Below are 144,179 nucleotides of genomic sequence, written 5' to 3' on the forward strand. Positions count from 1 at the left end.
GCTCGCACGTTCGCAAAGTATAAACAATAACAAACGACCAGATCGACCGTACCTACGTGTGGGCATCAGTTGTATACGTGTGTTATGTCGAGTGAGCTTTTGTTTTCTCGCTTGATGGTATACGTATACACTGAAAGTCTGCACGTTATAACGCGAACACAGCGACAAAGGAGCAAACTCTCTCTATCTCGCGACGATAACTTTCCTTTTCTCTTTCTACGCGGCCAATAAAAGTTACCGTCACCCGTGAACGGAATTTCAAGTGGCAACACATCACTGAATACGTACCCACGCCATTGCACAGTGCCAAAAGGGTCTTGAGATGAGGGAGATATGCGTTTCACAATTTATACCTTGGAAAAAAAAAGAGGGTAAATGACAATGTATGAATTACGATGCCCTCGTAATTTTGTATAATTTCGCAATTACCGTTGGAACGCATGATATCATGGTTACGTATATGGTGTTTATTTGATGGGTGAGCAATAACGTAACAAATGAGAAATAACAATGGTTTTCAGTGTTTTTATTGTGGTCAAGTTGAAATTAAAAGTCGATTGGCTCGATATAGTCACGCAAACTCGTATAAATAATCTCGTTTTGAATCCAGAAAAGTTCATGTGAGCTGTAAAAGTCATTTTTTGGGATTTGATCGCAAAACAACAAAAAATTCATTAATCAACAAACACCGAGAAAAGTGGGAAAATAGTGTATACACTGAAAAAAAAAAAAAAAACAATTTTCATTCTCAGTATTTCAACTGAATACTTTCGCGAACGACCACTGTTTTGGTGATGACGATCGCCGGTACCTTATCTGCTACGCGTTGTTTTTTAAGACCTGCAACATAAACAGAAAACAATGTACGCGTAACTTGAAAATGAAAAATAAAACAAACTACGTCCGTCGGGGAAAATACTCGAGAGTATAGAGGTACGAACCCTTTCCTCCAGCTCGCTGGCGAGGCGAAAAGATCCCGCGCAGCTCTTTGACCGACTTGATCGGTGAGCTGACAAAGCCCAAGCTCCTCCTGTTCATGATCGCGGACTTGTTCACCTGAAGCTTGCAGACGGACGGCACAACCGGCATTTTGGACCCACGATACTTTCGGACGGTCACGAACCTTGCCCTCGTCGCGATCGGCGACAGCGACGACGTAGAGGAACAAGAGGACGATTCGATCGCACTCGCGGATAGGCTGCGCCGGCGACGTCGACGTTGGCTGTTCCGGCGCTGACAAGGTGCTTCGAGCAAATCCGTGAAACAGGTGGAGGGAGAGAAAGACGCTGGGCAATCCGAAGTGGAAGCCGATCGCTTGTGCACCGCGTGGGTGTCGGCATTGTCACCGGTTGCGTGGCGGCAGGTAGCCTGGAGGTACACTTTTGGCTTGGTCGTCGTCTCGGCGCTGCGCTTTATCGGGGTCGTCTTCCGATGGAGCTGCGGTGTCCCGACCAGCGGGCGCTGGCTCTCGGAAATCTTTGTTCCCGCTGTGGCCAAGGAGCGCTTTATGGCGGCTACCTTGCCCTTGGGGACAACGGAAGTGTTGTAGCCGCTACTGTTGCTGTGGCCGTAACTGCAGCTAACTCCGCTGCTGCTTGTCGCTGAGGGGCTGTTCTTCCACCTACGAAGGTCCAACGGTTGCGGTATAGGTTTTCTGGTGACGATAGATCGCAGCGGCCTCCTCACGGTGGGCGTGCCAGTGGGGACCTGTTGTCCCGGGGACCTCTCAAAGGCCCTCTTCAATTCGGAAACTCTGCCGGTGGTGCCGAGCAGACTGGGCGAGCGCATCCTGATGGGGATGAGACTCGGAAGGGGCGAGCGGTCGCGACCACTCTGGAGCCGCTTGATCTTCTTCGTTGCCGATTTCTTGCCGCGCCTCGATGCATCGTCGATCGTCGAGGAGGAAACTACCTGGGAGGCGTCGTCGCAGATGGAAGCAGCTGGGCGTGGACTAACGTCGACGTTCGGAGTCGATTGGGGCTGGGAGTCCATCGTCAAGGAGTCAAAGTCCTTTGCTAATTTATCGAGCAGAGCCCCAGTGCACGAGTTCCGGCGCGGCGAGAACGTGAAGATGGCGGGCGTCGGTCCTCCGTTGGTGCCGGCACTGTCGGCTTTCGGTGCCGAGACACGGGGACTGCAGCTGCAAGGACAAATCACATTAATCGTTTCTCAGAATCGAAAACAGCGCGTGTGAGCAGGTAAACTCACCTGGTTAGCGATGGGACTCGATTGTTGGTCGTGGCCTCGGGCGAGCAGTCCAAGAAAACGTCGGGGTCGCCTTGCAGTGCGTCCAAATTGAGGTTCAAGATGTTTGAGTCCTCGGTGGGACTGAGGGAGACCGGTGTCGTGGCGCTGTTTCTCTCCTCGTTGATGGTGGTCAAGAAACCGGTCAATTGGCGGCTCTCCACCTCGGCATTTTGCAGCGGCTTGGTCGACAAATCCAAATTCATCCCGGCAAAGATGGTCGAGTGCAATCCGCTGCAGCTCCAAGACTCGTCTTCGGCGAAGCTCTCGGGTTTTTTGATGATACTTCCCGCGCAGATGGTGCTGTGCCTACTTTTCTGTACGCTCATCTTGATGACCGGCACCAGCTTGAGTATATTACTTATATCACTCTCTCGTACCTTTGCTTATAACTAAACTTTTACACCAAAACGATCACGCGAACTTTGCGATGGATGTCCATCAGCTAAATGTATACAAAGCTATGAACCAAAGTAACAAGTAGTAGGTATGTAGTATATTTGTATCATTAAGGCACTGAAACAGGCTATGTACTTGTATCGCTCGGTGCCGGCAAAGTTTACAAACAAACGTAAACGTAAAGACACACACTAGTAGAAATAAATGTTAAAGGTTGTTCTTAAAATAAGAGCACCTCGTAAGTACAACGAAAATGGGTAAAATCATGCAATATGGAACGATTGCAACGTGGATTCCCTCGTCATGGATTTTTTGGCAGAAGTGGAGCAAATGTATGTAGAGCTGTGTACAGGATTAGGGAGGAAAAATTATTATATCGTGTACAATTACCATGTACTCGAACACGCATCATCGTTGACAGAAACCACAAATGTCTGTAAGTTGGACCCCATATATATACGTGGCGACGATAGTCGAGTTGAGTTGAAAGGGGAGAGCTAACACAGCAGTGGCTTCGAGAGCTGCACAGGCTGGGGGGGGGGGAGACAATGGTACAGCGTACTTATACACATCTGCAGAGCGTCGAAAGGGAAGCTGTGCCGGGAGGAGGGGGGGGGTGCTGTACTGCGGCCCAGAGACGCGGGAGGGAGGGAGGAAGTTGGCAGCCGCAGCAACCGATAGTGCACGAGGGTGTATATAGAAGGTATATTGGCCCTGGAAGCTCGCCTGACTTTAGCGCCAAAGTCAATGTAAAATCTCTGCAGTGTAAGCGAAAGTTGGGCGTGAGTTAGTGCTGCATGGTGACATTACAGTGGAGTGCACGTATAGGTATATATATGCCATAGTCGATCATCAAACGCTTTTCTTCTTCTTATTTCACACGCATTTAATTTTGGTGCGATACAATTCTTCATTTTGTTCGTACCCGTCGGCTACTACATTTTACGTTGCAAGTATATTTGCTTGTTTCAAATTTTTTCGTCACCATTTGTCATAAAAATCGGTTTTCTTTTTTTTTTTTTTTTTTTTTTTCTCTACCAACAAAAGGAAATGTAAATACGAGGCAAAGAGGATGTACGATTTAGGTTCTACAATCATGTGGGGTGAAAAAAAAAAAAAAAAAAAAAAAAAAAAAAAAAAAAAAAAATGCACTTGCACAACAAGAGTCGAAAAAGATAGAGAGACAGCCACGCACACCCGTATAGGCAAGACAATGCGCTCCAAAGTATACACGAACTCGGTCGCATTAATTTGCGGTCCACGGGTGTACGTATGTACAGATATGCAGCGCGTATTCGCCTCCTGCCTAATTTCACCCTCTCTCTCTCTCTCGTCGTCACCTTCCAAAGTGTATACGTAGGTACCTCCTCCCCGAGCTAACTAAACTCTGCAGCTTTCGTCGGCTTCGCGTCTACCGGGTCTACTCGTCACGCCCCAATTATGGCTCGATGAGTCGCATACATGACGTATACCATGGCCAAACAGAACGCTGCTCTCATGCATCACACCCCCCCCACACACACACACCCACACATACATTTTTATTATTGCTTTTATTTTTCAATATACGCTCATCAGATTTACCAAAATACCCAACGATGCTCGCTCGAACGAGTGAAAAACAAAAAAATTAAACAAAATAAATAAAAAAAGGATAAGTACACATGGGTATGGCTATATACAGGGTGCCATCATAAATACGTACGTATTTTATATTATCATCTCGTCTTATCTGTCTTCGGGGGAGGGGGGGGACTCGGTTTGTCCCTTATCTTCGCGTACCTATATAATATAGCTCGTCGTATGTCAAGATAAAGAGAACAGGGCGTTAAAATGAAGTCTATACCTATACCGCTGCGACGATGATTTCGATGATGCATTGTACTGCACTGTACATCTACACATGCACGTAATTGTATTTTAGTATAATTATTCCCCGAAAGTTTGAAAACACCGTGTAGCTGTTGTATACCCATGTGGGTTTGGCGGCATCCAAATAAAAAAGGCATCGTATAGGTGATGATGATGGGTAACTTGCAGTTGGATGCCCTTTTTGCAGGGCCGTGACCCATCATCACTCTCGGCCCCCATGTAACATAATTATATGCAATACTGCGATTGTACCCCAATTTGCCGTGTATATTTGTAGATTCGTAAATCTCGAAAGGAACGAAATAATAAAAAAAAAGGAAAAAAAGGAAAAAAAAAAACGAGATTTTACAGATTCGGGGTCGCTTATCTGCTGCAGCTGGGGTGGTTTGTTTGGATAAAAGATACACAATGGATGTATACGATGTGGTATATAGTTAGGGGTGCCCCAAGTGCACCAAAAAAAAAAAGGAAAAAAAAGGAGAGGAGCCCGATAGAGGACACAAGGAGTACAAAGCGGGTCAGCGGGTGAATCGCATAATGTCAGAGGAGAGTAGGAGGCAAGGTGGGAGTGGCCCCGGAGGCGCCGAAAACGAGACGAGAATATCAGGGGCAGCAACTCTCGGGGCACGTATACAGTACCTATCTCTCTCTCTCTCTCCGCCACTCGACACTCTCTCTCTCTCTCTCTTTTTCTCGCTACACTACCATGTATGCATATACCTACATAATATACTGTATTGCCTACTCGTGCAATTTACTCTTGGCCACGCTATTGTCCTTGGGACAGAAGGGTAAGGGGTGGGTGGGACGAAAAAAATAAAATAAAAAGCTTGCAACAAGCCCTTTCTTCTTCTGTCCACAAAATCCACTCCTGCCTTGGAAAGCCTCATCCCTAGAAATGCCGATCCTACCCTGCTCATGTCTTGCACGCCACACACAATATGTACAATGTCCTCAACTTGCAAACCTCTTTTTTTTTTTTTTTTTTTTTTTTTTTTTTTTTCCCCACCCCCGACACCGACTGAGTTTTTGGGCGGGTCCTCCACCCTCCTTTTTTTCGATGAGGCAGGTTTTTAATCGACTCACTCCGTAAACCTCGGCTGGCAGAGGCAAGAGCCGAGCCAGTTGCTGTCGGTGTCTATGTTTTCATGCAGGTTGTGACTATTGAGCTGCTGGATGACAATTTATTGGAAAACCCCGGGGTTTAAACATACGTGTAACGCAGCTGTACTCTTGCGATTCGGAGCTTTGCGCATATACGTATATTACACGAGATACGTCCATTAACCATACAGTTGTGCCTATATACATACACATTTCGTTGGTTATACGATGACAGATGGAAAGGTCCCTCTGTGTATTGGTATGACTAGCTAGCTCTCTCTCTCTCTCTCTAGGTAAATAACATTTTTCAGCTCTCAGCAGCAAGAACAAAAGAAGAAAACGCTAGCTGGTTGAAAGAAAAAAAAAAAAAAAAAAGCTCGCTAATGGCAAATATTCCGTCGCTCCTCTGTCTCGTGCTTCGCAAAGGGCGTACCTTTTCTATCCTCTAGACCATTTTTTTCCCTCCACCTTATATACCCGTCCCTTGCCGACTCACCCTTCAGTTCAAGTTTACGCGAATTTTGCGAGTAGATTTTTTTTTCTTTTTTTTTTTTTTACAGGGTTATATGTTTCTTTGTTGGCCCATTATTTCTCGGAAAAGGCTAGTCACACCTGGAATGTGGGACACGCGATGGGTATTTTTTATTCTTTGTCTTTAAAAACAAACTTTAATGAGTGACGAGCGTCTACAGCCATACGATTTGGTGTATAATACATGTTACCATAATTATCCGTCTGTGTCCGACTTTACCTTCCCGTATTCGGTACGGTACAGACGTATACCTGTTTATACATGTGTATCGTGCGCGAAATCGTCCAAATCTTATATTTCAAAGGAAAAAAAAAAAAATCTCTCAACTCGATCATGCGCGCGCGTGAAGAAACATATAACCCTGTAAAAAAAAATATTATACCTACCACTGCTCAATGGACACCACATTTCGGTATAATTTACTTTATGAATTGGCGCGTTTTTGTTTTTCATCCTTGTGTGTATAGGTGTGCGATCATTATCGATACTCCTTCCCTGGTAATTACTCGTATCCATTTGTTGTTATCTGATCCACGATAGACTTTCACGAATCCTTTTTTTTCCCCCGATTTATACGACCTTTGAGTTTGAATGTTATTTTTATAGCGAGGAGAAACGTGTAGAATTGTTACTATGAAGCAGCTTAAGATTACAAACGCGATTAATTTTTTAAACATTTGAAAATCGAGTTGTATATACTTGGACGAGTAGAAAAAAAAAAAAAAAGACAACAAAGTAGAAATGTGGGAGGGGGAAAGGGTTGCATTTTTATTAGAGAGATCGATGCACAGGGAGAGAGTTGAGGGGAGAATTAGTATTTTTTTTTTTTCCATCACGGGATTCGGGTGAGAGTAGACAACGAGCGTGTGTGTGCAGCACCAGCCAACTTGCCCATCTTTTTTTTCCACCTTCTGCTGTAAAGGGGAGGAAAGGTACGGATACAGATACTGAAAGATACTCGACAAGGTAAATGAGCGTGTTTAAGTTAATCTCTCGCGAGTATTACGATATCTTTAGGGTGCGCTTTTTTGCAAAAGCATGTTTTTGTTTATTTTGGGAAGGGTTTCGTCATCAACTTCAAATAAAGACTTTTCCTTCATAAATCGGTTTCGTAACAGTATACTAATAACAATACAGCATTTCTCCGCGTTGCTTCGTACTGGAGAATTATATTTTTACTCGAAATACTTACTTGCTCATCTTGTTGATGTACTTCCGACGAAAATTAACTTGTTCGCAGGAAAAAAAAAATTACGAAAATTATGAAGAAAACATGACCATACAATCGGCTACTTTTATGACATTGCTTGAAATTTTACATTCGGTAAAATTAAGTTATTTCTTTTTCAATTACTAATATGTTTATATTAAAAAAAAAAAAAAAGAACGATATTTTTCACATCATGTTATGATGGGCGAGGATGCGGGAAATCTTAAATAAAAGGGCTGGAAATGAATAAAAACTCGTAAATTAAGAAAGGTAATTCACATACAACTGTTTATTGAGACATGTAGAATACATCTGGTCATACACAAAATCTTTGACACTTTAAATCAAGCTCCTAGCTCGAAAAGGAACCATATATTTTAACGCTGTTTTATTTTTATTTTTCATCAAATTCATTGTTTATAATCATAATGTTTAACTACGTTCACACTAAAATTAGGGGGCAGGGGAAACTTTTTCGTTTATAATTGCGGAAACATTATTTTAATAAAAAAAAAAAAAAGAAAAGAAGAAAGGAAAGCAAAGCAATTGGTAGCTGAATAATAGTAGTTATAATAATGCAGTTTACAATAAAAACAGGAGTGGAGTTTTCTTCCAAAAATTAAAAATATTGATTATCCATATAAACTTATAAATTACGAAAAAATTAATTAAGTGCAAAAGAATTCGGTCCGTTAAAAATGAACATTATGTTCATGAATTCCGTCCGGGAGTTTTTCTCCATATAAATTGTGTTTATTGAAATATGTGTTTTATAATTATTTTACTTTTTTTTTTTTTTTTTTGTTCCTTGTCGTTTTATTATCTTTATGTTTCATTATATCTTATATATCATCACTGTCTTTTGTATTATTTGTTTTCTCAACAACATCGCCCTTGCTTTTCTTTCATACTTTTGTTTTTGAGTAAAAGTTGAAGAAAATCAATCATTAAAACATAATAATCACAATAATAAAAAAAAAAAAAAAAAAAAGTAGAATTAAAAACCTGTTGTACTGATGTTTATTCGCGATGTAGAAAAAAGAAGTGAAATTTCGCTGTCTCTCGCTTGCTTTCTCGCTCGTTCGCACGCACAACTCTAGTTTTCGTAAATTATTATTTTTTTTAATCATTACAACATGTAGCGCTTTCTGTTACTTTCTCTTTATCACTCTTACGCATCATATGCTAAAAATTGCGGAGTTGACACGGAGCGTGGCGCACGAACGTCTTTCGATTATGCAATGATTACGAAACATTGGTTCATATTGATTAATTTTTTTTCTTTTTCGTTCATATAATTTTTCATCCAAGTTTCATTCTTTAACTGTGTTAATTTTTTTTTTTTTTTTTTTTTTTTTATTCTCGGTATTACACTGTATCGTCGTCGAATGTATCTTGCCTCTATATGTGCATATATAATAATAATAATGTCGTGTCTACATTTTTTTTGCTGCGATACCTGTTTATTAAACATGTTATTTTTCATCTTATAATCAAATATTAAAAGCCGCAAGAGGTATAATAATAATAATAATAATAGTAATAAAAGAAAATATACAATAATAATCGCACAATTTTTCGCTAATCATTTTTTTTTTATAGCTTCATTTATTTATTTTTTTTGTTTTTTTTTTTTTTTTCGTTTAAAGTAAAACCTCTGCTATGTAAAGAATTAAATTTTTTTTTTTTTAATCATTTTTCCCTAAAATCCCAATTAATATATATTTCCATCGTTAATTTTTTTGCTAAATATTTCCGATTCATCCTCGCATTCTCGCTTTTTCTTTCGCTCGCTCTCTCGACTTTTTTTTTCTTTATAAATCATCATCATCATCATCATCATTATCATCATCCTTCATTAATTATATCGCTAAATAATAACATATCACTTCACAAAAATGCATATCCGCAGGAATATAATATATAATATATTTATGTATAATTAAAAAAAACTCGCACGCTTCTGTTCGCATGCCATCAAAAAAATATTAACGTAAATTTATAATCGTGTCAACGGGCCCACGTAATATTATAATAAAACCACGTTCACGCGCGTGAGAGCGGAAACTACAAAAAACAAAAAAAAGAAGAGTCTTCCAACGCGTCGTTTGCTTGCTGTTATTTTTTGTTTTCAATATATTCGGCATTTCGCGCTTATCTTTTCTTATTAATAAATTCCTGGCAATCTCTCTCTTTATCCTTACTTTCATCTCACCCTCTTTAATTACACAAAAAAAAAAATATCGAGAAAAATGATAATAAAAAAACAATAATAAATAAAATTAAAAAAACAGTTTTTGCCACATTACATGTTACAATTCACCTATTACATTATTATCCGAAAATACGTTTTTTCTACGTGTGAGTGTGCATATACAAGCGAAACATATAAAACATGTCACAGATGGTGTATCGCGAATCAGCTCAAAAATAATTAGTCACAGGGCAAACGAAAAATCAAAACGATCAATGGCTTAGCCAGCGTACCGTGTCCATGTGTGTACACGTACTAACCATACATACTCGTACAACAACTTACAGAAGATTCAAAGAAAAAAAAAAAAATCATCACAGTGCACAATATGTTAAAATTATGCAGTCCACAACGATCACAGCCACGCCATTTTTTTTTTCTAAAGTCTACATTACACCAACAAAGTATCTATAATAATAGTTACGATTGAACCTTCCATTTCCTTCACCGAGGCATTCACCTTCGCCAAAAAAATGAACAACGCCACTTTAGATTTAATGTTTTTTTTTTTTTTTTTTTTTTTTCTTTCTTTCGTTCCAAATTTTGCGTCACACCGTTCTAAAGAGCCTCCCCCGCGAAAATTTGTTGTTTTTTTTTGTCTTTTCTCTCTATCTCTCTAACTATCACAAATAGTATACTACTAAAAAACAAAAAAGCAGGCTATAACAGACGCGTAGTAATATAACAAGAACAAAAGGGGGAGGCTCGGTAGATCCGCGTGAGAGAGTGACGTGTGTTTTTGTGTCGTCTTTTCTTAGAAGGAGAAGCGGCCTCGTTTTTTTTCTGAAGGCGGGTGCCTCGGCACGGAAAGAAAAAAGTGCAGTGGCTCTGATCGCTGGCAAACGCGGGCCAACTATATTTTTTTTTTTTTTTTTTTTTTTTCTCTTCCTCTTCTCTGTCATTTCGTTCACTCATTTATTCATTATTATCCTTTTTTTCTATTCATAAAGCAACTTTACACGTTTAACGCTAGTACACCTATAGATCAGTCTAAAGTCTCGTGTCACCGTGAACTGCTTCCGCCATCGTCAACCCCAGCATTGCTTAGATGTGGCAACCCTAAGGCTGTTTATTTTTTTTTTTTATCCTTGCTCTTTTGCAAGCTCATTCCTATGATCTCGCTCTTAAAATGCATTCGAAAACCTTTTTGTCTCGCTCTCACGCTCTTTAATTAACTAAACTCCAATTTAAAGCCAGTACAGCATACATCGAGTCAGAAATATTTATAAATTTTTCGTTTTGATTCGCAACGATTTTATAAAAATTTCTTTTTTTTTTTTTATCTAATTTTTCAAAATTTTTTAGCCGAATTATCAAAATACGCAGATTTTTTTTTAGAAATAATCACAATTTGCCAATCACAAAAAGTTTCTAAAATTTCGAAGTAGAAAAATAGTCGAATTTGGATATCTCGAATCGGTGTATATATATATAAGTAAAGCTCGAATTTCGTAATGTTCTTTTTTTTTTTAAAGCTATAATTTGTCAAAAAAACGATCTCTTGCACGCTCTTTCCAATTCACATTTCCTCTTTCTCTCTCCTATATGTTCTTCCACTCTTTCTCAGATCGCTTGTCTCGTTGCAGCATCGACACACGCCGTTAATTTTATTACAATTTTTTTTTTACGTTTAATATCAAGTACAAATTTTGAAAAGTTAAGTTTTTACTTCGTTTACAATCGTTTACATATTGTGTACAATTTAGCTCAAAAAATGCATTTACGCCTAACACGATTACATTATATTCAAATATACGCGTTTCAGTTTTTTTTTTAATTTTTTTTTTTTTTTTTTTTTTTCAAACTTTTTTTTTTAATGAAACAATCATTACCATTCATCTCCTTCCTACCATCCGATGTTTCACTACACTTTTCCATCTCTTCCTTAATTCTTTCTCGCGTTTTTTCTTCTTTCTCTCATTTCAGACAAAGACCAGAATTTTTTTTTATGTTTGTTTTCGTAATATTTAAATATTCAATTTTTTTCACAAAAACCCACTCAATATATTAGCGAATATTCATCCTTATCGTATTGTGTTAATATTAATGTTATCATATTCTCGAATATTATGCTTTTATATAAATACAGGGAGGGGAAAGAATAGGGAATACAATTTTCTTTTCTCCTTTTACAGGGAAAAAGTTGACAATACAAGATTAGGAAAAGAGGATAGGTATTATCCAAAGTATACATGAAATTACACAAGAAGGGTACGGTGTGGACAAAGGGATGGGTTGGGATGTTGCCTAAGTAGTTCGAGTATTCAAAAGAAAAAACGTAAAGAGAAAAAAAATTTTTTCGCCTTATTCAGCCATCAATTTTTACGTTGCATTTTTTTTTTTTTTTTTTTTAATTTTTTTTTTTAAATCAGCAAGTGTTTCTGCGACGTGTTTTTTTCGTCATTTATTTAATCTTCCAATTATCTATGTTGTGTGGGGCGAAAAATTTTCCGTTTCCTTCTTTTTGCCTTTTTTCTGATCTCTTTCGCGCTTAAACATTAAACGCACTCTTCCGTAACTCCATACTTCTCTTTCACTATCTCATTAAACTTTCCGTTTCCCTCCATACGCTTCCTCTTTCCTTTTTCGAAAAATCGATTTTTTTTTCTTGTCACATTTTTCAAAATTAGTTACAGTGACTTAACTGTTTACACCATTTACTTCATTTTTTATCCTTATTCGTTCAATGACTATTGCCTATTTTACCGAGTTACAATTCAAATTCATCGTCGTAATCGCCGTCTTATTTGTTCTAAAACTGGTTAATTATTCTCATTATGTTTGCCTGCCTTTTCGATGTTTCGGCCGTTCGAGTGTCGATGTATCGATATTATTCTTTAAAAAAAAAGAAAGAGGGATTTGGAAGTCCAATATTGAAAAAAATTATTATCAACTACTAAGTATACAAAAAAATATCATAACTACACGATCGTCAAGCGCATACGCTTAAAAAAAAATTTTTTTTTTAATTAGATTTAAGATTATTTTTTTGCCTTCAACAAATTATCCTTGCAACATAACAATAGGGCAAAAAAAAGTATCTTGGAAAAAGAGAGAAATCGGAATTATTGCGCGCACGCTCGACGTCGGCGAGGGAAGAAGGAAAAATAATTAGTCCTAGTTACAAAAAAAAAAAAAAAAACAAAAAAAAAACTTGTATAAAGATTAACAAAATAATGCTCATAAATAGTAAACATAAAAAAAGAGGCTTCGCGAGCAACAGCGATCTTCGCGTGTCCAAACAAACCCTTTAAATCTGTCCTAAACAACTTCCGGATCTTCGCTTATCTCTTTACAAAGTCAATTTTTATTAATCAGTTCAAAGGAAACCGCCATTATCTTATTGTATTTGGCATATTTCCCTTTGAAAAGTTTTTTATAATTATTTTTTGTTTGTTTCAACATTTAAGACTCAATCGTCGCACATCGATATAATTTTTCACTTTTTATTGTTAATCATCATCATTCATCGACTCATGGCATTTTGTATTTTTGTCTCTCAATTGATTTTTACTCTCTCGACTACTTGACAATCTCGCTCAAATTTTCTTTTTTTTCAATTCGTCAATTATAACATTTTTCGTTTGTTTTTTTTTTTTGGTGCGTCTTGGGCTGACAATGTAAGCGCTGCACATACGAAAAAATTCGTTATTTATAATCATTCACAATGTTACATATTTTCTTTTTTTTCCCACAATAGACATAATTAAAAAAAGTCTTTTGCTGTACAGCTGATTTACGCTTTTGTAACAGTCTTGTGAAGAAAAAATGTAGATGCAAATACCGTGCGGGTAGTGATAGATATTCAAGGAAAGATATTATTTTGTCTCTTGTCACTTTTTATGTTCATTTTTCAAGTAAGCACAAACTATCCAGTCATTTTTTTTCACTTTCTATATTTTTTATTGGTCGCCGGGGATTTATGTTACTGTTTTCCAGGTGAGAAATAATCTACTATTGAATGCAGATTTCTTGCTTGGTTACGATGATAGTCACATATTTGTATTTTTCCATTTAACTATTGTCTTGGTAAAATCATGATCACGTAAATATGATGAGATACCAAATGGTATTGTTGTGATGTATGGATATTTCTGTTTTGGACAATGGAGTTTGCACGTTCGTTTCTCTCTTTTGTAATTGTGTGCCCGAATTTCGTTGATTTCAGTTATTGATAAAAGAAAAGAAAATAATGTAAAATGAACGTTTAACGCCTTAGTCATGACTTGGATTTCATTAACTTTATTTCAATCTCATATTTTTTTGTATACACCACGGATATTATTAATCGTAATTATAATCATAATCAAATTCGTTAACATCGTAAAAACGTCATTTTCCATTTATTTTTTATATTATTAGTTTTCACATTGCCATCGTTCGAAGAAAAATCATTATACAAAGAATAAAAGTAATAATTGGATAATAACTATTAAAAAAAATTATTGAAGCTTCAGTATAAACGCAGATAATCTCCAGAACAGGGGGAGGGCGCGTCTAAGCTCTCCAGGGACAAGGGACCAACTACAGCCCGCACTTATAACTTTCTTATTAATTAACTAACAGGCTAACAATAACAACGAGTCAACACTAAAAAAAAAAAAAATAATAAATAAAAAAAAAAATATTTAAAAAATCGTGTCTACGTGTGCGTGTGTGTATTCAAGTGTAAATGTGTATTTTTAATTTCTTCAATTATTAGTTTAACTTTTTTTGTTACTGTTATTACAACTTATTATTATTTATTTTTAACCTGTTTTCGCAAGAATTGTGAAATTGTCATAATTTTTTTAGTACCGCTCTTTTTTTCCTTACGCACTCTTACACTTTTGCTCGCTCGCTCACGTTCTTTTTTTCTTGGCTATAGGTTACGCTTTTTTTTTCTTTTTTTTTTTTTATAATTTTCACACTTTTATATAACGGCCTATTGTAAATTATGTTTTTCGCGATCTACGTTTTTTTTTTTACCCATAGCTACAAAGTAACGTCTGATATGTCTTAGAGAATGATTTTTTTTTAATAATTGTATGTTAACTGTAATAACATTTTTTTTCTTCATATTAACAAAAAAATGTAGCTGTGACACTTAATTTTCTTTCATTGACAATAATAATTTTTTTTATAAATTAAAAAACACGATTAACTAAACGTTATTGATTCATTCCCTAATTTTTATCAGATGTTAGCGTGATGAAAAAAAAAAACAAAACAAAAATTATTCGGTTAATACAATATAAAAAAATTTTCAAAAAACGTAGATCACTAATTTGCTGCACCGAATTGAAAAAAATTTGGTATTATTTAAACTGAAATACATCTGAAAAAAAAAATTTAATTCAAAAACAACAATACGTTGCTCGGCAAATTAAAAACTATTTTTTTTATCAACCAAATTTTTATAATCGGTGCAACGGCGATAAAAAAAATGCAAGTTAGGGTGTCGCGTGTATTTTTACAATCTGTGATTATTATTATTATTATTCGATTTTGGTGTAGCCTATCGTCATTATTTTCCCAATGAAAATTCTGCCTTTTTCCTGCGATCCGACCGAATATTTTCCATCTTTTACAATCAGTTCCAGTCTCTTACTTTTTATTCAATCCCAATTCTTTCATCTATTATTTCAAAGTTGTCTTTCTATGGTGGGTGTGCATCGAAAATACTATTGCAATTATTCCAGAGGAGTAAAATTTGTTTTTTTTGTTTTTTTTTTTCAACTTCATTTTTGGTATTTACTTTTTTTTGGAAAATATGTTTCATTGTACTGACCGTACCAAGTGAATTTTATTTTTCTAAAAAAATATCAATATAGAACAAACAAGATTTTTTTTTAAATATTCAAAAAACATACAAACAACACGAATAAACAGCCGTCGTGACTGCATTCGACACTATTTTCAATATATATATATAATTTTTTTTTAAACTCGATGGCGCACCTTCTTGAAGTCTCTGTGTCTCTCCTGCCTCGCGAAACTCGACCAACAATCTGTTCACTTTCCACATCCAACAAATGTATTTATTTTCTATCGAAAGAAACGCGTCTCGAGAATTTTTTTTTACCATCTCTACAACAAAACAAAACTTAACTTCCATCAAACGTTAGAATTGCAAAAAAAATTTCCGTCTAGCATCGAAAACAAAGAGAAAATTTTGAAGACGAGATTTCTCGTTATTCGGATACTGCGTGCCCTTTTGTTCAGCTTTTTTCCGAACGAAAAAAAGGTTTTCATCACTGTTTTTTTTTTCTTTTTTATTTATCGTACAAGTGGATTTTGTGCTCTTGTTCCCTCCAAAATCGAGTCACAAGCAAAAAACCAGCAACAAGCGCATTTCGGATCTTCGTCTCCAAAAAATAAGCCACTTTGATGTCCCGTCTTTTTTGTTCTCCGTCTTTTGTATTTTTATCGATAAAAAAAAAAAAACAAAAAAAATAAAACACCATTGAACGAACCCCGCAGAGACACCGTTCGCAGAGACGACTGAAATTCGTGTGTCAAGCGTTGCAAACGCGCTCTCTCACACGGTCTATCGTTCTCTCACTTTTCGTCGTGATTTATTTAATTACTTTTTTTTTCCTATTTACTTAACTCTCTCTTTTTTTTCTCTATCGTCGTTTCGATAAAAAAATCCGCTATCCCGTCACACGACTTTTATCTGTTTTATTTTTCAATTACGCGCTTTCCTGTACTTTTTTTTTTAATAATCGTCTGACCCTTAATAATAATAGTTTCACTGACTGTACATATTTTTATAGACCAACAATAGAAGGTCTAGGCCGCGCTTGGCGCGCGCTCTTCACGCATACGTTATTACACACGCGAGCACACTTTGTAATCAAAGTCACTCGCTATTTTTTATTTTATTTTATATTTTGTTTCCTTCAATCGCCTAAAACTGCTCAGTACTCGTTTTCATTTAATCTTAAATTTTTCGAACTTTGAGTTCTATAATGCCCTGTCGCTTATGCAATCTGCCGACAAAGCTTTTATATAAATCGCGCCCTGAACGTCGAACCTATCGCTAAACTCGCATTGTCGCGCGGAATACGACTAGAAAGAATCAGACGGAACGAGTGAATTTTGGTTTGTCATTTGTATTTGCGACACTATATTATTTTTTTTTTTTTACTGTAAAATTGTTGTGAAAAAAATAGATTGTTTTTTACGTGAAACGAAAAAAAAAACAAACAAAAAAAATCAAAGATATTCACTCGAACTCGTCAACCTTCTTTCGGTCCAAGATTTCTGAAAATCCTTAACAAGCGAAAATTTTCAAAAATCTCGCCAGCCTAAATCACCGCGCGCTTCCCTCTCCTGCCTCATCCACGTGCCATTACAAACAAATCTGCCTCGCTTCAACTCTTGCACTCTCGCTCTCGCTCACATAGATTATACAAACTAACACGCGCTCGCTCGTTTCCGTCACGCGCGGAAAGAGGGAAAAAGAAGCTTTGCTTGGCGTCTTTTTTTCCCCTTCTTTCCCTTTTTAATTACATCTTAAAAATCCGGAACGAAAATATATATCATAAAGAAAAAACAAATTTCATCATCTGCCACCTCATTCGCCGAAACAACAAAATTTCGTGTCCTAAATATATGATAATAATAATTACAATTTGGAAAAAAAACAAAAAAACAAGAAAACTTGCTTTGCGACGTGTCCTATACTTAAAACTCGACCGTGTAGTTCATAATTTTTCTTCTAAAATTTTTACACCCCTTAATTTCCGGGGATGCGACGCGCGATTAACAATTTTATCCTCCGAAATCGGCGTCTTATTCTAACTACTACATAAACCTCTACGTCGAGAGTCTCTTAGCGTCGCAAATTCCTACAACATTTTACTTTTTTTTTTCTTTTCTTCTCCTTCCTTTCCTACTTCGCAAATTATATACTCCGGTTTCGAGAATAATGCGCTGATCTTCGCTTGGCAGTGTTATATATTATTCTTGTTTTGTTTGCGTGAACGCGACAATGCAGTTGTGGTATAATGTTTAATCAATTGTTTTTTCATTTTACTTTTTTCTTCTCCATTCACTTAGTCAATTACACATTGTAAAATTAGTTAATATTTATCATATATCATTGTAAATATAAAATATTAATGTTAGTACGGGGTGGGTGGGCGGTCACTCCGATCGTATAATAATACAGTCCCAGTGGCACATCACTGTACAACTATCATTATATTGTTGTGTTTTCATCATTTGTATGCATGTATGTATATATATATATATGATCATTTGTTAAAAGATCACAACAACAGTGGGGGGGGGAGGGGCGAAGGTGGTGGCGTGTTCTAGTAACGATAATTCCTCTAGCTGGATACTATCCCGCGCGCGTGTACATTTCGCGCGTCACAGATGTTCGTTAACAGCACGCACACGCGCCGCTGTACGGTGTTTTACACAAAAGTATGGGCTGGGGGCAGGCTCGAGACGCCGTAGTCACGTGCACAGACAACAAAGCTCATCGAAACCCTCTTCTCTGGCTCATCAATCTTCGTCGTCGTCGTCGTCGTCGTCGTCTTCTTCTTCGTCATCTTCTTCATCTTCCGTGTATAGGTACTCGCAATCGTCTCTCGCACCCTTGCAGTAACAAAACACACTGATCGTACGTAAAATGCCCCATCCACGTACACTCGCTCTCTCGACGCACAACATCCATCGCCTATCTCCATCCATCTCGCAACGAACAATATTTAGCTACGCGTATATATAACAAAACTGCCGCAAACCCGTCGAAGATCGAAGTTGAAGAAAAATAGGGCCTCGATGATTGTTGTTGTTGTTGTTGTTGTTGTTGTTGTTGTTGCAGTGAAACCGGTGGTCGAAGAAGAACCGACTCGCCAACAGGCAGGCGACAACGTCTCACATTGTACGAGCATACGCGTGGACAACGACAGCAGGAGGATAATACATAACCAGGGTCCAGGCCACGGGGCGATTTCGACAATGCGCGCCATCATCAACAATCACGCGCTAGCTCAGTTCTTCCTTTTGGTTTTGCTGATGAACCTCGTCCTGTGTTTGACCGGCACTGGCACTGCTGCTGGTTGTTGTTGTTGTCGTCGTCTAGGTAGCAAGTTAGCTCCAGGACTGATACGAGTCCTGGTACCACTCGTCGTCGGCCTGGGCGGAGTTGTTGGGGCCGCCCGAGGCTCCGCCACCCAGTTTATCGGCCGCCGAGCCTGCCTGGGCTGTTGATGATGATGAGGTTTTGTTGCCACCGCCCCCGCCACCGTTCACACTCGCCATTGCGTACGCATTGCCGCCCAATGGTTGCTGAGCGAGGGGCTGGTTCCCCCAGCTGCTCTGGAAGCGACGTTTAGATTCCCCCTGGTTCTGGTGACCCCCGTCAAACTTTCGCTTACCTGCTGCTATTGGTTTTGCCGTTCGATTGGGCCCACCGTGCGTTTAGATTGGTTGGTCGATTGGTTGGTGGAATATGGTCATTCGAGGCAGCGTCCGTGGTTTTATTAATCGGTTAGCAGGAAACAGAAAAAACAGACACAGGGGAGGGCGTGCAAAAAGTACGCCGTCAGATCAGTTTGTCGTTACAATCAGGGATGGATTTTTTTTTTTTTTTTTTTTTTTCTATCATTGCTCGAACGCTAGTCAGGGTGCGTTTGGAAGCCGTAAGAGCGCGTCTGAGCCCAATGAAAGAGCGAGAGGTTGAAAATTAAAGAAAATAATTTAAACAACAGCTTTTCACCTCTCGTTCGTTCGTGGATACTCTGGTGCGTTCTTGCGCTTGTCGTGAGATTTAGCCGAGTAAACGCACTCTGGGATTTTTTTTTTTTTTTTTTTTTTTCAATCGATCAAAAAATTATTCGTTCCGCTTTGGAGTTTTTTCTTTTCCCTTTCATCACAAGAAATGGAACGAATAATTTTTTTTTACCAACATGATTATTGCTTACAGGTATAATGTATTTTAGCATACAATAATATATATATTAAACGTTATAATGCAAGATCAGGAAAACTTTTGTTAAAATCCATGAGAATTGTATTGATGATAAACCGATGGTTGAAAGTGACGAGAGCAAAGATTTTATCAAATATTTTCCTGATTCGACCCAAAGAAGAACACCTTAGACTACGTAAGTTAATTTTATAAATTTTATTGAAAATCAATACTAAAGACATAACAAACAATATATGTAACACGTTGTTGTTGTTGTTGTTATTATTATTGCTATTCCAGCTGTTATTATAATTATAATACACTTCTTGCTCTCGATTCGCCAGGAGGAATTACATTTTATCAGAGGAACTATCGACCGACACACTGCCGCAACAAAGTAGATTTTTTTTTTTTTTTTTTTTTTTTTTTTTTTTTTTTTTTTTTTTAATAATAATCGAGTATCAAAGCTCGAACCTTTCAGAGATTGTTTCATTTTTAACTCGATGGGAGTGTATCAGATTTGACTGTTGCAAAAATACAAGCTTTAAAAAAAAATTAGTTATACATATTCGTAAGGTTAAACTTACATTGATGCAACTATGAGCTAAAGAAAAATGAAAAAAAAAAAAAAAAAAAATGTTATGTCCATGCAACATGATGAAAAATGTGAGATACAAATTTATAAGCGATCCACTTTGACTCATATAAATATCAAACGTATGACATTTTAAAAGGAAAGAAAAAAAAAATACATACATTTTGAAGCACAAAGGGTGAAAATAAGAAAAAAAATAATGTAGATCAAACAAAATCAAATAAAAGAATCTTTAAATGTCAAAAATTGACAAACACAACGAAATTAGTGTGTATATTTTTAGAACCAAGAAACATAAACGAAGCCTTCTTCTCTGCGGCTGTGTTGTCGATCGTACAAGAAAATAGATGATTATGGGAAGAAAAAAAAGAGAGACGAGATTCTCGGACGGATGTACCTTTTCTCGTTCTCACAATCTCTCGCGATTTCTCACAGTCTGACACTTGCTTGGTTTTTGTATTTTTGTTTTTATCTTGTTATCGTTACTTTCTTTCTCTCGTTCATTCTCTATCTCTCTTTCTCTGTCTCTCGTCAGGATCTGTCGTCGCAGTTTGTTGTAGTTTGTAGCACATAAGGCGAAGGAGTATTTGTGTGTAGGGATTTCAAGGAGAAGCTTTTGCGATGGCAAGAAGCGAGTAAGCCAATGTGAGTCTACGAATCTACGAGAGGAGTGCAACATTATTTTCATCATTTTCGTGTTTTTTTTTTTTTTTTTTAATGAATAAATATATGTATGTATATATTTTTAATAAATTTTCCATTTATTATGAGAATATGTGCATATATACTAAGCGTGTTACGTATTTTTTTTTTTTTTTTTAATTGCTGTTTGTTTGGTTGGATTTTTTGTTTTAACAAAAATCACACTTTCAAAGTACGTTTTACGTTACTTGGAACACGTCATGAGGTTATTCATGGTTTTAGTAAAAAAAAACTGGAAAACGTAGAGCGCACTTTGAACGAACAAAAAAGTAGTGGAACAACTTATATAAACCATATGCATTAAAATATAATGAGATTATAATTATATAAACTAATATAAAATAAAATAAATGATCAATTCGGTGACGACATAGATACATGGAAAAAAAAATGGAAAAGTGAAAAAAAAAAATAGAGAGAGAGAGAAAAAAAAAGGTCGGAAAAAATAAAATGTATAGAAGAAACATTGACTGGCTCACTATGTATAGAAATATACATGTATACATGATAAAGTTTATGTATGTATGACAAACAAATTAGATAGATATGAAAAACAGGTATAATATAATATAATATAATAATAATAATAATAAGAGGTTACAGAATAGTCAAAGATGTAGTATAGAAAAAAAGAGACAGTTCGTCCCGAAGATACAGACCATCCTCACCTGGTAAACTTCCCTTGGCGCGGACCACCCCCCCACGAGCGGCTGGTCGTTGGGCCCCACGGGCCCCTGTAGCTGCGGGGTTGCGCGCCCCCCGAACTGGCCCACGTGCTTGGGGGCCACCGACCCGGCCACGTGCCACCGCCGCTCCACGGCCACGTCCAGCCTGGCCAAAACAACGAATAACACACCACAAGCGTTTATACAAACCGATATTTTTTTCTTTGTTCTTTGGTTTGGTTTTCTGATTATTAAAAAAATTTTTTTGTCTTTTCTCTCGACAAATTTCTTTTTTTGCCTTGAACTCTTTCGTTCACTCTCATTCGCTCGTCGTGGTCCTTGTACTCGTCCTTTCTCACAATTTTGTCAAAATTCATTATAATTTTGTATAAATACATAGTTTATACAACACAAATGTACGCAGGCTGCGTTGACAAACAATCGAAGAAAAATTCTGATTACTCGTGTCACGACAATAATTATTAATAATTTTTATTGACAAAAAAAAAAAATACTCTCGTAGAAAATTACTAAACTAAATTAATCTTCGAGTGTGAAACAACAGAGCTCGCTTATTAATGTATGCCAATTATATATCAATCGTTTGTTTACTAATTAACAGCCAATTTTGTTTAATTTTTCATAAATTGATGTACTGAAAAATTTTTCGAACAATGCAGTATACTTAGTTTTTTAAAATTTTTTTTTTTAATTATTTAATTTTTGAAAATTTATATTTTGTTATTTCATGAGTCTTTATGACCTACGACTCAACTTGTAGTGAGGGAACATTGTTCATAACCGTTTGACCAGCCTGGCTTTGGAGGTATGAAAAACTTTCTTCAACAACGTTACATCTCAAACATAAATAATTTATCAACTAAAGCTCCTTGAATAGGTTTTAAATATCTTAACTAAAAAAAAAAAAAAAAAGTAATGCAATTTCAAAAGAAAGTTTTCCTATTAGACACAACAGAATCAAAGTAGACTAACACATTTTCCGAAAATTTAAATACACGTCGTTCATCAGGGAAAAAAAGTTGTTTTCTAATTAAACAACGACATGAAGTTTGGGCTGGCCCAAAAATTTTCAAAAATGCATTAAGCCACTTTAAATCCTAGTTGTCTTACCCAATGTAGGATGTTGTTCGCAGACTGGCCTGACGATCACACGTGAGAAGAAGATGAAGTGTGTGGAAGAAGAAAGAAACAGTGCGACAGGGATGTTTTTTGGCAGGTGACATGTATATTCAAATGTACAAATACACATTGACTTGGCGGGGATAGGTATGTATACACAAATACATTAGCATTTGTATACTTTGTTAAGCAAAACAGAAAACATGTAGGAATGACGAGATCGTACACAGAAGGGATAATGCGGGGGTAAAGCGTAATAAAAACGAGTAATAATAGCAGCAGCGGTGATTGTTAGCAGAAGCAGCGGCAAAATTTGCAATTAGCGTGTTAGAACAAAAAAAAATGTTAATCAAATAGAAGCAATTTTTTTTTTTTTTTTTTTTTTCTCTATAAATTGTCAAAGTAAAAAATAAAATAAAAAATGTTAAACGAACACTCTCCTACTAAGTACACTCAATATGCGTGTGATATATCTTTGTAAGCAGTATAGAAGCTTATTATTATTTTTTTACTCGACCTTTTAGCAACTTTTGTAGCAGCAGCAGCAGCGTGTGCGTGCGTTTGCACGGGTATCAATTGAAAAATAAAATACAGCTATGAGCACAATTAGCGTTAACTAAAGAAGCGTGTGTGTTTAAAAGCAGCATAAACTTGCAATCATTGAAGCGCCTAATTTATAAAGCAAGCGTTTACAAGCGTATCCCAAAGCTTTTTTTTTTCTTTTCAATTTCATTTCATCTCTTTTATTTTTGATAAAGCAACGGCGAGTTCTGTACTTTTGATTGCCAAAATTTCAACCTGATATCTATATTCAATGATACTTTGCTTTCTCCTCTATCCAACGAACACCAGTCTCACACCTTAGCTCACAAACAATAATCAATATTAAGAAGAAAAAAAAAAATTATTTCAGCTTATCTTGTCAAATCCTTTTCTAAAGATACTCATTTAAGCTTATCAAAGAATTAATTTCACGGTGAGAAACACGATGTTGATGAATTGATCGTTAATTATAATTGAATCCTGTTTCAACGTTCTCCCAAGGACGAACAACTTTTCCTCCTGAAACATTAAAGGCCACGAAAAATTCTGTGCACGACACACTTGAGCATTTTCACTTTGGTCACTTTAAGCTTTGAATTGAAAATGTAAAATAAAAATAACGAAGATGACTATCTATTAAATACTCTTGTACGTCAAAATAATAATGGTGAAGTGAAAAAGCCCAACAAATAAATAAATAATAATATCAATGATGATAATAATAATAATAATAATAATAATAATAATAATATTAAAAATCATAATAAATTAAACGTGGAGAAAAAAAATAAAAGAAACAAGTCGTGTGAAATAATAAGTAATGCCTGAAAAAAAGAAAAAATAGTTAAATAATCAATAGTTAGATAAAAATATATTAAAATATCCAAGAGAAAAAGTTGATCGTTTATTCTCGACTTGCACACTGATACCCTTGTGTCTCAAAATACATTCAAGGGCTACTCTCACACTCTCGATCTCTCTTTATCTCTCTAATGATCTTTGCATCTCACGTTTTGGAATATACTTCAATAATAATCCAGTGTAATTATTACATCATACCCCAACCATGAAGACATCCTTGAGTAAATAATCTAAAAATAGCTGAAAAATAAAAGTGTAGCTGGATTTCGTGGATATTTTTCGTGACACAGCTCTGCTTTTTTGAATCCAATTTTTGCTGCAATCTGTCGACTTAGATAAAAAACCAGAGGATTATTATAATATAAGAATCTTTTTTTTACATGCAATGAGTATTCTCATATTAATCGAGAGCCTGAAAAAATATTTTATCACAAAAAGCACATAAGAAATCCTCTTTGTGTTTTTAGTTTCCTTATAATCGCTTTTTTTTTTTTTTTTTTTTATGTGGGTCCTTATCTCGTTATCTCCAACTCGCTTTTTCTGGGCACAAATTTTATAAGCTGAAAAATTTTGCATTTTTTCTCTCATACTTCGGGTCTACTATAACTCACATATATTATGATGTCCACTTTAATTTAAAATAATTCCAAGCATTTTAAATGTGGCCTTGTGTTCGAGGTCTCAAGGATTCAGTGTTAGTTTGTTAATAGAGGCTTTGTTAAGGCTATGGTCCCGTCTTTCGCTTACTTAAATATTTTTTTTCAATGCAAAAACTTTTTTTAATACTGTTTTATTTGCAATATTTTTATACAAGCGAAGTCGAGGATTTAGTTATCATGTTGTGACTTACAGAAACGTTGAAGCAATCATACTTTTTTGAGTCTCACGCATACAAATTAGGTACGATGTCTTTTCTCTAATCATCTCTTCTGATTATGTGTATAAAAAATGTAGATACATATGTTTGTAAATATAAATATGTGCTATATGCATTTTTAACCGAGGAGAACATTAAAAAATCTCTTTTTCACTCTCTGCGTGACATAAAAAATATATTTCTATGCATGCAGTATAAAATGGCCTATATTATTCTAATTCATACCAAAAAAAAAAGTTTTTTTTATTTGTCTATTTTAAAGAATAGTGCACGAAACCATTTTTCTCAGTATGACGGATTCAACAATTAATGGTTGCCTAATGTAATTAGGTAATTCTTGTTAAATGAAGGAAAAAAAAATTAAGACTCAATTGCAAATTGCTTTAGCAAAGGGTCAACGACAGCAAAGCCAACTGTATAAAAAATGACGAGGTAACTAGGGTTAATTGCACGCACAAGCTTGGTGTTATTTGAGAAAAAATTTTGTTTTAATGTTAAAGATATGCGTATGTGAGAAATTTATTTGATTGACAATGACATTGTCCATAATGATATTTCACAATTGTTAGTTTTTTTACAGAAGCCAGCAGAATGCTTATAAAATGTGTAACTCTTGTAAAGGGACAAGCTGTGTTTATCTTATTTATTAAGTATGTAGTCCTAATAACATTTTGTGTGACTTTAGTTGGAAAATATTTTCTCAAATTAGATTTTATTCCAGTAGTTTCAACATATTATTTTTTATTTTTGAGTAAAAACATTGCGTATTAAAAACACAGTGTATTCACTCACACGAGAGTGCGTCTTTTTATGGATAGTATCAAACAATTATGAATAACGGTTCTAAAGGTGTAGTCAAAAGAGAGTGAGAAAGATGAGAAGAAACTAGCCAGAATATGTGTGATTTTTAATTTATTTTTGAGTTTCGTTTGTAGAGAGATTTTAGTGGAGAATAAAGAGAGATAGACAGGTACTATAATTTTTTTTTTAAATTGTACAAATTTGTGTTTAAATTAACACATTGCAAAAGGGGATGTCCACGAACACTGTGCCACAATTAAACTACTTGTACTTTTAAATATTGAAATTTCTTAACAACAACAATGTAATAGTAATAAATACATTAAAACAGTATGTTATTAACGTCATAGTCAATATTTTATCTTTTTGAAATAAATTTCAAAAAAAATTTTTTTTCAACGTCTAATAAATTTGAAAATACAGGTAAAAAAGATGACTATTTGTTTAGAAAAAACGATTAAAAAAGGGCGACCCACCGGTTGAGGCTGCCTGCCTCTCCCTCTGGCAGGTGGCGGAGGCGGCGCGTAATCGAAATAGAAATCTTCGTATCGATAATAGTCATCGTAATATGGATCACTGTAGCCACCTCGATAATCTCCATAACCGTAATAGTCGTAATCATAATCTATAAAAACACACATTACAAATAGAGACCCAGAGATCAATTTTTTTTTTTTTTTGCAAAAAACACGTTTAAACATTTTTTTTATACAACAGATTTACAAACCATTTTTTTGTCAATCATAACATAGATAAATAAAATTATATATATATATATATATATATATATATATATATATATATATATACCGAATAACACCTATACATAAAACTCTATTGTAATAAAGTAAGAAAAAAGATAACATTCCTCATAAATATAATAAATAGCGCATAAATATTTGAATAAACAAAAAATCTTACTCACTAAAAATAATCATAACATTATAATTTGTAACATGAGTTAAGCGATAATAGCATTAAGACATAACAAATCCATGCCAGTAAATAATTTATTGTAATGAAAAAAATTTGCTATCCGTCAATATATGTTATCAACTATGTAAAAGAAAGGAACAATAAGTGTTTACCTCTTAGAAACAAAAGAGAACTCCATGACAGATTTAAGTAAAAAAAAAATTAAAAAAAATTAGAGAGAACTTTATCTTGGAGGATTTTTCTTCGATAAGAGAAAAAACACTTTATAAATATAAAAAAAGCTTAGCACAAAAATATCAGAAACAGAAAGTCATGTTTGAAAAAAATTTTTTAAAATTTTACCTTTCTACCGTTTAATGCATGCTAACTTGCATTTACCTAGAAACTTAATACACATTATAAATCACAGTATACTGTTTAAAAAAATGTAAAAAAAGTTTTCTGCTAATGAAAATTAACGTGCATTAACGATTAAAAACTTATCGAACTAAACAAAAAGTTATAAAAAAAATATTATTGCTACTGACACTCGAACACAACGACTCATTTATCAATCTTAACATATATCGCGGCTTACCTAATTCCTTGAGAGCTGAAAAAAAATGATTTCAAATAATGATACGTTCACAGACGTTGTACTTAAATATTTCACAAACGCTATCAAAAAATACAAATCATATTCCTTAGAAGTAAAAAAAAAATAAATAAAACTGAATACAACTCAACCAAACTTACTGCCTAATAAACGTATCAGTTCAAACTTCTCTTTACTCGTAAATGTCTAAAGTGCTAGATTAGCACAAAAATAATAAGAATACAAAATAATACGTGCATGCTTAATCATTTTAGCGTTTGAATAAGAAACAAAAATTGGTTAATGATTGGACCTGGTTATGTTCAAATTATAATAAGGTGCATCTAGAATATTTAAAGTAGAATTTTTTCTACACAATTTGCTATGTAATTATTAATTTTAACACAATATTTACTTTTAGTTTTTTATACGTAAGGAACACGTGTTTAGTTACAATTGTGGTAAAATTATAGCGTTAGTCAATTATCAGCATTGAGAATATCGCACTACAGACCCATAAATTATCAAGTTACGAAATAGTATAATTTTTTTTTTTTTTAATCATTGTATTTCTAATTTAATGAAAACACAATAAATAAAAGTAACTTGCCAATTTTACATGGCATTTGAAAACCCATCACCAAAGGACAATTAAAACGAAGGATGACAAACACTTAGTACCATTTTTTATTCACACTCCGACAATTCTTTTCATGCGCGTAAGCGTATGAAGGAACGTAATGATATAGTAGGAGATTCACAAGCATGCGGAATGTTTATATGTTGCATTGATATGAGTGATGAATATTTTTCAGGGAAATTATAGAATTTTTTTTTATTTATTTAATAATATCACTGCCATTAGCTCCAAGTACTAATGAATTATTTGTCCATTTGTACTTTTCATTTAATTACGCGTGTTAAAATAAATTCTACGTAAATATGTAAACAATTTTTTTTTTTTTTACTAGTACGTTTAAATATTCATAAAGTTAATAATCTCAATCCCGTGGCTAAAGAAAAAATGATAAAAATTAAAAAAAAAAAAAAGTAAAAATAAAAGACGATTTTTTAAAAAAATAATTAATAGTAACATGTAGTAAAAGATGAAAATAAAAACAAAATAATTAATAAACTAAAATAATATGAACGGAAAACAATTGACTCGCTCGTAATCAACAAGCAAGTCACGTGTACGAACTGTTGAGTCAACTTACCGTAAGTGTCGGTCCGCGTCATTGGTCCACGCATACCTGTACCAGTGCTACGAGGGCCCTGTCCAGGTCCACGCACTGGCATGGGACCAGCAATCATACCTGGATGCGAGGGTGATCCTCTGCAATACACAGTAGATGTTCAATAATTTTTTTCGTTCGTTTATTGTTTGTGATTCGTGCTTCTCGGCTTGTTTATTTAAAGATCATTAAATTTCAAGCCGAGATGCAGATGGATGAAAATAGTGTGAAAAAAACTTGATTACGTACAAAGCATTGTCGTACCCGGTGCGGCTTTGCATCATCTGTATCATTTGCATCATTCTACGCTCTCGCGCGCGCAGCATTTCTTCCTTTTTCTTTTTGTCGGATGGGGGCTTTGCCAGCGATACTTCTATGTGAGAACCGAACATTTCTTTGCCGTTTACCTCTCGCATCGCCTTCAAACACATACGAACAATTGTTATAAAAACCATAGCTTTAAAAACAAAAACAAAAAAATCAACAAACAAAAAAATTTTACCTTCACGGCACAGTCTCTGTCTTCGAAATGAACAAAAGCGTAATCTTTAATTTTCTTTACCCTCTCGATTTTGCCATACTGTTCGAAACACTCTTTCAATTTTTCTTCGGTACAATCTTGCGTCAGGTTTCTCACGTACAGTACACGTACCTGTAAACATAAAAAATTGATTTCTCACGAGGTGAACTCTTGAAGGTGCGAATATCATGTCATGAATGAAAGTTGCTTACTTTGGACATGGTTTGTTCGTCAGGTTCTTCTTGGGGATCAGCCCAGTCGACGATGATGTCGCAGCCCCAGACCTTCATGCGGCCAGTGCCGAGTCGTCTTTTGGCCAGCGAGGCGGCCTTGTGCGACTCATACTCGAGGAAACAGAAGCCTCGGTTCTTTTTCTTGTCGTCGGGCGAACTGTAGATTATCACCTCTGTCAGGCCGGCTATACAATGTACGAGGGAATGGGCGAGAACAAAATCAAAAAAGGCAGCGAGTAAGTATGGGCTTCGACAGATGTGCGCGTCAAGCTTTTTTTTCTTCTTTGTTTTTTTTTTTTTTTTTTTTTTTTTTTTTGTTTTCTGCGTGAAAACTCAAAGAATGTTGAAACAAAATATAAATTGGAAAAAAAATAAAATTAAATAAATAAATAAAAAGTTTGCGTAAATGAGTAAGAAAAAAATAAAATAAATGAGGGGTAGAGAATGAAAAAACTAAACTGCGAAATCATACGTAATTGTGTTGAAATGAAAATGACATAACGTAAAAATGAAATTATTGATATGTTTTCAAATAAGTTTTGATGATGACAAAATTTAACGTTGATGGCTCCATGAATGATAAGTGATGATTTTTTCTCTATATACCTTTATCAAATCGTTTTTCTCTCTTTTATTTCTATAAATCTTGATCTATGTGTATATGTTAAAATGTGAAAATGAACCTCGTTGTGATGATAAACATTACGATACTGTTAAAAAATAAGAGGAAAACAAAAAAATTAATTCCAGTAGCATGAAATCACCGTCTCACTGTAGTTTTTTTATTCTCTTGTATTGGTTTTTTTATGTATGTATATATATATATACATATATATATTATGTGGTTCAACTCTCCTTCCTCTCAGTTTAAAAGCTCCATTATTGGATTACAAAGTAACGTGGCACCTACCATTTTCATTGTCACAATTAGAAAAAAAAAAAAAAAAAAAAAAAAAAAGTAGCAGATGATACTCGGAAATCATTACTTTAACCTATATTATTATTAATATTATTAAAAAGAGAGAAAAACACCAATCACGTTCAACTTCTTCCACCGTTTGAAAACACACACAGGAAATTAAAGACATAATCTAAATAAAAAAGAATTAAAACAGGCTTGCTAAATAAATAAATAAATAAACAAATAATAACAAACAGAGTGAGAAGTAAGTATAAAGAATAAACCCAAAAGCAGTGTGCACACCCAACTAATTGATACAACTAAAGTATGTAAGGTATTATGAGGTGACAAGTTCCGACCGCACCCGATCTTGGACCATCTACGTATACTATCGCTCGGGAAATGTTTAATGCTCTTTCTCACCTTTTTTATCGAAAAAATTTCATGCAAGAAATTAAAAAAAAAAAAAAATTAGGAACTGCAACGACTCGGTTAGAGCATCACACAAAAAAAAGAGAGGGACAGGGAGAAAGAGAAATAGCTGGTAAAAAGAAGTGAAGAGCGAGTTCCGTGTTACGAGGGATAATATCTTGAAATTCGTCCAACGTATTAATACACGAGTTAATTGGAATTCTGGCTTGGGTTCTCATGGATGTAGTGAGTGATCTATTACTCCTTCGACCGTAGCGCGCAGCTAGCCTCCGGGAATTTGTGCTTTTGTCAGTCGGCGGGTAAGTTGGTTATTATCATTATTTTTACTATCAATTTCCTTTCTGTATCTCTTAATCCCGACAATGTGTTTTAAAAGCATGCAAGAAAATTATTTCACTCACACGGTTAGATTCCATACACATATATATATAAATTTTTTAAATTTACATATACATACTTGAACGAGTTCTCCTGCCTAAGCTCATCTTGAAATGTTTATTCATTAGTAAATTAATGTGCTAAATTGAAATTAGTAAATCCACACTTATATGAAAAGAACCAATCACAATTAGGTGATTAATCGACTAACTTAAACAAAAACAAACAAAAAATATATACACATCACAGAGAGGGGATACAGATATTGATTTGGTTAGTGTTTTTATATTATCACCGTACACAGGTGGTTGATTTTTTTTACTATTACAATGCGACAAAAAAACACAAGATTTCGATGACACGAGTTTTACGTCACAAAAGACGAATTTTATCGGTTCGTTGGAAGTTGTATCACAAATTCTCTCTCTTTCTTTCATCTGCAGATATTCATACAATTTCAATGTTGTATTTGTGTTGTGAGGGTAAAAATGAACAAAAAAAAATTAAATTAAAAAAAGGACAAAAAAAAACGTTAACGAGTGCCTTTTTCCTATTTGTTTGATTTTTTTTTATTTTTCTTTTTTTTTTAAGGGCAATTGTCAACTTACGTGCGTGCTTTGTAAACTCTTCGAACAAGTCATCTCGGTCTCGATTCTTTGGAATATTTCCCACAAACAAGCGGTGATTGTTATAAGATACGGTTACACCAATCTTTTTCCCTTTCCGAATCTCATAATCATTCAGCTGTAAGAATAACGTTGGAAGGAAAGTGCCAATTAAGCTTGCCATTTTTCAACACTTGCGGGGGCTGTCAGATTTTCTGTTATCTGCTGTATTTATTTTTCATTTTTTTTTTTTTTTTTTTTTTTTGTACTTCAAAAATAATTCGTCGGCTTATATTGGCTGTGACTGACCGTGTGTGTGTTTCAGTAGTGGGATAAGAGAGTACAGATATATAGGGAAATAAATTGTGAGTAACAGTAGTTTCGTCATCTCCTGTTTATATATATTTTTCGTGCTCTTACGCTTGTGTCTGTTGATTTTTTTTTCCTTTTGGTAATCAATATCAAATTTTGTTTTTTTAAATTTTTTCAAGTGACCTTCGAGGACACGAGAGGAAGAGGAGGAGAGAAATTGATCAAAGGACGGTCGGGGACGAAGAAAGATCGAAACCGGAATGAGGACAAGGAGGACGTAGCAGGTGCCAGGTTTTTTCATTTCTATTCTCCGCTTCTTCTTCGTTAATATACTGCAAACGCAGGGTGGATACGGGAGTGCCTGTCCGTTTTTTAGCGAGCCACACACGCCCCAGCCGGTCCACGCACGTCTCCCAGTACCCCCATGCTTTGAGGATCAGTCATGAATTTTTTTTTTTTTTTTTTTTTTTTTTTTTTTTTTTTTTTTTTTTCTTGCCAAACCAAATGTTTCCTAATAAGTGTTAAACTATTTCACGTTTTGTTCAGTAAAAGAAAGTATCTCATGATACCTGACTTGTTCATCGATTTATGTTTCTTCTACGTGCACGAAATTTTTTTTTTTTTTTTTTTCATAAATATATTATCAGGTGCGGTTTATCTTATCTTACTTTCAAACATTTGATACGAAATATATCATAACAAGTATATCTTGAATAAAAAAATTAAAGTCCAATGCGTCCAATTAATGAATAATTGGAAAAAAAAAATAATAATAAATAAATATCAGCACCGTAAAAATGTACGCTTAGTATAAACCTAAGATACACATATGCAACGCTCTCTCTCGTTTTTTACTTAAAAAAAAAAAAAAAAAAAAAAAATGGTCATTCTATCCGTCACTCTTTTCATTTCCTTTTCTTACACTGCCCAGCAACCTTCTGTGTCATCAATTTATACGTGCAACGGAGACACTTACGTATTTAAAGTTTTTATAGATATCACAAATACAAATGGAAACAAATAATAAAACATAATAAAGAAAGGCAATCATAAAATAGGAGAAAAGAGAAATGGTACTGCAGTTGAAAGTAACAGTTGTAAGGTAGAGATTAGGTGAAAAAGTTTTGAAAGTGTGAAAGAAAAAAAATTAAACAAAATCAGTTATTTCAGGCTTAAAGAAAAAGGATGAACAGAGCGACGAAAATATTTATCACATAATGTGTATTTTGTAAAAATGCAGAGAGCAGAAAGATAAAGAAAGGCGTACGTTCATCATCAAAGAGTGATTTGTAAATTACTTTGTTTGCTCCAATATTTCACTTGTTTTTCTTTTAATATTATCAATACTAACTACAATAGGTTTGGAAATAAATCGTTGGTTGCTTAATTTGTGCTGCTAAAAGGTTGTTGTGATGTACAAATTTTGTACATATTAAAAAGAGCAAGAAATGTTTTTTCAAACATATTTATGGAACTCATAACTCAACCTTAATATGAGAGGAGTAGAAGACTTGGACCAGAGAGGTGTTTTACTGTTCACTAATAAACCGAGAGGCAAGGAGACTGACCAAGAGTACATCTCTTTCATCTATAAAAAAAAATAAAAATAAAAATAAAATAAAATAAACGTAATGAAGACGCAGAGGGTATCGCGCGATCGCAAATCTCAATCAGATCGATGACAGTGAGAGAGGACATCATTCGATTGATCGAAACTCTTCGCGATAATCGTTCAACCGTCTTCGTTTTTCATCGATGCTTCAATCATTACAATACTATAGTGACGCACAATAGTAAATAGTAAATAGTACATGACAAAAAAAGGTATAGTAGAACAATATTGTCTCGTAGGCAACGATGCAGACCAACTCTACTTCAATCAAAAAAGCTACCACTCTGAAATTCTTTAATTTTATATAAATATAGTTTTACGAAAAAAGGTTTAGAGTAGAGAAGAGGCAGGTAACAGGTAGGTAATTTTTTTTTCTCATTTTTTCAAGGTATAAGGTAACCACACGCCTCGAATTCACTTTACCTGCTAATTTACCAAACTCGTCCATGATCTCCTCTTTGCCTTTTGACTTTGGTATGTTCCCCACGAAAAGTCGTAGATTAGGAACGCTAATGTTTACTTTCAGACTCTTGCCGGGTTTTATTTCGTAATTATCGAGCTGTGGGATGAAGAAAAAAAAAACACACACATGCCTAATTTTGTTTGAATTTTGAGTAAAAAATAAATAAAATAAAATAGAAATTTTGAACCACGAAAAAAAAATAAATAAAACAATAATGATAAAAAGATAAATTTTCAATGATTTTTTTTCTTTTTTCTCTATTTTTTCGCATATTTGAAGAAAAAGAAAAAAAATCGGGCCGAATGTGAGAAATAATAAGAAATTTTAACGAGCCAAAATGTTGATTAAATGGAAATAAATGGTAAAGTAAAATAAATAAAATGCAATTGTTGATTAGCATGGCGTGGATCTCCACTCATAGCATGCGCTTTTGTTGCTCGATTCTTCACAAGATAGGAAACCGGCCTGTGCTCGTGCGTTTTTTCAATGTTTAATTTTATATCTCATAAAAACGCTCGCGCACTCCTGTAAATAAATCTTTATAGCCTAACCAATTTATCTCGATTAAAACAAAATTTGTTACAAAAATTGTCACTGTCCAATAAATAGACTTTTTGCGTATAAGACCAATTAGGTTACCCCTAACCAATTTAGTCTGAAAAGTATTTATGTATATATGCGTAAATATTTTTTTCTTAGATCTTTTGGTCCAGGAAGGTTCTCCACTCCCAATTTTGCCCACTGAGCAAAGAGGAGAGCTGGAAAAGAAACTCATCCGTAGAACACTGTTAATGATTGCGTAATTTCGTGTCTTCATTACACAATACAATAATGTATTTGTATCAGGATACAAGTTGGATGTCAGTATGTGTATGTACTTGAACTACGAATAAATATGGTCAGGGACATATACACATTAAAAAAAAAAAAAAAAAAAAAAAAAGTAAAGAAAAAAAATTTTTTAAACAAAGTAGTTTATGTGGATTGTTCGTCAAGATCTTCAAATGTAGATTTGTCTTGAAATTGGAGAACTGAATCGATTATTTGAAAATTTTGGACAAAAAAAAATAAAAGAACTTAAACACAACTACTCACGAACAAAAATACGTACACAGAACAAACCACATTTAAATTTACTGCCACTTAATTAAAATGTTTAACAGGCTAACAAGAAGCTTAATTATTGATTGTTTTATTACACATAATTTAAAGAACCAACCAAAGTACAAAAAATCGTTATAAAATAAAGAGAAAAAAAAAAAATTTAAGTTTTTAACATTTTAATTAAGAGTAGACTCTGGTAGCAATAACAATTTTGTAACATTTTTAAAAAAACTTTGTTATGATTTGAAGATAAACAATAAATGAGCAAATAAATATAAATAAACAAATAAATGAATAATCAAATCAAGAGATTCAATAAGTTTGTAGTGACACAATAGTCAACTAATGTGGGAATAAAACAAGATAAGATTTGTACACGATTCAAGGAGGACAGTCATATGTTTAAACGTCAAAAAGAGACAGACATACCTCTCTGACGGCTTTTTGCGCAGAATCTCTATTTGTAAATGTTATAAAGGCATATCCTCTGTTTGTACCAGTCATGGGGTCCATCATTAACCTGAGATCCCAAATCTTGCCACAATCTTCAAACAGAGGTATTAATTCATCTTCAAACATGTCTTTTGGAATTTTTCCACAGAATACCTGTAGACAAAAGCAAAAAAAATAATTATGAATTAATAAAAGAAAAAAAAAAAAAAAAACCCACTAATTATGAGTAAATTTTTATGCAAAAAAAATCTCCCAGTCTTACTTCACAACCAGTGCCAGGTGTCGGACCTTCCCAGTCTGGTGGTGGACCTCCGTACTTTCTCTGACCGGTAGTGACATCCAAAGGATAGCCAGTTCTTGCGAGTATCATCTGGAAAATTGAGATTCAAAATACACGTAACCCCAACAAAACAAGAGAGGGGGAAAAAAAAAGTCACGAACGCACCTTGATTTTATCTTCATCAGGTGCTTTGGGCGTTGTACTGCTGGTACTACTGGCTGTGCCTTGACCAGCGCGAGTCTTTTGTCTGTAGGTCTTCATAACACCGCAAAGATACGCCGATTTGTTGGACACGTGCTCGAGATTTGATTCCAAGAACTGCGTGAGAACATTAAGCGCTCCGTCAACGGGAAACTCTTTGAGCGCGTCCAGGGCCCTCTCGTCAAGGTCCACGTGGGCTAATTTTCCGGTCTTGTAGATTTCGTCGAGGTTACCGGCGACCTTTTCGTTGAGCCCGTATTGTATGAGCTTGGAGTAGTCTTCCGTTCGCTCGGTGTACTCCATGTCGTCTTTCGACTGTTTGTCCTCTGACTTTATTTCCCCGTTCCCCTCGGCCATGTCTACAGGAATAGTTGAAATGCAACAAAAAAAAAAAAAAACAAAACAAAACACCAAAGTTAGTCAATTTATACAAAATTTAATTCAATTATTATCATGTACTACAATTCAAAGGAAAATTAATATCATCAACTCGTCAATTGTGCGCGACGTTTATCATTATTTATTTATTGTTTTTTTTTCTTTTTTTTCAATGACAATAACCCAATGTATGGAAAACCCATCGTTTACCTGTACTACTGAAACCCAGAGAGGCACGGTCTAGTGGAAAATGTAAGGTTATGGTAAGACAGGCTTTCCCGACTGGCTTTCCCCCCGCATGCAATTTATATACATATATACGTATAAATAGTAGCTACACCCAAGTCAGGTACGGCGCAAGTCATCGACGCGCACATGTTGTGCGCCTGTCACTTTAGTGTGGGCATTGTAATATTATGCATCGCGTATACAGCCGATGCGTCGGCAATTTTTTTTTTTTTTTTTTTTTCGACAGAAACAAAAGACTTCGGGAGAGAGCAACGCACGCGCGCACACGCACACACAAACTCACTCGGCATAAGCGAGAAGATGGATATAAGCGTATATATTTTAGCGAACGGGAGTCGGCGGCAACGACGGCGAAAGGAGGGGTAGGTGTATATATAAGCGGCAGAGAGTGCAACGTACAGCCCGATAAGACGGATACCTATACACACACGCGCGCGCGACGCGGGGCAACGGGGGGGAGGATCGAAGCTAAAAGAGGAGAGAGAGAGAGAAAGACGACGAACTGCGTGCTGGTACGACGACGACGACGATGGAGCGGCGGTGTGGCTGAGGAAGCGCAAAGGAGGAGACGCTGTGCTAACAATAGCCTCCCGGAGGCATCCGCACGACGGACGGTTCTCTTCTCCTTTCCATCGTCGGAAAGGAAGGGAAAAAAAAAAAAAAAAAAAAAACCAATTGCACGCCCCTGTATACCGAGATCGTTTTGGCGTTGGTTTTCCATCGTCGAACATTATCTGGTTTTCACTTAGTCGCTCGCTTCACATGTATAGCCGCGCTGCTACCGTAGGGATAAAAAAGCCGGCCGGCAGCCGGTCGAACGAACTACGAAACAACGACTACAGATCGTAGGGAGGAAAAGCGTAGCCTCTGCATGTAAGTGACGAGAAAAAGAGGGTGGCGGCTTTTCCTTCCTCGTACATATACACATGTGTACACATATTATAATATATGGATTGACGCATCAACATGCACTTTGCCGGCGCGTTCATACGTACACTTGTTAATAATATTGTGCACTGATATATACCTGATACACTTATGGATTAAAAAGAGGTGTACTTGTTATGTTTTCGTGGGCATTCGTGTTTATATTGCCGATGGGGAAAGTATAGGTAATCGCTTTGATCAAACGAGCACAGCACACGGAGTATACTTAAGTAAAATCACACGGAAACAACGGAGCTTGCAGGACGACTAAGTACTTCATTTATTGTGTACAAGTAGTATTAAATACGGCGGCTTTTAAAAAATTCGTGTGATTTCGGTCTGCGGTGTCTGTATAATCATATACATATAGTTATTTGCTAGTGAAGTAGCACTGTACGAAAGGGGTAAATTCGCGAATGCATTGCAGTGAGAAGTGCACTGGTAGGTATATAAAACACGTATGTGTGTGCAACAGCGAAATACATAAGTATAGAGAGAAGAAGACAAGACAACAGAGGACAAAACACAGTGGGCACGTAGAGCTTATAGTGGTAGAGTGTATTGGTGGCGGCGGCGACGACAGCGAGGAGAGAGAGAGAGAGAGGAACGAGAGAAGAACCAAAGGAAGGAGGAGGAGGAGGAGGAAGGAGGAGAGGAGGAGTTTCGCGCTCGGCTCCATCTTGTGCGAATATGTCGCTCGGGCGCAGCAGCAACGCCGCCGCCGCCACATTGCACTTTCTGAGGCTCTCTCTCTCTCTCTCTCTTTGCTGCTCCGTTTTTTTTTTTTTTTTTTTTTTTTGCACACACCAACTATACTTCTATGTACATGTTTATAGATAATCACCACACGCGAGATATCACACACCCACACATATGTAATGATGCTTTTTTTTAACTTTGTTAACGAGAGAAAATAACAGCAGCAACAGCAGCAGCAGCAATAACTCACGAAACGTAGAAAAAAAAGAAAATTTGCACACCAGGTTGATATTGCACAGAGAGAAAAAGGGAGAGAGAAAGAGCGGTCCTCGGTGACGACGACGACGACGACGACGACGACGACAGTAGATTCGCGATATTCGCACTGCATAATTATACACTTACATATATATGTTATGTGAGTAGATATAGGGTATATAGGCTGCAAAAAGTACCTGATGGCTCTCACGGCTCGGCTGCTAAAGCACAACAGAGCTAACCACCAGCCGCCAGCCGGAGCAAGCTGGCAGCATCAGCACGGCACACACATGCACATCGTATACGTATATATTTATACACACGTACGTGTATACGTGGGTTTAAAACTCTGAACGGAGCATATATATATATATATATATGTGTGTGTGTGTGTGTGTGTATGTATGTATGTGTTGTAGAAGAACCGGAGCGCCGCTGTCGACGACGACGAGTAGACCGGAGCCACGCACGATTATATTATATGTGTGTACAGACGACACACGGCCACTATCAATTTTGTATACGCATGTACAATAATAATAATAATAATAATAACACTTAACAATGTGAAAAAAAACAACAAAAAACAAAACTAAAAAAAAAAGAAAGAAAAAAAAACACACACACAGACACGAGACGACCACAACGGCGAGACTAGCTCGCAAATATATTTCCCATCTACACTTGAAATATAAACGCGCGCTACGAGAGGGATATCGCGAATGGCAGCGGAGCAGCGGCTGCCAGCCTATGCGCGCCGAAAATCCCCCTTCTGGGTGTATTTATATATATACATATGTACATATATGTATATACACATCGCGAGAGACAGACACTTACCTAACTACAACCACCACCACCACTAGTATGGTGTAATTGTGGGGTGTGTGTACATGTATTGGAGCTAAACCCGCCGCTCCTCGCGAAAGAGAGTATATATAATATGTATGTAGAAGCCGGACGGGACGGACAACGAAGGAAGAGGGGATAGAGAGAAAAAACACGCGCGCGAGCGGCGAGCGAGGAGAAATGGCGACGCGCGAATATGTATATATACACTTTGATCGGGCGCACGCGTGTTGATGGAGGCCGGTATATATGTGAGAAACGTGACCGGGCGGCTTTCGTTTTTCTTTGCCGAGTGTAAGTATACCTATGACTATACATTTGCATCGTACTTTACAAAAGCCCGATGCTTTTTCGCAACGCGTGTTTCCCCTCGGCCCGGCTGGCTCCTTTTGCTCGATCGCCCTCTTCGAGTTTATAATATACGCACATGTGCCACCTGAACTCTGCGAGACATCGGCTGAAATCTTCCTTTCGATGACGCTTGTGGTTAATTTTTTGGTTTTTTTTTTTTTTTTTTTATAAAATTTTTAAAAAAATTTTATTCGCCTCACTTGGAGTGAAGCTAAAATCACTGGTCAATTTGGGTGTCCTTAGAGAGTGTTCGATTGACAGAATACAAGGAGGGTGGGCACGAGAAGGGTGCGTCTTTACAGGGTTCAAACGAGGTGGAGAGCGATTACTCATATACATTCGGGAGCGCGCAATCGGATTTAATTGCTTGTTATGATTACAAGCGTGCAGGTTTTTTTTTTTTTTTTTTTTTTCTGTACTGAACGAATACGGTGGCATACGTGCGCGATTGAAATCGATGGTGTGTGTGGGTATTCTTTTACTCGGTTTCAAGTGCGTTTATTCTCTTCTTTCCTAGCCCCCTTCTCGCTCGGCGTGCACAAGTGATCGATGGTACTCTTGTATAAAATGTGGGTACTATTCGATTGAGGATAATAAAATTAACTGGATAAGGTTGCCGTATATACCCCGTACACGCTCAAAGCGATGTGCAAACTCCCAAAGATACAACGATACTCGCCGTGCGACTTGTTGCTTTTTCGAAAGCGGTCCATTCGGAGGATTTTATTATTATTATTATTATTATTTTTTTTTTTTTTATAATACAATTCAAGGGGTGGTCGTCTTTTGTTTAATAGTTGCTATGTATACGCGTCAAGTGACTGCCAGATGGTACTTACTGATACTGGAAGGAGAAAAAAAAACCATCTCGTTCTACTATTAATTTACACGGTTTATCATATGCTTCGGGTCTTCACCGACAAGTATTATTTTTCTAACCGAATCGAGCTATCAAATAAGTATTTAATTTAGGGGCTGTTTTTTCAATTTTACTCGTGATGAATATTTATTTATCTCCAAATGCAGATCTACAGATAGAAAAAAAAAAATAAATAAATAAACACTCTATTTGAGTTTAACCCAGTACGCGCGAAAACGCTTGTAACCGGTCCAGTACAAGCAAGGCGGAAAATCCGTCTTACCAAAATCGGCATATACTACTGACGGAGAAACAGAGCCGGAAAAAAAAAAAAAAAAAAAAAACTCCCAAAGTATCCGTCTCGATGTACAAACACACTATTCTCACGCACATCGAGGGACCGCTCGTCGTCCGTCTGTCACGTATATATGTTATATACCCCATGCATATGATATTCGTTTGTGCAATTTCGCAAAGGTGAGCATGTAATATACTTGTATCCCCTTCGAATCGAAATTCGCCAACCCCCTTCTCTTTTCTTTTCCGTCGGGGCGCAACAACATTGTGCTCTAATCTCGCGCGCGACAGCAAGACTGCGAGAAAGAAGAAAGAGCCGAGCAATGAGGGATCGGGCTAAAAAGAGCGGAAAAAAGGTAAGGAAGAAGAGGAAAAGGAAGAAAAAAAAAAAAAAAAAAAAAAAGCACCATGCACACTGTATGGGTCTTTATTGCCGGAGAGCGTGTATATAGTGTATGTGTGTACACAATGCGCAGCACACGCGGTACAACAAATAAATCCCGAATTTAAATCTCATTCTTCGGGAGCAGAGGGAGCAGGAAGGAGGAGAGACACACGGACGTGAAATTCGCAAGCTATACGCCACGTAAACCCTCGTACAAGTGTACGGATGAGTTTGTCATACCTATACTTACTTGCGCATTTTTTAAAATTATTATTATTATATATTTTTGCGCGAGGAGCGTACGCTACATTTCAGGAGTGCATATGGAGGAAAGAATTGATATTATGGACTTGATGGTACATCTATGCCCATTCTAATACGTAAGCGAAAGAAGGAAAGGAAGAAAAGTATCCATTATATAAATATATTGTAGGTATGTATACTCCTTCTCTCGCCTGCATTCGCGATTTCGGCCTTTTCGGCGGGAGCTCGATTGCCCGGTGCCGACGAACTCTCCTGCACGACGTGCATATATATATATATTCACGTGCACCATACATACACGTGTTACAGTACACACAATGTTACATATACACATGGTGTGCAAAAAACCACACACACACGCGCGCACAGATATACCTATAGCCTGACGCACGCACGCACGCTTGCGTTTCAAAGTTTGCCGTGCAGCAGCGATATAAATATGTGCACTGTCTCTCCCTGCTGGATGGCGAACAGCGAACCGAAAAAAAAAAAAAAAAAAAAAAAAAAAGAGAGAGAGAGACACGACCTTCCTTCCTATCGCACATACCAACACACGCTAAAATTCTGCAAGAGAGACCGGAGAAAGAGAAAGAGCTCACGTTTTGCCTTGCTTCTTTATATATATTTTTTCTCTCTCTCTCTCTCTCTCTCTCCCTTGCTCCCCCTGTCCTTGCTTCTGTCTTCCTCTTCCTCCTTGGCTCCTCCCTCTGTATATACTCGCGCGCACACACAGCCACCCATTCGCTACACATATATAAGTTATAGACACCCGAGCCGGCTGCGATTCTCAACCTCGTAGTAGGTATATGTATATACAATATACACTAGTTACTTCGGACCCCATATTTATTATAATGCACACTTCGTTTTCGCAAGCTGCATTTTTCTCTTCCGTTTGCGAACCAACCCTCCTCTCTCTCTCACGCGCTTATCTTGCACCCCATACTTTTTAAGGGAACCCAATCATGCTCGGCCAATTTATTTATCAACAATCATTGAGAGGGGGGGGGGAAGGGAGGTAGAAACAAAAACAAGGCTGCATCAAGTGCGCGTATCAGTGAATTACGGGGACACAGCGCGGTATCTGTGCCGATGTGTTATATATTGGCGACAAACGGGGGGGGGGGAGGAGGAAAAAGAAATGAGAAAAAACGTATACAAGAGAGAGGGGTCGATCGGAGCAAAAGAGGCAGACAAAGCCGAAGAAGAAAGAGAGAGAGAGAGAAAAAAAAAAAGGAAAACGAAGAGGATGAGCAGAGCGCGCGCGGGAAACGAAAAAACATACAAGGCGGTGGCCGTGCAGTGCATGGCAGAAAACGCTCGGCATATTTTATCGCCTTGTTGTATACGTGCACTTATCTATACATACACACGCATACTTTCGCTCTCTCTTGGCTGGTATTGTTGTTAACCAGAGTATGTATGATGTTACAGCTAAAAATCATGAGTATATGTGCAAGCAAGAAGGAAAGAAAAGAAAAAGCAAGCAAAAAAAAAAAAAAAAAAAAAAGAATTGACAAATTCAACGCGACAATTGGGCAAACGCGATATTAACATACTTATTGTAAGCTGAATAAAAAGGACCCATGTATATATATATATATATATGTACACGTAAGCGCAAGAGTTGCACTCGTCCTGCTTCCTTTTCCCTTTCTTTCTTTCCTCCGTAGCCGTGTTAGGGTGCACACAACTACGTACGTATACATATATACATGATTATTCTGTGAGCATGCATTCGTTGCGTACATAGGTACATGTGTATAAACGTGTCTGCCTCATGTGCCTACGTATGTGATTCATACAAACGCCAAGTACGCACACCATATTGTAATGTCACATCCATGTGTACAATAATGTACAAAAGTAAAAAAGAGAGAGAGAGAGAGAGGAGCAGCGTGTGCATGCATGCAATTTTTGCAACTGCAACCGTCGTTGCATTCTCTTCACCCTCCCTGCCGCCCTTCCTTCCTTCCTTCCTTGCTTTTCATTCTCTCTCTCTCTCTCTCCTTTTCCCTTTCAACGTTTTTACACGGGCACGGCATAGGTATACCTGTATCGCATGCACGAAGCTCGTTGCGCACATGTATACACACGGCACGAGGAATATATATATATATGTTCAAATAATCGGTATACGTATACGGTGCATAACGTATATATAGGTACACGTAAGGGCGCGGATGTGTGCAGCGCCGACGACGACAAAAGCATACCTATCGTTGCATTTTTACTTTTGCCCCCCAACTCTCGAGTGTATACCCATGTATGCATATGTACCTTGAGGGGGAAAATTCGTCAAGTAAGAAAGAGGAGGGCGAACCGTTTGGAAACTAATTACATCACCTTCCGTACATGCGTAGGTATATACGTATAATCTAGCAACAAATTTTCAAACTATAACCCCCACCCTCCTCCCCCCCCTACGCCACGAGTAATAATATTTTTGCAGCTGATGCACCACCGTGGTTATACGAGCAGGCGTGTGTGTTCTTGTCGGTGATGCACGCGAGCAGTAACGCTATACATATAAACGAAAAATGTTGCAACTTGATTGGGTTATTATGGGGTGAAAAGACAAACTTACGTGTCCGTACAATGTATGTATCGAAGAAAGGAAAAGATAAGGAGGAGAAACAAAAAATCACGCAAAGTAATAATACCTGTAGGGGTGGAAGTGGGGTTGGGGGGGGGAGAAGGAAATTCGAAAATAGATGCGCTCGTGTCTATGTCATGCGGATCATGTGAGACGGCGGAGGGGCATCTCTTATACTACTGTACAAAAAGAAGCTCGATATTGTGTATGTGTACACATACGTTCACGATTTGCGAAGAAAACAACGATTATTGTTATTGTTGTTATTATTTTTGTGTGAGTTACCCAAGGATAGAGAGAAGAAAGCGTTTGTAGCTGGAAAAGCCTTTTTCTGCTGGTAGTTAGTAGGTATAAACGACGAGGGGAAAACGTTTTGATGTACGTAACAATATTTACGGTCACATCGATCGTGATTTGTAAATATAAATTCCCGCGAAATCCTCGTCCCTCCTCATAACGCACGTATGCACGTAATAATATAACGTCACGCGCCTTGGATTACTTTGCCATTATGCAAGACAATCCGATTTTACAAGTGCGATTTGCGTTGATCAGAGACGAGGGAAAATTCGCAGATTCTTTCGGACTGTGAGTTTTAAGAGCGCATTTTGGGCGAAAGACATCACTTGTATTCGTGGATTTTATCGGTGGTAGACGCCGAGAGAAGAGTATAATAAACCAATCAATTGAAAATTAGTGTGTTGTTTGCTTTTGTATACATTTTATCAATGTTGGATAGTAAGACATTGGCGAGGGAGGCTTTGCAAAGTAACTTTTACATGGGGGGAAAAAAAAATTACTACAAGTTTCAATGTAAAACTGTACGCGGTGAAGTTTAGGCGCTATGCCGGATACTATAATTTTTTCCTTCTCGTTCATAAGTAGGTTATTTTTATTATTTAAATATGGGCTGCTTGTTATTAGTCATCGTTACAAGCTTAATCGATACCTCCGATATTTTATACCTATCGGACCACGATTGGCGTCGGTCCATCTAAAAAAGTTTTGGATCATTGCGACCGCGAACACCTTTATTACTTATTTTTAGTTATTTTACAAGTCAGATAATGCCGTACAACACAAGGGCTTTCAACTTGCATAAAAACTTTCGCGATTTCGTCGGGCAAACCGGTACCATTTTTTTTTTTTTTTTTTTTTTTTTTTCATTACCTCTCGACACAATCTACCACGCAAGCGACGAATAAAAGTTATAGTCAAAGTTATTTTTTCTTTTACATTACCCTCCAAGCAATCGAAAAAAAATCTCACGCCAAGAATCATGTATGCAAGCGCGAACAAACTGCCCGAGATCGGGAAAAGGGGGAACGAGTGCCCACACGAGTGAAAGTATGGTAACGTAGACGCGCGGTCCCGTACAACTCGCCCAGGCGAAAAAAAACTGCATTCCCATGATCATGCAACGACGAAAGCCCAGTTCAGCGCGTACAACTTACTTAACAAATGTGCACGAGGGAAGAAGAGCGAGCTTGCGCGCATATTTCGTACAAATTCACAACAGCACCGGAGCAAACACTTGCACTCAACGCGAAAAACGAGTGGAGATGGGGAGAGAGATGGAGAGAGCTTTGTGCTTTATTACACGCAGGCGCGGACCTACGGGGGGTATTAACCCTTTCGGCGAGTAGGTATATACGGGACAGATCGGTCCTTCCCTCGATCGATCGATTGACCAAGCAATCTATGAACATTGTCCCATCGATAAGAGCCGGGTGATGATGAAAACTATACGAACCGGTTGGTACGTATGGCGCAGGTGAGAAAAACATACCGGAGAGAGCTCTATAAAACGTGTGCGATCAAAGGGCTCGAAATGACCGTAGTTTGTACAAAGAGAAAGGAATTAACTATGCACGAGTTAGGTGTGGGTGTAGCGGCAGCAGCGGATACTTATCGCTATACGGTTTGCCGTCGCCCCGTGTACAACGTCTCTCGCGACTCTCTGGCGTTGTCTTTGTCGCGATCCAAAGGGAGAAAAGATGATCAAGCACACGCCCTCACTCGGTAGGTACATCGTCGTTTGTACCCTTTCGACTATTCAACGATAGTAATATCATCAATAGAGAGAAACAAAAAAAAAGAAAAAAAAAAAAAAAGAAAGAAAATTTTAACAGTATAGAGGGGAAGGAAGCACACACCGATAGTTGGTTGTTGTTGTTGTTGTTGTTGTTGTTGTGGTTGTTGTTGTCGTTGGAAGTGGAGAATAGTGGAGAGAGCGTCGCCGAGAAGTGACTGCGGAGGGTGCACTAGCCCGGACTTAACCAACACTTAATTGCCATCCGCCGACGAGCGATTTTGTCTTGGGTCGTTCTTCCTACGGCTGCTGCTGGCCTTCCTCCTTCCTTTGTTGCGATTCCGTTGCTCCGCGATGATCCTTCGCCCACTGCAGGCGGCCACGACGACGACGTTGGACTGCTGATGCTCCCGGCGCTGTCGACGATGTTCCTTTTCTTCTTCTTCTTCTTCGGTTCCTTGTTCGTGATGATAATGATGATGATGATGATGATGCTGGTGGTGATGTTAGCGTCGTTGTTGTTTTTGTTGTTGGTGTTACGTTGGTGTCAATTTTGTAGGCACTCGCGACTCGCGGACGATCTTGTGGTTGCAAATTTTTACTTTTGTCACTGATTCGTCGAAAGTAATTTTTTTTTTTTTTTTTTTTCTTCAATTTTTCAATTTTTGTTTCCAACTTTTTTTCGCTTGTTTTTTCCAAACAACGAACGCTTCGTGCGGACTTTTTGGTTTTGTTACGATTTTTCAAACTACAAAACTGTTGCTTGTTTTAGACGAGGTAGCGCTTTCGCGGAGAAAAGGGAGGAAAGAAGGACGAGAGGGGGTGGGATGGAGGGCGGAAGGAAACCGGGGTGGGGAGGGGGCTCCAAGGTAATAGCGAAAAACTAAAACACCACAGGCCGAAAACTTCCTTTGCTTCTGTTTTTTTTTTTTTTTTTTACTTTCCTTCTCGGTAAAAACGGCACTCAATAATTTCGCGGTCGTTTATCTTGCGATCACCAAACAAATGCACTGAACTGTTGCTTCGGAATTTTGCTCCGTTCACGACATCGAGAGTACATGTACGAACTCGGGTTTTCGTCAACTATTATAACACACGGGAGATGGACTAGTAAGAGATCGAGGTGAAGCGAGTAAGGGAGAGAGAGAGAGAGAGAGAGATGGTAAGAATGAAAGAAAGAAAGAAAGAGAGAGAGAGAGAGAGAGTGAGTGAGAGAGGAAAGGCGCTCCTTGTAGTGTATTGTCGGATTCAGGGTTGAATTTTAGCGCCAGGGTGCCGCGCGGCGTCGTGCCTACATAGCCGTAATGCATAAATTGGACTGGCGCGACTCGCGAAAATATTGCGCCGCAGAGTACCCAGCGGTGTTATAGCACTATAGTCGCGACACCGGCAGCTTGCCTTGGCCGCCGCCGTCGTCGCCTTGATCGTCGCCCCGAGGAGGTATCTTTTGCCCTCCTCCTTGCACCCACCGCTCGGCTAACGCAAACCGGCGCTGGCGCTGGCGGTATATATACATATACATATAACACCGGGTATACCCATGCGTTAGAGAAAGAGGAGTAGGACGAGCAAAGGCATCGGTGCTGGTGGTGGTGGTGGTGGTGGTCGGGCGAATGCGCGCGCGGCTGGTGTACCTTTTATTTTCGCCACCACCGTATATACATACCTACCCGCGTCCGTTCGCGAACTACCACCACCATCACCCACCCCATTATACACAAAATGTACGCATTTGGTCTCGCACCAGTCGTGGTGGTGGTCGTCGGCGACCTCCCCCCTCCCAGCTCCTTCTTCCTCCTCCTCATCCTCCCCCCATGCATGGGAACTCTCTGGTACAACCAGTTTGTTCCCTCTACATATACACGTACGCACACGCACGCGCGTGTATATGAGGTATTCCTCTCCAGGTCTTATCTTCCCTTCTTCCGTTTATCCACTTTGCTGTTTTTCTGAAATAGCAGCACCGAACAAGAAGGAAGGAGAAAGAAAGAGGAAAGTACGGCTCGTGCACAAGTACAAGTATTGGGGCTCCGCCTCGATTCACGTATCGGGTGAGGGTTGCGCGCGATCTACACACACGCGCGCGCGCGCGCGAAAAGATAGGCTTCATCCCTCCGTATATTTACGTATACCAATGATCTCCGTTAATGAGATATCGAGTACGAATCATCCCCTTTTCGACTGAAATTGCACCAGAGGCTTTTCTTCTGCCTCCTTCCTCGTGCAGGCCAGTGGAAAGTCATCCACGGGACCTTTCCTTTCTTAAATACAATGTCGAGTATAATGTACACCAAAAGTGAAGTGTGATGCATACCAGACCTCACGAGTAATCTAATTCGCACCGACTCCCCACCCTCCTCCAGTAGCCAAGAGACCCTTTAATCGGAGCACCCCTCTGGGATCTGATATATGTGTTTTAATTTCTAAGGCTTCCAACTACCCCCTCCTCCCCCCCCACACACACATACGCATCTCTTAGCTCGAATGTATATATACACACACACACGTAACTTATGGCGCACCCCCCCCACTGCTTTGGAATCTAATGCACGTACTTACAAGGTGTAGGTCTCTGACAGGTGGGAGTTTCAGATGTTATCTCCGGCGACGAAGTTACAAGAGTATGGATATAACAACAACAACGATGTTTTTCCACCCTTGTGACCACCACGAAGGACACGAAGTTCATTTGGTAAAGCTGAGAATTTTATCAATTTGGTTTTTTTTTTCCTTTTTTTTTTTTTTTTGTTTTTCCTTCTCATTTTACTATGAAATATCTTTCCGGACCAACTCGTGCTCAAACTGGAGATGGAAGTGAAACAAAGCACTAAGAAAAATAGGTACTCGATTGAATCTCCCTAAAGGATGGGAGTGGCGTAGGGGGTATACAACCTCCGAAAACTCCGTCCCAAAATACAGCTCGGCAATTCGGCGTAAGCCAAGAGATTAGATTAGATTAGATTAGATATATTTATTGGGCCATGGGGTAAAACCCTATCTGGCCAGTATCAAAATTACATTTGTCGAGTATTCCAATAACAATATTCATTAATACATCATGTAAATTTGATTTAGGGTTAAGAAGTTTAGTATAATAATATAATATAATTCTCACTACAACAATAGTGACATGACAGCTGAAAAATATCACTCCATAGGTGAGCTGTTAAAAAGTGGCTTATTACAACTGACAGTATGGCGCTTTCAATAAGTAACAGTTTGGAATATACTAATAGTCGCTAAACAATAATACTCAGAATAATTATTTTGATATACGTCATTATCACTATATTTACAATTTTTCTAATTTTTTAATTTTTTAATTGATGATTAAAGATTAAAGATTAAAGATTGTGCGAACTATGAGCTGTCAAGCAGTATTACCTTCAGTGAAAAACATAACCATAATCTGTAGCTATAAAGGATTTTTAATGTATAGGTATATAAAGCAAGCTAATATAATGCAAGACAGTATGGAATAAAAGCAAAATAAAATAAAACAAAATAAATATGCACACGACAGTGTGACCAGTCAGAGTGTCACAGCCCGATTTTCCCACTCGCCAGTGTCACGGCGTAGAAGTTCTTGAAAGATATCACTTTTGTATTTAGGAAGGCCGTCAGACGCAAAGTCAGGGCAAGGTAAGCCATTCATGAGGTAAGCTGCAGCGACAACAAAAGAGTTTGTCCAAGCCTGAGTACGATGGTTACCAATGTAGAAGATTTCATTTTGCCGTCTAGCGGAGTGGCGCAAATCAATTTCCGACCGAAGAGTAAAGCGCCGAGCAAGCGTCTCTGGATTTTGGTGAGTAGGTTCGGAGCGAATTAGATGTAGGTTACAAGAGATGATGGCATTAGCTAGATAATTTGAATCCTGTGAAATTGAAGACAAGTCTACATTGAAATCACCTACAACTACAGAGAGAGAGTAGAGGGCAAGGTGTTCAGTAAGCACATTAAAGAATTGAATAGGGTAAGCAGATTTTGGGCGTCGGTAGATAGTTGCAAATAATAATTTAATGGCACCTAATAAGAGAGAGAGAGAGAGAGAGAGAGAGAGAGAGAGAGAGAGAGAGAGAGAGAGAGACGAGGGTATTCCAAAAAGCCACCTTAAATGTGTATGTATATATATATAATGTACACCACCCCCCGAGAAAGAGAGAGAGAGGGCACGTATAAATAGATACACCAGTGCGAAAACTTACTGTAGGAAAATTGTACTTGTGGATGGTACACATCTACCGGGTGCAGTCCGGGGGTGCGGTGGTGTGCACGTACTTTTGTACTAGGCCCCGAAAATTTTGGCAAAAAGGGCCCTCCGAGAGATCGCGTACGTCTAAAAAATATATTCAGTACATGGACAGCGGTGGAAAGAAAGCCTAAGCGAGGAGAGGGTTTTTTTTTTTTTTTTTTTTTTGCGGGGCAAAAAGAGGAGATAAAAGTAGCAAACGCGAGCAGAGGAGAGGGGATCCTTGGGTATCTAGATATATATTTGTAAAAACGGAAGGAGAGAGAGAGAGAGAGAGAAGAAGAAGAAGAGAGGGACCTTGAGTGTATATGGTATAAACGTACGTGTATCCATGGGACATTGGGCAGAGTGTAAGGGAGGCCAGAAGTGGGGTGTTCTTGGTCTCTTTGCTCCTTAGCTGCTCTTCTATATATCGTATGGGTATATACAGGTATATACCATGTACTGCGAGCTGCAGCTCGAAAAAGGCCAAATTGGAAGGAGCAAGAGTAAGTATGGAGAGAGAGAGAGAGAGACGCACACGACGGAAAGTGGTGGGTATAGCGAGAGAAAGAGGAGAAGGACTGAAGAGGCAAGGGGGAGGCGACGAGAGTTCGTGAACCTTTGCGAGGCAAACGAACGCTGTGAGTATACGCGCTATAGGTGTATATGTATATATGTATGTTCGCGCGGGTATATAATGTACAGCCGGCGCGATCAACCGAGAGGAGGAGAAGAAAAGTATATATACAGGTATATACAAAGGAGGAGTATATATATACAGAAGTAAAGCCAAGCAGCAGAAATCGAGTCTAGTCGACCATACGTATATATACAACTTACGTGATACACATACATTCTCCTTTCCTCCTACATATATATGTTACACACATGTATCCTTACCATTCTCTTTTCTATACTCTTTCTGGACGGCGGCCCCTTGGCTCTCTTTTGTTCATCTTCTTCTTCTTCTTTCTAAATTCTCTCTCCCTTTCTCTCTCTCTCTGCGAAACGAGTGCAACTAACCTGCCGATTTCGCGACCCACCTTCGGTTCTTGGAATAATCAAACATTGTGTTCAATTCGCGGGTAAAAATGTACGTATTGTTGTAAATTGAAAAAAAAAAAAAAAAAAAAAAAAAACTCTTTACTCTCTTCATCCCTTATTTGGTCGCTTCGCTCACCACATCTATTCTCCGCGTGATGTACAATCGGATCTTTATGTGTTTTTACACTCATATCACGCAACGTGAATCCAGATAATAATTGATTAGCATTGGTAATAATAAAATATCATAAAAAAATATTCCTTTTGTTGTCCTCCACGGATTCGTACATCCTCTAGGACAGAGAGGACATCAAAATAATTGTAACAAATGGTGAACGCTATTTTCATCCGATGGGAATTTACGTCGATACTTTTCCCTCTTATACATCAAGAAAAATAATTGTTTTAATACTGTTGTAAAATATTACATTTCGGTTGGATAAAATAATACTCCTCGACATACTCCTACACTTGGTTTATCGACAAAACAATGCGGTATCATGTTTATCCACCACAATTACAATTATACCGATGTACAATATCATTTTTTTATGTCCCCTGAAACGTTCGTGCACACCTTAATAATTGCTATGCTCTCGTTGCAAAGTTTCGTAACAAAACCACATCTTCCTGTGGATCAGGCTTTTGGTGTCTTTGTGAGTTTAAAATAAAAAAAATAAAAAATCTTATCGCTTAACTACAGCAATACGTGAGGAATACATGTTACATAGTGCCCCACAACACAGGACAAACAGTTATCTGATGGTTGTCTTTAAGAAAGGAGAGAAAAATATACGAATGTTTTAGGAGGTACAAATAAAAATTTACACTCAAAGTGTGCTAAAAGTTTAAAAATCATAAAGACATTTCCGTACGTATACAACTCGAAGACAAAAAAATGTTGATGTTGATCCGCAAGAAGTGAAAAAAATGACATCAGAGGCTCGTCTGACATTATGTAACGACTTGTGACAGCAATAATGTCCCATACTCCTTGGTACATCATCGCTATAAAAAAAAACACCCCATGTGATGTACCGATTAAATTACTTTATTCTTTGTTATCTATCTTTGTTTTCTCCCAAACCGTATTTTTATATTGAACCCCCCTCCCCCCACCAATGACATAATTATCTCTCGTCTATCTTATGATAATTACTTAACCGATTCATTTGAAACCTCCGCGATTTTTTTCGCGAAACCTATCCATGTTTACAATAAATTGACGTTAAGCATCATAACAACACCCGTGTGCGAGACTTCGCGAATTTCAAGTGCTGGACAATATACGTAAACACATGTATGCACGTGTTATATACACACACGTCTCGTTTTACACGGTTCTTGGTCGTCGAGGCTCCAGAACCCCCCCCCCCCCTGTATGATGTTTCTCCCCGGAGCACGTGCTTAGACGACAACAATGGGGCACGAGTAACCGTACACTCTTCTTCGCCTCTCTAATCGTCCCGATAGCGTACACTATATATTATACACGGCAATTATTCAATAAAGATCGTAATCAAGCTCCAAAAGTGATACGCCGAACGATTATGTATGCGATTAGAAAATTTCCAAATTGTAGTGCGCCTGCAGTACCACGTGTCGCTTTACCACAATACACTTTATCAAGTGGGTCTGTGATTTTTATACATCGATAAGTCACTGTATACCACAAATGGACATGAAATTGGTGACCCGATAATCAAAAACCCATCGGCATCGTCGTGTACATTTCCGTAACTCACGATAAATGAAAGCATCCAAAGTATTGTATGATACCGATGGACAACGCGACTTTTTTTTTTTTTTTTTTTTTTTTTTTTTCTCATGAATGAATCCACGCCACTGTCCGTCGCACGTGCCCATCACCAATCGTGACACATTTGATGTATATACAGTCGGCGTTTCATACTTTTCTTCTCGATCGCCGCGCGCGAGTGCGATATCGTTCATACAACCGATGCGGGCCGACTTTGCGCACGTGGAATCTGAAGCAACAGGTGTTGTATGTATATTATTTTACGCGAATACAGGCAACGAAACCTCGATACAGAGGGGTTTAAATTTCCTTTATTTTTCCTCTACTTCGGATTTGCTGTAAACATGTGAGCGCCCTCGGTTGAGCCGTTTTACTCTCCACCAATGCACTGGTAAGTAGCAGTACGTGGCCCACTGTCGCCTTTGTACGTGAGTATTGCTCATAAAATTATTCACTGCAAAAGAAAATGCATACTACCTACACATCGTTTGCTCCATACCTCTAGCGTGCTGAAAAAAAAAAAAAAAAAAAAAAAAAAAAACCCTATAGGGATGGACGCAAAGTATCAAGTTTTCGTTCGCCAAGACGCACATTTTCCCCTTGGAAGGTAAAGGAAGAGAAGACTCGGGGGTGCAAACACCACAAACATCAAAGATAGTTTCTATACGTGAAAAATGAAATAGAAAAGAGAGGGGGGGTTGGGTATATATATATTATGCGCACAGAGAGAGGGTCTGTACATCACATATAGTCATGGGGGGAGATATCACGCGAGGAGGAATATCACGGAGCGAGACGGAACGGCGAAAGTAAGAGGAGGGCCTATATATATATATATATATATACACATGAACGTGGAGTTATTGATCAACCCACGTATAAACATATAGGCAAGTAGAATGTAATATATTTAGGTGTACCCAAGACAAAACCAGCGAGTTGAATCTCTCCTCTTTCTCCTGTGTATATATATACATATATAAATACATATCCGTAACCCTAGTCCCCGAGGGGGAGGGACCCGATTATGCAGTTTATATAACAATACGCGGGCGAGCTGTATGTAAGACGTAGGGTATAAGAGAGACATATAATATACGCAGGTCCGAGCGCTCCGTGGCTAGACGGACAGACAGACGGACGGACGGACGAGGGAGGGAGGCTCGCCTTTGCTTTTGGACCGAGCGATACATGCAGACGCCGTTCAAGCTCCGGAGAACAAGAAGAGAGGAAGACGGCAACGGCGACGAAGGAGAAGCACCATCAGAAGGATGGTACAGAGAGGAAACGGATAGAAAGAGAGAAGGAGGTAGCCCCCGAGATTCCTTTCGATTTCGTTACACGTTATAACGCTCGCTCTTTTTTTTTCCTCCCCCTCCTCCACCACCACCTCCACACACACACACACACCATTGAGAGCTCAGCTTGCATTTTTGCACAAACAGAGAGAGAGAGATCCACGTATATATGTACCCAGGGATCCCAGACAGCGAGCAAAAGGAAGAAAACGAAGGAGGTGGAGGAGGCGGACGGAGCAAGTATAAGCACCCGAATGTGTATGTGTACGTGTAGGCGTCAGCCGAGTTCGTTCGCATCCAAAGGAGCGAGCAAAGACGCGGCGGAGGCAACAGCTAGAGGAGGAACCAGGAAAGTGAGGTATGTAGTGAGAGCTTTCTCTCTCAAAATACAAAATAAAAAAGAATAAAACCATCTCTATTAAATTGTTGAATTGTTGGCCGATGGAGATAGACAAAAATGTGTGAGCCGGATTTTGGTGACATTGGTGACCGAAGGTACGAAAACGAGGATATAAAGTACAATGCAGCGTGTTCTGGTACTGCTGCGGTCGTTCATGCCGGACGCTCCAACTTCATTCGGCAAATCGAACGACTACGAGGAGGAGGACGACCGGGAGAAGATGAAGAAGAGGCGAACCTGCACCGCTCGCGCGACGAGAAAGGGGTGCCTCCCCGAAAAAAGGGCATTAAGAAAGAAAATAAAAAATAAAAAAAGACAGAGAGAGAGAGAGACAAGGGATAGCCGGTGCAGGGGAGAAGGAGAAAAAGAGTACGGACGCTCGCAGAAAACCTGTTTCCCCTTTCTTGGTCCATCACGTACGTACCGTAGGGATATATTACCCCTCTCTTTCTCTCTCCCCCTTGATGATGATGCCTCCTCCTCCTCCTCCTCCTCCTCCTCCTCCCGTATGCTGCCGATGCTTATTTACTGATACTACGTACACGTATGTATACATAACTTTGTCTTGCATTGCTCGTAAGACCCGTACGTACGTATACATACATTTTTGCAAGACTATGTGCTTTTTCTCCCCTTTATCCCCGGAGTCTCTCATCCCTCCGTTCCCTTTCCGGTTCTCGTGACGCCCAAATCCTCGTGTTTCTTGCAATTTTTCTCTTTCTTCGAGCTCGCCACTACCGTGCCCGTACAACCCTTCACACACGCACACACGTGCACGCTCACAATGACGATGATATAACAATAATAACGCGCAACGACGACGACGACGCCGACGGGTGCAACGGCCCGGACGTGCAGTTGATGCACACGCATGTATATATATATATAAGCACCACGTGTGCATGTGCAAGCTGCAGCAACGAGCGGGAAATGCGTGGGAACGATGGACCAGCTGCTTTGCTATACCGCTGTTGCAGCGTCAGACCGAGGAAAAAAAAAAAAAAAAAAAGAAGGTGGAGGGAGAGCATTTTTTTTTTTCTTCTTTTTGGTGCCCTGTTCGTAAACGATTCTACGTCGTGTTTTGATGAGTATATAACACCTATGTATTATAATAGAACAAGGGAAGAAGGAAAAAAAACGACGCTGGGCAAAAGATTCGTTCTGCGCGCGTAAATTTAATGAGACATATTCGGTCTGTGCGCGCGGGGTCAAGGGCCTTTGGGCAACTGATGCACGTGGGGGTATATATTGGGGTGCGATCGGTGTGCGCTTTGCGATGCGCGGGAATGCGTATTAGCGAAGATAAATTGCGACAACTACATGTAATACATTTTTTTCCTCTTTCTTCCGAACAATGAGCAATTCGAGTTTTACGATTGAAATTAGTATAAAAAAGATGATTTTAAGTTATTAAAAAAAAAAATTTTTTTTTTTGATAAAGGATTGTACGGATAATGTATTTATTTAATTATTTGGAACGAAGCACGACCAGTGATTGCAATTGTACGTTTTTTTTTCTGCTTGGTGATTTTATTGCTCGTAAGTCTTGTCGCTTGAAGTAAAATGGTCACAACTTTACCTCATTGACCTTTAAATTAAAAGTCCGTGGCGTTTGTTTTTCACTCGACTGATACAATTTCAAGGCGCTGATTGTTTTTCGTTTCGACTAGTGATTAATTTATTTATTTTTTTTTTATACGGTTGACATTAATTGAAAATCTATCATCAGCCATGCACTTACAGCTTGTTTAGTGCAAGGCGCCACTGTCTATGCCGGTGTACATTTTAAAACTTGTTAAAACAAAGCACAACCATAGAGACAACTTTTTCTACTTGAACTTCAATCCCCTGTTTTATTTGAAATTTATTTTATTATTAATTTTTGAAAAAATTTGTTGTCTAAAGCTGAGTTCGACAGTGGGATCGGCACGATGATGACGAAAACCGAACGAAACATAACAGAACAATTTCTTTTTCTCCTCCAATCGAGGAAAAAATTGCAAAAGATTGCAAAATGAAAATAACAATGTCGTTCTCGAGTCGAATGATAATTAAACCGCGGATGCATTTGCATACAACAACATCGCGTCGATACACAATCGGTTCTTTGAATTTCACCAAGCGGTTACAATACACAATGTATGCGATACACGCGGTGATTCACGCATTTAGGTTTATACTCGTTATTTTCGTACAAGCGAGCAAACAACAACGGCGAAACACACGCCGCGCGCATCGATAACAAAAATGCATTGCGGCATCGAAAGACGTAATAATTGTAAGCAAGTCATCAATTCCACGTTCGTCCAAAAGCACGATTACAAGTAAAAAAAGCAAACTTGCCGATTTCTCTTGAAAAAAACTTGGCTGCATAGAAAATAATGCACGCAAAACATGAAAAAAAAAAAAAAAAAAAAAAAGAAAATCTGCGTAATAACGCACAAGCACGGTTATTGCGAAAAATTTATTGCACACTTTGTACGTAGGGCTCACTCAACTCTTTCTCCATCTTTGTCCCTTCCAATTCGTTTCCACGTCCTGTCGGCTGATGGCTGGCGTGTATATAGGTATTATGCACTTGGATACACTTTTTTTTTGTAAGTGCTCTCTCTCTCTCTCTCTCTTGGCCTCTTGTTTTTCGCATTTCGTCTCCTTCTCCCGTCAGAACATAGTTACGTACAGTACAGTAGACCCGCGCTTTAGACTCGTGTGTACACACGGACATTTAGGGGCTATTGTCGTGGGAGGCTGAAATCCAAACGACGGCGCATTATGTCGAGCAGCGAGGCTTTGTAAATGGGGGGGGGAAAGAGGCATTGCGTCGCGTCTAGCCCACTTCCTGCTGCAGAATTCGCGAGAGAGCCGAAATATAATGTGTACGTGTACAACGTGTGTGTAGCTGGTATACCTGGACGAAGAACTAACTCTCTCTCTCTCTCTCTCTGGTGCCGATGTAACTACTCGACGATGACGCCTTTTAGTTTGGCTCTTGCTTCCTTTTGTTTTTTTCCAATTTATTTCCAAAACTTGAGAAAAAGCCTTGCAAAAAAAATAATGTCCAAAAAAGAAAGGGGTATACGAAAAAGGCAGCATTGCGATTTTCATCGTCCCAGTGTTTTTTCTTCCACCCTCTATAAATATACTTATTTGTATAAGCGTCCCCCTATCACCTCGTTTGTAACATGACGTATGCGCAACACAATAATGATATACTCTCTCACTTCCACTTCCTCTCAACTGCCCTTCTCTCGCACTTCGACTCTCGCTTCCGTTTCACGTTTTGTCCTTCTCCCCCCCCCCTTTTTTCGCGTTTACTCAACACTCTCCTTTATGATAAATGTATACACGGTTGTTTGTCTATACGTTTGATTGCTGATTAGAGGTTGGGTGTTTGAGTGTTTTTTTTTTTTTTTTTTTTTTTTTCCAAGTGCGAAAACGCCATGCCCGGAGTGGGTGCCTTTTCTCTCTTTTCTGTGACAATTGTTCGCGGGTTGGAGCGATCTTTGTTATACTTCCTCCCCCCCCTTTTTTTTTTCTCTGTCTGCGGGCCGATGGTGCGAAAATATAAATGTATATGAGTAGCGCATAATGGCCGGCAGTCTGCTCTCGTAGGGAAGACGAATTTTTTCATTATGTAACAAGAGCATTTACATAGGTACACGTCTTTTCATCGCAAGTGCAGATTTTCGTCTTTTTTTTTTCTTTTTCTCCCTCTTTTTACCTACACAATTTTAAGATTATACTTGCTTTTAAAATATACGAATCGTTCAAAATTGCAGCTGATAAAAGTTTGAAATTAAGGAAAGGCGGGGTACTTACTCGTGATCCTGTAACTGTAAAGTTGTACGGTCGATGTGAAAAACATATGGTTCTGAATTTTTCGAGTTGACTTATAAAGAAATAAAAAATTATTTTAGTAAGTGCAAAAATGTTTAGGTCTTGAAGTAATATCACATCTCAATGTATAATAGTTGACAAATACTTTACTTCCTTAAACATACTTTTTTGTGTTCAAACTATAACTAAATAAAAAATATTTAATGAGTAAAATTTTTCATAAGGTTATTACTAATAAATAAATTTTGCTTCTAAGTGGAAGCAATGAATACTGGCTTATAAAATTAAAATCAAATTGAAATTTGTTATCAGTTATTCTAAATCAAGAACTTTTGATGATACCCCAACAGGGCTATACATTGACGTTTTAATAATTGAAAAAAAAAAAATAATAAAATGTCAAATTTGTTGATGAAACATTGTGTACGTCAACGCAAATATATTAAAGCCTAAAAAAAATGTCCACCCCTTCGTATTCACTTGAAAGTACCAAGCACGTAAGAAATGTAGTGTATATGTATGTATCGGCGAACAGACAACTTAAATTATACCCCAACAACAAAATGCGCGTCCCCAAGTTCTCTATCGTTAAAATGAATTCTAAGAAGCCAAACCGATGAAACGTTCGCCCAGTGCGTTCATGACACGAACAAGCAAACAACACACGCGACAATCTCCTTATCGCCGGATACAATCTTTTCATTCTATATCGCACTCCCTCGTGGCTGCATTATGATTGCAGTTTCTTATCAAACATTATAATGTATAGCTACGGTGCCACCGTATTCGTTTCGACCCTAATTGTGCCTCGTGAATGTTCTCGGGTCAATATTACCGAGGAACGGCACGACTGTTTGTTCTCGCCTTCGAAGCTGCGTTTGGGTATATTATATCTGTATCACATCTAATATCGAGTTTGAGCGCCAACTGGAAGTTTTTGGAGAGATGCGAGTGAAGAGATGACATGTGAGTGCACGGTTAACTTTGACCGTTGATTATGTCAAAATACATTTTAATGCACCAACGACTGCGGATGGATTTTTTTTTTTTTTTTTTTGTCTATTATAAAAATCAAGTTAAAATGTGATGACCAAAAGTATAATATGATCCAAGACGGAAAAAAGAAAAAAAAATATGCTCATTCACAAATTACGATGATTCTCTTGTACGTGTCTCAAACGATACCTTTATAGCATAAAGAATAAAAGGAGGGAAGGGTAAGTATTCTCTTTACGCGTAATACGCGCACTCGCAACAATAAAAGAGAAGGAGAGGAAGACGATTTCGCATCCCTCCGTAGAGTGTATGACGTGCCATCTCTTTCCCTCTGGACTGCCCTTGTCTCTCCCTATTTTGGGCCTCTAGAAAAACTCGTTCATGTACACGCACACAGACACGCGCGCCCAGGGAGGCGTTGCGAGACTATGTGCCTACTTTACCTTGCATAAATTACGGAAATTAATATTTTATGCACGCCGCAGTAAAAACTAGAGGTTTAGTGCGCACGACAAATTTGAATTATCGGCTTCGTATTTCTGAAACGGGGGGCGTCACTTTATCCATATACACACATATACATGCCCAAACTGTTTGCATGGGCACACCACCAAAATTTTTTTTTTCTTTCTATCTCTTTGTGACGTGTTGCCGTACTTGCTCGCAGCACTTTTATTGCTGTTGAAATTGCTCTTCTTTTGTTTTTTAAACAAATCGAGGATACGTTGCACTGATAATTTTACGACTATCTCACGTTCACAACGTTAAGCTGAGATGCGAGTGTAGCGCTTTGTTTTTCAAACGGTACACGGGCAGCTGACATTTCGCCATAAAATTTTCTCGAAAACGCATTGTAAAACGTGTTTCGTCGTGGGAAAAAAAATTTTTTAAAAGTGCCCTTTAAGAAATACATTTATCTGCAGGACTTGCATGAGTTGTATATATATATATGGTTTATGTAACGAGTCGTTTTCTCAGCGCAATGTACTCTCGACTAATTTCAACGATTTAGGGCAAAAAGTTTTGGGCTTTCTTCTGCCCTTCAACAGTGAATAATGGCTTAGCCATGGTATATATAAGATATGAGGAGAAAAAAGTGTGATGGATTTTTTTTTAATTTAAATTTCAAACAATTTTGATGGTAATTTATTAAATAAAGTAAAATATGGCAGAAAAAAATTTATTGTTTATAGTGCCATACGTAAGTATACGGGTACTTCTTGGAAATTAAATTAGTAGATATTGCCTAATTTTAGTTTTTTAAACAAAATAATTGAAGAAAATCGTATTGTTTATAAACGTTATTGACGAGTGACACAAATAAATAAAGAAAAAATAAAGTAGTTTAATTGTAAGAAAAAATTTTTTTATGAAATGACAAAAAATAAGTTTTGTTAAATAATTAGGGACACACAATATTTGTGTATTTAAAATGTTGGTGCACAATCTTATTTCAAAGCTCCTCTGAGAAAAGTTGTTTTAAATAGCTAATAAATTATTTTACAGCGACATAATACGCTAGAAAACTATTCTTAGTGGACTGTAGGTAAATTGACCTTTTTCAACCCAAAAAATCATTGAAACGAAGGTACACACAAAATGAGGTGTGGTAAAAATGTAATAAAACACTGTGGAGTATTCCCGACAAAAAAAAAAAAAAAAAAAAAAAAAACATCGTCAACTAGCAACTAGTACACGCTTTTATGAACAAAGACGAGAAAAATATTTCGAAAACGGTGTCATTTTTCGTAGCGCGCCAGTCGGTACTCGCGACATTGAATGTGTTATAGTGCACCGTGGGCTTTTACCCTCATCGCGACATGTGTTACGCGTGACCACAATATTTTTTTGTCTGCATACACGAAAAAAAAAAAAAAAAAAAAAAAAAAAAAACAGAAGCGTCAAGAAAATCGCCGAACAAGGAAAAGAAGCGAGAGAATAAGAGCGAGGGGTGCACGAGATATATTATACAGTTAGCAACGATATAGACCGCGACAAACGTCTAGGGTAACAAACATATTGCAGCCTCGACAATGCGTGCGCGCTCGTGTAAATTTTAAAAATTTCGCAAAAACAGTACATACCACAGGGTATGCATTCATGTAGAGATGGGGAAAAACAAAAGGAGAAAAAAAAAAAAAAAAAAAAAAAGGAAAGAAAAGAAATTGCAATATGCTATAGAACAGCAACAAAGGCGATGCTCCATCGTCCGGACCTGTAAGTAAAAGTGACTAATGAAAAAGAGAAGTGCCGCGACGCGTTACACTGTAAAGAAGTACCTATTTTTCGTATAATATACACACGTATATATCCCTAACATTATGGATAGTACAGCGGGTGCGATATCCTAAGGTATACGCAACATTGCCGTGCTCGTGAAGGTATATGCAGCAAGTCCAGGAAAAGGTCACGAATTACGCTCGATTCGATGCACAATCACAATTGTATCTCCTGCCGCAATTCACCCTCTCTCCCCCCCACCCCTCTCTCTCTCTCTCTCTCTCTCTCCTTCAATACCGTGCCTTTGACTATAGGTGTAAATTTAGGTGCGTGTACACATGTACAAATTGTTGTATGGGTATTCGCATCTGCTGCCTCCTGGTCGTTTCCCACGTAAATATATGTATATATTGGGAGGATCGTATGTACATATTATACACACGGGCGCAGTACTCGCTTCGACGCACGTATACACTTGCTTTCATTGGCGTGTGTATAATATGCGTGGAGTGTAGTGTATATGTAGAGCGCCACAGGGATGAAAGAGAAAAAAAAGAAAAGAGAGAGAGAGAGAGAAGCAACTAATATCAAGCAAGTATTGTATATATATATATATATATATATAGCCTTACAGTAACACTGGACTGCGTATACAAGAAGAAGAAGAAGAAGAAGAAGAAGAAGATACAGATGGACGGACGGACAGATAATAGATGGACAGACAGTGCACGTATAGCCCGCACACATGTAGGTACATGTATAAAAGTGAACGCACGTGTTTGCCTGCCACCTAAATGTGTACGAATGTATGTACACACACGTGTACTTACACGTCAACGCGAGGAATAAAAAGCGGATGCCGGAATTTTTCTCAGGATGAGCCGGACGCACATAGTGTAGAGAGAGAGAGAGAGAGAGACACAGCCGGTGGCGTACACACACACACGCGGGCGCAAAAGGGCATTTTTATTTCCCGACCACCTCGGACCCCCTGCCCCCCCCCCTTTTCTTCGTGTACGCGTATAAGTAGGTCTCGTTTCTTTGCCGATTTTTAGCGAGACGCGGAGCGATGCAGGGCACGGTGCACCCCCAGCAGCATGCACCGAGAAAACCCGTCTCTCGGGCTCTCCCCTCTCTCTTTTTCATCCCCCTTTGGGTGCTATGAGAAAATTTTTTTCTTGGACACAGGTAAACAGGGACGTATGCGCGTATTCGTGTGTGAGCGGTGTGGAGTAAAGCATCAAGTGAAGAAGAAAAAAAAAAAAGGGGGGTGCCTTGAACCTGCAGAAAGAGAGAAGGGAGGAAGATGAGGCTCTGTACCCCAACTACTGCTGGTAAATATTACAGTCTTTGATGGCTGTTTCGCGGGACGAATGTTATACGTGGTGGTGGTAGTGGTGGTGGTGGCGACGGTGGTTGTGAGGAAGCGTCGAGAGAAAAAAAGGGAGGCAGAGAGGACTGCTCTTTTGCGGTTTTTCGAGTCCGCGAAAGCGAAGGCCGTCTTATTACGTTGATGCTCTCTCTCTCTCTCCCATTATATATTGCAAGGGTTAATATGTCTACACACACTCGGGAGGTGAGAGAATATGATTTGAAAAAGGAGACGGAGGGAGTAGTTGGAGGAGGAGGAAGGTACGGGAAGCCTGCAGTTTTTTTTTTTTTGTCCGGTCCTTTTTTCGCAAACCGGCTCGGGTTTCGCGAATTTTTTCGAGCCTCTCGGTGCTTGTGACTTTTTTCTCCTTCTCTCTCTCTCTCCTCGATCGTAGGTATATTGTATACGGTTCTTGCTATAAGGGAAAAAAAAAAAAAAAATTAACAAATTAAGCTTGGATTTGGATTTTGCGGTGTGCATTGGTACAACAATTTTTTTCGATTCGCTTCGTGTGTAGGTGCACCGAGAGGGAGAGAGATTTTGTTAAACGCGCCACACTGTATACAAGTACACTGCACACAAGCTGGCAAAGCTATGAGGTCTCGAGTTACTGTTGCGAAGAAACACAACAGGCGCAAGGGGAGAAACGGGCGCGTACAGTATAAGCATATAGGTACATGTGCGAATGCACGTGCACCTGGCTTGTTTTTTACACAAACTCTTCTTACGTATACATCCATGTATACAATATAATACACGCACGCACTCTCTCTAGTACACATATGTATATGTGGGTACTCCTCTCGAGTGCAGCTACCCCCCCCCCTCTACCCCAATAAAAAACACCAATTTTACCCTTCACCTTTCTTTTATTGTCGCGCAGGGACGCATCCTTGCCTTATCTCAATTTGAAACCATTAACACTGCAGGCAAATTGTGTATACCTACAAGATACCGATCACGAAAAGGGGATGAGTGAGGGAGAGGAGGATTACGGTGACTTTGTAATATTTCAATTTGAGCGACACATATGTATATGTGTCATTCGTTGGCTATACAACTGGGGGTTATTGAAAATTGTACCTTCAATATCGGAGAAGAAAGTAAATCGGAGAAAAAAAAAAAAAAAAAGGGGTACAAAGTTAAACGATCGAGTATAAGTGCAACGGCTAAATCTGCTGCAGGTTATATTATATATAGATGTATATGTACATATACGTACTCTCGACCGCAGGTTCCGCGTTGCAGCTGCTCCCGAGAGCGGAGAAGCGGAAACGCTGGGATCCCTTTTACCTGAGAATCCGGCAAGCTGTTGCTGCAATCGATTGTTTCTTGGGAAAAAGAAAGAAAGAAAGAAAAAAAAAAAAAAATTACAACTTTTACCGAGGGCGAAGAGGAAAAAAAAAAAAAAAAAAGAACAAGTACCCATACGATAGCCTACTTTCGTACTGTCGTGGGCCGAACTTGAGAGAAAGGAATAAAGATCCTCTGCACATCACGGGGTTTGGCGTCCACGCGTGCGGCTTGCAACGTTATGTATACTTTTTTTTTTTTCTATTCCCCCGTTGTCAGAGATAATCCCCGCCGCGTACATTTTCACGTACAGCACGACAAGCGATTAGCCATGGCACGCAAACGTTTAATTATTATTTCTTTCGACTTTGATCAAGAAGAAAGTCTCTCACTTTTGTTTCTTCTTCTTCTCATTGGGTGAGTAATATCATATACTTCTCTCTCTGAATTTGATCGAGGGAGTTGCTCAATATTATACAGGAGAAAGATTCACCGTTGAAAATTCGATCCAATCATCAGCCAAAGATAAATAGTGCAAATTTTAGGGGGAAAAGGAAGAGAATACAATCATATAGAAAGCAGAGCTCAACTTTTTAAATATATTTCCATCCAGCGTTTATCAGGATTCCCCGAAATGTAAGTTTTAGAAACGAATTTAACCTACAGTCGGATGGATAATGTGGAATAAGAGAACTCTGTGGCACAACGACAAGCCAAACTTGTATTTAAATCTGCTGTTGAAAATTGAACGCCATCAATCGACGTGTAAACAAGCGAATAATACTATCTCTGTCTAAAAAAAAAAAAAAAAAAAAAAAGACAGATGCCTGCTTTGTATTTTTAGCCATCATCCGCAGATAATTTAGTACACACAACTCAAGTATTCATATATATACGCATTGCAGTGCCAAAGCTGCAGCTATTGTCGATAAAACGTCGAGAGTAGTACATATTATTATGTACTACATATAGTACATGGGAATGAGATGAAAGCGAGTTGTCGCGAAATCTACGTAAACTACGGAGTCTGGCGAAACGAGAAATCATTCGATCAGCCGTTCTTGTCAACATGTACGATGACGATGATAACAAGAGGTTCTCGGGGATAACGGCGATGACCAATAGATATTGATGTGCGATTTTTCCCATCGAAACCATATTCTCACCCTCCTCCGTGCGCGCGACTATACGAACGAGCCCTGGCAATTGGATTTTAATCCTTCGGTAGTTGGGAAAACCTCTTCGAACGGACAATCTGCAGGTAAGCGTCTTTGGGCGTGACAAAAATCAAAGGAAAACCACCCGTATATATACGCACACAACAGCTGACCAAAATCCATCCAAAGTACAAACATCGGACGCGAAATTACGTATTCGAGTCTTCGTACCTATCCACGCCGGAACAAAGCCCGCATATTTATACTCACGGGAGGGGGGGGGGGGAGGGGCACGAAACTCGCGTAAATAATATTCCTTACTGTGGTACAGATGAGACACGACGAGGGGTTTACTTTAACACTCGAATTCACGCCGAGGCACGAAGAGATGAGACGTGGCATACATGTCCATGATGAAGGAGAGAGATGGCCATTACAGGGATAAATGTGTGTGCTGGTTTGCCGGTCAAGGCATCGAAAAGCGCATCCAGCGAGACGAAAAAAAAGGGGCTGGGGTGGGGGGCTCGATTTCCTCGATTAAACAGAGAGAGGCCCCATACTTACCCACGTAATGGACAAAGACGGCCGTAAAGTCTCGCAGGCTCCGGAGTATAGAGAGCGCACCAACACCGGAGTGGCGCGGCTACCCCTTTCGTGGGGGGTACGTGTGTACGTAGGTATACAGGTCCATCGGCGAGGACACGCAGAGGTGCGTGACAGAAAAATATCTCCAAGGGGCTATATAGGGGGCTGTAGAAGAAAGCCCAGGTATATACAGGAGGGGGGGGGAAGGGGCTGGCGCGCAGGGGGTCGTTGGACCAGGGCGCTATCCGAATTACCATGACAAAGGCCGCCTCGATGTTATGTCCTATTAAGTCACGGCTTTGTTCCACCTTCCCTTCCACCTCTACTCGTCTCTCGTTTTCTGGACGATGGGAATCCTGCCGGCGATCCGGGACGCATCTTCCCCTTGGCAACGTTTCTGCCCATGTGTGTGTGTGTGTGCTCGTTACACTGCAGATATATCCTACACGCAATATTTTGCCGAGGGTATAAGGAATCCAAATGCTCCGGGACTCTTCTTTCTCCAGCCTCTAGTTATTATTCCTAGCTCTCTCTCCCTCCTTAGCCTCGTCATCGTCGACCTATACCGTTGTGTTTTTGCTTCTTCTTGCGTTATATATAGGTACGCTGGACGAACGGAGGATAGATAGCTATGAGAGCTCGGGTCTCTGTGTGTAACGTGTAGTATAACGCGTCAACGGGATTTGAGCGAAAAACCGGGACAAAAGTAAGGAGATTGCGGTCAAGGATAAAAGGGTCGCAAACCCTTATACGCACCATATTCGCGAATAATTTTTTTTTTTTTTTTTTTTTTTTTTCCCCAACCCCTACCTTCCGACCCCCCCCCCCCCCCGAGGCCACTGGCGCACTCGAAAAACCAAAATTGCGGTTTACTTGGCTAAGGAGTTAACCAGATTTGCGCTTTTGGTGATTTTGTACGTGTTTCCTATCCTTTTCGCTCGATGCACTTGCCGTCGTGTGTACAATATTTGGAGAAAAAAAAGGCCGCCGCTGTGGTACGTAAATATAATAAATATGTACTCGTTCAAAATGCTCGTTGTGTATATTTTCCATCGTGCAAGTTTATAAACTTAAGCACGGACGGCTACATGTATGCATCACAGTGCAATACAGTACACCTATACTTGCAAGTTTATCTTAGGGGATAAAATTAGAAGACTAGGTTTGTTCAATTATCCACCTAAATAAATGAACACGAGTTCTTTGTCGGAGAACTCGGAGGCCTCCGAGATATCCTTATACTATATAAATATACTCACTATAGCTTCTCATTGTTTACAAACATCAGTCATAAGCGGTGAGCATACCCATATAGTATAAGGATATCTCGGAGGCCTCCGAGTTCTCCGACAAAGAACTCGTGTTCATTTATAGATCGCTCGGAGCACTCCAAGGTAGATAATTGAACAAACCTAGTATATTCACATGTGCCGATCGTTTTTAATTTAACCGAGCAAAATATGCAAGATGGATCGAATCTATTGTGTATAATTACCTATATACTCCGATGCGCATGTATTTTCTTGACATCTTGACCCGATTCTTCTGCTATACATTATAAACACGGAAGATTGCAATTTCTTGCTAAACTCGTATGGACTCGTTAAGTGGGAGTGTTTTTATGAATTTCTACGTACAGTACGCCTGTTTGGGGGTTGAAAAAAAAAATTTTCTAAACTGGAATGATAAGTTTCGGTTCAAAAAAAGGGCAAGTGTCTTTTATCGCGAGTTATTTCGCTTGGCTAATCAAAAATTAGATGCAGATGTTACGTGACGCCAATATTGGTAATTTTTGGCAAAATTTTTTACGTTGAAGGAAATCACTGTCAAAACTTTTTACTGTTGAGCCGTGACCGGCATTTCACGGTTTACAAGTCGCTGGTGGAAGTAAAACCTTTTTATATTCTATTTTAGTTCGCACATTGTATAATGTTCATTCCAGCGATCTATCATTAACGATCTTTGACGCAATTAAATTTGTTTTACATCAGAGGTAAAATTATCGCGAACGTGACAGTAAAAATTCCAGATGCACCTATACTTGATCTAAGAGCTCACTTTACATCCATATCTGAGTGTAACACAATTATTCTTCACACAAAGAAATCATATTACATTATAAAAATGGTCAGACTGTTAGGCCTCGGTATCGAAATATTTAACAGTCCAAAAGTGCATTATCATCATCGATATGAAATAATAAATGTTGTGTAATTTTAAGCACATTATTTTATTTTATTTAAAGCACAACTTAAAATTTCAAAGGAAATAATACGTGAACTGTAACAAATAAGTACACTAATGAAATAATAATGTTACCGACCGCAACTTACATGCAGTCGATGCCAACGAATAAATAAATAAGTATACACCAATTGAAATTAACGGTCTCAGATTCGCGGAGTGAAAAATTGTAAAAAATGACGTGTCCAACGCCACGGCGAACCAAAAAGTGTAAGTACATTAGAAAATAATTATTGAGCCAGTCATCGTCCCACGCAGTCTAGAGTTCGCGAAAAGTTTACCATCTGCTCGTGTAACCCTAACTCGCTTCAATTTCGTCGAACCCAAAGAGCAATTGGCAATAATACGTGTTATCATCCACACGTTTCAATTTCCTTTTGCGAAACGGGTAAAACCAAAAGAAAGACAGACAGATCGTAAGTACCGCGACGGTGGCAGACGGCAGCAGCTCGTCTGTGCAAAAAGCATGTCTGTCGTAGTCGCTCTCATCGTCGCGGGGCCTGAGCCAATGGGGAACATCCGCGACCGGAAATTATAACCTTCTCGCCTCCTCCGCCTCTCTCCAGCTTTCTTCGTCTTCGCGAAACTTAACCTCATTTTTTCGCAAACGCAAAACCTCAGGCTCTCGCAAAAAAATAAAATACTCACTCCTCGCCCTGACGATTGTCGCGCCAATAGACGAGTATATAGAATAATATAATAATAGGTGAAAGGGAGCGTACAGAATATTTATATGCTTATGGATTTTCGCAAAACAAAACAAAGCATGGAAAGGGTGATTAGCAACAAGTCAAACATCAAACAGCAAAAGAACACCTCTGTGTCGAAAGAAAAGGGATGGTACTGAGTGTATAGGTACCTGTTGGAGCTGCACGATCGGCTCGATCGGTTCCCCGCGAACAAGGATCCTTTTGATACACACAACAGTAGCACACGAAAAATGATACACAGAGAGGCAGACAGAACTACGGTCGATCGAGCATCGAGCACGAGAGCGGAGATCAGCCAAACACGCTTAGACACAATTCTACACGTTTAATAAGTAGCTCTATCTCTCTCTCTCGCTCTCCTTCTGCTTGCCGCTACGTGAATTAGCCGGTTATCCCCTTCACCCTTTGAACAATAAATAAAAAAAGATTTATTATATAAGACAGGCAAAGAGTCGAAAAATGTATGTCAAAGTCCGCGAACTGAACTCGTACCTTCGATGATTACTAACTTGTAATTGCATATATTATAAGAAAAGCTCAGAAAGATCCGTCCCTCTGGGGGCTCGGGGCTGTTACACGGAGACGTTGTGTACGCGACTACAGGCAGCGAGACGAGAGTATCATATAGGTAACACGCACGCACGCAAAACTTTTTAAACTAAAATGCTTACAAAAAGTAATGAACACTCAAAAGATAAACAAGTCCGCACTAAGAGTAGATATATATATATAAGCAGGTGCAGACGAATTTGGATGCTTTTTTTTTTAAGATAAACTCCGGGTTTTCGACACTTCCATCGGTGCTCTCTCTGCCTCGCGGGACGTAAACTTTACACGATACCGTAATTTATAAGTAAGTATACTTAATATGGTAAGGTCCGACGCGGACGCGCACGTTCGCTCTCTAAAATACTGTACCTCTATAGGTATATCACTTGGAGCTGAAACTGTTCTTTATAGCTCTTATCCTCCTCCTCCTCCCTCTCTTCTATCGACGGCGTCTACGCCAAGTCAAACCAACAAAACGGTAAGGAAGTTTTATAAAAGTGAAAGTATATAGGTACAAGTATCTCTATCTCTTTTTTCTTTATTGACTCAAGTCATGCACTAATCATAATCGCAGGGCTTTACTCTACAGTACACGCTCGCGAGGTATACATATATGTATATGATATGCCGTTGATCTCGCTGACCTGACGTCACTGGTTTTGCCGCCGCGCTCCAAACGCCCTCTCTTTAAGCTTATCACACACACACCCTCCATCGATCCGCGATTTTCTTTAAGCGTATTTCGGTTTTTACTCAATAAAGCGATCCATCTATAAGTATTGATGGCCAATGTCATTTTTACAGTTTTTATGAATAATTAGATTAATACTTTATTTATTGGGTAATTTGATGATCCTCGACTTCCATACCTCATGTTCTCTTTAGATAACGTAACCCTTGAGATTCGATGGGAGGTCAAAATCTTCTGCCCATATGTAATTAAATAAAACACCGAAAATTGTCGTTAACATTATTAACTTTTCAAGCTTAAGTAGTTATTATTTTATTAATAAAAAAAATTTTAAAAAAAATTAATTTGAAATAATACTCCGCCATCAGTAAAAAAACAAAAGTTACTAATTGTTATTCCAAATAAAATTTGTTTCGTACACCCAAAGGATATCGGTGCGTTTAGTCAGATTCATTCGAACTCGATTGAAAAAACAATGGTAAATCCTCTAAAATTAAAATTTGTAATGAAAAACTGATGTAAGTATATAAGAAACCATGAAGATAAGTAGAGCAGCCTACAAGTAAGTAAGACACAAGTAGTAAAAACTCGCTATGATCAAACAGAGGGAGGATAAGTAAAATAGAGAGAGAGAGAGCGTATAATGTCCCCTCGGACCGTTTAAACAAGCGAAAACTCCCGAAAATTTTCCGAGTTTCCATAAGTACACGTAAGTATCTATACTCTCGCGCGCGTTGTGAATGCAGCCTGTCGCTCGCTCACATTCCACTTCTCATGGGCGTGTTTGGCCCTTTGTTTCCCGTCTCTTTCCCTCTTTTTTACCCAACGATGACGATACAGCGGCGGCAACTCGCGAGTGTTACCCGATCCCTGCTACTGCGGATGACTGCGTTGCGGGCGGTGTAGTTATTTTTTTTTACTAAACTAGGAAGATAGTGTATACAATTTTCCAAAATGTGGATGTACTGAGGATCGTGTGCGCGAGAAACTTGAACGTTCAACTATCGTTGAAAAGTAGGAAAAAAGTTCGAAGATCATGCGTCAGCTGCACGATTTCGGAGCGCTGGTCGGCTGCTACCTGTTGGGCGTAGCCGTCGTGGTGTTGGCTCAAAACGACAAGACTTACTACGAGACGGCCAAGGATGACCAGGTAATGCCCGATTGGCAGACGCGGGACGCCTTCGACGAGATCCGCCACAAGTTGGACAAAGTTACCCAGGACAATTGCCAAATTCAGCACCTCGATGATCTCTACCTGCCAGAGAACAGCGTCAGCCACCTGCCCGACATCAAGGAGATCAACATCAATCCGATCTTTCCGAATCGCACGGCCCTCTTGCATCTACACAACATGGCCCTAACCAGAAGCTTCTACTGGAGCTACATCCTGCAGTCGAGGAACTACAAACCGCCGATAAACGATACCTACGATCCGGGAATGATGTACTATTTCCTGTCCACTGTCGCCGATGTTTCGGCCAACCCTTACATCAATGCTTCGGCCGTTTACTTTGCCCCAAACGTGTCCTTTACGTCGTCCTACAGAGGATTCTTCAACAAGACCATGCCCAGATTTGCCCCCAGGACTTTCAGGGCTGATGATTTCAACGATCCCGTGCATTTGGAGAGAATATCGACCATGAATACGTTTTACACTCAGGACTTGGGTGCTTTTCCGTCAGACCAGCTCAGTAGAGACTATACAACCGACTACTACAGGACGAACGAGTGGTAAGTGGCAATGCTACGTTACGTTATTCCTTACATGTGCACGGAATTGAAAAATTTTTTTTTGTCATTCCATTTCACTGTTTGTCTGCTCATTGCTAATAGAATAACTGGTTGTAACGATTTCCAAATTTTTCTAGGTACAAGAAATGGCTGCCAGACAATACAGAAAGACACGACACCAAAATAACGTACCAGGTGGAAATCAGATATGCAAATAATACCAACATCACTCACACGTTCCATGGTCCCAAAGGTGAGAGTTTCATCGTACAAAGCTTGCGAAGAAAAAATTTCAAAAATCGGAATTTTAAAACAAACGTGTATTTCAGGTCCCCATGAGGAGGGCGGACCTGTGAAATGGATAAGACCGTATTTCGATTGTGGCCGCTCCAACCGTTGGCTGTTTGCGGCAGTTGTTCCAATCGTGGACTTGTACCCTCGTTACACGGGCTTCAGGCACATCGAAATCCCCAAGTAAGAACTTTTCTCGCATGAAAAGCAGATGCAACTGCCTGCTGCAACTACTGCACTTTTTCAAATTGGTGCATAATAATGCACTGGGCATGCATCGAAATATATGGCCAAGAGACGATTGGCCGCCTCATTATATATTATAATTTATTCGAGTCCCCTTTTCTTTGAGACCCACAAGAGTCCAAGAGGGTGTGTGCATGCATTGGTCTGTCTGTCTGTCTTTATACTGGTCAAGCAGGAATGACCCTTTCATATTGCTCATACGTGTGAAATACTGCAGCGCGATAGGATTAAAGCACTTAAAGGATTAAGGAGGGACAGTAGTCAGATTTCAAAAATCTACGCTTTTTTTCCAAAGACCTTTAAGGCCAAAGTTGTGCTGTTCTCAAAGCCCCTGCATATTGTTACAAATACGTCCTGTCCATTTGTTCTGTACCACCTTTGATTAATGCCATTTGAGTTTTTCTTATACATCAATACCTTTTCGTAAATTCTAGGTACACAGCCGTTTCGGTTGTGGAAATGGATTTTGAGAGGATCGATATTAACCAATGTCCACTTGGTGAAGGTAATAGAGGACCAAATAAATTTGCTAATACCGCTAGATGTAAAAGGGAGACTACTGAGGTACACAACTACTTGTTTTAAAATTAATCGATTTGAAATATAAAATAGTAAAATAATAAAATAATGGTTTTATAGTGCGAGCCTCTTCATGGATGGGGATTCAGAAGAGGAGGATACATGTGTAGATGTAAGCCAGGGTGGCGACTACCAAACGTAGTGAGACGACCTTATCTCGGAGAGATCATCGAAAGAGCGTCATATGAACAGTATTACAATGGATTTGATTGTTCCAAAATAGGGTGTAAGTATTCATTTTTACTTCTTTTTTAATGAAACGCTATTTGCCAATGGCACTAAAAAATTTTTCTTGTTTCAGGGATTCAAAAGAAACCCGCGGAATTGTCAAAGGTGACAGATATCCAGAGAGAGAAATATTTGGAATACTATCATGAATATAGAAATTTTTCGGCTGGAGCAGACTCGTTGCACGATGAAAAAATGAATATAGATCAAGTTTTAAAATTTATCAACAGCGTTAACCCAACTACTTGTAAAAAGTATGAACTTTGTTATTAAGAATTTAATCTCTATTTTCTCTGTTTTAACGACTAAAAATTCTTCACAGCTACAACAAAGAACAATTACGACTGCCAGGCGACATTGCTTTTGGCGTGGAAGAGTTCTACGAGAACGAAGCTAAAATGGCCTCACGTCTTGCCAACTTTATTAGCTCGTTCTTACAGGTCTCGGATCCAGAAGAAGTGTATTCGGGTACACGCGTCGCCGACAAGCCTCTTAACGAAGATCAAATGATAGCTGAAGCGGTAGCTCTGCTCTTTGGTAATCAGAGAATCTGGTCAGCCGGTATTTATTGGGATCGCAAAAAGTTTACCAATCGCACGTACTTTGCGCCATTCGCCTACAAAGAAGAACGTAACGCTTTGAAATTGAAGGTCGAGGATTTGGCGCGACTTAACAGTACAGGTAATTACTACAGATAATAATTAATAAAAGAAATATAACGACCTACTCAAACGAAATCGTAACGCTTGTCCAGAGGATCTCTATACTAAAAACGAATGGTTCCAACTGCTGAAGAACCGTTGGGCCGCAAATTACGACGATCTCGAGAAATACTTCTTAAAAATGATGGTGCGCTACAACGAGACCGGCGAATCTTTGAAAAAATACGAACAATATCCAACGTACTACAGGTAAAACTCGATTACAACCCTTCCTCCCTCACCCTTTTTCGTATACCCCCTTTCCTTATGTTTAAGGCTCTTTAATAAATTTTTGCGCCGAAATAAAAATATTATTCTAGGCCACGTTGTAGTATGCATGGTCTCTCTCTCCCTTTGCTTGATACCACCTCGTGCTTGAACTTTCCCACATAACTCTCTGCAAATAGAGGAAGCCTCGCCGCAGTGGCGTCAACAAGGAGTGAGTGAGAAAGAGAGTTTTATGTCTCTTTGGTAAAGTTAGAAAAAAAAATATATATATATATATTAAAGGGGGATCAACAGAAGAGGGAGAGAGAGAGATAGCTTCGTGGGGGGTTATCTGTGTTAGGTTCTTCACTACCTGCCCTTCTTACTCTTTCTCGTTCTATATGTGTGTAATTTATTTTAATGCGCTTGCGGATGGGGCGGGTCTGGGATGTCCTATCCTCTCCTTTTACTCGGTCTCCGGTATCTGCTGCATTGGGGTGATCCTCTCATACGGCTACTGTCTCACTATCTTGTCTCTCTGTGTGTATATAGGGCGGCAAACCTGAACCATGGCTACTGGACCGTCCCTTACTTCGATTGTAACGGCAAAGTGAAGAAATGGTTAATTACCTATGCATCCCCCTTTTTCGGCTGGGACAAACTCAAAAACAAACTGGAATTCAAGTGAGTATATACCCCCGCGCTCTCGTCGCTCTCGCGTGAGATAGTTGGGAAGAACTGGGGAGAAGAGGAGAACCTGTTGTTGTTAGCTAGCTCGCGGCTGCTGCTGCTGCTGGTTACTACCTAATACTGCTCTTCTTCCCTTCGTTCGCAAAGCTGGCTCGCTCGCGACGATCAAAAACGTAGGGAGGTTTTGTAAAAAGGAAGATCATATTTAACATTAAGACACTTACAGGGGTGTCGTAACCGTGACCATGGACTTGCTACAGCTGGATATCAACCAGTGTGACGATGAATCCACTGTTTCCAACGCGTTTAAGGGGACACACAAGTGCGACAAAAAAGTCTCATATGTAAGTTCCTCCATTCGACCTTCTATCTTTTCTTTGTTTTATTTTTCTTTTCCATTATTATTATTATTATTATTATTATATGTCCTACCTTTTTTCGGCCTACTTTGCCTGTTTGCTCTTTTTTCCTCACTTTTTCTCGCGCATCGGCTCTCTCGACGCCTCTAATTGTGCCATACTCACAAAGTGCGAGGTGGCCTTAATTAATGGGAGGGGACACTCCCAGAAAAAAAAGAGATAGAAAGAACGAAAAGCAAACAATGGAGCAAACTTTCAGCAGAGGCAATAATCGTTAAAAATAACCATCATTTGCTATTCTTTTTTTTTTATATCATTCTATCTTCACGCTTACACGTTTTGCATGTACATTTAGTGCGTTCCGATATTGGGTCGAGCATTCGACAGCGGCGGCTACAAGTGCGAGTGCAAGCAGGGATTTGAATATCCTCTTGAAGATCTGATAACGTACTTTGATGGTCAACTCGTTGAAGCTGAGTTTGGAAATATTGTTGATGACAAATTGACTAGGTAAATAGCGACAACGTAAAATTGTATAGCTAAAAAAATCCTAGATCCCATTTGTAAACGTCAAAATAAATTATTTCAGGTATGACGTGTACAAATGCAGATTAGCGGGTGCTGGCTCTATGGAATTCAGCTGGGTACTGCTTCTGCTGACTTTCGTAAAACTAATTTTCCCTGGCCATTGGAGATAAGCATAGGGATATTTTTTTTGGGGGGGGGGAGTTTTGAACAAATTTTTTATCAAAACGTTATGCTAAATTGCTGCAATATAATTACGTAGATTAAGAATTTTTACAAAAAGTACAAGAAGTAATTTTTTAAGGAATCTCAAAGTCATTTTACAGACTTGCATGTCCGTCCAATATTTTCTTTTACCTTAATTTTATACGTGCATATTGTTCTAATATGCTGTGAAGCGCTCAAACTGCCAGGCAGTTTTTTTTATGTAGATATTTTAATATAAATCACGAGTATTATGTAATCGAGCAATTTTTACCGTCTTCTTAAAGTATACTAATATAATGAACGTGCCTCCAATAAATCGTAATTCTAATCTAAATATTTATAAAATGAAGTCAGACTTCATGCAAATCTACATTGCCTTTTTATACATATGTAAGCAAGTGCCTTTACCCAAAGCACCAATACGCATCGCTCAATTGGTGGATTAAATCATCAATTTTGAGTGTATGTACATTTGTTCAAAGCAATGTTAAATTTTAACCTTGAATCTCAGTGTAGTATATATTTTATGTTACAAATAACTAATCATCGATATTTAAAAATTTAATATACCGACGCGAGATTTTTCATTTCTTTTCCTCTTACCAAAGTGTACTCCGTCCATAGATTTTTTTTTTTTTTTTTTTTTACATTTTGTATGGATTCCATATAAATAACATTTTTACACAAATAAATGAACAAAACAACAAATCAAGCAACCGTTTCATTGAACCCATTCCTCCCAACATCGTCGAATAACTAACAAGTAAAGATTTTCAAAACGAAATAGATCGACGTTTATAACTAAAGCAAGAGAAAAACTCACCGCAGTAGGAGCCGACGATCAGAGGATTTTCGAGGCACGCAGCCGATCCATCGGGCGGCATTTCGCCGTCCGGCGCCGTCGACAGCACCATGATTATCACTCCCTGACAGGTGTCCAGAAATCCCTTTCCCAGCGTGCTCGTGCTCTCTGACATCCAGACGTCCGTTTTGCAAATCTAGCGGCGTGTGTGCTCTCGGCTCTTATCAAAGGCATCAACGACGCGTCGCGCAAAATCGTTAAGGATGACGCGAGGCTATATTAAAAAAAAAAAAAACTAATACAAAAACAATTGGCATCGCTTGCTAAGACGATATGAGATAAGACAATGGATGTAGGTGCAGTAGTAGTAGTAGTAGTAGTAGTAGTAGTAGTAGTTGAGCTACCGCTGTGAAACTTTTGGTGTTTTTTTTTCTCTCGGCTGTCACGATGACGATCGCCGAGGCCGGTTACTGTTTGCTGTATTCCGGTTGATGGGGCCGAGTCTGTCCTCCAAAAGGTTGCGCTCAAAATGTTCTTGAACGGAGTGTAGGAATGTCAGGCTTGCAGCGTATAAAAACATGAATAAGATCACGTAGACGTTGACGAGGATTTTCATCGCGATTTTCATCAAAGCCAGGATTTTTTTTTTTTTTTTTCTTAAATTTTCAAAGTTGCGGAAGTTTAAGTTTGTTTTATTTTTTTTGTCAATACGAGTCCAAATATAGCTTAGACAAACAGATTATAATATTTCAGGCAATTTTTAAGTCCAATATAGGGATCGAAACTGGTAAATCAATAGGAAGCGCGTACTTATGAATTTTGAAACAAAGAAATTGGCTGCGCTACCGCCGAGTTCAAAACTCAACCTTCAAACAGTGGCAACGCGTGTCACAACAGTAACTACATCTGTCAGTAATAATACACTGCAGTGTGGTTAAAATACATTTTTTTTTTTTTTTTTTTTTTTTTTTTTTTTCAATGAAACACAAAAATTTTCCTTCAAAAACAATCGTTTATTTTTCGTAAATGAGAGTTCAGCAAATAATTGTTGCAATAATTTAACATTGTTATTTGTTCATAAAAACAGTTTACCAATTGACCTAAATTATTTCTAAGCACAGACAATGTGTCAAGGGAAGACAGTAGTCCCGTGCATCATAAATATTATTTATGCTAGTAAACTCTTTATTTACAAGAATTTTTTCTAACTTAAGTCATATTTTTCTCTACAATAAGTCAGGTAACAACTAACACTAGATAAACAAGATGTACCAGTACACCTCAAAAACTTGATAAGTTAATTAAAAAATAGTGAACTATCTATCAAAGAGGTACCTCAGTAACATACGTGTTTTAATCGTTTGATACGCACAGGTAATTGTCATTAATGATCAGTATTAAATGGTAACGATGGGCTTTCCAATAGTTGAACCAAGTCCTTGACACACGACCAACACTCCTGTGATCTACATGTCTTCTTTTTTTTCTGAACTGTTATACTGCAAAAACCTGACTAGTTGTGTTAACTGTGCACATTCGTTTGTTAAATGACAACCAAAGAGCAGTAAATTGCGTGGCTGCACTTTGATGGCAAATCTCATGAAGCAGAGAGAGTAGAGACATAAAGCTAAAACAACATGACAGTTTGTCATCAATTCAAAAATAAAATAATCATTTTGTAGCAAAGTATTGCTCAATTGAAAATTAAGTTTATACATACCAAAAGTCATCTTGCCACTGATGAACTTGGGATCTCTCTTGATGTCAGCAATAGCAGCTATGGGGATTAACCAGTTTGCAGCAGGGCCCCAGAAGTGCGTGCTAATGGAACAAAAAAAAAAAACAAAAAAAAGTAAAACGAAGAGTCACGATAAATTGGTACTTATATATTCATCTAATCATTTATCACGCTCTTTTTTCATTGACAAACTGAAAAATATAAGTAATACTTACCTCATAAAATAATCACGGGTCTCTTTTTTGCTCAACAGCTGCTTTATTCGATTCATTTTCGTTCGATTAAGAAAACTTCAATGATTTTCGATCGGTTGTCAATTAAGGAAATAGCGTAAGTCGATTGGGAAGGAAAGAACAATTTGGTTGTTAAATTATGACAAGGTGAGTGAACGATATGTGCGTGTATTTTTGAGTCAAGAAAGACAAAGATAGAAGAGCGTGTGTGTCGTCTGCCCCCTTTTTTCCATCTTCTTCTGTTCTTGACCTCTATAGAGTAAGGCTGACCCCCTATGCCCGTAGAAAATATCTGCAACGCCGTAACAGAGCCCTGGTGAAGACAGATTAGTACGGGTGCAATGTATTCCACAATCTCCAATCAGCGCAGCGCCTAATTGTTAGGGCTACGGTAGGGTCGGTAGGTCTAAGTAAAAAAAAAATTGTACACTTGCCGCAAACAGCACAGATAATATTAACTTTTTATCTTCTACCTATGAGATTAGTTGCGGCTAGTTTATAATTAATTAAATGGCTCTACTGTAAGTAGTAATAATATTTTGGATCAGCGCCATCTAGTGGTCTTTATTTTTTGGCCAAAAGTGGCTCCTAAAATTCTCAATTAGAGCATTCAGGAGTAGAGCCATTTAGTCAATTATAAACCAGCCGCAACTCATGACAAAGCTATAAAATGAAAAAATAACGATACATGTGTTTTTGGCGGCAAGTCAACAATCTATCTTTTACTCGAAAATTCATCTTCAAAAGTATAAATACATATGAGGTCAATTTTTTGGTAGAAAATAGATTGTTATCTTGCCGCCAAAAACACATGTATTGTTATTTTTTAATTTTATAGCTTTGTCATGAGTTGCGGCTGGTTTATAATTGACTAAATGGCTCTAATCCTGAATGCTCTAATTGAGAATTTTAGGAGCCACTTTTGGCCAAAAAATAAATATCGCTAGATGGCGCTGATCCAAATAATTATTACTACTACTCACAGTGGAGGCATGTAATTAATTATAAACCAGCCGCAAATAATTTAATATATAGACAATAAATATTTGCCATTTTTTATGCTACTTGCGGCAAGTTTACAATTTATATTTTACCTTAAAACCGACCTCCAGAACCATCAACATTCTACTTATCTTATATGGCTCATAAAATAGACAATATTTACAAAATTAATTGTTGGAGCAGCGCTCAGAGAACGTGCGTTACTGGAACATACCCATGGTTGATCAGTTCGATATCCTGCCTTACCGATAGTATGCTACTGCTTGTCTTCGGCAGTTTCTTTTTTAAAATAACCTTTTACAGCTATATATCATTGCATGATTGTAATGATGATATATCATTATAATCATGCAATGATATATACATATTTTATTAATATAGTCATGCCACGAATAACGACGTTAGTACCTTATGATGATAAATTTAAAATAAAATACACGTATATTTCTGTAAAAAAATATAAATAGTTTTTTAATTTTTTCTTTAAATACATTATGTACATTTCCGTCGTTAAATAGATTTTTAAAGCTCTTTTAAGTAGAAAAAATCTTCTAAATTATCTGATGGTATCATTCAAATCTTGGATAATCTATACAAATGGGTACCATTCGACACAAATGCGACCTAAAATATTAACATCCGTTGCTTGGTCGACCAAACACAGCATCTGTAACAATTATTAGAATTTAAGTTAAATCTTATCTTATATTTTATCTAATAAATAATAGTATGATAAAATATAAAATACTAACCTGTTCTTCCGGCGTGAGATTACAGTCTTTTATGTGTGCTCTTATATTGTCGTGTTTGAATTCATTTCCTCTCAAAATACACTTATTTATCGAAAAGTACTGATTTTCATGGTTATTATGATTGCTCGACAGTTCATTGATCATAATGAGAGACGGCTTTTCTCCGTTTAATTTTTTTTGTGCTATTTCAAGTTTGAATTTTGGTAACCATTCGCCTGAAATAAATTATTTGATATAATTTTTTGAAAACTCTTTTTCACTCAAACATGAATACGTTGATTAAATAATACCATCATAATGGTTACAATCTTGTAACCAACGCTCTTCTACCAAATGATCCCACTTTAAATCTTCAAGTAAGAGCATATTCAAGTAAATGAGAATCAGATTTTTTTCGTTTCTCATAGCCGCAAGCACATGACTCATACTGGCTCCAAATAAGTCTTTTGGTGTGAAGGGTCTGAGCAGACCCATTATCTGCGAGGTAAGTCTAAACGGAACCAACTCAGGAACGGGCTGATCTATACCAGTACCAAAAACCATTTTGTGGTCGATACCAAAACATTTTCCTGTTGATACTTCTATAAGGATATTGTCTAGCCGACGATCGCCGATACCAGCAATCCAATCGACTGTACACATCACAGCATAAGATAATATAAAATTTTGGCGTAACTACAATTGATAAAAAAAAATTATTGCACTGGATCATACGTTGTGTTATACAATTAATATATTTTTGCTCATACCTTGAAGAAAGACTCAATGGAAGACGTAATTTTTACAAACGTTTTGCGTAAAAGATCCCAGTCAAGAAGCCCAGTTAATTCTTTTATTTTAGCTTCAACTTCATCCGGGGAATACTTGAGCAAAGCTTGCTTGTAGCATTTACTTTTAACATTTGAATTCTCGTCGTTAGCTTGCATTATCCATTCTTGATATTTCATAGAAATTTCATTCAGAATCGTTTTATCGGTCATGGTAAACTCAACGAAATCTCGGAGCGATTTTGCTTCTTTTACCCATTGCACCAAGCCTAAATATGTGTTTATTGGAATGATGTTGTATGTATGGGCAAACAAATGTCTTTCAATGCACCTTGAATCACTACTTAAACTTTGATTTATGGATTCAAACAACTGCTGCATACGCTCGTCTTGGCGCATGTCCGTACCAAATTTAATCAAGTACTCATACGTTTTACCATCAGTCCCGATGATGTTTACTTTTAAACAGTAACGCTTGGATACTAAAACAATTTCTACATTTAAGTCTATTTTTGCAATGAACACCCTATGTGACGGAACCGATTGGTTTTGTAGACCTGGCACTTCAATTTTATGTTTGTCAAATTGAAATTCAGCCAAGAATGAACTATAAGATTGAAGTAGTATTGGATTAAACGATTTATCGTTTTTCAGTCTTGCTTGCATGTTGATACGAAGATCGACACATAGGTTCTTGGCTATCGTCTGCAGGGTTTTTAAATCTGTTATAGTTACCCATTCTTGTAACTGTTCAGAATAGTTGCTTAATAACTGTTGGAACATTGAACCTCTTAAGTTTAAATCATTATTCATCTGGATCTGAAAAAAAATTTAATAAATATTTAAATTCAAGTCCCAAATAGAATAGTGTTGTAGAAAATGAATAACGGATAAAATTTAAAGCGATAAATGTACCTTTCCGATCAAAGTTTTCAATAACTTGATAAAACTCGCTGTAGACCGTCCATTGCGAATGATCTCTGATAAATAAAATTTCATATATTCTTCAGGCTGACACAAATACTCAATGGCACTAAAAAACTTGTCCATTTGCTCACTGCAAACTGTTTTGTACATATTTATAATCTTGTCCGTTCTTAATTGCTCTTCTCGCAGATTTTTTCGCAATTCTGATTTCTTTTTCGTGTCTGGTTTTTGAAGTTCTAAATTTCTAAGTTCCGGATTTCTTAATACAGCGTTAGTGGACCACATCTCTTTGAACTTGTACATTATGGTGCTTGGAAAATCGTTGACTAGCCTTTCGACTATCGGTAGGATTAATTTATCCCGTATATCATGAAACTTCGTACCCAGGTGAGATAAAATTTCTTTGTAAAGATGTAAAAACATACTAGTTGGTACACTACGGCATTTTTCAGCGAAAAATTCAACGAGATTACTGTCTTCTGAATAATTTTCGTATTTAATAAGATCAGGGAAAAAACGAGTCGCTTTAATGGAGCCATACGACATTGCCGTCAAAACAGCATTTGTATACTCAAGCTGTACTTCCGACGTCCTGTGATAGGTTCCCATCAAAAGTTGATGGCAATAATCAGCTAGGACAACCAAATTATCACCCCTCTCTTTATCGCTTCCCTCGTTACACATACCTTTCAACAACTCGAAATAATGAGCCTTAAGCTTGCTTTCAATTTCATTTGGATCTTGCACATTCAAACTACTCATAACAAAGTCCTCTGCCAGAGCGAGCTGCAAATATCTCGGATCCTGTTGCATTGTGACACTGAGAGCGCGTACGACTTGGGCTACTTGTACTTTTGCTTTAATTCTCAACGACAAATCAACCATTTCTTCATTAGCCACACCATTAGCCAGAGCCCACGAGTCAACGTAGTAGTAGAATTTACGTTTGGCACAATTCTCGTCCTTGGCGCACAAGAATTTGTATCTTGCGGCGGTGTACTCGAATTTCTGACGCAACTCCAGATAACGACCCTCATCGGCGTTGAGGTAGTTCAGCGTATTTTCAATTTCTTTGGTGTGCTTTTGCAACAATTTTTTGTTGCCGTACTCAAGGGCAAGTTCGCTGATTTTCAATCGCTCCTGGATACTCGCAGCTAGCAGCGTTGCCTCGACGCTGAAAACAATTTCAACGTAAAAGAAAGAAAATAAAAAAAAAAATTTGTAATAAAGTGATCAAACGTATATTTGTATGCACCTACCCAGAATTCATAGAAACATTGGATAGTTTGTTAATTGCAACACGCGCTATGCCCAATCTAGCAGCAACTCGCACATTCCAGGAAAGCAGACCGACTCTAGACTCGGGGAATTTGTTGTTCCAATACTCAATGAGATTGTCCACCGATGAGGCCAGATCGGACATACTCATGGTAATGATGTGCGAATCTGTATCAGACAGTCTGCCGAGTTTCGCGAACAGCTGCAGTTTTGAATACTCGACGAGTGGATCCGAGTCGATCCATTGCTCCTTAACGTAATCCATACAGTTGTTGAGACATTGCAGCGATGCAGGTATAGATTGCCTGTCATTGCACAAGTGATAGACGGACAGCTCCTCACCAAACACTCTTCGGAGCTCGGTGTTTCCACTCGCGACTTGGGCGAGCGCGTCTTGGAAGAATTGAGTCTCCGGTTCGATTTTTTTCTGCAAGTCCTCTAGCATCATTTGCAGCTCGGACTGAAAAAATGAGAATTCGCGCAAGTTGACACACCAAACGTTTACATTTTGTTTTTGTCTCGTAAGGTAAATTAATTCGTACCATAAACATCCACGGCAGCAGTTCTTCTTTTTTCGGATGATTCCAAATGTCGTAAACATCTAGCGAGGCCTTTACTTTGCTGTTGAGATTGTCCCAGTTGGAAAGTTCACTTAAACTCTGGAAAAATAGCAATTTTTCATGAATTATGAGACGGAACGATTACAGAAAAATTACATATTCAAGTGAATGAATTTTTATTATGTTTTAGAAGATATTCACAATCGATTTTATCACATAATATCTAGGTGTATATAGATAATAATTTTCAAGTTAATGCAATATATTTCTGATTTTTTTTTTTTTTTTTTTTTACATTTCCCGCGGAAAGGAAAAATGCCCACTTGGGCGTGTGCGCAAGCTTCGACAGTTTCGAGAGATCGATTGTTTTACAGTCTTTTTCGAGATGCTTCTGCTGCTTGTTGGGAGCTGTGTTATTGGGACTTTAAATAACCTAGTTCTATTTTGTCATCAGGACATATAAGACGTTTTGTTAATGCAATTAAATATTAGTTACGCGCGTTGATATATAATTATGTCTCGTGAAACACAGCGATGCTGCTGTTCCAGTGAGTTTGACTTGATAGATTGACCATCATCGAGTAATTTTTCAAATCAAGTTTCATTCACATTGATGTTTCGCGTGTGTCGTAACCAACACACAGGAAGAGAGGGGTAACGCAACTGTAGAAAAAGTTTAAAAAAAAAAAAAAAAAGGTAACCCTTGCATTTTTGTTATAAAACAAGTAAATTTTAATAAACTGACATGATTTTCTTTATGTAGAGCAGTCATCAAAATGGGCAACACAGTCGCATCAGCCGCGGATGTAGCAAAAACCGAGGCTAAAACATCACCGTCAATATCAGAGTGTCCTGTTCATAACAAAAGCGCACCCGTACCCCAGGCCCCTCAACAAGGCGAGTGTCCAGTTAATCATGGTGCTCCCATAAATCCTTTGAATATGATGCCACCCGAGAATCAAAATCCAGCACCGGATCAGCCCTTCCCCCTATCAAAGGAGAGACAAATGTCTTCGATCCCAAAAGCCACTGAAGAAGGTGCCTTCTGGGTGTACCCATCACCACAGATGTTCTGGAATGCTATGCTTCGCAAGGGCTGGCGCTGGAGAGATGAGGAAGTCTCGCCAAAAGATATGGATGACATCATTAAAATTCACAATGCCAACAATGAACAGGCTTGGCAAGAGGTACTCAAATGGGAAGCTTTGCACGCGTTTGAATGTACCACTCCCAAGTTGCGTAGCTTTGGTGGCAAGGCTAAGGACTATTCGCCACGTGCTAGGATTCGCTATTGGCTAGGATACAATTTGCCATTTGATAGGCACGACTGGATCGTTGATAGATGTGGTAGAAATGTCAAGTACGTGATTGATTATTACGATGGTGGAGAGCTCGATGATAAGTATAAATTTGCACTGTTGGACGTCAGACCGGCCATGGATTCCTGGGAAAACGTGTGGGATCGCATGAAGGTCGCGTGGTGGCGATGGAGATACGAGGGCAAGGAAAATACGGATTTAAAAAGTTAAAAATTGCACTTTGTAGATAGACAGTAAGGTTCACACAGATTACAGTTTTTTTTTTCTTGTTTCCATAAATACTCGAGTGGCCATGAAAAAATTCAACTTTAATGCAATCTAAGGTTTGCCTAACCTTGAACGATGTTGCAATTTTACCGATTAATTACCTAATTTTGGTACCATTTTTTAAAATTCATTACAGTGAAATTATGTATTGTAAATAAGATTGCAAATATGATAGATAAAAAATTCTAATGTGTCATCTAAAAGTTTTATGTTTCAAAATTAAATAAAATTTAACTGTTGTAGCGTTACATAACTTGTTATATAGCCATTGAGTCAATTAAATGATCTACTTCTTAGACAAACCAATGATCGGTTTTTTCATTTTCAAAAGACATTAAAATTGTAAATTCATTATGTAATGTAATTATGTAAAATATAATTTAACGTTAAATAATAATTTATTGAAGTTAAAAATATTTTTGATTGATTCTTTAAAAAGTGTGCATTCCATTGTTCAACATTTGTTCATCCCCTTAATGCTATTTACATGAACATGCATAAATGAAAAGTCCTTACCCTGTACATGCTTTGCTCACAGAAATCCTTGGCTGGATCATCTTCAGCAGTCCCTTCATAAATTGTTTTAACTTTAACCCAATTGCTGGTACCTTCAGCCAAATAGCCTTGATACAAATCACTCGAATTCAAAGAATTGGTCCAATTCTTAAAAATACTTTTTACCACATCTCTTTCACCAATAGACTGATACATGCTGACTAATTCCATGTTATGCTGGATTTTTGGATTGATTAATTTTTTTACGTCATAAACGGACTGATCGCATGTAATTGAGTTTCTTTCCAGAAGTAATATTCCTATGTGAGATATTTATATTAAATACAGAGATTTATAAATTGACTTATTGTCTAAAATATAATGACGTATAAACCTACCAGATAACTGTAAATTCATCGACTTGGCTGTGTCAGCTACACAGGTAGCATTGAAATTGAGGCTACCTATGCGATGTAGAATTTCCATAGCCATAGGAGCAAAGTCATTGCGAATCTGCAAAGCCCGACTGCAGATTTCTGCAACACTGTCTGTTAGAGTATCGTACATCTCAGTATTAGTAAAGTGACGTACGATAGCACAGACCAATGGTACAACCAGATTCCCAGCGAAATACCGATCTCTAAGAACTAAGTCTTGTAAAGTAACGATGACATCCGTTTGCGTGATCTCGACGTTTGGAACTCGACTTAATTTGTAGGTACGATTTACTTTGACGCTTTCATTTTGCTCTGATATTTCTTTTTTTACCGTTGAGTAATATTCGACGGAGATGGAACTTTCAGTTATTTCTTCCGAATAATAGCGTTTTGACAGACTTTCTTTGGGCGAATCCTCTCCCGATTTTTGACATAAATCATTAGACCTGAAAAAAAAAGGATCAAAAGTACAATTAAAACTTCTTTTATATAGTACGTTAATGTTTGAAAAAAAAAAAATAAATAAATAACAGCAAACCTAGTTAATTTATCGACTAGAGCGCGACTAAGATTACCTGTCGCGCACGAATCCTGCATTGAAGCGTTAATGTTATCGAAATCGTTATCTTGTATACCGATCGCCAGTTCAAGTGTTCTCGCAAGTGCCGGTGCGTAGAGCGGAATTCGATTTTTACTCGAGTATAAGCGCAATGAAGGCGTTGCTATTTCGTAATCCAACATCGGATGATCTTGCTCAGATAAGCCGGTAAACAAGACTTTGGAATCTTTGTCAGATTCACGAGCTAGTTCGAGCAGCAGACTACTCAGAAATTGTGCGTAGCTAGGGGCTACGTCTAGATCGAACATTTTCAGTAAGTGCAATAAACGATCCATAAGATCACTCGGTAAGTTGGTGCGGTTTTTCCAGAAGTCGAGGATGAAGTTTTGAATATCATCACTGAGATCGGAAATACCATTAATGAGTACTTTTCTACTAAAATTTAACGATTCTTCCACTCCCTCGGACCTGTGAACAATAGAAAAAGCTGGTGTCGAATGCCATTATGATAATAAACTGTATTAGTTGAGAAATTGTACCTTGATACTTGTTCATTTGCGTACTTATCATACGCATCCATAAAAATTTGGTAAACGACTTTTCTATGCCGCAACAACGTATCGTTATTGGTATATTGCTCGAGAGCCAAAAGATACGGCTTTGACTCTTCTGCTGGTAATTTTTTTATCACAGTTTTAACGACTTCAAAGGCCACGTCAAGGCACAGCAAAAATCGTCCGTTTAATACTGACACGATGTTCAAAAGCTTAAGAGTATCGTCAATAGACTCCACATCACAGCTCCTCAACACTCCCAAGAGCATTTCTATACATTCAACTTTGCGCTGGTCATTGTACACAGTTTTTGGAATCATAAACTGCCGTAGCATCGGGTAATCAACTATGCAAGGACAGTTTTTGAAAATTAAGTAGAGCTGTCGTATGCAGCAGTCTCTACCTGTTTCGTATGTATGATGAGGTAAAGTACTAAAAATAAATAAATAATGATTCGATTAATAACGTTGATGTACATAGTAATAATTAATAATGCATATTTTTATGAAAATATTAAAACACTTACTTCACCATATCGACTAAGATTTCCACTAAATCATTCTTTACAAAATTGTACCGATCTTCATTAGAAACAAATTTCAATATGAACCCAATAGTTTCATACGTTTTTTCAATCATCGGGACACGCCACCGAAAAAATTGTTCACGCACAAACTTGTGCATAAAATTTAATTTAATCAATTCCTCGCACCTCACGTTGTGTCTGAACATCATAAGAATGACGCACATGGACAAGTCTTTGTTAATGTTGATTATTTTCTCTAAATTTCTAAATATTTTAAGCTTACTGTTCCAGGCTTTAACCAAAGCTTCGATCAAACTAATGTTGTAAATATAAATCTTTGGATTTTCATCAAGCGCTTCGTCTATCAATTTTTCTACAAGTGTCTGTGCATCCTCTTCTTCATTTTCGTTGTCTTCACCAGGAATGAACTCTGACTCGATAAACATGATCAGCATGTCTCTGACCAGATAATTAATCGGGTTATTGGTAAGGTAAGAGCTCAAGGCTTTCGCTATATCCGAAAAGAGCGAACTTAAAAATGGCAGGAAGATTTTTTTTGCATTGCTGAATAGTCTCAAGATGAACAATGTAAGATTGTCCTTTTTAGGAGTCAGTCCCGTACTCAAACAATTCATCCAAACTTCGAATTTTTTTTCGGTGGCTTCTTCAGGCGGTTTTCTCAGTACTTTCTTGTTGAACAGATACATCCACAGGCCTGTCAGCATCGGCATGCACTCGTGATCGTTAAGATCGTCGTTTTCGAGAGTGAGACTTTGTCTGCCGTTTCGTGCATATCTCAAATAATCTGGGTCAACTGGAATTGGACTGAAATATTGATCCAACAATGAATCAAGTATTTCTTTGTTGATATCATTTTCGTCTGCGATTTTGGGCCGTATGCTGATGGCACGTTTACTAAAAGTTTCAGGTGGAATGCTCATGTCGTAATGCCGCTTGCAGTCGATAATCTGCTCCCACGAATTAACATCCAATCTTTGAAATATCGTTTGTATCAAGAAAAGTGGCTTGCAGTCGATTTGAAGATCAATCGCTGAGATTAGAGAATTGAGTATACAGCAATTGAGATGTCTCACGAGTTCTTCATCTTGAGAGTTTGAGGGAAGGAAGAAAATTTTCGTCATGTTATCTGTACCATTGAAATCGACAGTCAGACTGTCAAAATGGAATCTCGAGAGGGCCAGCTCCGTAAGCTTGAAGTATCCGATCTTGGTAACAATAATCTGTTTACGCTCGTGTGGATCTGTCTCTTCGATTGTATCAAATAGACTACTGCTGATCTTGTATATGTTGCGATTGTAGAAATTACTGATCATGGGAATAGCAGCGAACTCGAGCGATGGCAGTAGTATGAATTGAAGCACGTCCAGTCTCTCATCCCAACTCAGTGACTTTATGATGAATACCTCGAAAATCGATTCAAGCGCTACCAAAGCGCTCTCGCTGGATAGGGACGCGAAGTACGCTTGTAATGCTTGGTCAAGTTTTTCTTGCTTGAAAAATTTGCCGGCACCCGCGATGTATATGATAATGATCTCTAGTACAACTGAAGCTCCAGTTATCGAGAGCAAGTCCATCAAGCACCTCAAGCATTGCGTAGCCCGAGATCTTTCGACCTCATCGTCTTCAAGTTTTTGAATCCAACTGACAGAGTCTTTGTCGCAAAGCTCGAATAGCGGAGTTTTTAAATCAGTGTCGATACGGCTCGAATGTTCCACCATGTATACAAAAAACCTGTTCAGAATACTTATTTTTTTCTGGAGATCCTGACTGTTCTTTAGTTCATCCATGATGAAGAGGTACAAGTCGCTTGTTACTTCGTCATCGGGCGTTGATATATCTTCGCTGCTCTTTAGCAAAACAGCAATGCTGTAAACATCTAATAATCGATCTTTGAGTTGCTCGTCATTACCGATCAATTCCCTGTACTTGTTACAATTTCTGATCAAATCGTCGACCAACCTTTTCGACATAGCGCTTGGATTTTGTTGTGCAAAGCTTAAAAGATCCTCAATCATCCGAAAAAAGCCATTCAATGAGATTCCATCTGTTAAAAGTCCTTCCATCTGTTGTAAAGTGTCAGCAGGTTGTATCAGAAAGAATTGAAAAATTGGAACCTTAATCGCCTCGACAAAACTATTGTAACAAGTGGAGACGGTCAAACTTTTTGAGCTGGTATTGTGTTTTGAATCATCTCGGGGCGTGATTTTTCGTACAAGGCAGTCGACTACAACAGGCTGAAATTTTCAGCAAATCGATGTATCATATACACTTGTATGATGTAATATGTGGGTTATTTTTCATACAACTACTTACATTGTATTCAAGCAACAGAAAGTACAGTACATCAACTACGTAATTTTTAATTTGTGACTTGATTTCTTTACTTATGCAACTGTTTGAGCAGTTAGTTTCCACGACTTCAAATATTATGTTAATCTTGTTTATAAGTAAAGAATCTGTAATTTCCATCTGAAGCATAGTATACAGATAAAAATGTTTTTTGTGAATCAAAGAAAAAATTATCAAGAAAAGTTACCTTGTTACTATAATTATACACGTTGCACTTTTGTAGTATGGTTATACCCCGAACAAAATATTGAAAACTGGTGATATCCAATTTCTCGTTACTAATTTCGTCAAATTCCATAAATTTTATGAAAAAATCGTCTCTCTTAACTAATAATTCTGTTTGTAATTTTACCAGACATTTTTCTGGTAGTTTTTTCACTGCAGTAAGAAACCAATTTTCCAATTGCTTGGGGGTGATTCCTTGCAAGGTTTTGGCAAACAATCCTATTCTTGCAGGGTATAACGTAAAAAAGGAGACAAAAGTACACAGGTCTTTTGTCCAAAGACGGTCCAACAAAGCTGATGATTCGTTGTCCTAGAAAAAACAATAAAGTTGTATTGAAAAAAAAAAAAAAAAAAAAAAAAAGATTAAGCTCAAATGTAACAATAATTTAAATACCTTCACTGACACGATTACTTGGACAAAACGGAAAATTTTCATTATTATCCTGTTTATTAAATCTTTCAACGTATCTGATCGAGTCGCAGAATTTGTAGCTCCTTTGATAATATCATCTATTTCTTCGTTGACAATTATGGAAACGAATTTTGAATAAAATTCAAAAAAGATATTTTTGCCATCCTCATTATCCACCATTAAAACAGACTCGGGAGAAAAAATTTTCTTATTGAATATCCAAATAAAAAAATCTAAAGTTTTGAAAAATGCGCTTGCGTTTTCGATTGTAATGCGTTCACAATTATCTAGACCCTTTAAGGCAAAGTCGTTGACAAAGCTAATTCCATGAACGTTAAAAAACTCTTGGATGGACTTGTATTCGGGAACAATCGGGCAAAGATTTTCAAACAACTCCATGCACTTATATCGGCACTTGATGTTGTCAGAGCCACATTGACCCAGTAGCCATATCACGGCACCCTTTAGCGTTTCACTGGTGAATTCCGCAGGTACTTTTCTTTTGCCCTTGTTTTTGCCATTTAGTACGTTCGCCTTTTCTTTGATCGTACTCACAATGTTTTCAACAGCAGCAATGATCTGAGGATGACTGCTGTGCTCCATGCACTTGACAAATACATATAAAAATTGTAGCCAGTAAATATTAATTAGACTTACGTTACTATTCAAAGCGAAACTGTACAAACAATTGAATGCCCTCGCGGCTGCTATTCTTTTAGAGTTTGTTGGATGAAGTGCAAAGTTTTGAATTCTTTGAATCAAACCGTTCATAAAATTTGTTATTTTGTTAGTTTCAGTGCTGGAAGTGGATTTTACGAATTCCTTTAGGCAAATACCACAGTATACGTGCAAATTTAAACTCGATTCCTCTAGCATGCCTTCGAAAAGCAAATCTACGAAATTTCGCGACACAATATGGTTTATCAAACTCTTAGTGCTTAGGTAGTGGGTTAGTTGTATGACGAGTGGATGAATAAGATTTCTGACGGCATCGTCAGGATCACAGCTGAGTTTCAAAATTTCGAAACACAAATTCCTGTTCAAACAGTGAAGACTTTGATTTTTTCGTGGATAATCGTTTCCGACAATAATTATGACAAATGTATGTAAAAGTTCGCAGGCTGAAAATTTCACTCTGCGGTTCTCGCTTTTGGTGAGCTCCAGAGTTTTTGCGATCAAATTTTCCAAGGTCAACTTGACTTGTTGACCCGAAAACAAAATTCTACAAGACAATTGGCTTTTTTTGTCCCACTTTGCATTAGTACTTAATGAGTTAATGTAAATGAGGTCTTGTATTTTGTTGAATTCACTAAGTCCCATGTGTAAAAGTATTCTTTTTTGAAGATTTTCCAAATCTTTATTGTCTATATGTAACTTTCTTGTGTTAGTCAGATACGGCTCAAGATAGAAGACTATGTTTTCATAAAAATCAGTTAAACTTTTTTGTCCAAAATAGTTGCACCAGACTTCTGTGACATCTAAAGTCATGAACGCCATATTAATGTTGTTCAAATTGACTGTTAACGCTAACTTAAGGATGGGTACTGCATCGTCGACTATATCCTTAACAAAGAATATTGGTGCATTGAGAATGAGGCAAATGCAAGACAGTTGCAGTTCCCCTGAATATTCAGGGATTAAATGCACAACATCCAATAAGAATTTGGAAATCAATTCCTGACCAAATTTTCCAAATGTATCTTCATAATGATATGCAATATCAAGCTTTCTAAATATAGCTTTTATAAGCTTATAAAATCCAGATAACATCGGAAATTGGTAAGAATATTTAATAAAATAAAGCAAGAGCATTTCTGAGCTAACTTCTAGCACAGTAATGTTAATTCCTTCGTAAATATTAGTCAACAAGTCAATGAGGTTTAAAAAGATACGGAAATGCTCCTCATCATCTGGTTTATTATGACTGATGCGCAAATTAAAACTTTCCATCAAGAATTTCAGCACAGACACAAACTTTTCAAAAATTTCATGCAGCTCATCATTATTTTTATCAACTACTGTAAGTAATGATATCCATAGTGCCAAGTAACTTTTATAAGAAATCGGTTTTAAGATTTTTTCAATTTCTCTTTGGAGCTGTACATCTATGTACAATGCATTAGCACATGTTATCAATATTCCTTTTTGAACTGGAAAAAAGGAAGTAAGTTACTGATACTGATCGTATTGTTAAGCCTTTAACGTATTAAGCGTTACTAAATAATATGTACAGAATACAATTTTTTTCATATACTTACATAAGGAGAAAAAATATTTGTTTTGTGATTTCTTATCCAGCTTTAAAACATTCACCGCCGTTGCTTCCAATGATTGTATTGCATTAATCTGAGCTTCTTCATTTAAATTAGGATAATTTTTAAATATTAGCACACTGAGATTTATCAGACAATCGAGTTGCTGAGATGTAACTTTTGTTGTTTCTACCATAACCGTGGCTAATGATTGTACATAATAGGGCAGTTGTTCTATATCTTTTAAACCGTTGTTTCTAAACAGAAAAATTTGGGATAGTGTCGAGAAACGACAAAAATTTTAAACAAATGCACTGTTCACATAAATATCATTAAAATATAAATATAAAAATTGAAGAATTTACTTTGTAAAATAAATCAAAGTTTTGTTAAGAATGAATTCAGAAAGTTTTTGAATTTCAGTCGGACAATATTTGCGGTTGAGACTGGAAAATTGACCCAGGCCATATATATTAAGTCCTAGTTCATTGAAAAACAAGCACGAACTATTTTGTTTTAATTTTCTTGCGAGGTAATGTTTTACACCCTACAGGAAAAAAATATCATTTAAACCAACAACCATGTTAACTTCAATCCAGGTGAATAATAAATATAATACTTACTTTAAGATTAGGCTTGTCTTCTTGCGACATGTGCAAAGACATGTATTTGTAAAATGTCTGCAGAACATTTATCCAAAAATAATTGGATTTTTCTTTATAATTTTTTCTAAAGACATTGTGCCATCTTATGTAGTCTGCATATAAAAAAGCAGAAAAAAATTGCATGTATGAAATTACAACACGAACTACCCCATTAATAACTTCTTCAGCTTGATGTTCGGTGCAAAGTTTATAAAATAATCGAAGCAAATCTTTGAAGTACTCTTCAGATGATGGACGAAAGTGTTTCATTAAATCAGAAAAACTTTCTAAAAATATGTGGATATTTCCGTTCTTTATTTCCTTAGTGGTTTTTTGACACTAAAAGTTGCAAAATGGTTATTTAATATTGAAGAATCTTTTAACATGTATGCTACTTATTTTATTTAAATGATAGTTACCTCGCATTCTAAAAAGTTTAATAGTTTTGTGAATAGAGTTTCACAATAAACAAAACCAGTGTTTAAAGAGTCTGACTGATTTTTTATGACTTGTGGATACTGCTTGGCAATTGCACCAATGGCAATAAAATATCTAATATCTAAATATACAAATGCACTGGTTAGTTCAATCAATAATACATTCATAATGACCACAATATTATTGTACCTTCAGAATGATGAAGAATCTCACAAAATTTATCTGATGAAATTTCAACAGTTGTTATCAGGCTTTTTAGCGTTTTACTGGCCATCAACTCAATATGAACTAGTCCACATCTTTCTAATACTTGACAACAAATGTACTAAAGAAATAATTTATATTTCATTAAGAAATTAAAAAGTAAAAAAGCTAAAAAATCAAATTTTATTACCATTGTCTTATCCGTGTAAGCTTTGTAATAATTGGCACCAATATTAATGATTAATTGTAATGACCTCAGAGCTTCGATTAAAGCATCTTCAAAACTTTCATCTCTGTCCTCTACTTTATCAAAGAACTCAAACAATCCTCTGGTCCTTGACAAAATTTCTTCCAGTGCAGCAGCTGTTATAGCATTAAAATCAATTAACTATTGTAAACTAATAACTTTTATTGCTACATATTTTTACAGCATTAAAATGGATCATTTCTTAATGCTATCCACATACAAGTACAACAGTAGTGAAAAAAATTAATAAAAAAACATAACTTTTCATGTATACGCAGATGAACTTTGCTCAACTAGACACTGTACTTCATCATGATCTACGACTCGCTTCATGCAATACAGATACCACGATTAGTCAAATCATTTTTTGTAGTTTTATCAAATTTTATATGGAAATGCACTATTTTTTGTTTTTCTTTGTTTCCAAATGAATCATGTTAAAACAACTAAGCTATCCATATAACCGAGTACCTATGTATTCAATGTTTCAATAAAATAAAATGAAAACGTCCATACCTTTTTCACTTTCGTGAAGACTCTGCAGATATCCCGGTGCTTCCCTGAGTATCCTCGCAAGGGAATCCGGGTTGTCCCAGGACTTCGCGAGAATACCCATCCAGATTTCTACCAATTCCATCTTAACAGTAGGGACTCAGCTCGTCTATACACAAGTCCTTAAAAACATTACTTATAAAAAAAAAACCATACAACGACAAACCGCACCATTAAATGTCAAAACTCTTTGGGATACTGTCGATACTGATACCATCAACATTCAGCAATTCAGTATGTATGGTTTATTTGCAAGACAAGACAAGACCTGCATGTGCATGTACGAGTTATTTTACTCATACACTTTTACTTTACTGGTCACTTAACCTTCACTTAGAAGTGGTTTTTTTTTTTTATTATTGGCTTAAGTAAAACATACAGCCATAACTTGTACATAAACGATGGAAATAATTAACAGGTGCGGTGAATCAGAGTATTGAGAATCAGACAATAATATATGAGACGACAGTGCGATGATCTTCTTTAATAATGTGGATTGGATATGTGATGTCGTAATTACAGAATCTCATAATGTAAAACGATTAAACCTTCCTTGAACCGAAAGCGCGCGGAAGAAGTTCAGACTTGGCAATTTTCTTTTTTTTTTTTTTTTTTTTTTTTTTGCTGTTTTGTACGGAAGCCCGATCACGACATCTATACATGAAAACGCAGAAGCGCGCACAAAAACAAGTATATATGAGAATATGAGTGCACAAACCACGTACCTATATACGACGGCTCTTACGAAAAACAACGGAACTCAGAAATTCCAATGTTATTTTAAATTGGAAAATCTGAGTTCCGTTGTTTTTCGTAAGAGCCGTCGTATATACTCACGAGTGCACGAAAGCGCGCGCAGCACAACAAGTTGCAAAGCAGACGGTTTCTATATTATTTCATTTACTTGCATATATATATATGATGTGTATTATATATAGTTGTGTTGACAAGAGTCTCAGCCCCCCCCCCGCTCCCCCTCAGCACCCATTCGATTTACGTATGGTTATTTGCTTGTTTTAACGTCATTTTTAATCAAAATACGCAATTTATCATAGGTTTCCCTCTGTCTATTCGCTTCCCCTTACTCACTATATGTCTCTGAAGTACCATTATTTGTTTAACTTGATTGAACTTTTACATTTCAAATCTCTTTCTGGTCCATGTCTACTTTACCCAAATATATAAAGACCAATGTATAATCATGTTGTATTATGGCTGTGTAAGTTACTAATAAAAATATAGAGTTCATTTTATCCACAAAAATCGGAGAGTGTTTATTTAATTTAATCAGATAAGATTCAATTATCAATGACCTACGTGCGGAGTACTATGCAGCGGCTGTATTACAGCCCAAGCCTGCTACGATTTTTGATCTACATCTACATATACATCTAGTGATTTACTTCTTGCGGAAAACCCTAGATTCTAGGGATTTTTTCAAGACGGTTCCCCTAGAAAATAGTTTGCGCACGTCCACGTCGTCCACGAAATCCGCAACGCTACATGGCGCTGATACACTACTCCGAAATATCGGTGTAGCAGACTAGGTGGTTCTTCACCTAACCCATTTACTTAAACTTACAGGTAAATTTGGAGGGATTGTTATTAAAGTTATAAGGCATCTTTCTTTAAAATTTCAAGTCCCTTTATCAGGCAAATTTTTGAAAACAAGTCAGTCAAAAAATGCACTTTTAACATGTGTTCTTATGTAGGTTACTTTTCCACACTACGATATCATGTAATATCTCGTAAAGTAGACTAAAGATCGTAATAGAAAAAGTTTGTAGTGAAAGAAGAACTTTTCAGCTTTCTAATAATATAACAAAAGTTTGGGCTAATCAGGGAAATAGTATACGATATTTAATCGTAAACGAAATGTCTGCCGTGTAAACTGCGGCAACGTCTGCTTGAGTAGGAGCGTACATGCCATTTTCAGAACCTTGCGTCAAAAAAAAATTTTTTTACAACTCTTACTCTGACTTTATTAGCTTGTTTATTTGTATGTAAATGCAATGATATTATAGTCAAGTGCCAGTACAACATATTTTATGTTGCAAATAATACGCTAATCGAAAATTAGAAAATCACAGGGTCCCGTGTCGCTTTGATACGGCGCCATCGTGAAGAACCACCTTAGTTACGTAGGTCGTGGTAACGCCGCATGGTCGGGTAGCGCTAGCGTCAACCTGTACTAACTGTCGGTGGGTTCCGCATGTCAACAAACTTTGATATTTTTTACTGTTTTCGCTCCCATGCCATCTGATATTTCGGAGTTTGTTGACATGCGGAACCCACCGACAGTTAGTACAGGTTGACGCTAGCGCTACCCGACCATGCGGCGTTACCACGACCTACGTAACTTAACTGCTGGCAGCATTTGCGGAATACACCCATAGTCCGCAAACTAAGTATACGTCCTTAACCGCCTTTTTCACTAACGTTTAGAATAATGATTGAGACAATCAATGATTGTATCATGAGTTTTTGTATAAAGTTCAATTTATACAAATAAGTTGGTAAATATATAACATAGATTCCAAATATGCATTATTACCGCTGGAATATGCTAACAAAACCAAATATCCGTCTTTCTCACCCAGCAAAATAATAGGTATCTGTATAATCCTGTATCAATTTATTGCACACATGCGAAATGTTCAATGACAGTAAACAATGACATAATTTCAAACTTTACTTTTAACTCTTCATTTCACACGTAATTTTACAATGCAATTGATAAATTATTATTCATACAAAAGTATTAATATTCTTATAGGAGGTCGATTTTCAGGCAAAAGATTATTTGTAAACTTGCCGTAAACAGCACAGCCAATGTCAACTTTTTATTTTCTATCGACACAACTAGTTGCGGCTGGTTTTAGCGTTTCAGATTTCTAAACTAAAAAGTGGCCCTAAAATTCTGAAGGAAAGCTTTAGATATTTTAGGCCCTAGAGCCATGTTATCAATTATAAACCAGCCGCAACTTATTTGACAAATACAAAATGAAAATTCAACATTTTCTGTGCTGTTTGCGGCAAGTTTACAATTTATCTATTACTCGAAAGTATACATATATAGGAGGTTAATATTCGTATAAAACAAACACTGCAAACTTGCCGCAAGTAGCACAAACATCGTTAATTATTTATTTTGTATCTATTTCAAGAGTTGCGGCTGGTTTATAAGTGACTAAATGGCTCTAGAGCTAAGCTGCCTAAAGCTCTCCTTCAGAATTTCAGAAGCAATTTTTGGCCAAAAAAATCACGACCGCTAGATGGCGCTGATCCTGATGATTATAACTACTTATAGTAGAGCCATTTAATCAATTATAAACCAGCCGCAACTAATTTCGTAGATACAAAATAAATAGTTAAAGATAATTGTGCTACTTGCGGCAAGTTTGCAGTGTATGTTTTATACGAATATCAACCTCATATATATTTATACTTTTGGGTAATAGATAAATTGTAAACTTGACGCAAACAATGCAAACAACGTTAACTTTTTATTTTATATTTAAGAAATTAGTTGCGGCTGGTTTATAAGTAATTAAATGGCTCTAGGGCTAAGCTGCCTAAAGCTCTCTTTCAGAATTTCAGAAGCAATTTTTGGCCAAAAAAATCACGACCGCTAGATGGCGCTGATCCTAATGATTATAACTACTTATAGTAGAGCCATTTAATCAATTATAAACCAGCCGCAACTAATTTAGTAAATACAAAATAAAAAAATAACATTGTTTGTGCTACTTGCGGCAAGTTTGCAGTGTATGTTTTACACCAATATCGACCTTCCTTATATTTACACTTTCGGGTAATAGATAAATTGCAAACTTGCCGCCAATAGTGCAAGCAATGTTCACTTTTTATTTTGTATTTATCAAATTAGTTGCGGCTGGTTTATAAATGATTAAATGGCTCTAGTAAAAGTATAGTAATAATCATTTGGATCAGCGCCACCTAGCGGTAGTGATTTTTTTGGCCAAAAATTGCTTCTGAAATTCTGATGGAGAGCTTTAGGCAGCTTCGCCCTAGAGCCGTTTAATCACTTATAAACCAGCCGCAACTATTGAAATAGATACAAAATGAATAAATAACGATGTTTGTGCTACTTGCGGCAAGTTTGCAGTGTATGTTTTACACCAATATCGACCTCCCTTATATTTACACTTTCGGGTAATAGATAGATTGTAAACTTGCCGCAAACAGCACAAACATCGTTATTTATTCATTTTGTATCTATTTCAATAGTTGCGGCTGGTTTATAAGTGATTAAACGGCTCTAGGGCTAAGCTGCCTAAAGCTCTCCATCAGAATTTCAGAAGCAATTTTTGGCCAAAAAAATCACTACCGCTAGATGGCGCTGATCCAAATGATTATTACTATACTTTTACTAGAGCCATTTAATCATTTATAAACCAGCCGCAACTAATTTGATAAATACAAAATAAAAAGTGAACATTGCTCGCACTGTTGGCGGCAAGTTTACAATTTATCTATCACCCGAAAGTGTAAATATAAGGGAGGTCGATATTGGTGTAAAACATACACTGCAAACTTGCCGCAAGTAGCACAAACAATGTTCCCTTTTCATTTTGTATTTATCAAATTAGTTGCGGCTGGTTAAAAAATGATTAAATGGCTCTAGTAAAAGTATAGTAATAATCATTTGGATCAGCGCCACCTAGCGGTAGTGATTTTTTTGGCCAAAAATTGCTTCTGAAATTCTGATAGAGAGCTTTAGGCAGCTTAGCCCTAGAGCCGTTTAATTACTTATAAACCAGCCGCAACTATTGAAATAGATACAAAATGAATAAATAACGATGTTTGTGCTACTTGCGGCAAGTTTGCAGTGTATGTTTTACACCAATATCGACCTCCCTTATATTTACACTTTCGAGTAATAGATAGATTGTAAACTTGCCGCAAACAGCACAAACATCGTTATTTATTCATTTTGTATCTATTTCAATAGTTGCGGCTGGTTTATAAGTGATTAAACGGCTCTAGGGCTAAGCTGCCTAAAGCTCTCCATCAGAATTTCAGAAGCAATTTTTGGCCAAAAAAATCACTACCGCTAGGTGGCGCTGATCCAAATGATTATTACTATACTTTTACTAGAGCCATTTAATCATTTATAAACCAGCCGCAACTAATTTGATAAATACAAAATAAAAAGTGAACATTGCTTGCACTATTGGCGGCAAGTTTGCAATTTATCTATTACCCGAAAGTGTAAATATAAGGGAGGTCGATATTGGTGTAAAACATACACTGCAAACTTGCCGCAAGTAGCACAAACAATGTTATTTTTTTATTTTGTATTTATTAAATTAGTTGCGGCTGGTTTATAATTGATTAAATGGCTCTACTATAAGTAGTTATAATCATTAGGATCAGCGCCATCTAGCGGTCGTGATTTTTTTGGCCAAAAATTGCTTCTGAAATTCTGAAAGAGAGCTTTAGGCAGCTTAGCCCTAGAGTCATTTAATTACTTATAAACTAGCCGCAACTAATTTCTTAAATATAAAATAAAAAGTTAACGTTGTTTGCATTGTTTGCGTCAAGTTTACAATTTATCTATTACCCAAAAGTATAAATATATATGAGGTTGATATTCGTATAAAACATACACTGCAAACTTGCCGCAAGTAGCACAATTATCTTTAACTATTTATTTTGTATCTACGAAATTAGTTGCGGCTGGTTTATAATTGATTAAATGGCTCTACTATAAGTAGTTATAATCATCAGGATCAGCGCCATCTAGCGGTCGTGATTTTTTTGGCCAAAAATTGCTTCTGAAATTCTGAAGGAGAGCTTTAGGCAGCTTAGCTCTAGAGCCATTTAGTCACTTATAAACCAGCCGCAACTCTTGAAATAGATACAAAATAAATAATTAACGATGTTTGTGCTACTTGCGGCAAGTTTGCAGTGTTTGTTTTATACGAATATTAACCTCCTATATATGTATACTTTCGAGTAATAGATAAATTGTAAACTTGCCGCAAACAGCACAGAAAATGTTGAATTTTCATTTTGTATTTGTCAAATAAGTTGCGGCTGGTTTATAATTGACAACATGGCTCTAGGACCTAAAATATCTAAAGCTTTCCTTCAGAATTTTAGGGCCACTTTTTAGTTTAGAAATCTGAAACGCTAAAACCAGCCGCAACTAGTTGTGTCGATAGAAAATAAAAAGTTGACATTGGCTGTGCTGTTTACGGCAAGTTTACAAATAATCTTTTGCCTGAAAATCGACCTCCTATAAGAATATTAATACTTTTGTATGAATAATAATTTATCAATTGCATTGTAAAATTACGTGTGAAATGAAGAGTTAAAAGTAAAGTTTGAAATTATGTCATTGTTTACTGTCATTGAACATTTCGCATGTGTGCAATAAATTGATACAGGATTATACAGATACCTATTATTTTGCTGGGTGAGAAAGACGGATATTTGGTTTTGTTAGCATATTCCAGCGGTAATAATGCATATTTGGAATCTATGTTATATATTTATACAGCTTAAAATGTTTAAATATTAATCATGTGTGCCTATATTTACCAACTTATTTGTATAAATTGAACTTTATACAAAAACTCATGATACAATCATTGATTGTCTCAATCATTATTCTAAACGTTAGTGAAAAAGGCGGTTAAGGACGTATACTTAGCCTGCGGACTATGGGTGTATTCCGCAAATGCTGCCAGCAGTTAAGTTACGTAGGTCGTGGTAACGCCGCATGGTCGGGTAGCGCTAGCGTCAACCTGTACTAACTGTCGGTGGGTTCCGCATGTCAACAAACTCCGAAATATCAGATGGCATGGGAGCGAAAACAGTAAAAAATATCAAAGTTTGTTGACATGCGGAACCCACCGACAGTTAGTACAGGTTGACGCTAGCGCTGCCCGACCATGCGGCGTTACCACGACCTACGTAACTTAACTGCTGGCAGCATTTGCGGAATACACCCTAGCTCACTATAGCACGGGAGTCAACAGCAAAAAATTATCGAAGTTTAGAAACAATTGTTAAGTATAATTGACATACGAAATTCGCATTATGCGAACCCACACAGTTAGTAGGACAGGCTGACAGTATCGCCGCCCGACTTGTGTCATTCTGTCTCTCTTTTTGAGAGAGAAAACGTGTAATGAAGAGAGTTGAGAGCTGAGAGAGTAATAAATTTCAGAAGAATACCCTACTGATGAAGAAGTCCGGAGCTGTCCAGACTTCAGAGGTTAAAGTGAAAGTAGTTACATACTTCGAGGATCGCGACCGTCCTCACGCGTGCACCTTGCTTCCGTATACTTGAGAGAACGCGCGTGCATATATGTGATAGCAGTTACGACTGTTGTACGAGTTACGAGATTACCAGTGCCTAATCATCAATTACCACAGGAAAAGAAAGGAAGTGAGTGCAATTGTGCGGCGAAGAAGAAAGACAAAAAATGTGCCGGACCTGGAGGATCCGACTTGGCTTCCTGGCCGCCTGTCTAGTTTTGTTAAGCACCAGCAGCCACGCCGACGAGCACAATCACATTGTAAGCTTATCATAACTACCTATCATTCCATTCCCATGTGTGATACTGATTTTTACTTTTATTGTAATTGTTTTTTTTTTTTTTTTTTTTTTTTTTTCCATAACATTTATAAACTGACGATTGATAGTGTGTAAGCGATGTTTTTTTTTTGTTTTTTTTTTTTTTTCTTCACGTTTTTAAGTAGCATAGCTCTGTGTCCCGTCTACTAAAAACGTGGCGTTTAGCTAACAAATCTGAGAGAGATAAGGTATAGGTATATGACGTATTCCTTACATGTTCACATACTTATCAGACGCAACGTGGACAAAAACATTATGTTAACACCTTGCTTGACTTTATCTTGTTAACTGAGATTGTATGTTTACATCACTGAGGATAATCACCCATCACATGGCATGTTTGTTGACTTTTTTTTTTTTTTTTTTTTTTTGGTGTACAGATTTGATTCAACATTTTATTAAATTCTTCTTTATTTTTAGACAGATGTTAAACTTTTTCTTCTATTATTTTCCAAGGAATTTTCTTGTCTTTTAATATATATGACATATGTCATTGGTAATGCTGCATTAAATCTACATTGTACTGTTCACTTACTCTCAATAATTATATCTGCAAATCTTAAATTAGCATTTTTTATTTCAAAATTACTGTCATGAAAATGTAACAATTTTACTTTCCTAATAAACGTATGTACATTTTTTGACAACTGAAATCATTTTATTAAATTGAGTACATAACAACCTTTTTTCAGTATGATGAGCGTGATGAAGTGGTTTTATGGATGAGTACAGTTGGCCCATACCACAATCGACAAGAAACTTATTCCTACTATTCCTTGCCTTTTTGTAAGGGGCCTAAAGAAGTAATAAGCCATTATCATGAAACACTATCCGAAGCTTTGGAAGGTATAGAGCTCAAAATGAGTGGAATCGACATTGAGTTCTTAGGTAAGATGCGTACTTTATTAAATTTATTTTACGTTCTCATTCTTATTCAGTGAATAATAAATGTTTTAGTACCTGTTCCAAAACAAAAGTATTGTAGTGTAAAGTTAGATGCTACAAAATACAAGGATTTTGTGTATGCAATTAATAATCAGTATTGGTACCAAATGTATATGGATGATTTACCAATTTGGGGTATGTCAGTTTTTTAATAGCTATTCTTCTATACATAAAAACATAAAGTTTCATTATTGATACACAATTTATTTTACAGGTGTAGTAGGAAAACCTGATGATCGCAATCCAGACACTTATTATATTTGGACGCACAAAAGATTAGATATAGGCTATAATGGAAAACAAATTATAGATGTAAATCTAACAAGTGAATCAAAAGTCGAACTCAAACCAGGAAAAACAATACCCTTCACTTATGAAGTTATTTGGAAAAAAACCAATACTCTATTCAAGGATAGATTTGATAAGTACTTGGATCCTTACTTCTTCCAACACAGGGTAAATATACTTGCTACGACAGAAAAGCACATTTCACAACATTTAGTTAGTTATCATTACATTTTATTTTCAGATTCACTGGTTCAGTATTTTTAATAGTTTTATGATGGTTATATTCCTTGTTGGACTCGTTTCCATGATTCTAATGCGCACTTTGAGAAAAGACTATGCAAGATATAGCAAAGATGAAGAAATGGACGATATGGAGAGGGATTTGGGTGATGAGTATGGTTGGAAACAAGTTCATGGTGATGTGTTCAGACCAGCCAATCATCCTATTCTCTTTTCCGCACTTATTGGAGCCGGATATCAAGTTAATATTACTCTTTACTCATTTTATGTATCTATTGATCCATTTTACGAAAGTTAATTAACATTTTCAGATAACAGCTGTAGTTCTATTTGTGATCATTTTTGCAATAGTGGGAGAACTTTATACCGAGCGGGGCTCAATGCTGTCTGCCGCAATTTTACTCTATGCAATCACTTCTCCTATAAACGGTTATGCCGGTGGTAGCCTGTATGCTCGAATGGGTGGCCGAGTTTGGATCAAGCAGATGCTGCTGAGTGCTTTTATGTTGCCGGTTTTAGTCTGTGGAACAGCATTCTTCATCAACTTCATTGCTATTTACTATGCCAGCAGAGCTATTCCATTTGGCTCCATGGTCGCTGTAACGTGCATTTGTATTTTTGTAATTCTACCATTGACACTTGTCGGCACGGTTTTTGGTCGCAATCTGTCTGGAACGCCAGATGCTCCCTGCAGAGTAAATGCAGTACCTCGACCTATACCCGAAAAAAAATGGTTTATGGAACCAATGATTATAATCATGCTTGGTGGTATTCTGCCATTTGGATCAATTTTCATTGAAATGTATTTTATTTTTACATCCTTTTGGGCATACAAGATATACTATGTCTACGGTTTCATGTTGCTTGTATTTATTATACTGATGATAGTCACTGTGTGCGTGACCATTGTTTGCACATACTTCCTTCTGAATGCAGAAGATTACAGATGGTTAGTATCACTATACGTATTAATTAATTTACTTAAAGCAATGCTAAATTATCTGTTAATTCTTTAGGCAATGGACTAGTTTTCTTGCGGCAGCTTCAACGGCTGGTTATGTTTACCTTTATTCGTTTTACTATTTCTTTTTTAAGACTAAGTAAGTAATCATTTTATTCATGACATACAATAAAAGTGCAAAACTGAATACTTTAAATGTATCAAATATGGTATTGCAGGATGTACGGCCTCTTCCAAACTACTTTCTACTTTGGTTACATGGCAATTTTCAGTTTAGCTCTGGGCATTATGTGCGGCACAGTTGGTTACACGGGCACCAGTGCTTTTGTGCGGAAAATTTATTCCACTGTCAAAATAGACTAAATCCTATCAATGTCTACAATTTATCACAAGAATCTTTACCGCTGTATTGTCACACAAATTAAAAGACTCAGCAAAGAGACATTCAGTTTGGCCATTTACAGTGGGACTCGTTATTTTTTATTCATTGTAATCTAATACTACTTTAGTGTTTCAAAGAATTTCAAAATAATAACGCTAGTCAAAAACCAAGATTTTATTGACAATGATTTGTACAGTTTGTTAATCATACTGCTTCCAGAGAGAGGAAAAAATATAAATAAGTCCTACTGCAAATGCTAAAAAAGACAATACGTCGTTTGACTAAATATAGGTGAAAATAATCACGAAGATATGCAAGATTTATTACGTGTCTTCGTAACAACATTGCACGGGAAAGGACTGCGACAGATGTTTATAGAAGTGTCTGAATGACGTTAAAATGTCGATCAGCAAACCGAGAAATAATGAAGTAATAACTAATGTTAATAATCAAGTTTAGTGTATGATGTAAAAAAGTGTGAAAATGAGAGAGAATGATAAGTGCTGTAATAAAAAAAAAAAAAAAAAAACAATTAAATAAGTTATTTACAAACGTCCGTAAGTATCGAGTTTGTTACTATAATTGCCTTGGTGTGCACCAAACGGAAAAAAATTCATAAACTTAGTAATAACAACTTCTTGTATTGAATGGCAGATTCAAAGGTAGTCTACGATTTACTTCCCGTCCGATGTACGTATCATTTTTGTTTCCCTCACAAGATATCTAAGTATTATCGCCTTGATGAATTTATAGATGTCGATCGTTACACAGTCAAGCCAATTCTCAACATTATTTCCTACTTGAATGTTTTAATTATAAAATATTCAAAGAGCAACGACAGTGCTACTGAAATGCTTGATACAAATAAATTTTTATTTGTTAAAAAAAAAATAACTCACACTGATTTTGTAATTAACTCGTTGAATAAAAGTTTAAAATGTTTTTATTTTATAATTTTTTTTTTTTTTAGAGTAGAAACGTCCTTTATTTGGTTTAATTAATTGATGCATTATTGGGACAAACAGCTTCCCACATAATTTTTAGTCATGTAATATTTTTCTATTTTTAAGACTAAGCGATATTTTAATTTGGTGCTGTTAATATTGCAAGATTTACTGCTTACTGTGACATTCCTTTAATAAATCAAAGTAAATTCACCCAAATGTAGGGCTATATTTTTAGTTAAGGACATACGTGCTTTAAATACCTGTCAAAGTAAGTTGTAAAATTACAATATTGACGATAAAAAAAACAATTATAGGTGCACTGTGAAATAGAACACGTATTAAAAGATCTGGGTGAAAACGTTTTTATAAATACAAACAATTTTCTAAAAATAAAGAAAAAATTAAAATGTGTGCGTGATGTATATGTATTGTATAGTCAAAAAATTTTATTTTATTAGAGAAAGAGCATGCACTTAGATATAAAAATACGGTATCACATATAAAAGCGATATTTGTCAATTTTTGTATGATCGTTCAAGTAACGGTAAACATTCAATAATAATTCAGCTTTATTGAAATAAAATGTTTTAAATAAACAAGAAGGGATATTGAAGCTATTTATCGAATCTTGTTAACTTGTAAAATTACTTAATATTGGATTGCAGCTTCTTCGTTTACCTCCAATTTATTGCCTCAGTTGAAAAAATCAATGTATTACGTAAATACGTGCATACAGATTATCTTGTAAAATAGCAATAGTTGATTTTTACTGTCAGAAATAAAGCGTTGTGATATTTTTTCTTTCAATCGCAAATAGTTAACAGACACATTTGAGATAAAATTTTTTTTAATTTTCACACGAAGCTCATGAATAAGTATTCAACCATTACCCATAGTTAATCTGTAAATAAATGATGTTTCAATTTATTATTTAGTTTCTGATACATTATACCGAAGCATCACTAAATCGATTGATATTATTTTATAAAATAGGTAAAGTAATTATACTTATTGAAAAAATATTTTCTTTCATCATTTTTATTATATTTTGTGCATTGTTTTATTTTTGTGTATTTTAATAGACCCGCATACTGCATAACTTTTACAAGTGAAAGTTAAAAATAAATTATAATAAATACATAGACAAATTAAGGACAAACAAACGGATACATTGATCAACAGGGGAAAGCTTATATTATTATAATTATTACAAAATACATGAAATTTTGCACGAAAGAGAAAAAGTATTTTTTTAATCTACAAGTTTCGTATCGATTAAATTGTCCCAGAATTTAAATTAAACAAGTTAATTGTTGGAAAACGATTTTCTATCGTTTAGATAGCGATAGGAAGACATTGTATTAAAAATTTGTACAATGTCGAAAAAATTATAATTTTCACAAGTTTAACAACTGGAAATTTAATTTAATGTACATGTATAAGTATCTCTCCCAATAAGAGTCGATTCAGTCGATCACTCTATCGACGATCAGTGCCACGAATCATCAGCAGTGAAAAACAGACACGTCTGCAACTTTGGATCATTACAGCTCCCTCTCTTTCCCACCCATAAGACAGTTCCGATTATCTCTCTTTCTCTTTCAGTTTCTTCACTCTGTCCTATATATATACGTACACCTATAAGCATTTCGTCGGGTTGTCACTTTGCGTTTTGGAGCATCGGTTTCGTTTCGTGGGCGCAGCATATCGGAGGAAAAAGTACAATAACAATACACACAATGGCTCCAAAACAGAGGATGCGCATCGCCAACGAGAAGGCCACCAAGTTTATCACCCAACGCGGAAACGTGCCCAAATCGTCGGTGAGTTGTACTTGCTTAGTTTAAATTTCCAACATTGACACAAGTCTTCCCAGCTGTCGGCGTGTTCTGCTTTGATTTTTTTTTTAATTTATGGACGGAAAGGGTAGTTTTTGGGGGATATATGAACCGAATATAGATATATGTGGTCATTGTTGAAGACATCTTTTGTTTTCTAACTTTGGGTTTCAGCTTTTCAGTTAAGGGACGACTTATCCCATGTCGAGGTTAGATCTGATTAATCCATCTGGAAGAGAATTTGTATTTTTTTTACTTTTGAATTGAGGGTTTTTTTTTTTTTTTTCATTATTTGTCATAATGCTTTGTGTAAAAATAAAATAATAACTGTACAATTGTTCTTTTTTTGTGCAGAGACCACAGGACGAGTCATCACCAGTTGGTCCATGGCTCTTGGCATTGTTTATCTTTGTAGTTTGTGGTTCTGGTGAGTTCAAACTTTGAATTACTACTCTATTGAATTGAAAATTTGAAGAAAATTACGATTAACGTTTGATCCTTGTTAAGTACTTGAATTCTCTTGATTTTTTTTTTTTAATTGATGGTTACTTTTTTATTGTTGGTATCCGGTAAGGCCTGCAAAAAGTTGACTGAATTATCAATTCTTACGTGATAACTCTCTTGATTTGAAAATGGTTTTTTTACATTCTTATGATTTTTAAGGTTACATTTTAATATTATTTTGTGTTAACTTTTCTGAATATTAATGTTTCCATATGTTTTAATGTTTCTTTCATTATCTACTGACATTTTGATTTCCACTGTTATAAGTAAAAATATGTTCTTGTTTTCATCTCACTTTATTTTACAAAAAAAAAACCATTGGACAAATACTCACTTAATTATACAAATATTTTGATTATCACAATACTATTAACATATTTATGAAAAAATTGTGTTTTTCAGCCATTTTCCAAATTATTCAAAGCATCAGAATGGTATAAGTCTGTTAAGAACATATAAATTCCAGCTAAGCCCAAAAACAAACTGTCTACAACATCTATCAAGGCAGCTGATGTCTATATTATCTTTTTTAAGAACGACTGATTTTTTTACACAGCTGTAAATTTCTTAAAATATAAAGACAATCGAATTTAAATTTTTACAAAAATCAACAATCTAATAAGAGTGTGGGTGGGCTTAAACCTCATCTGAAAAAACGATTTCTCTAAATCAAAGATATTTTTTTCTTCTATTGACTTCATAATCGATTTATTTTTAAAAAATTGTAATAAGAATTCATACAATAGTTTTTAAGTTGATGGGAAGTTTTTTTAAATATCAAGTTTTGTAAGAACTAAATATTTTTCGTTGTATGCTTAATCAATGCGTAAATCTTTATGATGTATGTTCAGAGATTTAAGATTGTTGTTAAAGACTTCATTGTGTTTCTGAATTTTTTTTTCTATCTTTTCAATGGATGCAAATAATCTATCTTCCATTGATATTTGTACAGATTTGAATTGTATATAAGTGTTTGTCATTCCAAAAACCAAAATGATGTATTTTGCCATCAATGACTAATAATTTTAAATGTTCACTGTGTGCATAAATTAAGTATAAATAAATTACATTGTCTACTTGATCATCATTTGTAAAATTTTATTAGTTTTTCTAAAAACCTTTAAAAGTCTTTTAAACAGGCACTTCTTTACTGATGTGCGAATGCCTTAGGGGGGTGTACTATGTTAAATTGATTAGGACATCATGTGTTCCGCTTGTTTAACTATAATTTAGTGTAAATGTATATCAAAAAGTGATGAAAGTATGACACACCATCCTGTGTGACCACCATATTAAGTTGATCACATCACTTACTTAATTCATTGTACTTTACGCATTAAAGTTTTTTTTTTTTTTTTTTTTTTTTTTTTAATATTCTTCAGAGATTTGCGAATAATTAAGTTGAATAAAACGATAAAAGCTTGTAAAATAGTGTTTTGTTTAAAGTTTATTTATTTACTTCATTCAATTGATAAACGAATGTGACCCCAGTCATACAACGTAGAAATTACAAAGTAGAATTACTTACCGAATGCAAAGCATAAACTAACAATATAAAATTTTTACATTTAAATTGAAACTAAACAATTGATCCATAAGTTTTAAGAATACGAAAAAAATGCATCTTATCATCCAATTGTAACGTTTGTCGAATTCTATGACAATAAATAATTACTTTTCTCTAAATGCTCAAAAGATTCATTTGTATGAAACCAACAACTTTTTACATTTATCTTTGTCTTGAAACGTAAACACAACTTATGATTTTAATATGCAAAAAAAAAATTTTTTTGTGACAAAAAAAAATTGATTTTTGCTATTCAGATCATCATGACGAATAGAAAGTATACTTATAGGACCTGAAAAGAATTAGAAAGAGGAAGTTTTGAAAAAGAAAAGGACAAATAAATAAAACAAAACATTTCCATGACATTTATTTTATTCAAATGCTGCTGTAACAGTTTTCAAATATAAGTAATAAAAATATGCATCTGTTAATAAACTTTTCATGATATAGTGTCCTTCACTACTTATACGCAGATCTCGAAATAAAAATATTAACAAAAAAAAGAGAAATCATGCGCACACGATATATTATGTGTACAGAATAGAGCTGTACCCATGTGTACATATTTTTTTTTTTTTTTAATCTCGTTATTTTTCATTCTTTCAGTTAGTATCACGTAATTATACTTATTTTGAGTTGTTATTTTTCCTAAATTTATTTTTGGATAAAATCAACCACAAAAAAAAACAAGAAAATGTACTGAAATACATCAAGGCACATAATTGATAGTCTCGCGCACTAAAAAAAAAAAAAAATTGCGCAAATATGAGATTCTGCGCTTCGCACATCACAATTATAATTAAGTCGACACAAAATTAAAAGATATTTATAGATATATATTTTATTTATTGTCAGCTTTATTTTCAATATCGAAGAACAAAATCTTATATTGATTATTGCATCGCGTACGAGCGAAAATTGACATAACGTGTTTCTATAATATTATTTTTTCCATGAAATTTTTTTTTTTTTTATATTTAAATCATTGCAAAAAACAAAGAACATATAAACTCTCGAAAATAACACACAAATTAAATTATATAGTTTATTCTGTATACTCTACAAAATAAAATATAATCAGATCTTCTATAGATTTTTTCTGGCATATGATAAACATTTGATATATTAAAAAGATTAATAGTTCTTAGTGATTTGCATCGCTGCCCGTTTTACGTCATAAATATCTATAAATTGATAAAATTAATATAATAATGGTGTGATTATACATCTATTGCCACATTATTCTGCACAGCTGTATGTGCATGCTAACGTTAAGATAAAATATGTAAACTATTAAAAATCCAAGTAATTATTAGAAAATAAGACGACTTTATAAACAACTGCATCTAATTATAATATATATTGCCACTCAAATGAATTTAATCTTAGATTTATTAATTATTCTAGCTATCGATATAATATATAATTGCAATATTTAAACAAATATAATTAAATTCGAATTTCATTAACAATTTTCATATATCTATATGTATATTGGCATGTATCCGTGATTGTCCACAACTAATTTAGAAAATAAATTTTTTCATTAGAATAATTTTTCCAAGTACGACTCATGTGATCACGATATCGATGATATAAACGAAGCGCTAATTTATTCAAAAACTGAAGAATTGACACCCAAGAAATTCGTAAATCACGCTATTATTTTTTTGCAACGTTTGATGATTACTCTGACTTTTTTCCATATTTTATTAAATAATTTATAGGTCAAATTGAAAGTAAAAGCTTTTAATACACCTGCCTACTTCAAAAAATCAGTAAAGTCTGTATTCAAGATTAAAACATATAACGACTACTAATTTCTTCTGAGTCTGAGTAGTTACGTACTTTATTGTGAAAGTAAACTTTGCTCTGAATTCCTTTGATAAGGAAATTTATAAGAAAAATATTATGATCTACAGTGCATAATGATTGCCCTTAACGTTTATCGACTACAAGAATAATATAGATACAATAAATCCTATTTACGACTTTTACATTACACATATATTATTATCTCGAAACAGTAGTCGGCGATGAGTTTTTTGCACATACTTTAAATTTTTTACGTTTACACATGCGCTTGTATGTGTAATTACATCGTATGGCAGGGCAGAACATTAAGTTAATGAAACGAAAAAGTTTACGTGCAGTGTCGCCGTTAACGTTAACTGCATTATCATTTGATTCGTCGCCTTCTGCATATGGTAAATACAACTTTAAACATTTTATTATTATTTACTTTTTTTTTTTAATAAATTGATTTACGTGATTTTTCCGATTCGTACATCAAAAATTTTGTCGACGATACTTTTATGTGTACTCTTATACATAGTTATTTATAAATTTATTTTTTATTCTATATATAATTCTTTCTCAATATTTCTGACAAATTTTTAACTAAAACAGTTTCATCGATAATTGACCTCTCCAATTTTCGCTGTTGGGCTCTACGCACTAAAACTTTTACCTCTACGCTTATACTAAAAATCGTTGATAATCCACAATTTTTCCACAGAGTACATGTTCCCGTTTTTTACAGCACTACGATTTTTTCGCAGCAAGACGTCGTCATCATGATGTGAACAATATTCCTCTATGACTTTCTTGGATAACAAATACATAGGAAGCTATTGCCGATACAAAATAATGGCTTATCAACGTCTCATTCACTCCGTCGTTTTTTCTCTCTCTTTCTTTTCTTGAATAAGTACAGTGAGATTCCTCCTCTTGACAGTGTTCTTTATTTTATTCTTCACGTCTTGTTCGTTGACTTTCTATTTTTAAGTAATGCATTTCATACAATAACTGGCATCACCTGTTAGAGTTTTCCTTTGAATTTATTTAAGTTCATTTTTTCTTTTTTTTCTTTTTTTTTTTTTTTTTTTCATCAAATGGTACTCAGTTGATGAAAATATTTTTCAAAACAAATCACGGAAGTTAATTAAATGATTACAATGAAATTGATGGCAAAAAATTAATACAAAACTTAAAAAATTCAATACGGAGGTCAAAAATTAAATCAAAACTTAATTTTGAAAAAAAAAAAAATGTTTCGTAAAAAATTTAACTTTATAATAAAGACAACTAGATTATGCAACAAGATTTTTTAGCCAAATAGGGAAAAAGGTAGGTTATAAAAAATGTAAAAAATAAAAGAAAGACAGATAAGGTGGTGACGTATGAGAATTCAGTCGGCGAGACTGACACTTTTTGTTTTCTTGCGACGACAACGATGGCAATAGTAATAATAATAATTATTATAATAATAATAATAAGAGAGAAAAAAAATGAGAGAGTGAGTCGAGGTAGTCGCGATCGAACGCGCAGCAGATGCTCTGCGTGTGTCCAATATTGTAAGTAGTCCAGGTGTTAGCACGGGACGAGTGTGGTAATTCCATTGTTAGCACTCCGCAAGCCTACAGGCCATGGACAACCAGGGTTAACAAGATAGAAAAAAAGAAAAAACAGTTTGGTTAGTGATTTTCAATTTCATTTTTTCTCTCGAGCACGTTTTTTTTTTTTTTTTTTTTTTCCATTCATTATGAGACGAGTCGTGTAAAAATAATTTTTACTCGCAAATATTAATAAGTTGAACATTGTTTGAACAATATAAAAATACTGATTATTGACTCAAAATTATTTTTACGTCAGCTCGTTATTGCTTTTGTAAATTATCTTTGCCTTTCAATGACATGGTTGTACACTATATTTTTGCATGACAACAAAAAATAAACATAAATTAACAATTTAAATCCAATGTACTGAAAGGCTACGAATATTTACAATACGTAGCTTACTAATAATGTGAGACATGTTAAATAGTGCAAAGCGATGCTTAGTAGAACAGTAACGTTCTATTAAAAAAAATCTTGAAGTTAAATAATATGTTTTTCTAAAAAAGCAGATTATTATTGACGAATAATAATTTTTTTCATAAAAATTTAGATTAGTAGGTCAACGATTATCGTATGTTAGTTATTTCTACATTTGTTACTCATGTTATTTATATTTATTCTGATGTTAAAGAGTAGTTTGAATTTTACATTAAAAAAAGTAGTGCAAGGAGTCAAGCATCGCTTTGCAGTTTGTTTTTCACTTTTCATCGAGAGTTAAATTTTTTTTTGTATAAGTTATAACAATGATTAGTCTGAAGCGTTTGAATCATCACATACGTAAAACGATATTGTTATTTACTAGTGAAAGTTCGTATATAGTTATTTTGATAATAAAATTATATAAATTTCAACAAAAAAACCTGCGCCATTTTGTTAAACGAAATTATATTAATTTTCGTTAATGTTCTGATAAAAAAGTGTGGCTCGTGTACCCTCTTCGCACAATGTATGATTTTTCTTTCTTAAAATCAAATGATTAATAAATAATTTAGAAAAAGATAATTATAAAAAGCATCCCACTGATAATTGCACCTATAGGCGTTTCAAATCAAAAAATAACACAAACCCAGTTTTATTTAAAAATTATTTTTCAAGTCTCTACTCATTGTTAGTAATACAAATCAGCGATAATATTTTGTAATCTATCGCTTCATTAGTATGAATTATAAGATTTTTATTTTTAAACAATTTTTTTGTTAATAAATAGGTTCTTAAAAATCTGTAGATTTTTGAAAGATTTCTAAGCTTAAAAAATTTAAGTTATTTAAAGATCAGAAAAGAAGCAATATTTGTGTGATTAATACATAATAAAATACAACTGGTAATATTAATATATTTAATTATTGTACGATAGAGTGAGCATAAATTAAGAGAATTAGATGTATGAATAACTCGGCGCAGCTTGGGTGCACACCAGCCACCAGAAAACCTGATAATCGTATTACACATGGTGCCAGTACTTTTGGTTAAAAAGGGTTGTGTTCGCTTATTAATTACCATACATAAGTATATGTAGTTTTATTGACTAAGTAGAAGGATTAAATAAATATACTGATTAATAAATTGAAAAATATCCCCAGCAAGCGGATATCTCGAAAGAGGCTCATGAGTGAAATCGATCCATTGTATAAGAAAATTATGATTCCAGGCATGTCAGAAGCATCGTTATGTACTAGTATATTGCTGTTATTATTTTACAGAACATATATATTATTAAAACTGAAAGGTAGAATTTATAAAGCCACACGCGCGTATGTATGTATAAATATACACTCGTAAAATCTTCTAAAGTTAAGAGATAATAAAATTTAAACAAAAAATGATGAGTAGTACACACATGCGCGCAGATGGTTCCTTGAACTTGAAGTTTTCGCGAGCGAGCAAAAAAAAATGAATTAATAGTTAGTGTCAACTTGGCCATGTGGAGCATTTTTGTTAGTTTAGAATTAAAATAGAAAAATCATGGTGCTGCTGTGCGGATCTATGAAAATGGATGAAAATTACGTCTAATGATTAATGATGTCATCAGGTGGATTGATGTTTCTTTTATCAAACAATACTTGATAGCTGTATGCAAAATGCTGTAGAAATATTTTTTAAGGAGCAATCGTCAACTTTTAGTTATTGTTAGTAAATTAAGGAGAGTCCAATAACCCAATATTTTCCTTTCCAATACAATTTCGTTCAGTTCACACGTTTGTGGCTAATAGAAAAATATTCCTACATAACAATAATTAAAATTACATAATAGAAAAAAATAATTTTTACTGTTAAGCTGTTTGCAATCTAAAGTAAAAAAAAAAAAAATAATAAAAACAAACATGTAACTGGTGAATTATTTTAATGAGTTTTTTGTACAACTAAAGGTTTGTAATACAAGTGTCATGGTTTTGTGTAGTAGTCTAGAACGAAATCTTATTGGATTAGAAAATTAGGCGTGAATCTCTTATGAAATTCATTAATGTATTAATAAATTAATTATGCAAGTACAAAAGATGGTGAGACGGCATTTCGAGCAAAATTTAGCGCAAAAGCTTTGCATGTTCGACACGACAGTTTTCAATTGAAAAATCAAGCTAAAATCATTTTTCTTCTTTCTTAGGTAAAGTTTTTTTATTTTACGACGCGCTGCCACCCCTGTTTCTTTTACTTTTTTTTCCAAACGGATGTTAATAAGTAAATAAAATATTTGTTCATGATTTTTGTACTTTTTTTTCATATAAATAGTTTATTTCTCGTGTTTGATACGTGTATAATTGGTAGGCACATAAATTAATCTATATACAAATTAATTGTTTGAAAGTTCAACATCGACGTTCTTTTTCTTACATTTATAATCTCCATATATATATCTAATATATAACGTTTAAGTAAATATAATAATTATTTTATATATAAATAAAAAATAAAATAAGTGTTCCACAGGCACAAGTTGCCAAGAAAAAAAATATATGTATATTTTTCTTTATATATCGGGAGGTAGGTGTAACTGTAATGGACTATAAAGAGAGCCTTAAAAATATAACATTTGATTTTCCTCTTTTCTTTCAATAACAAAAATGCAATATTCATTCTCCTGTGAGAAGAGACTTACTAAGCTTTAAAAAAAAATCTATTGTTCTCAAGTGTATGCAATAATTGAACATAAGAATCATCTTGACAGATACTGACACATTAAGCACCAAATTCACCATAAGCGTCATTCTCTAATTCGGCATAAATTTCTATATTTTTCTATTAAAAATTTTGTTGTATACAAGTATTTTCATACTTAACCCTTTGCTCTTTCAGATAAATTCAAAAAAGTACGTTGACGATATGTTGCCCCTGACTCACCTTCATAGTTTGACTAAACTGTTGAATTGTATTTTGATCCATATTTTCGGATTAAAACGTCAATTTTATTATTTTTATTACTGTTAACCTAGAACGTTTTTTGTAAAAGAATGTTTTTTATTATGAAGTGTGACACAATAGAAACAATAAATATATAAGTAATGGTGAGGTGCGCACCCAATCAAGACGCACATGTTTTTTAAATCCTGTTGAATATATTAATAAATATCCTAAATAATTAAATGAAGTGCTATAAAATTTACAATTTATACTTTCATTTAACCTGAAAAACGTTTTAAGCATATTATATTTAATTAAGGGGCGAACATGATGGTAAAGTATTAAATGATTTTAACCGTAAAGTTTCGTTGAAGAAAAGTAAAAGTTTATGTGATGGTGGAAAATATTTTAAAAACTTGGATCAGTAAAAAATCATCAGATCACTGTGATCGATGCGGCGTCAGGTACACTGAATTACGACTGACGCACGACATTCCCGTAAATTTAAGACATAACAATTACATTAAAAAAATTTCTCTCAACTTGGAATAATATTATTCAGTATTTATACACTGATAAGATTTAGTTTGTTTTTTTTTAATGTAAAGTAAACCCTGAAGGTAATTCCAAAAGATACACCAGTTGTATAAAAAATTCTTTTACAACGCAACGTTTATGGACTAGTGGTTTTTCAGTTCTTTCATAATAAAAATTGAGAATGGCGTACGTTTCGTAATGTAAACAAAATAAAAACAAAAAAATATCGGCAAGTCAATATCTATGTACGTATGGTAATGTATACATAAACGCAACTTGTGTACACGTAAGAACATTTATGTAACGTATATGAGAGGCTTTCTAAAAATAAAATTTAAAAAAACTTTCAAGTAAAAACATTCTAATACAAATAAAAATAAAACTTACTCGTGAAATTTAATAATTTCCTCAAGTTAAAATGTACGAAAATTTGCATGCAATTTTTCGGAAGTTCAAATTTTGACTGTATCTCAGTCCAACCTCAAATCAATCTCAGACTAAAAAAGTCATGCAAAAACTCGCTTTGTGAAAAGTGTGTATGTGTGTGAGTGTGTAATAATGGATAAAAATACTACAAACTAAGAAAATAAGTAAAATTTTAAATGAAAAAACTAACCTTGGCTTATAAAAAAGCCGTGGGCGATCATTTGTCTTTTTTTGGTAATTTTTTCTTTTTTGTTTTTTTTTTTGTTTTTTTTTTTTTTTTTTTTTTTTTTTTTTTTTTATAAATGAAGGGAGTGGGTCGTTATCGTAGTGAGAATTAGTGGTGTGCTCACGACAGAGCACCCGCCCTCTGATAAGGGTGCTCTCGTATTTGGCCTAGGTGCCTGCGCTGCTTTGCCGTACCTGTTTCAATTATGGGATAAACAAAAACATGTATAATTTATAAAAACCACATTAAAATATAATATTCTATTAATGAATTGTTTCGAATTTTGTTTTTCGCCCTTTCTTCTCGAATCTTTACGTTTGCAGTAGGGGTAGAGGCATGCTTTGACCTATGGGAGTAGCATCAAAACAATGATACTTTTTATGGCGTTCGGTTCACAATATATCTTGTACTCTTTGAAACTATGTTTCTTTTATCGTTGTAACAATAAATATGTATATTTTTACTTTCTCATTAAAGTTTGACGCTTACTGAGAAGGTGAATCAATTGAACTGCTCTCTTTTTTTGTCTCTTCTTTAAAAGTAAGATTCAATTGATCTCTTTGCTGACTATTGTACAGAATATAGAATTTCTGAACAATGATAAAAAAAAAAATAATAATAATAAATACACAAGAGAGCTAAATTCGCTTATAGCTTGACTTACTGAAAATATTAGGTAAACATACAAAAATAAAATATGGCGTTTGACGACTTAAATGCTAGAATACTTAAGAGATACAAATTCGCAATCGTGATGGTTTTTCTCACTTAAAAATTAAGTATTTCACAAACTAAGTGTAATATTTTTATAATAAGTAGTTCACATGTACTTTGAGTGATTCATTTGTTATATGACTGCACTTTGATTCTACGACTATTTGTAAATGAAAAAATTCAAAAATAAAATGACTTACATTTGCAGTAAATCATTTGAAGCTGAATCGTATAGTGTTTGTGTGTTTTTTGTGTAGAAGATGCGTGTATTTAAAAGAAAATTTACTTTCATAAAATCTCTAACAATGTACCCCTATATAAAACTATGTATCAATAAAAGTGTCGGAATATAAACTTTGAAATGATAATTTATCGAGTAAAAGTCGCGATTACGCAGCTATGCATGTCTACTCGAAATATGTCACGTCGATTAGAATAAAACTCAATGTCTCCGTTCGCGCAAAAAATTGTGCACGTAGAGACAACTAACATTTATTTTGTGCAAAAGAAAAACAAAAAGAAAATAAAAATTAAGCAATCGTAGCAAAAAAAATCAATAATAATAGTATAAATAAGTCGTTATCTTTATAACTCATTGCCGATAAGCATGGCTCCAGTCGTAAAGATTATTTTTTTATTTTTTTTTTTACAAATTACAAGTCAAATATATAAGAGTATTTCAATGAGTATAATTTTTTAATACGTCCACTTGAGGTATTTTCAATTTTGCCACGAGAGCATAAATCTGTATAAAAGTATACAGGGCAAGTAAACGAACTAGAACCACCAGTCGGTCCGTGAAGCGATTTATTAAAATAAAAGTTTGGTCCCTGGGGTATGTACATACACGTGCGTGGCATCTCACTAAAACCGTGCCTTTCTTCTCATCTTGCTTTTTATTTTCATTTCCTCCAAGAAAATTTCTTTTTTTAAATCTCTCTCGTTTAAGTCTTTTGTTTTCATTTGCCATTTTTTCGCTCGCACTCGCAAACACGGCATAAAACAACTCCTACGCAGTTGAACATTTTTTTTCGTAACCTACCTAATCACCAGCCATTTGTATCTAAAATTTAATATAATTTGTTGCGTGATGGTTTTTTTATTTTAATTTTTTAGTTTCGTTTTGTTATTCTGTGTTGAAAAACACTTTTTACACGCAAGAGGTTTGAAAAAATTTGATTATATTCGCAACGAGTTATACTGCAAGCGAGTATATAGGTTTTATTTGTTTATTTATGCAAAAGCGAACAATTTTGTGAACACGATTTTAGTTTATCTCTTTGCGATAATTTTTTAGAGAATGTTAAGACAATCCAAAATTTCTAATAAGGTAAAATATGTTTTTTTAATACAGAAAAATAATTATATAGGATTAAACAGTCGGACCGATGAATAAGTTAGTAGTTGTTTTAGTCGCGTATTACTGTTGCTTATTTTTTAACCCAAGGGATTCTTATGTATTAAGTTTAATGTGTACAACAACATGGAACTTCTAGTGGTAATTGCTGAACATTTCATCGATTTCATTGTTATCCGTTACTTGGAAATATTATTACTTGATCAATAAGATGGACTATCTAAACTTTTAACTAATTTGAAATTAATTTCATAATAAAGCATAAAATATAATAAGTAGGTTTAAGAAGTTAATTAAATTAGGGAACTCACAAAATACATTTTTAAAAACCACCACCAAGTGCAAATAAAAGTACGATTTACGAACAAAAAAAAAGATAATATAACGTAAGCGTAAAGAAATCAAACGTTTCTTTTAAAATATTGTAGTTTTACAATTTTCGAGAATATAATCATAAAATTGAGCTTTGCTCAACAGCTTGGCAATAAAATATGGGAACAATAGTTCCATAAAAGTCTGACGAGAAAAATATATGTATACTTAATTTTGCTACATTATAAATATGCTTATATTCTTTTCTGCGCGATTTAATCTAACTATACTATTATAAATATTTATACGTGAATACACGTGTATAATAATTCTTTTAAATAATATCTGTGTGTATATATATATTTATATGTATGTACACGCACACAATAATAATGAATGGCCTTCGATTATTGCGTTGAATGATGCACGACACATTCGTTCCGCCCTGAAAAGTCGACGACAATAGTACATCGAATGTACACAAAACCATGCGCCGTTGCTTGATTGAGAAATTCTTTTGATTCATTAAATAAAAAATTGTTCAGTAAAAAACAAACAAATAAAATTACTTAATGTGTACGTGGCTTAACTTGAACGTGTTGAAAAATGTGGGCATTCACGGTAATTCACGATCGCGCGGAGATTTTTCTCCAGCACAAGAGACCGAAGTCTCCGTGGGTAGGCGCGTATTTTTAGATGCCTTAACGGTAAATTTGTAAAAAAAATAAAAACGGAGGACTGCCTTACATGCGCGAAGAATCTTTCAGTCGTTGCTTTTCGGGGCGAAAACGGAGGCGAGTGAAAATTCGTCATCGCGCGGGTAACTGGATATTTTATTTCTGCGTCGTTATGGTACTATGTTGTATAGGATCGGTTATATTTATGACCGAGAAGAAAAAAAACAAAATGAAACGATACCATTTTTTTTTTTTTTTTTTTTTTTTTTCTTACACATCGAAATATCAGGCACCATTGCTGTACTTTCAAACCCTCGCGCCTCTACCGGTGTATGCAACGAATAAAATTTGGTAAAAAAAATTAAAAAAGAGCGTTCTACATTGCATGATTTAAAAATCTTTTAAAAAATAAAAATCGTTGGGCAGGAATTCAAATTTTTTTTTCCTCGTACTTCAAAGCACATCAAAGTGTCTCTATAACTCTTTAACGAGCGACTCTAGTGGGGTTCCTCTCGGCGCGTTTCTATATTTAAAACCCGACCCAACTTTTCTTGCGTCTGACTAACAAAGTTCTAAAAACTGCGTGGCGCGCTGTTGCCGCTAGTTGACGGATGATTTTTTTCGTTAACGCGTAAATATATATGTGTCTATCAATAGGTACTTTTATTTATAAAATACGCATATTTAAGTATGTATATATTTATTTATGTATACTTTTAAGATCTGGAGAATTTGAGATTAGATTTATGGACGAAGTTGAGTTTGCATTTTTTAAATATAAAAAAAAAATTAATAACGAATACTGTTGAATAAGTTATCGCCGATCTTCGTTTATTTAAATCGTACGCGTAGACAGTTTTAGATGATGCCTGTCTCTTATTTTAAACACTTTTTGTCGAGTATTATTTTTATTTCTTTCATTGTACCGCGATATTCAGTAGATTATTATTGCACGTTGTTGTTTTTTCTTTTAACTTAATGTAGATTATAATTTTTTTTTCTTTTTCTTTTTTTTTTTTTTATACTATACTATACGTATACTAACGATAAAAAATAACAAATTAGCTATTTTTTCGGAAAATAATCTCTTTAATCGGTAATCGATGATTTATATCCTTGTATCCTGAGTACAAAGTATACTACTATATAATTGTATAGTTCGTAATAATAAATAAATAAATAAATATTTCGGCCTTGGATATAAAATCAATTTTTATCTATCTCCGCACGTATAGACATATACGGAAATTCTCTAATAGAAGTCTTCGTTCCTTTGAAGGAAAAATAAAATTTATTTAAACTAGATTTAAAAATCGATGGCCGCTCTCGCTTGATGACACGTTACGTTATTCTAAAATCGATTACCGATCGATGTATTAAATAAGTCCTATAAGAAATTCTCTTTTCTTTAAATGAAACAATAAAAATATCAAAAAAAATTTTTTATAGACTAGCACATCTACTTATCATTAAAATAAAATAATTGCAGCAACGTTTTAAAAATTATAGAAAATTTGTAAAAAATGAGAAAAAAAATTTTTTTCAACATTTTAGCCATACAAACTGTAGCTGAATTCCCCTAAGTTTAAAAGTAATCCGCCCCGATTTTTTTTTTCTCTAGTGATATAAGTAATTGATCATAAGTTTATTATTTTTTTTTAATTTTTATAATTTAACTTGTCGATAAAAATCTTAAAAATCTCAAACCACATTACCAAAGTCAAGATAACTTTCAAATCAGCGAGAAAAAGTAAAAGACGGAGCTAAATTATCAACTTTTTTGTCTCCCCCGCTCGTGTCTGTGTACAATGTGTGTATGCGTGTACTACGTAGAATGCAACGCTAAAATTCAGAACTGACGAACAACGACTAGTAATTGACTTATTGAGCTATTCTTACGTACTCCTGAACTAACTTTTTTTTTTTTTTTTTTTCCTTCTTACTCTCTTTAACTGAGCCATGAGCTTGAACCTGTGCTCACAACTCTGCAACTCTCAATGATATGGAGTCGAGCGTTCAAAATTCACTTTTAATTGCCCGATCATCTCACCTCCTCCCGTTTTCTAGCCGCACGTCTTCTTAACATCTATCAACTAAATAGACTATGCTTAGTGATTCTTGCTATACGTGCAAACGTTTACATGCTAAATCACTCAGCGTGAAAATTTAATCGATCGTTCATTTACAAAAAAAAAAAAACAATGCAAATGGTAATAATTTTTTCTTTGTATACAGCTGTAAGTTGTTGTATACATATAGATATATTTTCATATGTGCCTACCGTCAACAAAAATGAACGATCGGTGAAATTTTTCGTGTAGAGTCTGGCTCTGAACGAACAGCGAGAAAATCAAAGCTGCTGTATGAAAAAACTACGAGCCTTTTGGCGATTTTCTTTCTACATGTTCGTTAGAGTATATGTACCACTTGTATCGCAAAATTATATTTATACAAAATATAATGTTGATTAAATTATGGATGCGGTACAATTTGCTTCAATCCACACAAGTGAACACATTTTACGACTTTTTTTTTCTTTTTCTTTCTTTTTTCATATTTTTTTTTTTTTTTTTTTTTTTTTTACGTATCGAGTCTCACATGTGTTGTTTGAAACTCATGCGTTTGCAAAACTTTCAAAGTTGAATTTTTGTAAAATTACTGTTGCAGCTCCGACTCACTGTCGATCATTTGAAACGACGGATCTTCGCACGAGTAAACAGAGTAGAAAAAGAAAAATATAAAAGAGAATTTTAATGATATAAAAGTGAGGTGTACAAAAGTGTAGACTCTCTGAAATGCCAAACGCGAATATCCACTTGATTGGATTCCCATCGTTACATCATTATACACAGGACATACCGGACACAAACTTAAATTGTACTTTTTTTTTTCTTGGTCGTGACTTTTCTTATTTCCCCATATCAAAGTCCAGAGAGTCGCTACCTTTGTACAGCTGATGATACGTCGATCATCCGAATAAAAGAGACCATCACGTACGAGGACGCATACAGTTCGAGCCTTTTTTTTTCTCGTGCAAAATTCATCGGTATTAGCTGCCACTCGTCTGAAAAATAAAAAATGAAGTAGTAATAATCTACCAATTGAGTATAAATGAGCAACAAAAGGACTCGTACTGTATTCGATCCTCATCTCTTGTATATATATATACACCTCGTATCATATACGTCGTACAACATTACATATATGTTACATCGTAATATTACACCCGCAACGTACACTGGCGTACAATACAATAGTAATAATAATAAATGTACGTAGGTATAAATAAGGACGAGAATTACAAACAACAATAACAACAACTGCAACGCTTGTACGTGTACATCAGTATGTATATGCACGATGTGGGGGAAAAAAGGGTTTCGCAGGGGCCAGCAGATATTCGACGTCATCTCGCCGAGACAAAAATATAAGAGACGCCGTCTGCGAAAAGTAGCGTGTAAACAAAGAAAGAGAAAAAAAAAATAAATAAACGAAATAAGTGAAAGAAAAAGAAAAAAAAAAAAAAAAGAAGAAGAAAATAATAATAATAAAGAAAGAACCACGATTTTCCGCGGTAGTAGTAATAGTATATAATTATGTATAATGTAAGAATATAAGCATGAGTAATATAATTGTAAGAAGGAGAAGAAGAAGAAAAATAGTAATAGTAGTAATAATCATGTAAATATAATGCGCTCGTGCTTTGGCTGGTTTCAGCGAGCGAACAACCCACCAGAATGATCGGCCGTGGCGTACTCGGTGGCGAGTAGCGGCGAACTGGCCAGAGCCGCGTAGTTGGCGTAATCGGCGTAAGGGGCGTAGATGAGGCCGTGCGGGTCACCGGCCGAGAGGAGAGCGGAGCCCGGCGGTGCGGACCCGTTGAGGATGGAGGCCGCAGTCGTGGGTACGGATATCCTCGGGGAGAGTATGAGGGGGGCGCCGAGGGGCGCCGAGGTGGTCCTCATCTGCGTGCCAAGGCCGGGTAGTAGGCGTTGCGTCTCGGCCGAGGCGGCGACGACGCGCCTCCATTCCTCGTCGGCGGCTGCAAGGTCGAAAGCTAGGATCAAACGTATTGTCGGGCTCTAGTAGTGGGCTCGTCGGGAACGCGATGGAATTTTTTTTTTTTTTTCCTTACAAAGCTCGTGGACGTGTTTTTTTTTTCATCATCATTTATATCAACGTCTCCGAGCTTTGACCGTTTGTGTCTTGCTTTTCCCTATTTTTTTTTTTCTTCTAATTTTAATACTTTTTACAACAGTTACATCAATGATGTTATAGTTTTTTTAGTACAATGCGTATTTTTCCATCTTCCTTCATGTATTACACGCTAATGACGGTTAGTCCATGTGATATCAAAACAGTCCTCTGTTTTAAACAACACACGATATCGTATATATCAAATGTACAATTAATTTATCATGTGCGAGAAATGATGATCAAGTTAAACCGAAAGGAAGAATGAGAGGGAAAAAAAAAAAATAAATTAATAAAATTAGTGAAAGTTAGACACAAACTGAAAAGCAGAAATGAATGTCGCGGGTGGGACGATTGTACCTGTGGCAGCGGCTATTTTGGTGTTGGAGTCTCTGTAGGTACCGTTGATTATGGCAAGCTCCATGAGCTGCCGTTTCTTCAGCTCGTCCTCCCCATCGGCCTGCTAACGATCGATATTAACGTTAGTATGCTGACTAAACGTACGCTTGGAATTGTTTATTTATATTTTTTTTTTTGTTTTTTTTTTTCCGGAGATGGGATGAGGTGGGATACGGGAAATCTTAAATATGTAGGCCAACCGTGGAAATAGTCGGAAAAACCATAATACCGACTGGAGGCGTGAACAAGGGATCGTGTGTTTTTGTGATGAAACGGGATGGGCGCTAATATTAGGTCTCCATAGTTTTTCCCAACGAGTTTGAAAACATTTGTTTTTCTCGATCCACGCATGTATACATATACATCATATATTTAGACCAAACCAAACAACGCGCGCAGTCAAAAATATGTTGAAAATGAAGTTAAACTTTTGCAATCGCGACAAAGTCCATGTACATATTATATATTTATTAAAAAAAAGAGAGAGCAAGAGAACGGAAGACTCTTCTCGTGACTTTGTTTCAACATCACGTTAGAGCGATTACGACCGGATGCAAATCAATTATTCTCGTTGTAAATTCAAATGAAATAACATTAACCTTTCACCGAATAGCCATTATACGTGTGTATCGTTACAAAAAAAAAAAAAAAAAAAAAAAAAACCAATCTCATCTACGAAGCATACACTTATACTTAATAAACGCGTATACGTGTACATTATAAACATCGTAAATCGCGGTGTGGACACTTGGTCATATATATATATATATATGTTACAAGAGCGGGCGCGCCCTTAATAGTCGCAAAATCGCCCAGCGTGCAATCTATATGCCTACATATCGCGAAATAACCATGGGCAGTGCACTTATAACAGTATATAATATACATATATACGTAATAGATCACGCGTGGGAGTAGTGGTCGGGGCCGCTTTTAACTCTCGCGTTCTCATTTCCTATATTCAAGTCATCATGCCTTTATAGCTATTTCACGTGTGTGCGTTATTGCGCGCCACTGCACTATTAATATGTATATAATATACGTATAGGTGGTGCATGCCTTGGCGTGGAAATACACGCAAAACCCTATACCCCCCTCGCGCCTCTTTTTCGTCTTCTTCCTTCTCCTGTACCTATACACACACACACACACTCGTGTTTCTCTTTTGGTACGAATTTCCCGACCTGGTTTTCAGTTCTGGATCTTGCGAAATGGCTCGGTATTAATAATAACAATAATAACAGCCGTGATATCTCGGGAGGGGGAAGGGAAATGGGGAAAATGACGCCGCTGCGTGAAGCATAAAGTGTGATTGATGACAGGTGCGGCACGTACGGTTTTATGGGCCAAGTGCCGAGTCGGGAAGATTGCGTTTTTTTTTTTTTTTTTTTTTTTTTTTTATATCTGTCAACGTGTACAGCCACTGTGTCGGAAAAGTGCGGAAAATCCAGAGCGAATGTACCCATAACCGATCTTGCGTATAAGAGAAACAAAAAAAATCTTTTCCCTTATAGACCTGACTCAAGGCCACACATATAGCGTATTTATTTTTCTCTCTTTTGTGAATTTTAATTAATTTTTTCGCACAGAACCCGAACTCGATTGTTAATTCAACTCTCCCACCGTATGTTTCCACCGTGAGCCGCTTTTTTTTTTTTTTTTTTTTTTTTTTTTCTTAATGTCTTCCTATCATTAAACACCCACGCGAGTGCTACCCACGCGCGCTTGTGTTGCGCGAATGAGCGCAACTAATGACATTATATGAATGTCCTTCGAAGTGTCAAGTTTTCCCAATAGAGCCGCCTCGGCGTCCTTTCGCTATAATTTATATCGACGTATACGAGTGTCGGGGGGGGGGAGTGTGATAGGGAGGAGATTAATTGTAAATAAAAAGCGAGCGTCGTGGCACGAGTCCGAGATTTTTTTTTTTTTTGAAACGCGTGATTGGAAGGGCGGAGGATGTGGTGGGTTGGGGCGGGAGAGCAATCGGAAGTTTCTCACCACGGGCACGAGGAGTTTCTTAACTTCCTCGACGGCGCGGGCGAGTTTCATCTGGGCCCGATTTTCCGTGTCCTCGACCGTCAGCAGCACGTGCAGCTCGTCCGTCAGATGGTCCCAGTTGGGCTTGCCTCGGTTCTGCTCCTCCTGTGGAAAGAACAAAACAACGGGAAAAGGGAAAGCAGAGATGACGATTAGTTTTTTTTTCCAACATCAGTTGAATGTCGTTGTTTTCGTGGTGTTTTACTGATTTTGGGATGTACAAGAACCAATGGACATTATATAAATTACAAGTGCAAGTTGACTATGATTTCGGGGGATTGGGTATACAATCGACAGGAATTTTCTCTACTGACATCAAGTCTTTTTTTTTTTTTTTTTTTTTTTTTTTTTTTTTTTTTTTTCACGCGATGGTAAAATCACATTGTAGTAATGGTAATCGTAATGAATAACATCATTTACGGACAAAAAAAATTTACTCAAATGATAATAATGACAACATTAGACGTAAAGTGAGAAAAAAAAAGATTATTGGTCTATAGAGTAAATTTCTGATTAACGAGTAGCACAGGGATAAAACATAAAACTTGTAATTGTTTGACATTAAAACGATAAAGTGTATAGAGTGTACGTAGGAAGTAGACTAAAAATAAAGTCAAAGCGAATGAACGCAATAAGTGTAATCAAGAGACAAAACACACGGATCACGTGAACAACACCCGACCAATTTTTCATGACGACTGTACGATGAAAAATCGGTTGGGAGAAAACTTGCCATGGTATATAACTAGAGTACGTGCACTTTTTTGAGAATCGAACAAATTTATTTGCTCCAACGACTGTATGCATGGATACGTAAACGATTGTCAAACACAACAACCACAGGTAAAATAGCTACAACTAACTTACATGCTATGAGACGTAAATTAATTAACAAAATAATACATGTCTCTATACTGATACGCTACACTTATAATAGATAATACATAAAAAAGCTAAACGAGTGAAACGAACTAAAAATAACGAGCGAAAGAAAAATAAATCTTGTTCATATATGCACAAAATGTGACGGTGTGGCGTTTAGGTACGTTTACAATATAAAGAAATCGCACAAATATCCGCAGCGGCAGTAACAGCGCGGGTGTGCGTGTTATACTTACGTCCGTGGCTTTCGTGAGGGAGCGCCGAGTGCAGCTTGAAAACACACAGAGAGAAAGGGAGAGAGAATCGAGAGAAAAGTTAAGTATTGTCAACGAAAGAAACAAGAAAGAAATAAAATAAAATAATGCGAGATGTGCAACAGCCTCGATGTTTTCAACACAAAACAATCGCTGTGTATTTTTTTTTAATTTACCACTCTCTGGTCTCTGCATGTTGTGCGACGAAGAAACATCTAAAACTGATTGTACCTATGTATACGAAAACAGATATGAGGGTATTTATAACGCGAAGCAATTTTCGTGTTACCTCGAGTTTGTTTAATCAAATAAAATACATTCATACCTATACTCGCGCTTTTCGGAGCGTCATCAGTTTCTCGCGACGCCGCTTCCGCGCTTCTCGAGCTCTCTTGCCAACTATATATTATACACGGGCTGGTAAACCTAGGTATATACATGGGACCCGAGAAAACTATCGGGGCACATGCACGTGCACGCACATCGCCAACACAATTGGGAAAAATCTCGTGCCCTACCTATACATAATATATATACTCGTGCGCAATGTACATCTCGGATATTCCAAGTGCGGCTAGTTTCTCGAAAGTAATGGGAAAATTATGTGGCTCGTTTATGTATTTTCAGTGGAGGCGACCGCAAGGAATATTGGGATATATCCAACGGCGATGTTTATTTTGGAAAGCAAGAGCGACGCGGTGGCCACAAAAATTATATTATCCCCAAACTGGTTTCAACTGTATAAACGCACATTCGTACGTATATCTAACGGAAGTTGCAACATCGGCTGAATTTAACGCGCATCTCTATAAGAAAAAGACTAGTTGAAAAAAAAAATCAAATCAAATTATTTACCGATGAGAGGTGAAAAAAAAAAAAAAAAAAAAAAAAAAAAATTAACCATCATACAACGCTACATGTTCGTGTATACGTTAACTTTAGTCATTAATTCTTAAAAACGAATGAAAGAAATATGAATTCATCCAAAATATATATATTGTGTGAAAACGCACACGTGCGTTCAATCAAAGCCCAGATTCGTAGAAAACCTCATCCCCGCGAACAAAAGTTATAGTCTCACTAGAGTACATATTGTACGCGAGCGCCAATAATCACCCCCATGCCTATATATGCGTGCACAAATTATTCTAAAGTATATATAATATACGGGCGGCGCTAAGTGAGGCGTCAATTCTCGATCCATCACGTGCAATGCGGAGCTCTCGTCGGCGTGCGTGTGTCTTTGGTACAGTAGATACATAAATATACACGTATGTTATAATGTTTGAACGTGTATGTGCGTAGTCGTAGAAGCTGCTGGTGCCGTTATTATGACGCATGGCCGACGAGTGCTCGCCAAACAATTTTTTTTCATTTGGTAATACGCACCAAGTGATGATGATGAGTATATGGGCAAAACGAATGGGGGCGATGACGACGACTCCCAATATGTTCATGTGATTGGACGCGTGAGAATATACTTTAGTTTTGTTCATTTTCGAGAAAGGGAAAAAAAAAAAAAATGAAAATCAATCGTTTACGAGTAGGTATATTAAATTTGTATCCGCAACTGTCGATACGAGCAAAAAAAAACAAAACAAAAAAACAATTTATACGTGACTATAATATAAGAGGACGCCGTGGATGCACGATCGCGCGTGATATACAGTTGAGGAGGATCTCTGAAAGGATATTTCGCAACACACGCGTACAAAGTAGGTATATATGCGCAATTTCGCGTTGGTATATATTATATATATTCCGTATCGCAAACGAGCTTGTGCTGATGGCCATGCATATGTACATGTACCTTGCAAACGCAGCAGCACCAACTCTCGTTGAACGACAGAAGGAGGAGGAGGCAATCGTCCTGGTTTGCATTGTCCCGAGCTTGAGCAAAGGGACCAAAGACGACGCCGCCTCCGTCGCTCGCACACATTATATTTATATATATATACGTGTGCAGTGTGTGCAATGCATGCCGCTGATCGTTTTAATGCTAACCAGTGGCTACATATATACCATAAGGGCGAAATGGAGTTTTTTTTTCTTCTTTTCCCTCTTCACGTTTTCCAAGCGCGGTCTTTCGTTTATTGTTGTTGCGGGTAAGTGCGCGTGTCTCCCACCGTGACTCTGGATTGTGCATTACATACACGAGTACCTGTACTCTTATCGGCAGGTAAAGGGTATATACACGGTTGACTGTCCACAAGGGACACTTGCACAATACATATACATATATTATAATGTTGTCTCGCGAGATATTGTGAAAAATTATATTGACGTTCCAATGCATCTATTGTGTACCACGTACCTACATTATTTTACTCCGCGTCTCTGTACGATAAAGATATACATTATGTCGTTGTTGGGGGGTTCGTAATAATTTTCACTGTATATTTTTGATAAATTACGCGACATGTATATGTAATACCCTTACGAACCGCGTAACAACGAGGGGAGACATTTATTGTTTCGAAAAAGACGTAAGTACTTTCGCGAAAATCAAGAGGGAAAGAAGAAAAAAATCATCTTTTTTTTATCACTTATGGTGATATGTACCATATATATACTACCCCCAACCGCTCGATTGACCACTGGTCAGTGAAACGACATTCAGGCTATACGCACATACCCGTTTCTGCGCTCCCATTTGTGCTCCGTGGAAAAAAAAAAAAAAAAAAAAGAGGCGGAGACGGTATACAAAATACGTCTACGTGTATACCTATACGGAGGGGGGCCGCGATTTCACGGACAATTTGCTTGACAAAACGTACGTACATCAGCTAGAAGACCCCCAAAACACCAGCAACAGCAGGGCTACTCACGTGACGCATAAAATACATACACCTCTCGCTCTCCGAGCTTTTTTACACGCGGTTGCCCACCACACGGCTTTTTATATTTTTACGTTTACATCATACCCATCTAATGGTCATCGTATTATAGTATGTATAAAAGTAGGTATAAGTATACATATATTTATATACGCAATATGTCATAATATGTACTGCCTTCGCGAGTAATATCGTGGCGAGAGCTTCGAGGTATACGTGTATATACGGGGGGAAATAGAAGTGAAATGAAAAGAAAAGGGTCGCCTCGCGCGTAGAATAGATTTTGGCGATCGTTCAAGAAGCGTTTGCTCAACTGGGCCTGCAACCCAATTCCTCTAATTGCTTCCTAATCATGTCGCGCTCGCGTGAGAGAGAAAAGGAAAATGCTGTGATCGGAGAGAGTATACGGATAAATACGATCCTTCGGTTTGCCCATCGAAGCCAGAGGGGATTCATTTATTAGCTCGGAAAAGTACAATGGATCGCGAACTGATGACGCTATTTTTTATAGTATATTACTATGACGTGTACCTATACATGATTCGCTTTGGTTTAATGTCAACATTAAAATCGAGTAGTGGTAAACTTGGCTCTCGAAACGGAGCAAAAAAAAAAAAAAGCTGATGGCGTATGCATATAATATATTACCTTCTTCTTGTCTCTCATCGAGCCCTTGCCTCGGACCATGATTTTGCACCCCGTCTCCTGTTCCAGCTGTTTCGCCGTCATACCCCGTGGACCAAGGATCCTTCCAACAAAGTTGAACTGCAAACAAAAAAATGACAAGGAGCACCGATTAATTTATCATACATATACCGACAAATATATTATCAATTTTTTTTTTTTTTTTTTTTTTTCTTGACCCTAAACAAATAAGAAAATAATCAAGTTTCGAGTGCACGGTCTATATACTGTACACTCGCCCGCTTATCAAACGTCAACAAACACTTTTTTTTCCCCACGTACTCCAATTACGAGAGTACAGCCACCACCGGCAACATAACAACGGCTACCTTTTTTTATCTCGTTTCATTTGTCCCCTCCCCCCGAATCTCTTGAGGCACGCGACACGCTCCCAGATACCTATTCGAGATCCAGAGCCTCTCGGAAGCATCAATCGATGTACCTGCGTGAATGGGTGTACACGCACGTGTATTATACGTGAAAAATCGATCTACATGACCATTAATTGTTCCCCGGCTCCGCCCATCGCGGTCATCGCTCCAAAAGCCGATTCCTCGAGTTTTCTTTCCATGACGATTTTCTCTCCAACTTATTTGCCGGCGATAGTCGCCTCCGGCCTATACCTTGACTACGCGTGTGCCTTACAGGCGCGCTTCTCTTCTTTTGTCCGAGAGAGATGAGAGAAACCACTAACGTTTCGCTGGTAAGTGGGGCTTGGCTTTTTTGCTCCTCACTATCCTCACAGTCCCGAGGAGGCGCGCCCCCGCCGTTTACGATAATGACGAGGGTCTCTTGCTCTGTACAGTGATTTTTTTCTTCTTTTTCATACTTGACGTGATATTCTATGACATATATAGTGTATAAACACACGGGCACTTGTGCCGCAAAGAAAGAAAAAGGCTTTCCGACTCGGCGTTCCGCTTGACGGTCGCCAAACGACACTTTGCCGTCCAATGCAGGCAGGGATAAAAAAAAAAAAAAAAAAACAAGTTGTTTGTCGTGCGTTTAGTATTTCCTTCGTCTTGAGCGCCTTTTCGAGTATCCATTAGGAGGAAAGGACAAAGAGAGCCACGACGAGGACTAATCGATTATTGCGGGTGTTCTGGCTAATCCATCAAGTGAACACGGAACGGATTGATCGAACCAAGAGATATATATATATCATATTGTTGCGCTCGATACACGCGTATTAAAAAATGTACAAGGGTGTGCCGGCGTATTTTTACCAAAAGCTATGGGAATAGTATAAAGTATTGCCACACGTGATGATGTCGCGTCAAAAGCCGCAGCGCTAAAATATAAATGTGTACATTTGCATACTCGTTTATCGTACGGAAGAATCGAGAGCACGTCGGGTACACGTATACTCGCAAACAAGAGGAGAAGAAGAAGAGAGAGTTGTTAAGTTCACCGATGAAAAAAAAAAAAAAAAAAAAAAAAAAAAAAAAAAAAAAAACTCGAGACAAAAGTCGGTTTGTAAAATTAAAGGATATTTACTATATGGTGCGCGTTTACTTTGTACAAGCGCTCATGTGAATCACCTACTATAAATTCCCGACCCGATGCAGCAGCAGCTGGACTGGAAATCTCGGGCAAGACCGATTTTGAGATTAAACTCCGAACGCGTGCACACGCGTCTTTTCCCCCCGAAACGGCTCGTGTGTTATATTACATAAGAACATGAGGTATACCTGTTGTACGTAAAAGCATCTCCGAGATTTTTTCGAGAGCATAAGCGGAAATATTTCATTTCCACTCGAGAGGAAGCGTATACGTCATACTTTGGACTCCTTTTACGATTGTAAGGTGTAACTAAGTGTCCCAATGGACGAAATTGCGAAAACAAATAATCATCACTTCGTTAGACTCTCGATTACATTGAAAAACGTATCAATCATTCGTTCGACTTATCATTATTATATCTGCAATAGAGGGCTTACCATCACCTATCAAATGAGGTACACTGTAAAACTCGCGTTGGAAACAAAAAAAAAAAAATACTTCCTCAATCAAGCTATCGCGCATGTACGACGTAATGGGAGCTCGTCAACTGAAGAAAGTAAAGAAGGGGGGGGGGGAAGTGATAATTTAACTCAATTTATCGGTGATTAATTACAACCAACAAACGAACCGAGCGTTGATCGAATGAACGCACCCGCAAACCGACATCTGTTGTTCCCACCTTTTTTTTTCTTCCCTTCTTCGGTCAGTCCATGGTTTTTTACACCCCATTATTCTATTATTTTGTCTTTTCACCACTAATTAGGAATTATCCGCTTTGGGTGAGTCATCTTTTGAACCTATACTTTACTTGTACAGTCAAAGTCCTTTGACACAAGTATATACGGAAAAAATGGTGATTGTTAGTCATAAAATTCACCAAACATATTGCATGAGGATTGCATAGAAGCTCTTATGGATTAAATGAAAAAAAAAAAAAAAACTCATTCTCCGTGCACTTGCAGCACGCAGAGTCGATACTATATACTTACGTGGAGGGTTTACAAATCGCGACGGCTTTAGAGGTGTAGATATATAGGTTGCTTCGACTCTCACGCTTTCTCCGCGCGCGCTAAGGGCACCTAAATAGTGGAAGATTTTTCTTCGTGTACGTGCCTATACGTATATATATATATATATGCATCGTATGAATGCACGGAAAAAGGAAAATAACGAGATTGAAAGGATAATGCACTTTCATCGGCAGGGCTACCGTACACACGTGTGTATATTGTTTTGTACTAAACAGACACGTGTACATACACAGGCGCGATTGTTCTCGAAAAAGTTTCGCGAGATGCTATAACGTACACTCAAACCAACAATTTGCTTATTATTGCTCTTCGTTTGTACGTGATAGTGATGCGATTTGTATATGCGGGTAGAAATATCTGATGCACGCATTATGCTGTACGATCGCAGTGTTTCAAGTTTTTTGGTTGAAGCACAGACACACGCGCGGGCCAACTGCTCATTATTTTGTACAAACACGATGATTGATGGTAACAAGTTAGTGTACACATCAGCAACATTATAAATACGTTGCGACGGTGTGTGTGTGCAGCACAACGTGTAATTTTATTGTGTCTGCACTCGTTGAAGTGAATTGGAAAACTATACGTTATAGTATATAATATATTATAATATGAGGTATAAGCTCAAGTATTCATTGGAAAATTTTATTTCGTTACAGCGTTCGTTTTAGTTGGGGTAAAAATAACCAGCGTCGATTCATATGTTTTGGTAACGAAGGACGATTTTGCTTGTCTCTTTGGGTAAACATCAACTGTATGTACATCTTCCTTCGCAAAACTGGTTACCAAACGCCACCACGAAAATCATGAAAAAGACGACCTTTTTTTCGATCCGTCACCTAGTTTTGCCAAAAATTCAAATTTGGTCTCTTTCTTTGCACCCGACCACCAATTGAATGTATGTGCAATGCCCGAAACGCTCAAATACTTAGACCAAGAGATCTGTAAATGTATGTATCATGTCTCGATCAAAGTGTCAATGAACCGATACCGCACGACGAGAGAAACAGATATAATAATATATCATAGCAGTTTCCCGCACAAGTAAGTATGCATGCACTGCACAAGTAGTCACAGAGACGTGAAATTCTCTCGCTTCCAAAACAGAAGAAAAAAGAAATACGGAGAGGGGGGGGACACATACACAGGAAGCTTACTGTATACGTTGGCTTCTCGATGCATTGCAGTTGTATATATACCTATATACGAGATACATGGCTCGGGGAGACGTCATTAGCCACTCGCGGTCACGAGTACTCGTGACCCGCGCAACAGTAAAGGATAACCATATATATACATACAGAAATAGATGCAACAAAAAAAAAAGAAGAAGAAATCTAGCGGTGCTGCTGCTGGTATGTATATATAATACAATATATATACATGGATCAGTAGGTGACTCTCTAGCTCTCGAGAGATAAGTGAAGAGATTTTTTTTCTTTTAAATAAAAACAGTAGACGAGTTATGATTTTTTCGTGTGGACTTTCTTTTTCCTTCTTCGAGCGAGGCTTGCATAACTCTGATGCATCGTTGCGAAGTGGATTATTGGTAAATCGGGCTCTTTCGAGAGGATCTGCTCTGTCCATGGGATGTCATCGTGACGTTTTAAATTAAAGGTGCATTGCGCCTTAAAAAAAAAAAAAAAAAAAAAAAATAAAAATAAAAAAAAAAAAAAAAAAAAAAAAAAAAAAAAATCATTTTTGCAAGTCTCTACGGATTATCATCAAACGACGACTGTAGATATTGGTTTGGTATAGTACCATCATATTTATGCAGTTACAAGAGATAACATCCGTTCCGTTCTCGGTGCACGTGATGGTGCAAGGCGAACGGAAACTGCCGAAAGTTACGGCAGTTGCATTATCAAGAAGTTGGGTGCAATGCCCGGAACAAGACGTAATTATACAGTTCAAAGTAGTTTGCGATGACGATTAAATCCTGGAGTTGAAAATTAAGATGCTCATGGTGTTGTTAGCCTACATCAGTGTGAGAAAATTTTATTAATTTAATGAACGCGTTTTTCGGTTGACTATAGTTTTTTCGGCTCATTTGAGATATATCTACATGCCATATTATGATGAATTCAAATGACGTCGAGTTCCAGTGCTGTGTATGGACATTTTTCTAAACCATTTAAAGTGCCTTCTTGGATTTTTAGTATATAATCCCGAGCGATGTTTTATCAATAAAACCCCATTTTTGCGCAATCATCCTTCTCGTACGAAAAAAAAAAAAAATAAATAAATAATTAAAAAAAAAAAAAAAAAAAATCGAACTCAAGTAACGACCTTGAACAAACAAAAGAGAAAAAAAGAAAAATACAAGACGCTGAAAAACCAGAAGGAAAAGCACACGAAATATAAAAATGATGGCGAAAATTGCACAAACAACTCTACATAAACATATTCGTACACACCGGTATATATAAACTTTCGATTGCACTCGCAGACCTATACGTGCACAGCAGCAGGATCAGCACACCCACATAAATAGCTCGCTCGCTCATTCGCTTTTGGCAGCGAGTATTGCAACCACCAAGCGCGCGGTTCTTTCGAGAGTGGTATACTTACCGTGGAATATAGGTGAGAGTAAGTACCAGCATTAGAAGCATCAGAGGTATATCGGATACGGCAGGCAACCGAGCAAACAGTAGCGGCAAAAGAGTGCGCCAAGTCACGGGCATTACGTGGGGGCACGACGTGGAAAAAAAAAAAAAAAAAAAAAAAAAAAAAAAAAATTGGACGCGCGCGTATAACATATATAACATATAATATAGGCACACATCGGTCCGAGGAAGAAGCAGAGCCTCGCCGCTGCCTGTGTGTGGGTATATTGTGTAGCATGTAACGGAGAGCGCGGGAGAGATTCTATTCCGAGCGCGGGACAGAAATAACAGCTGACTCGGTGGTGCTCTATCGTTGTTGCCGAGCTCCGCGCTGACCAGAGGGGAGAGCCAGAGCTTTTGTGTATTGTACACGTTATTATATTTATGCACCTGCGACGAAGAGGAAGCGAGTGGGAGCTTTTTGCGCCGACTGATTAATTTTATGCCATCGGAAAAGTTGCGAGGCTGATGAAACTACATCTGTGACAAAAAGAGTGCGTGCTTGAACAATAATGGCACAAAAAAAAATCAACGATAAGGGTCTTTTTCACGGGACATATAACTCTCAAGACTGAAAAAAAAGCTCTTTTAACGAGCATATGATGTGATGGATGATATTATCCTGCATCTGTATAGTACACATAGAGAGTCGAAAAAGAAAAAGCTTACGTATTATCCTTGAATAGATTTAACCAAGCGTTCGACGCGAATAATAATAATTTATCGTTTACGTGTGATTAATTGTCACGTACATCTGTGGGATACACGTACACGCATCTCTCGCGCACGACTATTAAATCTTCCGAAGAGCTTCTCTTACCTCAAACACGTGTTTGCCCATTTTCAACAAAACACGGCTGATGCGTTTTCATTTAACGAGCACTTGGTACCAAAGAATAAAACAAAAGACTCATCTTTTTTGTGCATGTATAGTTGAGAGAGAGAAAAAAATAAACGAATAAAATTGTCACTTACGTCTGGGTGCTCTTTGACAGGTACGTAGACTTTTTCCGTGAGCGTCACGGCTTCGCCCTCCGGGTCTGGAAGAACGAGCGGATCCTTCTTGGCACCGCTGATTTGAAAAAGGCTCGCTCGGACTTTAGCGATTTCTGCAACATTAAGGGATCAAAATCAACAAGTGTCATTTACCACATTATTTTTATATGTATCCACAAATGTGCATGATGTCATGTTTTTAAAGATCAAGTAAAACCACTCAAAATACAAAACTAATGTTTTTCTCTATTTCTCAGTGTCGATGACGACGACGAGTGACCTAACGCTCAGTCCCTCCAGAGAGCGCGAGATGATGTCACGCGAGACTACATAGTGCTCATGCGTTACTCAACCACAGCTCCCCAAGATCTACTTTATCCAAGCATGGCTGACTACTTGAAATAAAAAATCATTCCACTACTTCAATTTTTTTTTTTTTTTTTTTTTTTTTTTCTATAATGTGAGAACCAAAAAACAAAGACGAAAAAAAAAAAAAAATTTCTCTCGATTGCTTGAATGTACTGCAGAAGTTTTACGTGCTATAGTGTCAAGGCTAACTGACCCGCAGTTGTTCGTCATCTGACAAAACAAAACTCATTTGTACCGCAAAAAATTAAACTTATCCTTCCGCGCGCACATGACGGCAAAAAACCATTCACACGCCCATCGCGAACCACCACCACCATCATCATTATCATCGTCCGTATATTATGAGTAAGGAAGCTAATGCATGTACGCCATACGTATGGGCTTTGCGATCATCATCGGCATCGGTAACAACGACGGCGCTATATATACATACCTCCATGAGCAACCCGGCCTTGACACAGTACGGCAAATTACATTACGCACCGAGGAGACGAGGGGGGCGGTCCACACACGTGCACAAGCATATTATACGTATGGGCACATGATGCACGATGCCGCGCCTGATACGTCCACAAATGCATATATATAATATATGTACCATCAGGTATAATATGGCTACAAGCGGTTCGGTGCGTATACATCAAGTATACGTATATGGAAGGTATCACCGGTGGTGGTATATACATCAGCTCGGGATTAATCAGCGCGCCGAATGGAAGATAAACGGAGACAATGAGAGATGATGCTGCGAACTAGCGACGCCGAGGAGGAGGAGAGCCCCGTTCTGAGTTTTCATTCGTGCTGTATATATTGGATTTTGGATTTTGTCATAGATTGCAGTTTTTTTTTTTTTGTTAATTAAAAAAAAGTATGTATTATTGTAGATTATGCTTGATTTGTGGGTGACTAGTCCGAACCGATACGACCGGACGATAAAACAATTTCTTTAACACCGTGTATACTAAAAAAGCACTTCGTCGAGGCGACGACGTCCATTAGGGATATCGTAATGATGATGACGACGAGGGTGGATAAGATAAGGATGTGCAGCTCTGTAATTGATGTGTAAAGAGACGACGCCCGATGTGTGTACGTATACATAAACAAACGCATACTACAAGTGGTAAGCAACTCGGCTACACGCGCGTGCATTCCTCGATTGGATGGTGAGCATTCCGATGACCGAGAGAGGCTATATACTACTTGTGACGGAATCAACAGAGATAATATGCGCATTATCATGGACGAATTTTTTTTTTCTTCATAGTTTAGGAAATTCATAGATATTCATATACGATGACGAATCGCTCGCGATATGGAGCTCGAAACTTGTGATCGGTGTACATCGTGTAAAAATGCCGACTCGACCTGCAGATTCCCGCTGTACGAACAATAGGATTATACGTCCCAGAGATTACGCCACTTTGTGTGATTCGACGCGAGGAGAAGGAAGTGTGTCTTTTCCTTCGACGACGAGGAGGAAATAAAGCTCAGCGGTGAGATGGCACTTGTATAAAATAGGCGTGTCAATCCGAAGAGGCCGAAAACGGGCGTGGCCGACGCTCACAATACATGCGTCTCTCCCCTTTGTATATACCTACATATATTATATCCCTTCTTCTCTCTCGTGTTCTGGTCTCTATCCATACATACATACATACATCCTCTGTATCTTTGCCCCATGATGCGATTATCTTCGTAAACAGTTCGTGCGGTGGTATATAGCTGCACGATTGTATAATTGCGCGATTTAGCGGTGGGCCACTCGACTCGTTGCTTCTCTCTAATGACTAGATACACTGTGTATAGTACATCAACCTTGTGGGCACGAGGATTAAAATTTAGGAATTGATCTTGATTGCACCAAGTTGTATGAGTTGGGGGGGGGGAGAGCAATTAAATTAATTGCAAGCAAGTAAGTATACCTCGGTGGCATATTTTTCTTTTTTCTTTTTTTTTTTTTCTCTTTAGAGGGGCCGAGTCGAAAGCGCGTGTAACGAACCAGTTTGCCGATCGGCCATCTGGGTGTCCGTGACGTTCTTAATTACGAGGCTCGGTTTCACCAGAAATCAGCCAAACTCTCTTTCACGCGTGGCCACTGCCTACATACCACCACTATAATTGCGTGTTTATCTTCCGTGTAGCGACCGTACTTATACATATATATATGTACCGGTGCAAAAATCAAAATGAATCAATTAAACGCTCGGTCGGCCGTATTTTATTATTTTCCCTCGCAACAGCATATATAACACACCTACGTCGCTGACTCGTGATATAATATACGTACGTACACCTAATAATATGAGGTCGACGACAGCAGTATAACATAGGCGCGTCGGCCGAAATCAACGCTCGTTACGCAACGTAATTGCAGTGCCAAGGATGAATGGTTATCTTCTCCTTCTCCCGCGAATTCCAAGAGGCCGCGGATGACGCGATAACGTTGAAATGGAGATTAAGACGCGTACAATGAGATATTGTTTTTTTTTTGTTTTTTTTATGTTTTCAGTATTGCCTTGGGCGAACGAAAATCGTTTGTTTTCGTTTGACTTTGGCATCCGGATCGATTGGGCAATGAAATTTGAAACAAAAATTTGAAAAACGTGCGCAAACTCGAGCGCTATACATATTATACAAGCCCATGATAATCAACGAGCTCGTAATGGAGGAAGACATATGGAAGCAGTAGTACATATATACTCATTAGATTTTAAACATTACAAGCGCGACGAATAAACGGAGCAATTATGTTAATCGCTGAGACTGCAAGTCCATCTCTTTCTCGGCAGCGACTTCAAGCCCATTAATTGTTTCTCCACTCCACCGAAGACTCGTTTCATCCATCTGTCTATGTACATACATGTTTATGCACCCATGCCTATATATATATATATATATATATGTGTGTGTATATGCACTCATGTGTATACGTCTATACCGAGCGTGTGGTATAATAATTACGTTTGATTGAGCATCATCTACATTGCAGTGCCGTGTGCATAGGTATAGGCATACCCTTATTATTTTCATCCAGTCTCTATATATTTACGTGGTGTGTGTAACTCTTTCTCTGATTCCAATTGTCCAACTGTGCAACTTTGATTGTTTCTCGTTGCATTTGGAAATCTCTTTAATTTCGTGAGATTTTTTTTTCTTCATTTATTCAGCTGTGGCAGTTTAACGCATCCACGCTAAAATATTGATTGTATAAATATAAAACCGTATACTATATAGCGCGGTAATCCCACGTCTTATTGGGATCACCGCACTTCAACTGAGGATGTTTAAAAAAAAAAAAGGGCAGTAACGGCACGCCAAAGGTTAATGCTTCCTCCTCCCATGAGTGCGTATGAACATGTAGCACCACGTCGTCCCACTTTCTTCCTGTATATTATTTACTGCAGCTCGTCGTCATGAGTATTACATTTGACTTGCACTCGTGGTAAAAGAAGAAGAAGGTAGGTATGCGTATAGCATTGATGGCGGATGTGCAGTGCTCGTCGAGTACATGGGTATACTTCTTGTATGGGAGGACAACGTCGTGTATGTGCAAAAATTGACGAACAAATGGATTTCGTTGCAAATCACGAGTTGGAGTCCGGTATGTTTATTACCGTTGACGTGCCTCCCACATTATCATGGCAAGGTACTACTACTCTTTACTCTTATGTACTTACGAGATTAAATTAAAACAACAATAAACGGTGCCCGATCATAGTATGTCCTGTATCATGGATAACTTATGATCATTTAAACATAATGTTTTAATGGAAAAGAAGGCGGTGTTTCCTCGATAAATCAGGATAAATCACATACAGGTATACGTTTGTAACAAACATTCGTAAGTATACTTGTTTGTTCGAGCAAAATCGCACTGTTCCCACGCGTCGTGTCCTGCCAAAGCAGTAAATGTCATCGTGAATTATACGGGGTCGCTACTCCTCACCGTCGTACAAGTCAATCTCTCCTGGCGCGAGTGGTCATACATCAACAAAGAAAGACCAGATGTAAATCCTTATGTGTATACATACGTATGTATGTGAAAAAAACTGAGTCGGTGTTGCAAAGACATATGGGAGGAAAAAAATGATTGCATAGTCTTTGGCTGCGCTGTGCGAGCGACTCATTTCAAGAAAAAATCCGCACGTTTAGGAAAGATAGAGAAGCCGCAACGATGGTTTTTTTTCCCCCCATGACTCAGTGTACCGGAGACGTCGAGAATTTCCGAGGAGATTTGCCAGAGTATGGCGAGATTGCTCTGTGGCTTTGAAAATCATTTCGTCCAAAGTTGGTTGTTTGGCAATGCCATGTG

At 36.9% G+C, this 144,179-nt stretch overlaps 9 protein-coding genes across 29 annotated transcripts in view; 4 read left to right on the forward strand and 5 right to left on the reverse strand.

Moving 5' to 3' along the window:
- Positions 1 to 509: 509 nt before the first annotated feature.
- LOC106646942 (uncharacterized) lies at positions 510 to 2,573 on the reverse strand. Its single transcript, XM_014363174.2, has 3 exons — positions 2,209 to 2,573; positions 942 to 2,140; positions 510 to 840 (listed from the first exon to the last, which is right to left on the reverse strand). Exons 1-3 carry the CDS (start codon positions 2,571 to 2,573, stop codon positions 749 to 751), a joined length of 1,656 nt encoding a protein of 551 aa, XP_014218660.2. The 3' UTR covers positions 510 to 748.
- Positions 2,574 to 16,763: 14,190 nt separating this feature from the next.
- On the reverse strand, positions 16,764 to 69,488 carry Syp (synaptotagmin binding cytoplasmic RNA interacting protein). 14 transcript variants are annotated; one of them, XM_089597035.1, is made up of 13 exons: positions 69,388 to 69,488; positions 35,913 to 36,307; positions 35,730 to 35,837; positions 35,444 to 35,620; positions 31,527 to 31,662; positions 29,187 to 29,392; positions 28,957 to 29,106; positions 28,704 to 28,873; positions 28,437 to 28,555; positions 27,223 to 27,237; positions 26,186 to 26,334; positions 21,482 to 21,653; positions 16,764 to 18,998 (listed from the first exon to the last, which is right to left on the reverse strand). In XM_089597035.1, the coding sequence occupies exons 2-13, from the start codon at positions 36,303 to 36,305 to the stop codon at positions 18,706 to 18,708; spliced, it is 2,088 nt and encodes a 695-aa protein (XP_089453161.1). In that variant the 5' UTR covers positions 36,306 to 36,307; positions 69,388 to 69,488; the 3' UTR covers positions 16,764 to 18,705. The 14 variants fall into 14 exon arrangements, with proteins under 14 accessions (XP_089453161.1, XP_089453167.1, XP_089453166.1 ...); XM_089597041.1 differs by lacking the exon at positions 69,388 to 69,488 and adding an exon at positions 46,217 to 46,930 and having other exon boundaries at positions 21,491 to 21,653; XM_089597040.1 differs by lacking the exon at positions 69,388 to 69,488 and adding an exon at positions 46,217 to 46,930 and having other exon boundaries at positions 16,764 to 18,995.
- Positions 69,489 to 71,286: 1,798 nt separating this feature from the next.
- Positions 71,287 to 76,821, forward strand: LOC106646764 (uncharacterized). The gene is made up of 12 exons (XM_014362888.2): positions 71,287 to 72,209; positions 72,347 to 72,462; positions 72,539 to 72,683; positions 73,181 to 73,310; positions 73,386 to 73,551; positions 73,627 to 73,807; positions 73,876 to 74,234; positions 74,308 to 74,464; positions 75,014 to 75,145; positions 75,378 to 75,495; positions 75,866 to 76,020; positions 76,100 to 76,821. Exons 1-12 carry the CDS (start codon positions 71,515 to 71,517, stop codon positions 76,206 to 76,208), a joined length of 2,463 nt encoding a protein of 820 aa, XP_014218374.2. The 5' UTR covers positions 71,287 to 71,514; the 3' UTR covers positions 76,209 to 76,821.
- Positions 76,822 to 78,036: 1,215 nt separating this feature from the next.
- On the reverse strand, positions 78,037 to 79,357 carry Mpc1 (mitochondrial pyruvate carrier). The gene is made up of 3 exons (XM_014363204.3): positions 78,998 to 79,357; positions 78,765 to 78,865; positions 78,037 to 78,671 (listed from the first exon to the last, which is right to left on the reverse strand). The coding sequence occupies exons 1-3, from the start codon at positions 79,051 to 79,053 to the stop codon at positions 78,511 to 78,513; spliced, it is 318 nt and encodes a 105-aa protein (XP_014218690.1). The 5' UTR covers positions 79,054 to 79,357; the 3' UTR covers positions 78,037 to 78,510.
- A 1,168-nt stretch (positions 79,358 to 80,525) lies between these two features.
- LOC106641562 (DNA-dependent protein kinase catalytic subunit-like) lies at positions 80,526 to 96,349 on the reverse strand. Its single transcript, XM_089596400.1, has 22 exons — positions 95,767 to 96,349; positions 95,194 to 95,366; positions 94,989 to 95,124; positions 94,781 to 94,920; positions 94,341 to 94,700; positions 94,083 to 94,264; positions 93,724 to 93,974; positions 91,448 to 93,615; positions 91,016 to 91,363; positions 90,793 to 90,948; positions 88,459 to 90,713; positions 87,918 to 88,364; positions 87,358 to 87,846; positions 86,781 to 87,265; positions 86,404 to 86,702; positions 84,284 to 84,400; positions 83,723 to 84,201; positions 82,452 to 83,637; positions 81,519 to 82,355; positions 81,060 to 81,444; positions 80,770 to 80,984; positions 80,526 to 80,684 (listed from the first exon to the last, which is right to left on the reverse strand). The coding sequence occupies exons 1-22, from the start codon at positions 95,885 to 95,887 to the stop codon at positions 80,607 to 80,609; spliced, it is 11,307 nt and encodes a 3,768-aa protein (XP_089452526.1). The 5' UTR covers positions 95,888 to 96,349; the 3' UTR covers positions 80,526 to 80,606.
- Positions 84,730 to 86,295, forward strand: Cchl (Cytochrome c heme lyase). Its single transcript, XM_089597086.1, has 2 exons — positions 84,730 to 84,997; positions 85,067 to 86,295. The coding sequence occupies exon 2, from the start codon at positions 85,078 to 85,080 to the stop codon at positions 85,828 to 85,830; it is 753 nt and encodes a 250-aa protein (XP_089453212.1). The 5' UTR covers positions 84,730 to 84,997; positions 85,067 to 85,077; the 3' UTR covers positions 85,831 to 86,295.
- Positions 96,350 to 102,726: 6,377 nt separating the features above from the next.
- On the forward strand, positions 102,727 to 107,121 carry TM9SF3 (transmembrane 9 superfamily protein member 3). Its single transcript, XM_014364128.2, has 8 exons — positions 102,727 to 103,355; positions 104,107 to 104,302; positions 104,372 to 104,494; positions 104,574 to 104,815; positions 104,889 to 105,128; positions 105,199 to 105,836; positions 105,904 to 105,987; positions 106,067 to 107,121. The coding sequence occupies exons 1-8, from the start codon at positions 103,263 to 103,265 to the stop codon at positions 106,209 to 106,211; spliced, it is 1,761 nt and encodes a 586-aa protein (XP_014219614.2). The 5' UTR covers positions 102,727 to 103,262; the 3' UTR covers positions 106,212 to 107,121.
- A 1,612-nt stretch (positions 107,122 to 108,733) lies between these two features.
- On the forward strand, positions 108,734 to 110,600 carry LOC106647486 (stress-associated endoplasmic reticulum protein 2). The gene is made up of 3 exons (XM_014363906.2): positions 108,734 to 109,000; positions 109,370 to 109,442; positions 109,922 to 110,600. Exons 1-3 carry the CDS (start codon positions 108,917 to 108,919, stop codon positions 109,957 to 109,959), a joined length of 195 nt encoding a protein of 64 aa, XP_014219392.1. The 5' UTR covers positions 108,734 to 108,916; the 3' UTR covers positions 109,960 to 110,600.
- A 2,193-nt stretch (positions 110,601 to 112,793) lies between these two features.
- The window catches only part of how (protein held out wings), a 60,431-nt gene continuing 29,045 nt past the window's right edge, over positions 112,794 to 144,179 (reverse strand). The window contains exons 2-8 of one of the 8 annotated variants that reach the window (XM_023392482.2): positions 139,475 to 139,608; positions 133,324 to 133,440; positions 128,667 to 128,807; positions 126,624 to 126,723; positions 125,803 to 126,126; positions 118,974 to 119,203; positions 112,794 to 114,505 (exon numbers count right to left, since the gene is read on the reverse strand). In XM_023392482.2, the coding sequence (XP_023248250.2) occupies positions 119,130 to 119,203; positions 125,803 to 126,126; positions 126,624 to 126,723; positions 128,667 to 128,807; positions 133,324 to 133,440; positions 139,475 to 139,608 (890 nt within the window). In that variant the 3' untranslated portion in view covers positions 112,794 to 114,505; positions 118,974 to 119,129. Of the gene's footprint in view, positions 114,506 to 118,973; positions 119,204 to 119,254; positions 126,127 to 126,623; positions 126,727 to 128,663; positions 128,808 to 133,323; positions 133,441 to 139,474; positions 139,609 to 144,179 lie in introns of those variants that run through there. The other 7 variants (XM_014363894.3, XM_089596759.1, XM_023392483.2 and 4 more) reach the window with 7 other exon arrangements.

This window comes from Copidosoma floridanum, unplaced genomic scaffold, assembly GCF_036245765.1.
Source record: "Copidosoma floridanum isolate Cflo_tuat_1 unplaced genomic scaffold, Cflo_Japanese_pri ptg000030l, whole genome shotgun sequence".
Classification (NCBI taxonomy): Eukaryota; Metazoa; Arthropoda; class Insecta; order Hymenoptera; family Encyrtidae; genus Copidosoma; species Copidosoma floridanum.

Excerpts from the sequence above, each read along its gene's own strand:
- Mpc1 (XM_014363204.3), bottom strand. The coding sequence starts at position 79,053 with ATGAATCGAATAAAGCAGCTGTTGAGCAAAAAAGAGACCCGTGATTAT. Across the intron at positions 78,866-78,997 it reads ACCCGTGATTATTTTATGAG|CACGCACTTCTGGGGCCCTG; the intron begins GTAAGTATTACT and ends TTGTTCCATTAG. Across the intron at positions 78,672-78,764 it reads CAGTGGCAAGATGACTTTTG|CTTTATGTCTCTACTCTCTC; the intron begins GTATGTATAAAC and ends ATGTTGTTTTAG.
- LOC106641562 (XM_089596400.1), bottom strand. The coding sequence starts at position 95,887 with ATGGAATTGGTAGAAATCTGGATGGGTATTCTCGCGAAGTCCTGGGAC. Across the intron at positions 93,975-94,082 it reads ACTTTGATTTATTTTACAAA|AAACAACGGTTTAAAAGATA; the intron begins GTAAATTCTTCA and ends TTTTCTGTTTAG. Across the intron at positions 81,445-81,518 it reads CCATTGAGTCTTTCTTCAAG|TTACGCCAAAATTTTATATT; the intron begins GTATGAGCAAAA and ends TATCAATTGTAG.
- Cchl (XM_089597086.1), top strand. The coding sequence starts at position 85,078 with ATGGGCAACACAGTCGCATCAGCCGCGGATGTAGCAAAAACCGAGGCT.
- TM9SF3 (XM_014364128.2), top strand. The coding sequence starts at position 103,263 with ATGTGCCGGACCTGGAGGATCCGACTTGGCTTCCTGGCCGCCTGTCTA. Across the intron at positions 105,837-105,903 it reads AATGCAGAAGATTACAGATG|GCAATGGACTAGTTTTCTTG; the intron begins GTTAGTATCACT and ends TTAATTCTTTAG. Across the intron at positions 105,988-106,066 it reads TATTTCTTTTTTAAGACTAA|GATGTACGGCCTCTTCCAAA; the intron begins GTAAGTAATCAT and ends ATGGTATTGCAG.
- LOC106646942 (XM_014363174.2), bottom strand. The coding sequence starts at position 2,573 with ATGAGCGTACAGAAAAGTAGGCACAGCACCATCTGCGCGGGAAGTATC. Across the intron at positions 2,141-2,208 it reads CGAGTCCCATCGCTAACCAG|CTGCAGTCCCCGTGTCTCGG; the intron begins GTGAGTTTACCT and ends TTGTCCTTGCAG. Across the intron at positions 841-941 it reads CCAGCGAGCTGGAGGAAAGG|GTCTTAAAAAACAACGCGTA; the intron begins GTTCGTACCTCT and ends TTTATGTTGCAG.
- LOC106647486 (XM_014363906.2), top strand. The coding sequence starts at position 108,917 with ATGGCTCCAAAACAGAGGATGCGCATCGCCAACGAGAAGGCCACCAAG. Across the intron at positions 109,001-109,369 it reads GAAACGTGCCCAAATCGTCG|AGACCACAGGACGAGTCATC; the intron begins GTGAGTTGTACT and ends TTTTTTGTGCAG. Across the intron at positions 109,443-109,921 it reads CTTTGTAGTTTGTGGTTCTG|CCATTTTCCAAATTATTCAA; the intron begins GTGAGTTCAAAC and ends TGTGTTTTTCAG.
- Syp (XM_089597035.1), bottom strand. The coding sequence starts at position 36,305 with ATGGCCGAGGGGAACGGGGAAATAAAGTCAGAGGACAAACAGTCGAAA. Across the intron at positions 28,874-28,956 it reads ACAGAGACTGTGCCGTGAAG|GCGATGCGAGAGGTAAACGG; the intron begins GTAAAATTTTTT and ends ATGTGTTTGAAG. Across the intron at positions 18,999-21,481 it reads AAGTTTACCAGGTGAGGATG|CAGCAGGTAAGCGAAAGTTT; the intron begins GTCTGTATCTTC and ends CAAAACCAATAG.
- LOC106646764 (XM_014362888.2), top strand. The coding sequence starts at position 71,515 with ATGCGTCAGCTGCACGATTTCGGAGCGCTGGTCGGCTGCTACCTGTTG. Across the intron at positions 72,463-72,538 it reads CACGTTCCATGGTCCCAAAG|GTCCCCATGAGGAGGGCGGA; the intron begins GTGAGAGTTTCA and ends CGTGTATTTCAG. Across the intron at positions 73,552-73,626 it reads TGATTGTTCCAAAATAGGGT|GGATTCAAAAGAAACCCGCG; the intron begins GTAAGTATTCAT and ends TTCTTGTTTCAG.